This window comes from Prionailurus viverrinus, unplaced genomic scaffold, assembly GCF_022837055.1.
Source record: "Prionailurus viverrinus isolate Anna unplaced genomic scaffold, UM_Priviv_1.0 scaffold_35, whole genome shotgun sequence".
Lineage (NCBI taxonomy): Eukaryota > Metazoa > Chordata > Mammalia > Carnivora > Felidae > Prionailurus > Prionailurus viverrinus.
Window position 1 is genome coordinate 7,708,515 of NW_025927605.1, and position 104,085 is coordinate 7,812,599.

General features: G+C 46.8%; 2 protein-coding genes across 3 annotated transcripts in view; one reads left to right on the forward strand and one right to left on the reverse strand.

The window, feature by feature from the left end:
• NXPH3 (neurexophilin 3) overlaps positions 1-4,125 on the forward strand; it is a 4,511-nt gene extending 386 nt beyond the window's left edge. Inside the window, exon 2 of the mRNA XM_047846071.1 lies at positions 2,323-4,125. Coding sequence (XP_047702027.1) covers positions 2,323-3,027 — 705 coding nt within the window. The 3' untranslated portion in view covers positions 3,028-4,125. The remainder of the gene's footprint in view (positions 1-2,322) is intronic.
• Positions 4,126-20,303: 16,178 nt separating this feature from the next.
• Positions 20,304-87,331, reverse strand: SPOP (speckle type BTB/POZ protein). Of its 2 annotated transcripts, none has more exons than XM_047845814.1 (10): positions 87,147-87,331; positions 40,379-40,523; positions 39,591-39,712; positions 37,517-37,668; positions 37,259-37,386; positions 30,719-30,896; positions 27,641-27,696; positions 27,058-27,180; positions 22,871-23,013; positions 20,304-21,550 (listed from the first exon to the last, which is right to left on the reverse strand). In XM_047845814.1, the coding sequence occupies exons 2-10, from the start codon at positions 40,454-40,456 to the stop codon at positions 21,406-21,408; spliced, it is 1,125 nt and encodes a 374-aa protein (XP_047701770.1). In that variant the 5' UTR covers positions 40,457-40,523; positions 87,147-87,331; the 3' UTR covers positions 20,304-21,405. The 2 variants fall into 2 exon arrangements, with proteins under 2 accessions (XP_047701770.1, XP_047701771.1); XM_047845815.1 differs by lacking the exon at positions 87,147-87,331 and adding an exon at positions 39,997-40,082 and having other exon boundaries at positions 40,379-40,517.
• Between the last annotated feature and the right edge of the window lie 16,754 nt (positions 87,332-104,085).

Below are 104,085 nucleotides of genomic sequence, written 5' to 3' on the forward strand. Positions count from 1 at the left end.
GGACCGCAAGGGTTAATAGGGGCGGGGAGAGGGTGCTCGGCTGGCCCACCCACTCGGCCGCTGGTGGCGGGAGGTGCGACCAGCACGAGGGAAAAGGCCAGCAGCGGGGCGCCGAGGGTTACTCGACCCCGTCCCGGCGCCCCGGGACGCGCGGAAGGGGAGCGGGGGTGGGTGGCGGAGCTGACGACCTGCCAGGTCTGGGGGCGTGGGCTCTCCTCCGACCTCGGGGACCCAGAGGGCCTGGGACCTGGGTCCCGCCAGCCCGCGGAGGCTATCCAGGCCGGGGGGGGGGGGGGGCGCGGAGGGTGGCCCCCGCGGACCCCGCTCGCGCCTTCCCTCCCGCTCCCTCCCTCCCCGCCTGTTGTTTTCTTCTCCTCTCCCGGCTGCGCGCAGCCGGAGCCCCACAGGACCTGGGCAGGCGGCTCCCGCCCCGGGCGCCCGCGGCAGCTGAGCGGAGCGCCCAGAGCCCGCTCCCCGTGCACTCGCTCGCCGCGTCCCTGCGGCCCGGGACGCCCGGGACTCCCCCCCTCCCCCCGCTTCCCCCCCCCCCCCCCCCGCCAGGGGCTTAACTCCTCTCCGACCGCCCCCACCCCAGTCCTGTCTAGAGAAGCCTCGGCCCCACATCTGGACCTGCCCGTTTCTTCAAAACAACACCTCCCGCCACCCCCCCCCCCCCCGCGCGCGTGCCACCTCCCCTTTGCCACTATGTACAAGCACCCTCCCCTTCTCGCATCCCCACCTGCGGCCCTTCTCCCCACACTCCAGCCATTCAGCTTCGACCCCCAGGACCAAGTAAACACAGGTCTGCAGAACCGAGCCCAGCCCCCCCCCCCCCCCCCGCCCCGGAGTCTCCCCTCCTGGCTGTCCCTTCCCACTACCCTTGGGGCCTAGCAGGCAGGGCCACCCAAGCACACCTCTGCAGGCATGGCCGGGATCAGAACAGGGGGCGTGAAGACCCCAGGCCCCTTGGGAGCCCTCCAGAGCCCAGCCCTCTGGGGTCCCCCGTCCTCACCCCAGGGGTCACCAGCAACACAAATGCTGCCCCACTCTGAGCTGGTGTCCCTACCACTGGTAAGGAGACACAGAGGGTGAGTACTCTGTCCCGAAGCTGAGTAAGCACACACCGGGCAGTTGCCCTCAGGAAACCTTGCCTACTCCCTGCTGCCCTCCAGAGTTGTCCCGAGTCTGAGCTGGGTCACTCCGTCCTGTCGGCCCTCCCCCACGGCTCCTCCAGGAGGCCTTCCCAGGTGGTGCCTGTTGCCATAGCTGGTCCAGCAGAGGCTGGCCGAGCCTTGGCCGTTTGGCAGAAGATTCCGGGTGGGGATGGGGCTTGGATTCAATCTCCATAAACGGACCTACCTGGTCCGAGGGGCTGGGAGTGTGTGGTAGAATGGGAGGGCCGACCCCGTGCGACCTGGCCTTGGAGGGACGTAACCTGGTGGCCTCATCTGGAGAAGGGGAATAAGAAAAACTGGCTCGTAGAGCGACAGTGTCCTGGCATGGCACCCTCGGTGGTCCCCAGAGGTTTTGACTGGCCGCGGCTGGGCCATCCTGGGTGTGGAACTCACTCCAGGGCTCCCCCCTCCCCATTCCTCGTGCCCAATCCTGAGCTGCCTTTGTACCGGAGAGAGAAGGTCACCGGGCCCAGCTTTCTTATCCCATTGTCTGCCGGTTCTCTTAGTCTCGGAGGACAAAACTACCCCAGGGGAAGGGTGGTGGGGGGTCTCATCTAAACAGCCTAGGAAGTGGCAAAAAGCCCTGTCAAACAGGGGGGCTCTCCCAGCGGAGGGATGGCGCATTTTGAGGGCCGTGACTGTGCCTCCATATCACCCTGGGACTTTTACAGAGGCGGGGGGATTTTCCTCTGTGAAACTGTAACCTCATAACCTCTCCTGTAAGACCGGGGGCTCTGTCAGCACGAGGTTATGCTTCTGACATCGGATGAGGACTCTCCCGGGATCGGGAGCTGGGCCTCCCCCGTCTGAATGGGGCCTCCTCAGGGGCAGGGGCTGTGTCCCTCTGGTGCCGTGGCTCACTGGAGAGAATTCTCGACCATCCTTCCAGATGCTGAGCGGTAGCCAGAGACGGGACAGTGGGGTGAGGAGATGGGGGCGGCCGGAGTGTCAGAGGGCGAGATGGGACCACGGCACAAGCCGGAGTATGCATCCAACCCCTAGAGTAAGACGGGTGAGGCATCACTCGGCGTCAAGTCAGCGGAAGGGACAGGCAGGGAGTTGAGGCTGCTGGTGGGGGACACAGTGACCAGAACTCCTGGGTCCTCTGGGGACGGGGCTGTCACTGTCCTCCCAACTCCCTCCACAGGTCATCTACGGCCAGGATGACGGTCCTCCCGGCTCCGAGGACCCGGAGCGTGATGACCACGAGAGCCAGCCCCGGCCCCGGATGGCTCGGAAGCGAGGCCACCTCTCACCTAAGTCCCGCCTCGTGGCCAACTCCACTCTCCTAGGGCTGCTGGCTCCCCCCGGGGAGGCATGGGGCGTCCTTGGCCAGCCCCCCAACCGCCCGAACCACAGCCCCCCACCGTCGGCCAAGGTGAAGAAAATCTTCGGCTGGGGTGACTTCTACTCCAACATCAAGACGGTGGCCCTGAACCTGCTCGTCACGGGGAAGATCGTGGACCACGGCAACGGGACCTTCAGCGTCCACTTCCGACACAACGCCACCGGCCAGGGCAACATCTCCATCAGCCTCGTACCGCCCAGTAAAGCTGTAGAGTTCCACCAGGAGCGGCAGATCTTCATCGAAGCCAAGGCCTCCAAGATCTTCAACTGCCGAATGGAGTGGGAGAAGGTGGAACGGGGCCGCCGGACCTCGCTCTGCACCCACGACCCGGCCAAGACCTGCTCCCGAGACCACGCTCAGAGCTCGGCCACCTGGAGCTGCTCCCAGCCCTTCAAGGTCGTCTGCGTCTACATCGCCTTCTACAGCACGGACTATAGGCTGGTCCAGAAGGTGTGCCCAGATTACAACTACCACAGTGATACCCCCTACTACCCCTCCGGGTGACCCTGGGCAGGCCACAGAGGCCGGGCCGGGGCTGGAAGGACGGGCCTGCCCGCGGAGGAGGCCATCTGGCTGGATACTGGGCAGGGACACGGGGAGGGACCTCAGGCAGGGAAGGGGGGGGTGGAGAGAAGGAGATGCCAGGTGGGGCCGGGGCCAAGTCTCACGTGGCGGTGGGGAAGGGGTCCCAGCTGCGGGGCCCCAGCCTGGGGTTGTGGAGCGGCCGGGGCATAGGAGCACTGGAGGAAGAGTGGGGTCTCTGGGCAGCCCCGCGGGGCCCCCCTGCTGAGCGACAGGAAGGTGCTGGGCCCAGGAGACCGCTGGCGAAGGCAGACCAGTGTGGCCAGATGAGGTCACGGAGAAGAGCCCGAAGCCTCGGCTCCCTCCTTGCCATCCTGAGAAAGAACAACAAGGAGGGGGGTCTCTCATCCGCAAGGGCACCGAAGGATGGCAGAGACGAGACGGGGCTGCCCGGGAGCCAGCCCTGGGTGGGGGGAGGGGCGGGGCCGGAGGAACTCTTGAGCCCCGCTGAGTCAGCCCCCCCACCCCCCGCAAGCCCATTGTCCTGGACGGTGGACTGAACTTGGCTTCAGGCTGAAGTGGTGACCCTTGGAGTCGTTTTGACGTCTTGACGAATAGACCGTCTGCTCCCCGCCAGGCCGTAACCTTCCCAAAATTCCCTCTCCTGCCATTGCCGCTCCTGCCCCCCCCCCCCCCCCCCCGCCGCCCCTGTCCACCCCTGTGCCGATGGGTCACCCATCCTTCAGCTGCAACAGAGGGTGACTGTGGTTCTCCCACCACCAAGGCCACAGATGGGAGCCCACCCTTGCGCTGTGTCCCCTCACCACCCCCCCCCCCCCCCCCCGCTGGCTCCTCTGGGAGCGTCCTCGTCCAGCCAGCAAGCCTTGCCCGTCAGCCTGGGACCCACCCGGATGGATACAGGGCCTTCAGCAGCTCGGGGCCGCGTGCCGCCAGACTGACAAGGGCGCTGGACCTGTTCCGTGGCGTCTGTCTGTGGGTGGGGGAGGGGAGGGCGGGGTGTGCGATCCCCTGATTGTCAGCTTGTGTGCAGAGTCTTGTTCTGGAGCCGGGAATAAAGCTTTCCCAGGGCGCTGCTTTCTGAACTGTCCAGGGAGGGAAAGGGCCCGGGGTGCCCCGCTGTCCAGCCAGCGCTGCTCAGCTAGATGGCGGCAAGATGTTCCCTGGAGGCCAGAGCTGCGGGGCGACAACAGCCGTTGGGGCCGGTGCTCACGGAGGGCCTCAGGGCTTCCCTCCCCAGCCTCCTTTTCGGGAGCTGTTGGGAAAGCTGGGTAGACGTTGCTCGGTGGTCCCAGGGGGTGGGGGTGGCCCCTGCAAAGCAGCTTGGGGAGGAAGAGCTGGTGGGGGGGGGGGGATGGGCCATTGTGTTCCTTGTCTCCCTGGGTTGCCATCCGGGTGGGCCCCCGGGGTGGGGTGGGGGGGGGCCTCGCTCTGTCAGGGTTTGGCCCCGTGGCCTTGGACAAGTCCATTCTCCTCTCTGGGTCTCTTTTCGCTTCTTTGTAACATGAGGAATATGCCCAACCCAGAGCTTCGCCCGTGCGAGTGGGCATCGGACCCACCGGGAGCGTCGGTTAAGACATGGAGTTCTGGGTTCCAGATGATTTGCCCTTCTAGCGAGGAGCCAGGGAGATGCCGACGCTCCTGAGGGGACACCAAGGACCACTCACGTGACCTCTCTGTTCCTTTCTGGCTCTGGCCCCCTAAGATGAAGAGACGCCTCTGAGGCTCCCTCCCGACTACCTTCCAGCTGCTTCTCCTAGGAAAATCTCCTGGAAGGGTCCTCTCAGAGAGGCAGGGTGTCGGGCTTTCCGTCTGATCATGTGTCAGTCAGTGCAGGAACAGGCTGGGTTGGGGGGGGGAGCGGGGACAGAAGGAGGCTTGAAAGCAGCCATCCCCCCGCCCCCCCCCCCCCCCCCCCCCGCCAGCCGACAGGAGGGCCTTGGGATGGATTGTCAGCCGGTGATGCCTTGCCTGGGAGGGCCAGCCGGGCCCTTTGGGGCTCGGTGAGCGGGATGCTGAGCCCCGAGGACCAAGATCACAGGGCCCTCTCTAAGGTCATCCTCAAGCTGCTCCCTTGGGAGGGCAGCACTCAGGTCCCCTGGGTCCCTCTCGGCCATGCAGCCACAGCGAGGAAAGTCCTAGCATGAGAGGGGAAGACAACCGTCCTGGCGCCCGCAGCCTGTCTCTCCTGCCCGCCAGCACTCAGCACGGCCCAGTGCTCCTCTCGCTGCAAAGCAGAGCTGGACGAGGCCTTAGAAGCCACCTTGCTGTATGAAGTGACCCAGAAAGGGCACATGACTCAGGCTCACACTCCTATGCCAGCGTTCCCCTGCACCGTGCCTCCCGGGGCCACCTCTCCTGAGCAGAGATCTGAGACACGCACCCCTTCTTCCCCGCCCCCCCCTCACCGCCCCTCCACCATAGCTACACTCTCCCTTCCCACCCTGACAGGTGGGTGGGAAGGTGGCACAGGTCCTTAGAATTCAGACAGGCCCTGCCCTGGGGGCCTTGCCGCGGAGATCTGGTGGGTTCTCTCACCTGCGGATGCCTCCCAGGCGCAAGCACCGTCTATGGCCCTGTGGGCACTGGAGGGAGGGGGGGGGGGTGGTCCTGGGCCCCCCTCACCTGGCCCTGGCTGGACCATCAGCAGGACCGGGGGACACTCTGACCCACCCCCCTCCGGCTCTTCTTTTGTGGAGAGCCAGATGCTGCTGACAGCTGGAGGGCTGGCCCGCTTGGCACGCATACGGCCTGAGCAGGGGGAGGGCGGGGGGGGGGTTCATTTTAATAACTTCATTTCACCCACGCGCACACTCCGCTGCCTCATCCCTCCTTTTCTGCCCTTCCCCAGTAACCTGGCTGCTCTCCTCGGCTAGGATCTTGCTAATAGATTTTTCTCCCGGATTGTGATTCTTTTGCAATAGACCTCTGGGCCCTGATAGTCTTGCCACCACCAGATATTTTCTACGCCCCCTTGGTCCTCGCCAAGGTAAGGGGTCTGTCCCACTGCCTCTGGTGACGAAGGTACCAACCTCTGCGCCCTTGGCGAGCAATGTCTGTGACCTCCCCCAAGGACTACAAGAAGGGCTCTCCGGTCGCCTGATCTTGCCGTTCAAGCACTCACGGGAGAGCAGATCCCTCTAGAAGGAGCCTGTCTCCTCTCCCAGAGAGAAGCTCCAGGTCCTACCCCCACCCCACCCCTTTGGCTCCCCCACCGCTGCCCGTTCGGTCCTGTGGCCCAGCTCCCCATCCGCTCCGCCTAGCTGGGGAGCTGCCCCAGGGCAGAGGCCTCGTCTCCTTCATCCGAGGGGAGCTTCTGGAACAAGCCTCCCAGACTGGATGCCCTTTGAGGTCACAGCCCGTATCTCCCTCTGAGACTGAGGAAGCAGGGTCTGTCCCTCCACAACTGACTGAAGAGCCCTGTGAGGACAGCATCCGCCTCCCTCATCTGCCCGGAGTCTCCCTGAAGGCAGGAACTGCGATATGGACACGGGGAAAGCCGGCCTTCGGGTCTGCCCTTCGGCTTTGTGCACCATACTACCTCGGCCTCGGTGTCCCCACCTCTGAGGGGGTGAACCTTCCCAGCAGTCTGTGGGGCTCATGAGGGGCTACATGTTGGGTCGAGTGGCAAGGGTCTAGGTCCCTCCTCTGTCCTCCTTCCCCCTCATGTTTCCTCCCTGGGATGAGTAAGCGGGGACTGAGTCACCCCCCTTCCCCATCCTTGGCAGGGATGCTGGTGACCTTGCATGTGGCACTCTCCTGAGGCGAGGCCCATTGCTCAGAGATGCAGGAGGCAATGGGTGGGTAGGGAAGTGGGGGAAGGGTGTGTATGGGGGTGGAGGCAGCTGAAGGTCAGGGGGTGACCAGGGACCTGGATTATCCAGTCGAGTAGGTGTAGGGGGCTGTGGGAGACGCAACGAACCGGTCGCTCTGTGTTGGGAAGCGATCCAATGCCACGGCTGGGAGTGGGAGAGAGAAATGTTACTTCCACAGACTCTGAGTCCTGTGGTCCTGCAAGGAGAACCGGGGGCTGGGGTGACAGGCGCAGAGAGGCGCCACCAGCCCCTCCCCCCCCCCCCCCCCGGGAGGAGGCAAGATCGGGCGGGGGTGGCACCTGCCAGTTATGCCAAAGCCCCGGAGCGGCAGCTGCCACCATCCTTGAGCACAAATGACAGAAGAGACCTGGTGCTCAGCCGTCGGGGGCTGGGCTCCCATTACACGGGGGGGACCCGGTTTCCGGTTGGCCTGGCGAGCTCAGAAGCCGACCGGAAAATCCAAGCGACGGATGGCCACTTCGAAGCTTTCCGGTTCGTCCTCTCGGGGCCACCTGGCTAGATGGTCCCAAAGGGCGAGCTGGCACCTCCCGAACTTGCCACTGCACTGGCAACGTGTGTGGTGCAGGAGTTTGGATCTGCGCCGGTCCCGGGTCTGTCATTCATTAGCTGGGTGGCTTCGGACAAAGAGCATCAATCATCTCCCAGATGCCCTTGGGTGAACACCTAGGGATCTACCCACCCTGGAGCATCGTTAGGAAAAGTTAAATGATTCACTCGACAATATTCCTTCCTCCTTCCTGGGTTTTGGGGCGTGGGGTGTACGTTAGCTTCAGCCTTTTCCTGGGGGAGCTGGGCGAAATGGCCCTGGGCTGGAGCTGGGAGACCCGGGTTCCTGGCCTGGTTCTGTCCCGTAACACCCGAGGCAGAGCCCACTAACTGTCCTGTGATATACATTGCACCTTTTCCCATAGGAGCGGAATCCTCCGTTTTTAGCTGGGCCGAGGGCTGCCTGAGATGAAACACTACATCTCTCTCTGCCTCTCTTGTGCCTAGATGTGGCCATGTGACTGAGATCAGGCCAGTGAGGTGTAAGCCAAAGGTTATTTGGCAACTTCTAGAAAGACAGTTGATAAGACAGCTCTGGCCTCCATCTTAGACAATGGGCGTCAGAGTCACATCCTGGAAGGGTCAGAGCAGCGAGCGGCGGCGGGGAAGGCTTGGGTCCCAAACACCTGGTGCAAGGGCGTATTTTGTGCACCGGAAATACCATACGGGCTCCAGGCTGCCCACCTTCAGACTTTTACGTGAGAGAAAAATCAAACTTCTGCCTCATTTAAGCCGCTGTGCTTTGGATCTCTATCTCTTACAGGTAAATCTATCACCACCCGACTCAATGGATGTGTCTGAGCAGTTCCCGTCTGTGGACCCGTTTCCTCATCTGTAGCAATGAGAGAATGCGCCCAGACCTTGCCGCGCGTGGGAGACGTTTTAGGGGGTTGCAGGCGACAATGAACTTGGGAAAAGTTCCGGTCCTCCCCCGACTGCCTGCCGGGCACGGAGACACGCAGTCTCCACTTGGGGAGGTGGAGCGTGTTGCTTTTGCACGGCGGGGGGCCCCTGGAGGGCTCAGAAGGATTCTCTACTCCCTCTGAAAGGCCCCCCGTCCCCAAATCCAACCCCCACACGTCTTGAGTCCCCATCCACATTCTGATGTTGGTGACACACAATCCTCGTTAAGGGCCTGGCTGATCCCAGCCAGATGGGATCCTAATTTAATTAAAACCCTTTAATTACCTGCAACAACACAGCTTTCGAAGTCCAGGGCAGGAGGGGCCCGGGGACGGGAGGGGAGAGGGCATGGCAGGGTGGTGGCTGCCCTCCCACCACTCAGTGAACCCCGGGCTTTCGGGATGTTTCTTCCACCCGGTGGACACAAACTGCACGGAACAGCCGGTGCGGCCTCTGCCTCTGGCTCGGTCTGCAGCCAAGCCAGGGAGCCGGGCCAACCAGGCCCCGCGTGGTGGTGGTGGTGGGGGGAAAGGGGGGGGACGGGCGGGCAGAGTGGCAGGCTCTTGAAACCCACGCTCTCCGTGCTGGTTTTTTGCTTGCACTGGGACCGGCACAGGCCGCCTGAGCCCAGGCCTGAGCTGCCGGAGACCCTGGCCCTGCCCAGGACGCTCCGGGTAAGAGCAGGCGTGGTTCTGTTACCTCCCCAAACGGCCCGGCTTCAGAAACAGGGGTACCTCCGCGTCCACCAAAGGAGAGCCATGCCCCTGAGAACAAGGGTCTTCCCTCGAGGTGTCATCCACCCCGGGGAAGGGAACGCGAGCGAGTGGCTCAGGTGGGCCGCAGAGGGCCACGTCGTTTCCTGGGCCCCAGAAAGGACCCCCGGGGCGCTGGGCCTCCACCGGGTCTTCCCTGGGAAGGCAGAAGGAAGGGGCCCAGGCCAGACCGGAGCCCGCCGAGCCTTGGCAGGGGCAGATTCTGAAACCCAGGCTCTGGGAGCCGCACGGTTCTTAAGCCTTGTGGACCTCATCCCCTAATACCCGTCTGTTCTCCCTAAGTACTCATTCATTCAACAAATATTGTTTGATAAAACCTCTGACGCCGAGCTGGGGAGGCTCTACCGGTAGTCGAACACACTCCCCGGGATCCAGGCCTTTCTGCTCCCACCCTTCCCATCCTTTTCCCTTCCTTCCCGTGCTTGGCCTCGCTCTGTGCTCTGCCTCATGTCCTCTGCCGTCCCGACACCCACCGCTCCCTCTGAGGCCCCTGCTCCTACCTCTGACTCAGGTTGAATCTGGAGTGCTGTGTCCCCGCCAACCTGGGCGCTGTGACAGTAGGAAATGTGGATGTCCCCCGTCCCAGACTAATGAGAGACTGGACAGGAGCTGTTGCTGCCGCAGAGTGGAGACTCCTTGAGGGGCACGGGCTGCGTGCCCCTGGCCTGGAGGCTCCCCAGAGGCAGAGGTCCTTCCTCCGAGGCCCGTCTAATGAACCGTCGGCACCCCAGCGTCCTGCACAGCAAACGCCCCACGCCGAGGCAGGACCGCGGCCTGGGAGAGGAAGTGATGACAGGAGGGCAAGCCGCTGTCCCCACCCAGCACGCCTGACCTCCTGGCTGGGAGAGAGGCACACCCCTCCTCCCACCTGTCCTCAGTATTGATTGTTGTCTTCTCTAGAAAGGTCTTCAGAGACCCAGGTTAGCTCCCGGGGCACAGGGTCTTGCCTTGAATCACCGAGCGTCATGGGAAAGGCCAGGGCCTTCTGGATCCTAACCTGGTACCTGCTCTTTCCATCAAAACAAGCTTCCCCAGAGCCCCTCCATGGCTTATGGGGTAGCCCCCACCTGGGAGACAATGGTCTGCTCAGTCCCAGGGAGCCTGGGTTCACCCATCTTGGGGTCAAAGCAAGGCCATGTCCCAGTTATGTGTTTGAAGAGGGCTGGGTTTAGGTCTTAGTTGCCATGTGATCATTACCCAGGCTCCCCTGGTTTCTCCGGGCCTTGGATGGCAGTTCTTTCCCCCGCCCGCTCCTCTGGTTACTGTAAGGAACAAACTGTCCCTGTAAATGGTGTCGCCATGTCAGGGTACTGCCATCTAGCTCTGCCTGGCCCTCCCACCCACCTACTGGGGCCCACGGGCGTCTCAGAGCCTCACAGGTGGGGGAAGAAAGCTGGCTTGTCTTGCTTTTTGGGGGGAGGCTGTGTAGCCCAGGGGTTGACAGCACGGATTCCGAAGCCGGGCTGCCAATTCCTAACTGTGGACCTTGGGCAAGTTACCCAACACCTTTGTGTCTTAACGTCCCCATCTGCAAAATGGGGATACTCTTTACCTGTCAGAGGGCTTTTGTGAGCTGCTCTGAGTAGAGTCCCACATTACAGCCCTCCCGATCTTGGCCAAGCCGGGCAGGGAGGGAGGGGGCGAGGGAGAAGAATGGCCTGCGGGCACACTCATTTCTCACCGCAGGGAGAAGGTGCAGGAGAAAACCCCATAGGAGAGGTCAGAAGTCTGTCACCGTCTACAAGAGATGATTCCTTTGTAGGAATCTACTTTTGTTTTCCTTGACTCTGGCTAAGAAACGCGGCCCTTGGTTGCATGACTACTGCTCCTTGGGCCCAGAATCCCACTTCTGCACTCCAGAAGCCCCTGTGGTTGCACTATGGAGGCTCATCTGTGTATTCCCCGCCCGGGCCCTCTGTTGGTAAACGTAACACGAGGCTCAGAGAATGCAGGTGGCCACAGCGTCTTTATTTAGAAGCACAGAATTATAGAGCAGCCAGCCAAGCGCACTGAGGCCGCCTGCCCAGGGCCCCTCCTGCCTTACCTCGTCCCTACCCCCGACCTTGCCTGTCTTCGTCACCTCCACCCGTCACCTCCATCTGTCACCCCCGCCCTGCGGATCCGTTTCTCATCAGCCTGGATGGCCTGTGGTCCCTTGCTGGTACCCCTGGGACCTGGGCGTGTGAAACATGCCCACCTGGGACTGTACCCGTGAGGGCGAGTCCCCGAGGACCGGGCCTTGAGTGACCCACTTCTACACTTGGAGAAGCACCAAGGGCCTGGGATAGGAGGGGCCCTGCCGCCGCTTAGTCAGGCTTTGCCATCTGCCTCATTTCAGCAGAGATCAGCACTGGAGGGCTCGTTGTAGGCAGGGCTTTTTATTTTTTTAATGCAGCAGGATCAGGCTCAAGATGTCACTCCAGCGAGCGGGACTGGAGACGGGGCGGGGGGTGGGGGGAGAGAGAGAAATGTCTAGGAAAACGGGAGAAATAAATGGAAGCTTCCTTGCTCCGGGAGGAGGGAAGGGCACGGAGGAGAGTGGGAAGGAAAAAAGGAGAGAAGCCCGCGAAGCAAAAATGGTGTAGAGGAGATGGGCTGGGTTTAGCAGCTATGCATCGTCCATCTTCCCCCCCCCCCCGGCCCCCCAGAAGCCGGCGACAGCCCAAGAAACGGGACTTCTGGGTCCCCGAGTTACAGCTGCCCGCTCCCCAAGCCCCCTGCCCACATCTGCAGGCCCAAGGGCTTCTGCCCCGCCTCCTACCTCCCTCTCTGGAATGCCTAATGTCAAGCACTGCTCACTTTCGGAGACTGTGATAGTGGTGGCAGGGGTGGTCATACCTGCGCTATCCCAGGTGACTGGAAGATCTGGCGCAGGCTGACTCCTTCCCAAGACCCCTGTGGACTCCCCGTCCTCCACACATGACAGCAGGGTAAGAGCTCAGAGCTCACAGGACGCCAGGCGAGCCGCTCTCTGCAGGTTCTCACTCCACAGGTAATTCTGCTTCAGAAGATCCCCCATGCACCCAAAGGTGCCCATTTCAGTGTCTCATCACAGATTTCTATTCCAAATGGTACACACATATATACGGCTTCGGCTGGAACCAACACGATACGTAGCGATCACATTAACGTTAGCCTCAGTTTACCTTTCTGGAGCCCTCGTTCAACAGGCAGTCACTGTATTAAGGACTTAACATGTGTTGTCTCATTAAGTTCCCAAGAGAACCCTATGTGGTATACCCATTTTATTTTTTATTTTATATTTTTTATTAAAAAAATTTTTTTAACGTTTTTTATTTATTTTTGAGACAGAGAGAGACAGAGCATGAACGGGGGAGGGGCAGAGAGAGAGGGAGACACAGAATCGGAAGCAGGCTCCAGGCTCTGAGCCATCAGCCCAGAGCCCGACGCGGGGCTCGAACTCACGGACCACGAGATCGTGACCTGAGCTGAAGTCGGCCGCTTAACCGACTGAGCCACCCAGGCGCCCCTGGTATACCCATTTTACAGAGGAGAAAGCTGAGGTTTACACCGGCAAGTACTTCGGCCAGGACCGTGAGTGGTGGTGGGAGGGCAGGGCCAGGCTCCCGAACTCCAGATGCTGTGCCACCAAACACGGGCCCCAGCTGGACCCTCAGTGCTGCCCTCTTACCAACTTTCTCTCCCCAGCCGCCAGTCCAGATCACTCCTCCACCCTGCCCCCTCTCCCAGGAATTCTCAGCCATTGAGCTCATTCCCTACCTCACCCTGGAAGACATAAAAGTCACCAGGTGCAAAGTCATTCAACTTCCCACCTTCCCACAAATGCACCTGTTTCTGCAGGACTCTCCTCACACCCAGGGAGGGCGTCCCTAAGCCCCCCAACCCTCTGCGTGCTCAGAACCTCAGGGCACGGATCATCCGATCTCTCCTGGAGCTTTCCCATCAGCTTTAACCAAACAGGCTCCATCTTTCGGTAAACCCACCTCCCTCTACTCCTTTCCTGCCAGGACCTTCTCTTTACAGCCACGCCTGAAACACGAGCCTGCTCTCGAGGCTCACTGCTCACCTCCCACCTGCTCCCCACCGCACCCCTCCTGGTCCCTTCCCTGAGTGTTCCTGCCTAAGGCCACCAATGACTTCCATGTTGCTACCTCCAGTGGGCATTTAAAATTGAAAAAAGAATTTTTTTTAATGTTTGTTTATTTTTGAGAGAGAGAGAGAGAGAGAGAGCGCATGAGTGGGGAAGGAGCAGAGAGACAGGGAGACACAGAATCAGTAGCAGACTCCAGGCTACGAGCTGTCAGCACAGAGCCTGACACGGGGCTCAAACTCATGAACTGTGAGATCATGGCTTGATCTGAAGCCAGGCGCCCCCCCCCCCCCCCCAGGGCGCATTTTAAAATTCTTTCTTATTCGACAGCATTTGACACTTTTAACTCTTTCATGTTGGTACTCTTGACTTTGATTTTCTTCTTCCTCTCTCTCGCCACGTCTCCTGCGTGACTTACCCTCCTTTACCGGCGGCCTCCGTCCCTAGCCCCCTTCTCTCCTCACTCTGTACTCTTCCTTGGATCCAACACACCCAGGGCTTCAGTTCCACCCATAGACCAGTATCTCCAGAACCTTCTCTCCGGTCCCCATCTCCCCTCTGGGTGCTGGGTTCATACATTCAACAGCCTCCATGTGGATTTCTCAAGGCATCTCATGATCAACAAGGAAGATGAAATCAATGATCCTATTTCCCTCAAGCCTGTTTATCTTCCCATCCGCCTCTATCTTGGCGAATCCAGCCTGCTCACCTCTTCATCTCTACTCTGTCCGACGCCGTCATCGGGTTCTGCCAAACCTGCCCTCTAAATCTCGGATCTTCTAAGTCCGCTGCCTCCCTGTGCACGTTCTGTCAGCTCTTGCCTTCCACCGTCCCCACTGCCAGCATTAACTTTTCTATACTCTCGCCAGACATCTTATTAAAATGAAATCTTGTCACCCCCTTCCGCTTAAGACTCTCCCACGATTGCCCACCAGTGTCAATTAAGGGCCTAAATCCTAAATGTGACCTGGGGAGGTCCTCCCTGCTCTGGCATCTTAACTCACTGCCACACTTGTCCATGCTCCGGCCCCCCAGCCTTCCGTGCTCCCGGAGCACATCGAGCTCCCTCCCGACTCAGGGCTTGATGTGTGCCGTTTCTTCGTGCCTTCGGTGCGGAATGTTGCCTCTCCCACCTCACCAGGCTCCAGCGCTCCATCCTTTGGCTTTCGCTTCAAAAGCTGCTTTGGGAAGCCTTCTGGATCTCTCAGATTAATTCCCCACTCACAGGCTCTCACGGTGCCCCACACGTTTCTTTCACAGCGCTCGGCATAGTTTGACAGCACGTTATCTGTGAGACTGGTAAGGACACTCTTTCCTCAGAGACTCTAAGCTCCACGGAGGGCAGGGAGCAGTTCGTGTAACCCACTGTCCACCCCTAGAAACCAGTGCAGTCCCTGGCACATCGTATGCGGAATGTATAAATGAATTACTGGCAAAGAAAACAGAAGAAAATTCATTCTTAAAGGCCAAACCAAGGCAAGGTTCTTAAACTTAGGTCACCGCGGGAAACCCTGGGTTTACACCCAGGGTTTATACCCATACACCCATTGGTATGCTGACCGCTCTCAAAGGCCTTTTTCTCTCTTTAGCTTTGTTTGTTCAGAGGTAATGGGGACAGGAAGGATCTTCAGTGGAGATCGCATCCCCATGAATGATGGCAGATTCTAAGAGATAATGTTGTCAGGGGATATGCCTATTTTTCATTAGTGTTTCAGTAAAATACTTACAATACTGACAAGAGGTAGAAAAAAAATGTTTATTTACCCAGAGAAATTCAAATGTGTCATATGACTATGGGTCCATGTATTAATGTCAATCTATCTATAGATTTTTTTTTTTATTTATTCTGAGAGAGAGAGAGAGAGAGAGAGAGAGCGAGCATGAGCAGGAGAGGAGCGGAGAGAAAGAACCGCAAGCAGGCTCCGCGCTGCCAGCGTAGAACTCAACGAGGGGCTCAAACCCACGAACGAGAGGTCATGACCTGAGTTGAAGTCGAATGTTTAACCGACTGAGCCACCCAGGCGCCCCCTACCTATAGATTTCTTAACGACATGGGTTGGAACTGCGTGGGTCCCCTCATATGCAGATCTTTTTTTGATACAGTGCATTATATTTTCTCTTCCTTTAGAAAAAATTTTTAGTGTTTATTTTTGAAGGAGAGAGAGACAAGAGTGTGAGCGGGGGAGGGGCAGAGAGAGAGGGAGACACGGAATCGGAAGCAGGCTCCAGGCTCTGAGCTGTCAGCACAGAGCCCCACGCGGGGCTCAAACTCACAAACCGCGAGATCATGACCTGAGCTGAAGTCGGACGCTCAACCGACTGAGCCACCCAGGAGCCCCTATATTTTCTCTTATGATTTTCCTAATAATATTCTTTGCCCAAGCTTACTTTATTGTAAGAATACAGTATATAATACACATACAAAACATGCTAATCAACTGTTGATGTTATTGGTAAGGCTTCTAGGCAACAGTAGGATATTAATCATTAAGTTTTGGGGGAGTCAAAAGTTATATGCAAAATTCTGACTACTACACAGGGTGCCTCTACATCCCTTGTTGTTCAAGGGTCAACCGCACTTCATTTTGCCATGAAGCTAAATGCCATTAAAGCATTTTCCAGTGCTATGGGATACCAGGAAATGACGGGGCACACTGGAAACCACACCAGTGGTGTGCTGGAGCTGGTTCACACTGGCTCTCTAGGGCCGACCGTTGCACGTTCAGGAATTTTGAGACCTGGCTGTAAAAGAGCCAATTAACAATTAAATTATACTAATGTACAGTTAACAGCAAAGGTAACACTCAAAATTCATCTCTCCCTAGCTCTTTCGTGCTTTACCATGGCCTACGCTCTTGAGGTTCTAGACGTCCACCATATCTACATGGCGGAAATACGAGGCAGCAGTGAACTGCGTGCTTTCCAGCTCCGCGTCCGGTAACGTCACCTCGGACGTTTGAAACGGGCCACGGTGGGAGTCTTTAGGCCATGGAAACTGGCAAAGCTACCATGACATTTTGGGGAACCGAATGTTGTAACTTTGGTAAGCTCACCACTGAACCAAACTACTGGCTCCTTAAAAACATCTGAAAGGTCTAGGGCGTGTGAAGCAAACTTTTACTTGCAAGACGGATAGGTGAAGAAGTATAGCAACGTATGTGTGTCTAAATTTAGGAAACCATTCTCAAAATTGTGTAAGGGCTGAAGGTGATTGTTTTCTTCTTCAACTTAAAACTGCAGTTATTCTGCATACATCTTATTACAAATATCAGTTACTAAAGTGTCATTTTATGGAACAACCTGTACACCATAACTTCAAGACAAAAATAAACGTGTTGACTAAATTGAGACGGAAGTTCTTAAGAGTGGGTGGGAGACATTCCTCCTCTCTCTCCCTGCCAAACTTCTGCAAAGAGTAGCTTATAGTCATTCTATATTTGCTTACCTTCGCATCAGTCTTGGCTTCTGCCTCCTGCCTCCGCCATTTGACAGAAGCTGCTCTAAGGTAACAAAGGACTTCCTTACCGCCCAGTTCTAGTCTGCTGTTCAGTCCTCAATGTCATGACCTCTCTGCGTTGTTTCTGAGGGCCCCTCCCCTGCCTCCTCCATTAGACGGAACTCACAGAGCGTCCTCCACCCCAACCCTAGCCTAGCACAAGGTTTGGCACCTTCCAGGTGCTCGGCCCTTGTTTGCTGAATCACTGGCCTGAGTGTTCATCCCTGGGACCTTGGACGTGACTGTTCTTTACTTGGCTGGATGCCTGTTTGCTCAGACATCAAGAGAGTAAACCGCGTGGGGGGCCCTTTTTTCCCTTTGGTTTGTCAAGAGCTCACCTGTAAGGGTTTAAGAAAGCCAACGCTCTCCCCGTTTCTACTGGGCTTTATGAGCAGGTGTGTGTGCCCTTCACTGCCAGGCAGACTCTTGGATTTCCATTTCCTCTCTGGGCCCTGGGCCTAAGCCCCAAAGCTACTCCTTTGCCTTCTGTTGTTTCTTGGCTCAGAGCCAGGTTGAGTGACCTTGAGGAAGCCACATTATCACCTTTGCAAGCTATACGATTGGGATGAAGGGGAACCGCGCAAGACAAGCTGGCAAGTGCTCAAAACTCCTGTGAGATCTGTAAACCGTGGGTCCCGATGCCACGTTGCCGTACTTGAGTTGTGCATATTTTATCTTCATAACGTGTTCCCCCTAGAGTTGATCCCCTTCAACTCCTTAATCATTTCTGTTGCTGGTGCTGAATTCCCTCAAGTCTAAAATTCTTTTCTCCTAGAGCTGCAGGAGTCGGAAGCAAACAGTATTCCAGATGCCACTTTCCACTCCCAACATTACGGGATTTACAGAGGGGGAGTGATCATCTTGCTAATGGCTTAGCGGCATAAAGATCCCATCAGTCAACAACATTCAAGTTTCCGCTCTCATCCGGAGGTCAAAGCTTCTGGTTCTCCCAGCTCATTATCCCAAACACTGATCTTCCTCCATCGGCTTTCTCGCTCACTGCCTCCGTGAGGTGTCCCCCTGTTGGGTCAAAGGCCCCCACGTGGTGCGGTCACCTCTGAAATTAAAAGGGGGAACACACCTCCACCTTATGCAAACGCGTACACAGAGAGCAGCCCAACGATCCTCACCTGAATGTTAGATTAGTCAGCAGGCCATTAGAAATGAATCTAAATGATGTAGGGCAGAGTTCAGCGAGAAGTCATGAGATAAAGGAAACACACGGGGCCCGGGCTGATTAAAAAGATAATTGGTTGTGGAAAATAAGGTTGGGTTCCAGCCAAGACTTTGTCTTTGACGAAGATAAACCGACGGATCCAGTACAGTCGTGTTGGGGGAGTCAGCTGCTGTGCTTTTGGAGGAGTTGAGGAGCCGGAACAAAGCAACAGTTTCAAAGTGCGGCCCCGACTCCCCCTCTGTTTGTTTTTCTGCTCATAAACATACAAGCTGTTTCCTTTCATCTGTACAGGCTCACACAAGACGGAGAACCCACAATAGGTTTCAATCAGATTTACAAATGGATGTGCAGGATGGGGAAGCCAGAGAGATCTTTTGGCCTAAGAAAGGGTCTCCATGTCCCCGGCTAGAATTAACAAAACAAACAACGACAACAAAGAGGAGTCTCTCTACAGACCTGAAAGGCCAGCCGACTCACCAGTGACAAAGAAAAGAGAGGCCTCTCTTACCTGAATTGTTAAAACCCATAAAGGTGTTGGAGAGGCCCCACGGCAACACAGAGAGGTTTCATCTCCGCAGAGGGAATGGGAAAATTTTCCACGGATGGCGAGATACAGGGGGGCTGACAACAGGGAGGAGGAGGGGAGGTGGGGAGCGATGCCAGATACTCGATTTGGGCCTGAAACCATAACTCCAAAGGTTCTGTGAAACTACTTGCCTGAAATATTGTTTTGATAAATAAGCCTATACCCTTGTGGAATTGAAATCTCCAACTGTTCCACTGGCACGGACATCTCTGCGGTGACAGCACATGCCCCAGATTGTGGAGTTAACTTGAATTAAATTTCAGATGTGGGGGAGCTAAGGGAGGGGGTGGCGGCAGTGGGAGGTTTATGAACAGTATGCTGGGGCTCTGATGTTGTCATAACCAGATGGCTTCAACTGTATCAGTTAAACAAAAACAAACACGTCCAGAAATAATATCATAAGGACAGGAGAAGCGCTGAGCAGCCTCACCTGTACCCAAAATCCTAACAGCTGTGTACCCACAGTAAAGCCCACATTGAAAATTCCAAGAATATTGGGAAATCCCAAAGAGACCTTCGTCCTGACAGAAGCTCGGTGCCGGGACTGCCTCCTCCCCGAGGACATATTCCCTGAACCACCGGCCCCCAGCCCCCCAGCTTTCTACGAACCAGGAGGAAAGCAAATCTGAAACCGAGCCGGTCTTCCTGGACTCTCTGAAGAACAGGCCGGCAGAGGCCTCTTTCTAGAGCTTTGCTCTCGCTTTTCCCTAAGAAGGAAGCTTTCACTCAGATCTCGTACCTAAACTTTTCAGAAATGGAACTTCCTCCGGTTACTTACATAAGCTCTTCAGGGCACTACATCAGAAGAATTGTCGCTCATGCCAAGACACGCTCTGAGGCATGTCACTTGACTTCCCTGGGGGTCCACTCCTCTTTGCTATAGAACGGGGAGGTGCTATCATCACGTGGCGGTTGGGAAGTGAAATGCTGTACGTGAAGGTTCACCGAGAACAGGAGAGCTGAGCGAGTGCAGTGGCCCGAGAGGCCATGTGGGTAGAGGTGTGTTGGACCCCTGGGCCCGTGCGCCGACCCGGAAAGTGAGGATGAGGCGGCACAGGGCCGCGGCCACAACACGGAGAACTGGGCACTTCCTCACGTGACACTCAGGAGGAAGCTGAGTCATACAACGGAGTGGCTTCTAACGAGCAGATCCTGTGCTCGGTTATACCGATACCAGAGCAAAGCCAGTCCACTCTCGGACTGGCAAGGTCAGTGGAGACTGCGAGACCTGCAAAGGCCAAAGTCACTGGAGGGAAAGGGAGGGTGGGATATGTTGAGTCTCCCGTCTAAGGTCAAACAGCACACACCTCGGCCACGTGGCCAATGCATTTTCCAGAGAATCCCACCGTCCTGGCCTGTCCGACACTGCTGTCAGAAAGGCAGAGGAGCCCCGGAGCGTTCTTGTGAGCGCACTGGGAATTCGGGCATTAACTCTTCTGGAAACACATCAAGGCAGTGACAGAACCAGTCAGCGATAATAACTTCCCTTTATTTCATCTCCACGTTCGTGTCCCCTTGATCTTTTTAGAATTACCTAGGAGAAGGGAGACTGGGACTCAGGTGTTAGAACACGTAGGGCGTAGCCCCCTCCCATTACTTGCCTCGGCAGAGGTGGGAGCCTGATCCCTCATCAGGATGTGGACTGTGGGACAGATACTCAAGACAGACAAGACACCAGGAGACGCTGGGAGCTCACGGAGGAAGCTCGAGATCAGGGAGACGCGACAAATCCCCATCGACGGACATTTCAAATATCATCTCTGCAAGTTAAGGATCAAACGAGGCCTTACGGAACTCAGACCCACGAAACCAGCCAGGTGAGTGGAACAAAAGACCAGAGATACCACACGGTACAAAATAGTAATTATTTATATTTTCAAAAAGAAAAAAATTAACATTTGGAAGTTGTCCCCTGTAGGAAAGGGGTGAAGTGGAAGGGACGGGACTGGCTCCTCTGCAGGTGGCAAGTCAGGTGCAAACAGCTGAGCAATCTGGGCTGGGATTCTTGTCACACGGCATTAATAATAAAATCTCCTCTTCTTTTTGTTCTGTTTTTGTTTTGTGTTTTGTTTTTTTAGAAAAGGGGGGGGGGAGGGAGGAGAAATAAAATCAGAGAAAAAGGCCAAAAAACATTTTCCACAATATCTAAAAACCGAGAACCACGTTTCTTGTCAAGACAGTAGGAATTCTGGATGAATTGTTTTTTCCAGTTTTCAACACCAATAAAGGTTTTTTTGCAAAAGCCACCACATCAGACACTCATCTTCCAGCTCAGATAACCTCCTTCCCCTTTCGCCTTCACTTGTTTTTCATGAAAGGATAAAAGGATGTATTCCGTTCTCGCAAACAGTAAGTGCTAACAAGAGGGCTCTGCTGACACACTCGCACGGTGGTGAAGAGCTTTCACAAACATCCAAGTTTCCGCACAGTTGGATGGACTACGATTTCTCTCAACATAAATACTACCTGGGATCCACAAACTGATTTTTGAGAAATTCTGCAAAGATCCTTTCTTCTTGCCTTTTCTTTTCCCTTCTCTTAAAACTAAATGTCTTTTTTTTTTTTTTTCCTTTTTGCTCCAGGCACCTGACGATTTGTTCTGCTCAGTCAGATGCAGACAGGTTTCTCCGAAGTGCCACCGCCGGGACGTCCTCAGGGTCGGCGCCTAAACTGAATCCCCACAGTGTCAAACTCGGCCGGGCCAAAGGGAACACAGTGACGCAGCAACAGGGTTTTCATTAGGTTGGACAGCCCCAGGCCCCGGGCCCTTCCCTCCCCCCGTTTCCCCCAAGGTTACTTAGTGCTGTTTTAAAAGTCTGGGGGCCACGATGCAGTCTTTCGCCCCCGCAACGAGTAAAAGCTCCACAGATCGCGCTGTCTACCCGGTGGTCACGGGCAGCAACAGCGGCTGCTGCTTCAGGAAAATGAACGGAGTCTTACAACAGGCAGGATCTTAGGACTGCTTCAGGCGCTTGCGTGGGGGTCCCAGGAAAGGGCACTGTGCTGAAGCCAGAGAGCGGTACGCCTCAGCCACCAAGTGGGGATGTGACACCACCATCGACTTCCACCCAGAGGTCTCCAGGACATCCGAAGCGTGACTAGGAGGAACGTGGAGAGACGGGTTACCAAGGGCACGCGAGCAAGAGGGAGCAAACGGCCACCTGGGCGGTCTAACTTCCCGGCGGCCACCGCAAAGGCTGTCTCTGCCGAACGCTTAGGCAGAACCCTTAACGTACGCTGAGTTCGTCAGACAGCGGGCCGACGGGTGACCGGGCTGTGGCTGCTGCGACTCTGAAATCCTGGGTTTTGAGCCCCTCTGCTCTCAGATACAAAAGGTGAGATGTTCCTCAGGCTCTTCTCTGCTTTATCAATGCTCTTGAGACTGACTGGTGACGCTGCTGATACAGAGAAAGAGCAAGGACTCTCTCCGTCAGGCAGCTCTGAGCTCCTGAGCTTCCGTGTGGCTCTGCCGTTTTCTAGTCCCTGACCACAGAGCAGATCACGGCCTGGGGCCTGATGGCTCAAAAAGGAGGGGATCATAACCACACTCTACGGACCGGTTAACATCTAAAAAGCACCACGCCAAATGTCCAGCACAGAGCGAGCGGTCCCTAGAAGGAACATTTAAGGGTCTCTTCTCTCCCACTTTTGCCACGACTGGTCAACTCCTTTGAAACAATCTTATAAACAGACTTAGTGGAAGCGGATTCCTGTTTTGGGGCATTTTCTGTGCCGAGTAACGTTCACTCATCTACCCGGCAACCTCTTAGACCCGCCCGAGCCCAGAACTGCTGCTTGTGAGGGTTTTTTAAGGCCTGCTTCCCCTCTTTGGGTTTTCCCTAACTTTTGTTCTGCAACGGGCGAGAGAGCCAGGACATGCCCCACTGAGAATTACTGCAGAAAGTAATACGGCCAGGTCACTTATCGTTCGGGTGAAGGAACAGATGTACTGGAACGAACACTTCTTTCTCCGAACGGTATTTAACAACCTCAACTACTGATTACCCCTTCCGTTTGTCCCCATTCCACAATCCACTGTTGGGTGCATTTTACTAACTCCTACAAAACATACTTGGGTTCTCCCAGAGATCTACATGCCCTCTATTAAAGCCTTGAGTGTGCAGCGAGGACACTGCTGTTTGGGGGACACAGCTTTTCCAGGCCAGCAACTTATCGTTTTCATCATTTCCCATCACTGCGAGGAAGTAAGATGCCTCACTCACCAATCGCATTAGCCCCGGGAGAGCAAAACCATCTTCCAAACTGTCAAGCTGGAGGGAAAGATGAAAACCCTCTACTTACTACTAAAAGGGGTTAATGAAGCTACTTGCCCGTTTTCCTCACTAATTCAAAGTCTTTCTCGTCTCTCTAGCTACCCCAACTATCTTGAAAGAACATCTTTGAAGATGCCAACTCACTAGTTGATGAAATCCACTGCCTGAGTTTTCAACTGATCCGCGCTGTGGAGGTCAGCCAGGATGAGAATTTCTGCGGCGTTCTCCACGGAGAGGTTACTGCAGAGGGCATCCTCACACATGACCTTCAAACGCTCCAGGGCATACTGTAAAACACAAGCGCCGCGGCCGTCAGAGCGGGAACGGCTCCGGCTGCCGCTACTGAAGCCGTTTTCTTCAGCTGCACCATCATGGATTCCTGAACAAAACCGCACGGCCCGTGAGAAGGCTACTACTGCAATTATAAAACCTAACCATGCCCCCAAGGCTGGAATGAAGACAGCTGAAATAATGTGCCTGGCTGCCATTCAAGTCCTCAAGTCTGCCTATTAGAAAGATGGCAATTACAGAGTAGACCCCCAACCTCAAGTTCACCCTGCCCCAAGTGGGATGCAAGTGTTCCTTAGACCACCGCCACCCACCCTCCCTTACCACGAGGCATAAAACTCTGCTTCAGGCCAACAGGACATCACGTTTGGCATTTCTGCCATCCTTTATTCGGAGCCAAACTAGGGCGAGGCACAGCCCTTTCTACGCGGGCACGGTCACCAGCCCGGCGGGGAAGCCCAACGGGCCCATCAGGCTGTGAAAAGGAGCCCTGCAGTGACTTTCAGCAGCGTCTGCACCACTAGTTGGGCCTCGATGAGGGTCAACCCAAGGCCTCCTTTGAAAGAGAAAGGGATAAATGGGTCCTCTTTACTGGGGCTGAAGTTAAGATTCTCAGGGCAGAAGGACAAAGTAACAGAGACCCTGGATCCTGTTCCGATCTAAAAGCTTCCTATTTTCCAGAGTAAAGGGTATATATGTCCCGGAAGTGAAGGTCTAGGTTAATACTGGGCACATCTGACCTAGCTGATCTGTTCTGATGCCGCTGGACTACATGCTCTCAAATAGATTATGAACATAACTAAGGAACTTCAGCAGCAGGGAGGAAGGGATAAAAGGAGGCACAAAATAAAGTGTAGTTAATCAGTTCACAGGAGAATGGTTTGCTTTATGGGCAGCCACGGTCTCTGTATAGGTCCCACCTTGAGGACCTCAGAACGCAATGACACAACACTCCTTGAGGCCGAGTCGTGGCAGTCAGACCAAGATAATTTCATTTTTACGAATCCTGGGTGAGGAGGCATATCTGTTGGCACTGTGATCTCCTGCAGCCAAAAGAGAGTTTCATTGGTTTTGGTGCAGCTTTAATTTTTTACATTTGAGTAACTGGAAAACAGTTTCCATGGAAAACAGGAATGACACTAGACAAGCAAGAAATGAGGTGGCCGTTTTTGTTTTAAAAGGCTGCAAAAGGTTGAGTAGATGGTTCAGTCTTTATACAGTGCTGCACAGAACATTCCTCTTACCCTTTCTCGATGCCTTCTTTTAAAAAGGACTTTTACTGTGAACAATTCTGATCCCTACTGCATAATTAGACAAAAGTAGCCATTCTTGTCCCTTAAGGGACAAAGTTTTTTTTTTTTTTTTTTTTCTTAATTATGCTTCTGAAAAACCTGCCTAATGGTTGTACTTACCCAAGAGATCGAAATTGTGTCTCCCAGGCCTGGCCGACGTGTTTTGTTTTGTTTTTGGTCTAATTACACATGTCCCCAGGAGACTGGAAAGGCTCAGAAGAAGCTGTTTCAGCCTCTTGGGTAAATTCTAGATGTTTAGATCCTTCCATGAAGGATTTCTTATTCTGTTTTCCTGAAGCTCACAACAAGGTGCAAAGGTAAAAATATTTTAAAATAAGCTTGGCGCAGAGACTGTCTAATGGGAAATTCTGAATGGAATTTGAAAATGCACCTTCGCTTACTTCTCATTCACAAATTTAAAGCACTGCTGCGATTCAATTACTTTATCTTTTAAAACTGTAAGTTAATGGCACTGTACTGAAAATACCATCCACAGAAGGTCAATTCAGGCTGATCCCCGCGCTCCGTGCGCTCACAGGGGCTTCCCCGGTCGGCTCTCTGGCCGAGGAGCAGGAATGGACACCCAGGAATGCCGCAGGTGTCAGACCCTGGCTCTGAGAATATCCACCGCTGAGCCTTGGTATTTCCGTCTAAAAAGTGGGCCTTTTGATACTGCTCGTCCTTACGGGAGCTAGAAGACGAGAGGGATAAACAATCTGGTGCGTGTAAACTTCACCGAAAATCAGAGGGCGGGTGAGGCACACTCATTATAAACTCATGTGTATAAAAAGCTGTGTCTTCTGCTTCCCCAGAGTTCACAGTGTGTATTTCTTATTGCCTCCACTGAAAGCAAGATTCCTGTGGTCAGAGCTGAGCTGGCTAGACTGGGAGGGCATGGCATGTTCACAGTGCTTAACTGTATTAATAAAATCTCGAAAGGTTGATAAGAAGGATACAGCTATTATTCAATCGTTTTCATCAGTAGCACCGATTGGGTTTACATGCCTCATCCTCCTCTACAAACACTCCGAAGAGCGGATCAATAAAGATAAAGCTTCCACTGTAAAAACAAGTACTTCCTCTGTTCCCAAGGTGCAAAGCAAGGTGGAAGGAGACTATTCCTATGGGCCAATCCCGAGAAGGCTCTAGTGCCCTTCGGTCTGAGCCAGCTCTGCCCTCGGATGGGTGCTGCAGCATTGTGGCAGGAAGCGGCAGCACTTCCGGCAGGGAACCGTCCTTCTCACAGGGTCTACTGCTGGCCAGGTTTAAGGCCTTTTAAGGAAAACTTTCACAGGACGAATAGCCACCCAACCCCCCAGCTTGTATTTCCTCAGACCGCAGGGCCTTGGAGGACAGGTTACCGAGCTCTTTCTGATGTATCTACACAATGAAAGTCAGTCTCCCAAAGTGTGTTTTGGGGGCCACTAATCCCCACCGGTCCCTGAAGGAAAGGATTCCAGGGTTAACTATATTAGAGAAATGCTATCATATTCTTTTAGATAACTCACAGCGCACATTAACATAGTAAAGATTCTGAGAAATCCTGCAGTGAGACAGCAACACACAAAAACCTCAATATGACTTGTTTAAACTCAGTGCTTCATTAACATTTCCCCCCAACCTTATTTTGAGAATCACTGGCCTGTTTTGGTCATCACCTTATTTCCTTGATTCGAAGACCCATATTTTAATTTTCACACTTTAATAATTCTCAAATTGAAGTGTATCTTACAATCGACACACACGTTTATTACAGTAGTATTTCTTTTTTCCCAAGGAGCGACCCATCATCTCGTAATTCTGAATATGGTATATTTCAATAAATACCTAGGTAGAAGTTGAAAATGCCAACCACGACCCTGAGCAAAAGATTATTCTCTTGTTGACAAAGTTGCAAAGAAAGTTAAGGAACTCAGGGGAGGTAGGTGGGTGGAAGGATGAAACCGGTGACAGAGGTGAAAGAGTGTGCTTGTCATGATGGGCGCAGGATGACTTACGGGAGTGTTCAATTACGGGACTGTACACACGAAACTAATATAACACTGTATGTTAACTAACTGGAATTAAAAGGAAAATAAAATCACTCACTGTTTAGAAAAAAAAAAGTTAAACTCCAGAACACTTCATAAATTATAAGGCTAAATCATAAATCCAAATGTTAGCGTCACCTAAAACTTCAGTATCACTGTGCTTGTATGTAATCACAACAGTGAAGGGAAGAGAGGTAAACATCAGACTTATCCTTTTTTACAATCAGGGTGACCATGTAGTTTCCTTCATTCAAAGCAGGACACTTTGAAAGATAAAAAGGGTTCTACCAATAATTGTGTTGGCGCCCACGTGTAACGCAGGACTGTCCTGGCCACACTCAGACACAAGTTCATCTGATGTACTACGTAACGCAGCCGCCCAGTGATGAAACTCAAAAGGTCACAAAAAACTCCTCCTCTTGTGGTTATTTTTCTTGTCCTTCCCTTTCTTTTCTTTTGAGAGAGAGAGAGAGAGAGAGAGAGAGAGAGAGAGAGAGCGCGCGCGCACGCACATGCGTGCATGTGCTGGGGAGGGGCAGAGGGAGAGAGAGAATCTTAAGCAGGCTCCGTCCAGGCCCAGAGCGGAGCCTGACGCACGGCTCAATCCCATGACCATGGCTCGATCTCATGGCCATGAGATCGTGACCTAAGCCAAAATCAAAAGTCGGACCCTTAAGCGACTGAGCTACCAGGCGCCCCTATTTTTCTATTCTTATCTCACCTTGTCAGCAGCTGCCAGCAAATCATCAGCCATTTTGTCGAGGTTCGGAGCCTTCCCCGTGTAAATGAAGCACATCATTTCCTTAAAAACTTCAGGCTCCACATCATTGATTTCAACCCGATTCTATGCCAGAAAAACTAAAAATGAGAAACATTCCAACAGAACAAAACCCCCAAACAATTTTCATGACTTTAAGCTCCGGTGGGAGTAAGGCGTGTATCATCTGAAACCTAACACGAATGGGCAATCTCTCTCTGCCCTACTTCATGAGAACAGCTTTTCCTCCTATCCTATGGACCACCTTTACCCTCTCAAATACAAGAGTTTTTTTTTTTTTTTTTTGGACTTTTTCTGAGTGGAAACACCTGTCTAAAACCCTCCCTCCAAACTGGATGATCTACCTGGGACACAGTGAGTTTGCTTTACTTAGAATGCTTCCGGACCACCTCTCCCTGCTCTGAGAAAGTGAGAATGCTACGCCATTTTAATAACACGACTGGAAAAATAAATCTGGTGTCAAATTAGGAAATCATCTGGATCTAGCCACCTAGCTACAAAGACATATCTTCACTCCGTCACATACCTTTTTGCTCTCCTCCATTTCATGTTCAAACATGGCACTAAAAACTGGAGAACGAGCTACAAAGTGAAAGGGGAACAGAGACAGATAAGGTTATCACACTGAAACCTCTTGGTTCTTCTGTTATGAAGAGACCACTCTGTTTCCTGTCCCATTGCTATAGGAAAGGGTCTTAGCCTCAAATTGTATCAGAATAATAAAATTCCTTTCTTCTTCTATTATACCAATAAGCAAATAATAATACATAAGGGGGAAAAAAGAAACCAATACTTTCTTCTCTTTTTCTTTTTTAAATGTTTGTTTATTTGAGAGAGAGAGAGAAAGAGAGAGTGCACGATCACATGCATGCATGCAGAAGGGGCAGAGAGAGAGAATCCCAAGCAAGTCTCACACTATCAGCGCAGAGCCTTACATAGGACTTGGTCACACGAACTGTGAGATCGTGAACTGAGCCGAATGCTCAACCAACTGAGCCACCCAGACACTCTTTTTTTTTTTTTTTGCTTTTTAAAGATTTTATTTTTAACTAATTGCTACACCCAACATGGGGCTTGAACTCACAACACTGAGATCAAGAGTTATATGCTCTAGTGACTGAGCCAACCGAGTGTCCTGAAATGACTTGCAAAATAATTTCTCATTAACTCCATTCCAACCACTCATTTGAAGCAAATGACCTATGCTGGATGACAACGATCTCCTCTGGGTAGACGTGGGGATTCAAATGGAAGATCCTTCATGTTTTAATACCCGGATTTTTGCCTGAAACCATGACACCGACTTTCTCCAGTTCCAGGGATCACGCGGCAAGGAGGTCAAGAACAGGGCTCGAAGGCATCCATTAACTAGAAGAAGTGCATGCTTGTGGATGGCAGGTTGTCTGTTCCTTCAAGCCATGCATTCACATTAGAGATGATAATGCCCCAAAGAGGCAAAAACAATCTTACAACCACTTGTGGCCCTTCAAAACTCAACCCTTCCTGACAAAATCTTAATCTTCGGTATTTACTGTCTCCCATTAGGAATAATTTGGGTTTTTTTTTTCCCCTTGGAGGACTGGGGATAGTGAAAAAAGGTGAGAAACGGTGTTCGAGGCCATGCCCACTGTAGTCTGATGAACGTGGACAAACAAGTCCACTTAATTTCAACCATGAAAGTGATAAAAGGCCTAAAAAACTCAAATTTTATCATGTTGCCCAATAAATCGGAGGTTTTGGCGAAAGCTGAGACTACCCATCTCCACCTGAGAGGAGGACCAGACGGAATATGTAGTAGAACTCTGAGCCAACAGGTTACTTGAACGCTGGCCTACAGTTTCTGTCCGCAAGAACTAATTTTGGATCTGTCATTTTCTAACCACATTATCTTGGGCAAACCACTCAACCCTCTGAGACTCAATATTTTAGTCTATTCCAAAGAGATATTCGTTCTCATTGCTTTTATTTCAGAAGGCTCATCAACTGTAAGGTGCTAAAATACTTCACAGAAGTTGAAGATTAAAGGGTTGGTGCTTTTAGTAAAAAGGGAAGGGTCCGAGCAGCAACAGGCTTAGAGGGTCTTCGGTGGCTAGACAGAAACTGAGGCTATGCGAATAAATAAAATCACTTGGGGGGAAATAAGTAGACGAAAAGAGAACTGAGGCGGACCCTTAGGGACACCAGTGTTGACAGGGATGCGTGAAGAAGAGGGAGGCCACATATCAGAAGTAGCCAGAGCACCAGGAGGAAAAACCAGGAGAAAGGAATCAAGTACTATATGAACTAAGGAATCCCTCAGATTTAGGAACTAGCAGGTCACAGAACTTTGGAAAACTGCTTTCGTGGCATGGAGGTGAACTGAGGATAAGTGGGAGGAAAGAAGTTGAGACAGTAAATGTGCTAACTCAAGAAGCTCAGCTCTATTTAAAGAGAGAGAGAGAGAGAGAATAAATGAATGAATAACTAGAAGGAGAAGCCCGAGCCTGTCTGCTTCCAGGCTGGGGGTAAACAGGCAATTGGAGAAAGAGAAACCCAGCAAGGGTATGACTGGCAGAGTGAGGCTTCTGAGAAGGCGGCCTGTGATATGAAACAGAAGTTGAAAAGATAGGCTGCTTTGGCCATAAGGAAGAACACCCCCCCACGGAGAGCGCAGGGAGAAGGCAGGTAAGGCGACAGACAAGAGCGGAGGGAGAAGGGCCTCAATATTCTCTCAGCAGCGGCAGCGGCAAGCATCTCTTTTAGGAGCTGGAGATCGAAGGAGACCAGTAAACAGTCTGAAGCATCTATTGTTATGAAAAAGAAAGGGAGCGGTGTATCTGCAGAAGAGCTCCTGACGGTGCCAAGAGCCTAGCCGAGCTTGGAGACGCTAACCTAAGAGTTAATGACTTCCTTTGGCAATACACGGTAACACCTAGTTGCGAGCAGGAACAGGAAGACGGCTGGATTGAGCCAGACTGAGGTTTTGCCAGGTGTGTGTTTTAGAACGATACTGCTGAGAGTCTCGGTAAGAAATTTGCTGCCTGAAAGTTCACGTGACTTCCTCTTATGGCTTATGGTCTGAACAGAAGTTTGTGGCTGACTGCTATGCCTTCGTGGGAGGTGAAGTCAGTGCTGCCTTATCAGGGGCTGTTCTGTGTCAGTCTTTCTGGTCTTAAGGACCAAGGGCCTCTTATGAGAGCAAGACCTGATCTTCCAAGTCATTCTCATTCTCCTATAGCATAGTCTGTACTGCAGGGAGGGCTAACACTCCAGGGCTGGGGGACTTAGCCAGACAGTGGTTTGGTCCTGGGTCCAGAATCTTCTCCATTACGTCCTAAGTCCCTATCTAGGGGCTAACGCCTGCTCTTTACCGGCGTTTTGACATCTACCCTCTAGGTACAAAGGCATTCAATACACATCATCATCCACTGCTCGACAGTGGTGACCTAATATGGACAGTAGTCTTCTGGGTTATGACGACTCACGTCCCCACCATAAAAAAATACATCTAGTGGCAGTTTTTCTGCACCAGTTCGAGAAAGTGACGTTATTCAAAAGGTGATTATGCAGCCACGGTTTTTCTTTGTTTCACCAAAACTAAAGCTTCCCATGAATAAATACCAACCTGCCAAGATAGCTTTGTGAGCCTGGAACTCCTGGCCAGCAACGCACAGACAGCAGTCTGTGAACCGGGAGTTCTCCCACAGTCCTCCCAGCTCATCGGCCAGCCGGCACTCAGGGACCTTCACCATATTCATAGTGTTCTGGCCAGAAATGTTGACGGAATCTTGCACCACACTCACCTGTGAAAGACAAGGAAATCTAGTCCAAAGGTTCTGTTACCAGGAATTTTCTTCCCAGCAGGAAGAGAGATGACTTTTACCTCGATGCTGTAGTACATTCAGATACAAACGTTCGTCATGTTCTCTTGAAACCACCTCCACAAATGAAGGCTTTATCCTGTGGATCAAGTAATTTCCAATCTGCCGCGATCATACTTACTCTACACCATCCGAAGACGAGAAGCACAAAGCCCCACAAATCTCCTTCTCCTCCAACTGCTAATAAGCTCCACCTCCCCTGCCCTGAAAACCTGGGCAAAGCCACAGGGCGGCGGGGGGAAGGAGACACGGGGGAACGGGGACACTGACCTAAACACGTATTAAACCTCAAGTATTTACCTTATTCTGCCTTAAGCAAAAGGTCAAATACAAAGAACTCCTACAGAAACTACCACTTAAAACTCTCTAGAAGCAAGAATCTGATAAGCCTGAAAGCACTTTATTTTAATGAGGTCTGGACCACGAAAATAAGATGCAGCCTCTATTGGGCCTGGTAAATAATTGGCGCTTCCTCACAGAGGTTAGCCTAATAAACAGAACTGGGCTTGGGAAGGTCTTCCCCAGCAGTGATAGCTGGGTGGGTAGCCCACACCATTTACACGCTTTTACTCGGTCCTTTGTGACGATGACATACAAGATGGCTGGCTCCAGCTAGACATGCACTTACTGCTCTAGAACAGACTGAGGGCCACAGGTTGACGGAGGGATCCAACCTGCCACGACGACTTCAACAGCAGTGTGCTTTAACTAGCTGAGTGAACTGTTCGGCCTAGATAAAAACCCAAGTAACTTCCAAATGGGTCAGTGAAACTCAGATAAATCTGTTAGGATACCAAGTACAAGGATCTATACATCATACAGCATCCCAAAATAAACGGAAGCTACCAAACTGAAGGTAAGGCAGATCAGTCTTCTGCCTAACCACCACTGCTATGCCTCATCTCCATCGTATGGGGTTAGGAATGTTAATATAAAGCCGAATTCACAAACCTTGAGGATCGGCTCCTCACTCTTGCTACTGCTATGAGTTAGATGAGAAAGACAGCTCAAGGAACATCCTAAATGACCCAAGTTTCTCTCACCCTTCAAGATGCAAGTTACCCCTTAAATGCAGTCACAAACCCAGAGGGAAAATGAACGCCCCATCCAGGTGACCCGTAGTCTCTTTTGCACAGGAGTGAGATATTTACTATCAGCTCAAGAAATTTAGTCATTTGTTTAAAACTAGCCATTGTGATCTCCAGCAATGAAGCAGCCAAGTTAATCAATTATGAATGTACTTAACGTTTGTAGCACATTTATCAGAGCCAGATTATAACGTTATTTTAATAGCTCAGGACCCAGCACAAACTACCCCACAGAGATTCTCTCTTGCCCTAAGACCTCTAGTTTGGTCTAGCCACTTTCTCATACTAACACCAAAAGTAGAAGTTTCCTGTTTCCAGTCATAGCCTGGAAATAGAGATTAAAAAAAAAAAAAGAAAAAAAAAAAAGAAAAAAAAAAAAGGAAAAAGAAAGGAAAAGACCAATTAAATCCGACTTCCTCATTGGGAAAGGCTGGAACGTCTTGGGATGGTCAATGAAGGGAACGGAGAACGCTTCTGGCCGTGGGTTCCTAAGCTTAAATTAAACCAGGTTGACAGGAGCCCAGAGTCATTCACACTTGATGGCGATTTACTAGACTGGGTAAAATGAATTGGCTAGAGCTAAGCTGAATTCCGAGCTACGGTTACCGGCGGACCCTCTGCTGGTTGGATGTGCGCTTGGTAATGAGGGAGGCCCAAAGACTATGACTTGTCTCGCTGGGGCCATTCCTCCCTCCAGACACAGACAGGAACACAGCAGGAAGGAGAATGTACCTTTACTGTCTGAGCCAGACTTGTGCTGTAGATATATGGATGCCTGGAGTCTCCAGAGCTCTGAATGTCTGGCACCTCTCACCAACATTAAATACGCTTAATTAAAAATAAATTTTAAATGGCATTCACAAATGAGTCTTCAGAGTCCAAACTTTCAACTCAGGAAGGGATTGTTTTCCTCTGCAAACGATGATGCTAAAATGAGACCATTTTGAGAAAAACTAAAGATTTTTTTTTTTTTGTTGTTAATGCCTGTGAAGTCGACTATGGAGACTCATTCAGAATTGCAGCTGTGAAGATGACGTGACGGTGACATTTATGTCGTCTTAGAAATGACTGCATGAAAATGTCTCAGGAAGGCTGTATACCCCTCTATGTTTCAAGTTGTAAACGGGCCTCACTTTTAAAGTCGATTCCTCTTCTTAGAGAAGAAAATTCCATAAAAGACTAAAGGCTGTGCCAATTCTTGTACATTTTATCTAAACATAAAAAGTCAAGGTGAGACCAATGGAAATGTATCTTGAAGCTTCTATATAATGATAACAACCAAGGAAACAATAGGCTGCCGCACAGAGATGGTCTGTGGCAGCAGCATTACTTCTAATCAAAAGACCGGCAACAATCTAGACACGCGCCAAGAAGAGAGCACGAATAAATAAACTGTTGCATATTCGTTCACACAGCACACTACTACAGAGCACTAAAAATGAAAGAACCCTAGTTATACCCGCCACATAAAGACATTTTAGACACACGATGCGAAGAAAGCAACGTGACCTACGTGACCTGCGTACGTTCTGGCACCATTTTTATCAAGGGCACAAACAAGCAAACCTAAACAGGTCGCTGTTCAGGCACACAAATGAACAAGGGGATGATAATCTACAATCTGAAACAGATCATCCTCTGAGTGGGGATGAGGCCCAGGGGAGAGGGGAGAAGCACACAGGCCAGTTCCGAGTTACTGGTGACGCTGTTGGGTCGGGTATTAGGTTTACAACATTATGTTTATAACCTGTAATAACGTTACATATTAAATCATCCGTAGGTCAAGAGCACTCAATATTGGCGTTATCATACAGTTCAACCAATATCTCCGGACCATCCACTAATAAGATGATAGAAAAGAAAAACAGACCCACATAATTTAAAATTTGGTCAAAATACATATTCCCGGGGCCATGAGAGGATATTCTATGTTTGAGAAGGAAAGTGCTATTTTAAGACTCCACTAGGGTCTAGATAGTTCATATTTGGTATTTCATTCATATGGTGTTTCGCATTTCAACTTTAATTGCAACATTACAGACAGACACCAGAATCTTCTACCTGTCAGAGGCACACACAGTAAGAGAGGGATATATGCATTTTTATGGTTTATAGCTATCCGTTTTCAATATAAACAGAGAGAAGAATCAATAGAAGCTGAAACACTTCACGGAGATTTTACTGTGAACCAAATTATTAAAGGGAAAATTAAAAGCGTACAGCCTCCACGAGCCTTTCATCGCCAAAGTTGACTGTCTCTGTTAAGAAAACGTGGTAGAGCCCACGCTTCCTCGGCCGAACGGCATTCGGCTCCGCGTGGCTCCGCGTGGCGGACGAGAGGGGGGAACGTGCAGCTGCCACGGCCCGACACTAACTTGCTGTACAAGGTTAGGAAAAATTACCTGACCTCCCTAGGCACTGCTTCTCCCCCCAGTAACGCGAAATGAAGGTAAGAGAACTAATCCGGCTCCGAGGATTGTGATGAGAGACAATTCAGGGAATGCTTTGAAAATGCTTCCAAATGCGTTAACTGAGCCATAGCGACTTGCAAGAATCGTCCCATTTCCTAATAGACAAGAACGTCACTGAGAGGTGAGCCCAGTGTGGCGCATTATAAACGAGACTGCTCGTTCAGCGATCTAGTTCCATTTAAATGTTCATTAACCGCTGAAATAAAGCCCAAAGACCAACGTGATTCTCAGCCTTTCACCTCAGGATTCCCTCGTGTGGCCTCTAGGAACAGCCAAAAGAATCCACGGAACAGCCGTACTTTTGTTACCAAGATGCAATAAGCTCGCTTATAAATAATCCACCGACCGATAGGAGGGAAGTACCCAGGCCAAAGGCCGAGTGACGAACGGAGCGGTGGAAGACTCATAACCTAACTCTGTATGTGGACATCGACTGCATAAAAGCCTCTGAATAATAAAAAAATACTAACTAAACCAATGATACATAAAATAAAAATATGAACCAAATACCGGTTTATAAATAATCCACTGACAAAAGGGAGCGACAGGTCAAAAGGATAGAGTGTGCGGCAAAGAATGATGTAGCTTCGAAAAGCACTAAGAACTCAGATGAGCTGCAGACATTTTTAAAACCCACACATCCAACACACCCCCCCACGCAACCGTCTTGCAATGCTGAATGCTACTAAGTCCGCGGAGAGCCTGGGAACAGAAACGAGTCTCACTAGGCACAAGCCCAAGTATGAGAAGCAACACTCAGCACCTGTGGCCAACAGAGAAGTGTGAGCGGAACAGATGGCACACCTGGTTCGATGGGAAGAAACCGATGGCATCAGCAGAACTCAGCAGACGTTTCCCTGTTCAACATCTCCTCATTTCCAAAGTGTCATCTCACTTCCCTTCGAAGTCAGTAAGACAAATCTAAACTTAACCACAGGATTTCTCCTAAGAGAATTTCATATGGGGAAGTGAAGGGAGAGAATTTCATATGGGGAAGCAAAGCCTTGGACTTAACCACAGGGTAAGAGACTGCCAAGTGAGGGCAGGCCAATTGGTTTCCAAATCGAGAATGGCGATACAGGGGTTGGAGTAGCTGGAAGGGATTTGGGGGGATGGGCTGGAAGGGGGAGCAAAGCAGAAGAGGCTGGACCGACTGTGGACTGGAAAATGTGGCAATAAAGGTTGAGGCTTTGCCTAGAACACCAGAGGCGATATTTAGAGATTTCTCTTCTTTCAGAGAACAGTTCAAAGACTGGCTTTCGTTTCCAAAAGAAAATAGAATTTTCCACTACTTTAAAATCTTTCTGAAATATAGGTCTCTAAGAGAGGTAAGACTAAATTGATGGTCTTAACGTTTCATAACATCAAAGCTCATACAAAACCACCTAATTGTTCTCATTTTTTCACCAGGGCAACTGAGCACGATCTGTAAATAATAGGACTTACACAGAATACAAATTTCAAGTTCACAGACAAAAACAACTGCAACATTTTATGTATTTACAGAGAGGCCGTCACTCTAGTATTTCCTTCTTTTACTTAGCAATGAGAAAGGAGAGGAGGTAGCTATTATGCGACTATTTATGTATTTAGTGCAGTCCTTTAATAAACTATGCGTCCAACGTTTTCTAATCCCCAGCAACTACTCTGCAGAAACACTCCGCGAGCTGTGACCGGGGAGAGAAGCTGGCGACTGCTGGCCAGGCCTCTTCCACAAAAGGGCAGGATTCCGAAGGGACACCCTGCCCCACTGTGCAGGTGGTGATAAGCCTTTGGACCTGTCGTTAACTCACGGTGTGAACCTACCATTATGACAGAGCACACTGGCAGTCGGGGAACTTGCCTGCACCCTCCCCGTGAAAACACAGTGGTCACTCTCAAGTGGTGCCGCTCAGCAAGTGGTTCTTGACCATACAACGCATAGGGAACACAAAGATCCCATCCGACTGGAGGCTTCATTCGTTTGTGACTCTGAGTTTGTGAGGACCTTAAATACACTGATAATGACATGAAATGACTGACTAGTATATGCTTATTAAAGAAACCACTTTCTACCTCACTCTCACTTTGGGATTTTTACTTCAAGGCTTCTCCTGTAAACCCAGAAAGGCTCCTGGGTCACTGGTGAGAGAAGGACCCTCCTGGCTGACTACACGGAACTCGCCTAGCCAACCACGAGTTAGAGAGCTATACCTACCCTTCACCCTGGAAAAAATGGTTCTCACCTTCCTAATTTCACAACCACTCCAGCAAGACAAAGTGATATACCCAACTCCTGGCAAGAGTCATCCAGTAGAGCAGAAAAGGAAAGTGACTTGGAGTCAAACACAAGTAGCCTTCCCACTTAAGAAGTCGGAAAGGGTAACGGGACAAGTATATATATTGAGTTGCTGGCCCTTCTCCTCGGCTTGCAGCATCGGCCCTTCCAAATTCTATCTGCAAACACCCGCAATGAAAAAGCCAGAATCCTGACCCAACCAAGTCAAAAATCACTCCTACCAAGATGGTGCACCATCTTTGTTTTTAAGAACGGCAACGAGCAGAAAGCTGAGGTGCCCAACAAGCCCGAAATCACGACAGTTTCAATCACAGAAGTAACACTTGGGTTGCGCCACACCACTTGGGGATTTTTCTCACTCTCCATCCCTGAAACAACATAATGAAGCCTACCGATTCCCAGCAGGTCTGGGAATTGCTTGTCTCACCGTGGGGTAAAAGGACTCACCTCACAGAAAAGGGTAAGCTTGTCATCAGGGAGAAGCCCGTTGGCCTCATCCAAGAGAAAATCTCTACGGATGAATTTTTTGAATCCCCAGTCTTTGCCTTGCACAAACCTATATGCCCGTTGACTCTCTGGAGTAGGAAAAAAAAAAAAAAAGTCATATTTAGGGTTACTCAGAACACAGATCAAATCTACAATTTGTCTGTGTATGCAGTTGCTTGATGTGAAAATAAAGAGTTGCATGAAGAGCAGAACATTTACCCATAGCTTTGGTTTCTTCTCCCTTGGCATTCAGGATGGAGAATTTGAATTTTGCCCGAACTTCACTCTTTGGACAGCTGACCAGTAACAGGTAAAGTGACAGGTAATCTTTGCTTTCTTCATCTAGCCCTTTTGGGTTTACTCGCAAACACCTGCCCAAAACAGACAGGGAAAAAAATATAGGTCAAAAGCATCCATGTTTGTAGGTTTTGTGACGTGACAGGAAATACAAAACATCTATTTCTTGAGAGAAGAAGATGTTAAGAGAACCAATCCAGGCCCCATAGCGGGAGATTCCGATTCAGCAGAAGACTACTTTGGGAACCACTGTTTGGGAGCAACCTGAGTCACCTTCTAAGGAGTAAACAATAAAAATAGAAGGGCATTCTAGAATCTGACACCACATCCCTTACATCTCTGCCTCTTTCCTCCAAATCACTCTTTTCTCCCCTGAAAACATTTGAAAACTGAGCCTACTTCCACTCTGTTCTAATCCTCAGTCTCAGGAAAGGCTGCCCCTTCTTTGGTCAGGACTATAGTGAAGCTATGAAAAACACAACGTTGTTGAGCCCTTTAATATCACCTTTGGAGAGAAAAAGCATTGCAAAGAAATGTGTGAACAGCACATAATCTTTTACAGACATTTTATCAATCTGGCAATAATATTCTAAGACTGAAATAAAGAAGGCAGTATGGAGGAAGCACAGACAAAAGCAAACTCCCATTCCACAGGATAGAGTTCCAAGCTAGGCTTCCAAAGAGAGTCAGAGATGACAATCTGTTGCCACTGAATCAAAACAAATTTCAGACAGAATTTAATAGGTTCGACTGAGTCAAGTTGTAAATGTCATTAGTTGATCTGCATGTGGTTCACACTGCTCCTACCACATACAATCCATAGGCCAGATGTATCCTTAGGCCCTGCCAGTGTTATGGCACCTCTCTCAAACAGGTGGCCCAATGCAGTGCCTCTCTAGGGTGTGCATATGCCATATACATCACTGTATGTTGTGCTCAAGATGCAAATTTAAACACAACGCCTAAGAATAAAGCGTTCTCTCAGTATCACCTAGTAATACACTGCTTAATGTACACAGCCAACAAACAATGCATGGACGGAGAGTTGTTTAACTCTTCGCTGGGTTATCAGAGATCAAAACTGGTGGCTCACACACGTGTTCCGGTCTTTGCAGCGAGCATATGGTTGTATATCCTTAGCTGCCGGCTCCTCAAGGGGACACGTGATTTGGATGGGGCTGACCTCCACGCTCCGATCATATTCCTCTTGCCACAAAGATTAATTGAGGGAACACAAACCTAAACCAGTCAGTGGATGTCTGACGTATTCTTGGCCACACAGTTAATTCAGAGAAAGTTCAAAGACTTTTGTCGAATGGCAGGTGTTACACCCGTGGCCACTGCCACTCATCCTTCAGCCACAAGGGTGAAGCCAGACTTCAGATGTTCAGTAAGTGTGGATAGCAGAGAGAGATGGGGTCCTTAAACTCACTGCTGGGCTGCTGGGTCCAACTACCTTCCAAACCATCCTACACCCCGGGCATTCTGATTGCCTAAGCAAATACATCTCCTTTATTGTTAAAAGCAGGCAATTTAAAACTTGAGATTTTTTTGCGCTAACATCTGAATTTCTTGTTTTTCTCGAATCAGAAAATATGTCAACGGTCGGCCCTTACTCCCACATAGCTACAGACAGCTGGAGCTGAGCGGCCACCACCCCTTTTAGAAGGACGCTCACTCATCTGCCAAGGGGTCAACACTCATACCGTATCGTGTATGAGTTATCATTTACAACACTGGCCCTCCTTACTCATTTATATTACCCTACAGCCATTTGAGTTTGCTGGTCCCTGACACAGTCATTGAACTAATTCAACAAATGTACAGTGAACACCTATCATGGGCCAGGCACTGTCCTAGGCGCCGGGGAACACGTTAGGAACAAAACAAAGTCTCCACCTTCAAGGATCTTACATCCTAGCTAGGCTGTGTCGTAAAACCAAGAAAATGGGCAACTTTCAGAAAAATTTTTATAGCTAGATATGTTCTTCCTCACCATTTCAGTTTATCATTGGCTCCTGATGAAAAGGTTGAACTTTTAATGACTTCACCCATTTCCTCCCGGCAAAAGCTAAAGTTATTGATGGTCCACATGTAGGAGAATTTCACTACCTTGATCTGTTGACAGAAAACCAAGAAGCGATTAAATAGGAAGGAGGCAACCTAAAACACAGGCTGAAGATCAAATAATCATTTCCCCTCCCTCCCTCTGCATGATTCCCATAGGAAGATAGCCCTGTCTGGCCAGCATGGAGGCTCAGCTTTTTCTGTCCCTCACCCACATCTTAAGAAATCTCACAGTGACCAACTGCTTTCATGACATTTCTCCACTTCTGAGAAACACTGGGTGGAAAGTGAGAAAAACATGGACAGGGGTGGGAAAGCAGATAATAAAGCCGTACCTAAAATGAGCCTTTGCTCAGAGCAGCGTTTGACAATTGAGATGTTGATGCCACTGCCTGGGGTTGCAAATCTCAAACCTGGTTTCCTGTGAGTTGCCCAAAGAGGAACACATTTCCATCAAGGTGGATAGAAGTGGATCTAGTTTCAAAGATTCCCCCCCACCCCTCTTTCAAGCTCCAGTGAAAAACACCGGCCTAGGACATGGAGATTCCATGAGGAAAACCAAGGAATGGAAAGCTGACAAGTACTTTTTCTATCTGCTATTTGACAGTTATGTCCTAGAGAAAGCAGGAAACCCAGTGAAGAAAAGAAACCTTATTCTTTTCATGCACCAAAATCCTCCCAAGGTACAAGATTTACAGGGTGAAAACATGAACCTACCTGTGTGTAGCACCAGCTTTCAGCTACGGGGCCACTCGACATTTCTGCCGGAGGTGGAGGACTTGGAACCCTTGACATCGCCAGTTTGAAGGTTAAACGAGATCTCCAAAGTCAGGGGACAAAGATTTCTGTTACTCTCTTCACCCTGGTTGACCCAAGAAGCATGAGGATTTTATTAGATTAATGGCATACTCTCCTATTTCCGTTTGACCTTGCAGACTGGAAACTTTGTCTCCTGCCTGGAATGCTCTACCTTATCATTCAAATGGCTCCTTGGCATTCAATGCTAACCTCAGAGAAGATCACCTAATCTCAAGCAGCCTACTAGTCACGATTCCGTCACTCTATTTTCATCTTCTGCCCAATCCCTAATATTATCTTACAAAAGAATTTACTCAAAGGGCACAGAAAATACATTCATGAAAAGGCAGCCAAAGAGCAGCCAGCACAGTGACCACCACCTACAACTTTGCCACTGGCTCCTTCCCCAGAGGGCAAAAATACCGCATTCCTAAAAGACAATGACCTTGTTACCACTCTAACTACTACCGCACCTTCTACAGTTCAGTGCAAACTTATTAAGGGTAGTCTTCCGTTCTTCACCTCATTGCTAGCTGCTCTCTCAAAGGGCAACGTTTACTTTCTTGGATGTGTTCCTTTCTCTGCAGCAGTAGAGAGCTCACATACATACTCCGTCGGTACCCAATTTTCCAAATTCTTCTCCTTGCTGTTTTCTGACCATTCCTCAATCTTTCTTATTAGATTCTCTTTCTCCAGTGCTATTCCCATGGCTTCATTCTCAAACATTTTCTCAATCTACATTCTCTTTCATTTCATCCATCCCCAGTGTCAAATTTCTGCCTTTATACAAATGATGCCCAAATCTAACTTTGACCCGTCTCCTAAGCCTCAGACCATTTTCAAGTAACTGCTATACATCTCAGGGTGTATACATCACAGGGTGTCCCCGGAGCAAATAAAATCTAAATCAAAATTCTCCCTTTGCAAGGTTTTTCAGAGCACAAAACCATTCGACCACGGGTGAATTTGGTTATTCATTTTTGAGAGAGAGACAGAGAGCATGAGTGGGTAAGAGGCAGAGAGAGGGAGACACAGAACTGGAAGCAGACTCCAGGCTCTGAGCTTTCAGCACAGGGCCCGACGTGGGGTTCGAACTCACGGAGCGCGAGATCATGACCTGAGCCGAAGTTGGACACTCAACCAACTGAGCCACCCGGGAGCTCCTGTTTTTTAAGTACAATAAACAAAGCCAAAAAACAAACTGAAAAAAAAGAGCTTGTAATGTGTGACAAAAGGATCATTTACGAATTGATATATACATTTTCGACAAAATCCATAAGACAAAAGCCAACGACCCTATATAAAAATATTGTTCACAAAAAAGGAACTAAAATAGCTCTTAAATAGTTTTACATCTTTCAGACCAGCAAGAAAAAAAGTCAACCATATCACGTATGGGGATATGGGGACTCTCATACACTGCCAGTGAGGCTGTAAATTAGTATGTATATTTTAGATAGGAATTTGCTGTTTGCAATACGTTGAATATACATGCAACCTAAGACTTAGTAATTCTACTTTAACTGTATATGAGCTAGTGGAGGGGTTCTCAAACTTTGGTGTGCAGCAGAATCACCTGCTGGGCCCCATCCCCAGAATTTCTGATTCAGAGGTTTGAACTAGGCCCAAGAATTTGCATTTCTAACAAGTTCCCAAGTGATCCTGATATGCCGGTCCTGGAACCACATTTTAAGAACCACTGCCCTAGAGAAACTCTGCCCGTGGGCAGAAGACGACACAGAGAAGGCTGTTCAGTATGGCACTGCTTGTAACAGTGAAAAACTAGAACAAACTAAAAATCCATTAGGAGGGAAATAGAAAACTAAATTGGGTTATTTCCATATAATGGAAAACCATATTTCAGGATTTAAAATTAATGAACTAGATCTGCAGCACCACGGAGATGAGATCAAACACAACGCTAATGGAAAAAAAGCGCAAGTTTTGGAATGGCATGTGCAGTATCTTATTTATGCAAATTTAAGATTTATATATTATTTACAGATATATACATTCAGTAGAAGTTAAAAAACCAAAAAGGAAAAAACAGTGACAAGCTATCCATCAGATTCGCGATGGGAAAGCAGGAGAGAAGAATGAGGGCGGGACAAGGACAGAAGGCAGCTCAAGCTGCTCTCTCTGGTTTCTTCTCAAATGAGGATGATCTGAGGCAAATATGACAATACATATATCTGATGTTTGGGATGACAGCCACTTGAGTCTATACCATTCTTCCTACTGTTCTGCTTCATTTTTTTAAATATACTGTATTGTAAGAATACTATAAGGATGTACTCCATTATATCAAACACTGGTTTATAATATCGAAGGCAGACATTTCTTCCCTGGACACCTGGCTTATTTTCAGCTATGCACAATGCTGCCCCCTTTGCTTGGCTACTAGGAAGCTCTGAGACAAATGTGTAAGCCATCTCTTGACACTATAGGATCAGATCATATGCTCATCCTGTAATAGCTTTATTATTTTCTTAACACTGTAATTCACTTTGCTATAATTGCCTCACCTGTTTACTCTTTTATATAGAAGTTAACTACTTCTGGAAACTGTCTCAAATCCTTTGTAGAAAGAGGGATAAATGAACAAAGAAATCACTCAGCTCATACACATTCACTGGCCACTTAAGTAATATGCATGGATTAATAAGATACAATTGTGGGGCGCCTGGGTGGCTCAGTCAGTTAAGCAACTGACTTCAGCTCAGGTCATGATCTCGCAGTTCATGAGTTTGAGCCCTGCATCGTTGGGCTCTTGGCTGACAGCTCAGAGCCTGGAGCCTGCTCTGAAATCTGTGTGTTCCTCTCTCTCTCTCTCTCTGCCTCTCCCCCATTGATGCTCTGTCTCTGTCTCTCTCTCAAAAATAAATAAACATTAAAAAAAAAAAAGATACAGCTGCATCCTGAGTAATACCATTGGTATTACCGGAGTCCCCACTGGTTTTAAACACTATCCTACAGCAATTCACAACTAAAGCATCCATGTAATCACAGATGGAGTTACCAGTTTTATACACATGACATGCTATTTCACATAAGCTAGCAAACTAAGCAATGCAGTGGTATTTTGGCCTCCCCGATTTGTGCAATTCATGATTCCATGATACACTCAAGAACCCAGATGCTACGCTTGATCACCTATGATCAAAGTGGGCTTCCATTGGATGGAAAACATATCCTCAAGAACTGTTGCTCTAGTTCTCGTGATGAGTAAGTGCACCTTAGGCAATTTTACAAATCCCAATTATCATTATTGCCAGTAGGAGCCAGAATGAAATTTAAAAATTCCCACTTAAAACTATCTTTTGGGCAGACTGGCAACAAAGATGTGAATTCTGCATGTTAAGAGCATAAAATTTGGCTCTGGAGATGTGTGGTGCATCTCTACACTGAGGGAATCATGAAATATTAACAAGTTTATTTTGAAGTTTTAAAAAATACTTCAAATTTATCTAACAATTAATTTAAGAATTCTCTAAGCCTAAGAAAAAAGACAAGTTTAAAAACCAGTTTATTTTAATAGCTTAGTTGTTAGTTGTTACTGAACTAACAACTGTTCATTATTACAACCAGAAAAAAAAAAAGTACTACTTTGGTCTTGGCCATTTTTTTTTCTATCTTTTTTGCTTCTCATTTATTTTGTGGCCAAGTTTTTTTTTTTTTTTTTAAATAATATCACCTTTATTCCAATTTTAAAGAAATGTCCAACCCAGCAGCTAGTAAGATCAGCCTTAGACTCTGAGGAGCTCTAACCACACAACCTGCTGAGAGGGAAATTGACTAGGACAGCACCAGTCTAATTAATTTCACTCCTAGCAGGCACTGAGGGCAAAGTGTTCATCAGCAAAGTAGCCTGGTGTTACATGAACTCTCTAGCACTTCATGCCAACTGCTGCAGATGCCCAGCAGAAAAACAATTTGAGAAAAGAGGAGATCTATTTGAGGGTCATGGGTTGAGAACCTTTGTAGGAGACAACTAGCACCAAAATATAGCGTCCCTGGCTTCAAACAAGTTAGGACAAGACCATCCAAGTTCTCTAGTGAAAAATTTCTTTTCCAAAGCTTTGCAAACTTCCCAGTATGCTGACAACTCTGATGCTTAACATATCTACTATATACCATCTATTTTCCTGTTCTTTCTATTAAGTCCTGAACCATGAGGTGACACTTCTGAGTCACACCAAAAAATATACTTTAAAATACTGGGGCATCTGGGTGGCTCAGTCGGTTAAGTGTCTTGACTCTGGATTTCTGCTCAGGTCATGATCTCATGGTTTATGGGATTGAGCCCCGCATCAGGCTCTGCACTGACAGCACAGATCCTGCTTGGGATTCTCTCCCTTTCTCTTTCAAAATAAATAAAGTTTTAAAAATCTGTCAACTGTAATACTGCTCAAATTCCAATGAAGGTAGTACCAAGTTAGCAACCAACAGCAATCACCAACAGACTGCATCTTAGCAAGTATTAGGAGACCATAAAGTTAATCATTTTTGACAAGAGATTCAAGTCAATCAATATAGTATGATTTCTCACTAGAACATTAAACAGAAGTAAAAAAGAAAATGTATTAATGCTGTCATGATGCACAAAGCTTTCAATCGAACGTACATAGTGCACTTCTTCTCTGTCTTCTTTTACACTTACAAACACTTCTGTTGCTGTCAGTAGACTTGAAACTCTTTAAAAGGAACCTGCAACTCTTTTTTGTGTCCCCTTATCACCTAGCACAGCCTGCCTAAAACAAGACATTCAGCAAAAATACTTTGATGACTGAAACATTTATCCAGTTGCATTCAAGTTCATTAACTTTTCTGCTTGTTTCTCTCACATATCTCTAAAAGAGCCCTTTGAACAGTGCTGAGTATATTAGATTTGCAATGTAATGAGAATCATTAATTTGTTCTTTTGGATGAGTTACACACAAAGCCAAAAACTCCTAGCCTGGCACTCTCAAGTATCAGTCCCAGTAAAAGTAAGGTTCTCACCCATTATCAAGTATATCTTCGCTCTACAAGGGAGAGAGAGACTGGATATAATTTCCTTCATTTTGAAAACAGGTTATCAGTAATCTGAACTAAACTCGTACATAATCAGGATTCTTTGAGGACAGAAGATGAATTCCCAGTACAATAAAGGGAAATGTCCCAATAGTTTAACCTGCAGTATATGCAGAGCAAGGCTAGAACACTCTCTGAAAAGTGTTGCAAAGAGTGCTTCTGGGGCACCCGGGTGGCTCAGTTGATTGAGCATCTGACTCTTGATTTCGGCTCAGGCCATGATCCCAGGGTCGTGGGTCTGAGCCTCACATCAGGCTCTGTGCTAAGCGTGGAGCCTGCTTAAGATTCTCTCTCTCCCTCTGCCCTTCTCCCCAGCTCATGCTCTCTCTTTCTAAAAAAAGAAAGAAAAAGAGACAGCTTCTGCGGTTTTTTTTATCTTTCTTTTATTCCACGTAAGCATTCCTCCATCTTCAATCTAATCCAGTCATCCAGCGAATTAAAGAAAATCAGCAACCAACACAGGCATATCACATACATGGTATCTGTAAGTTAGCCATATATCCATCAGTCTTAAAATTATAGGAGTAAGATTGTGGCATAATAGACTGAACCATGAAACTGTTTTATAAGCCAAAAATAGTCAAAACGTCGGCAATTTCATGTGGTTCAACATAACACACAAACATGCACGTGTTAGATGGCTGGGAACATCGCTCCTTAAAAGAATGGTTTGTTAGGGACTTTTTAAAAGCCTATCACTTTTTTTTTCTTTTGATTTAAAGCCTTGTACAGTTTCCAAGTAAGAAAAAATCCCAATGTCATAACTATTTTAAACCTGAGAGACGCTGCCTTCTCCAAAACAGAAGATGCCAAAAAGATTGTAGACCAAAAAAAACCCCCAAAAAACAAAACAAAAAAACGATCACACACACTACCAGCAAAAAAAAAAAAAAAAAAAAAAAAAAAAATCCACAAAACTACGGGAAGACTTGGATATATTCATTTTTCTGAGAAACTGATGTGATCTCAAGGTAATGTTTATATTTCTTGTTACAGAGTCCTCGATAATATACAGCCTGTGAGGTAACAACTTTTTTCCTCATTACTCTAAGGATAGATTATTACAGGTCATACTGACTTCCTCTGTTGCAAGGTTTGAATAACTTTTGAAAATCTGTCATATGTAAACTTACTGCAAGTCAATCTAGTCTAACAAAATACTAAATGTACCTTTTATTAAATTTAGAGATGCTTCTTAAAATGAAACTAAGGACAATCAAGAGAGGCCTCAGTAAACAAAGGAAACACCGGGGTTTCTCTTATATCCCTTATCAGGTTCATGCTTTATAAAATGTACAAGGCAAAAGATGACTGCTTTTGTCTTTATTGAGATATAACAGACATACAAACACTATCTTTGTTTCTTTTCAAATTCTTTAACAAAAGGATTTGGTATTGAATGAATCTAAAGATCAAGAGGAAAAAGTCAACAGTCTAATGGAAAAATGGGTGAAGAACAACCAATGGTTTATAGAAATGTAAATACCAATGGTTCTGAAATATATGAAAACATGTTCAACTCTCATTCATAATAGGATAAATGCAAATTAAACCACATACTGATTCACCCAGTGAATTGGCAAAGATCAAAATGTTTGATAACACTTGCTCAGGCTAAGGAGAACATTTCTGATTAGAGTATAAATTGTTATACTTTCTATGAAAAGGAACGTATATCAGAATGGATAAGAAATACACATACCCTTTGATCCAGCAATTTTGCTTCTAGAAATGTACCCTACCACTGATATATTTAACATGATTAATATAAAAAGTTTTTTCACTGTGGCATTATTTGTAATCACAGAATGGAAATATTCTAAAAGTCCATCAACAAGGGCTTGATTAATGAATTATGATACAAATAGACAATATAGTTAATAAACATCTGTTTAAAAAATGGGGAGGTTCTTTCTATTTAAAGAGGCAAAAATACCTGTTTGTTTTAACATACACATAATTTCTCTGTAAAACTATACAAGACCCTAGGGACACTGGTTACTTCCAAGGAAGGAAACAGGGATACTTGAATGGGAAGGAGAATTTCCATCCTATTTCCCTTTCTGTACTTTTTGAATTTTAAACCATGTGAATAGGTTACCTTTTCAAATAAAATTTAAAAAGAGAAAGAGAGAGGAGAGAGACAGAGAGAGAGAGAGACCCCACAAGTGGGGGAAGGGGAGAGAGAGAGGGAGAGAGAAAGAATCCCAAGCAGGCTCTGCACCGTCAGCATGGGGCCTGATGTTGGGGCTCAATCTCATGACTGGTAAGATCATGACCTGAGCTGAAGTCAAGAGTCGGACCCTTAACTGACTGAGCCAACCAGGCACCCCTAAAACTTAAAAAATTTTAAAGAAATTAGCAGTCTTTCCAGTTAATTTTTCTAGGTTATGAGATGGCTTATAAATCAGACCCTTATGAGAGGTAAGATAGGAATTCTTCAGTGGCTTCCATTGCTATTCAAATAAAATCTACATTCTGTCATGATTGCCAAGATCTCAGTGTATGTCCCTGACCTCATCTAACACTTACCCTTCACAGTCACGGTGCTTTAGTCACTCAGGCCTTTAATTCTACTTAGTGAGCGTATCAGCCTCTTTCCTCAGCCTGGAAAACCTTCTTCCCCCACATCTTTTCATAGCGGCCTCCTTGTCATCTAAGTGTCCTATCAAGTAATATCTTCAGAGAGGCCTTCCCTGACCACCCGATGTGAAGTAGCCCTCACTTCTCGCCTGCTCGTTACATTACCCTACTTTATTTTCATCATTATCACTACCTGAAATGATCTTGTTTTAAGTTCTTCACTAGTCTATTGTCTTCCCCACCGCAAGTTTAGCTCAATCAGAGAACAGCATCCCTCTGTGCCGAAAATGGTATCATAATAGGCACTGAGTAAATATTTGTTCAATGAAATTGTTGTTGATAACTAGACGGCTGTCTTTTGGGATCCTATTTTTCCTTAATGAGCTCTAGTTACAAGGCTAAAGTTTGGGAGTTGTTGAGTGAATAGGAACTACAGGAATCCATGAACACTTTTAAAACAATAAAACCTTCTCAAAAAGAAAAGTATTGATTCATCTCCAATTTTAAAGAACTCATTCAATATGTCTCAAAACTATACCCTCCTCTGATTAAAAAAAAAAAGAAAAGAAAAAGTCCAAGAAAACTTGGGAGAAAACATAAGCCTGTACAGCTAAATGGGGAGTTCCTAAATCCACAAAACAATAGTAACGTAAGCACATTCTCCAGAACAAGTCAATCCTGGTTACAGAAAATACCATTATAGTAGCCGCCAGGAACTCAGGCTAGACCTTGAAGAGAACGTTCTTTCAGGTTAAATTGTTATGTAATAAAATCTCAATATATTGATAAAACTGAATCAGATCCTTAACATTTACTTAAGTTTGATCTTAAATTTGCATATCTGACATGAGGTTTGATTCCCTTAAAACGGGCATGTAGAGAAAAGATATTGAACATTAAATATATACACATATAAACATGTACACCTATAAATATAGAGACAGAGCTATCTCTGAAACATGTCTAGACACATAACTAAGTTTTTTCTGTGCCAGACTAATTTGTACAACGTATCTTCTGCCATAGCCAAAAATTTATTAAATTAAGAGTTGAATTATTCTTGCAACTATGTATTTAAGAAAAACTCAGAAACAAGTATACTAGTATGTATGCAGGTCAGTACCGTTAAGATTCCCCAGTTTACAGATATCTTAGGCAAGCAGAGACGCTGAAATGATTTTAAGAGTTAGATACACTGTCGTAACATAAAAAGGCTATTTTGCCCTCTCATCCATCTAAGTGTTACAAGATCGAGATTTACAGAAGTAGCCTGGCTAGTAAGGTTCATCCAGACAAAGCCACAATGAAGATAAACGAACAAGAAGTTACACGAAAGAATCTCAAGTCGCGGAAAGCAGTGGGATAACCAACAGACAGCTCCTACTGATTTCCAAATCTCGGTGTGTGGGGGCTGTTTACAGCCTTATAGCCCTTCTCTACAGGTTATAAATAACTGCAAAGTGTCCTTGTCCCCAAGGAGACCTTAGCAGCCAGCTCAAAGGTTAAAATATGGAATTATTCTCACTTTGGATGAAACTCTTCCACTTGGCAGAAAAACAACAAAAAAAAAATTTATTGCCGATTTAACTTAAGGGCCAAGGAATTAATCCCTCTCCCTAAAAACTATCGATTGTGTAAGAGTTGTTGATATAGACATGTTAGCATAGTTCACGACCCCCAAACTATATCAGGGCGAATGCAACGCGTGCTCTGTTCCAAACACAAAGGTCTGTCCTGGAAAGGGGCAGATGCCACTCACAGCCTTGTAGGACCGCATCCCTTCAGACCTTAAAGAAAGACTTCCTGCATTTTTTTTTTTTTTTATTTAGGTAAAAATGACTACTGAGCTAACTGCATCTACATAGCAACATCTTGCCTCCACTTGGATAGGGATCCAGCACAACAAATCACGGCTGCCACAAGCATGTTTCTCAAGGTCTGGGCTAACACTGTCAGGTGATGTGCTGCTATTGTTAATTACTGAACCCTTGCTGGGGTCGGGGGGGGGGGGGGGGGGACAATCACCACCAATTCCTCCAACTGCTTTAGAAAAAAAAAAAAAAAAAAAAAAAAAAGGTGGGCTGCCTGGGTGGCTCAGTCAGTTGAGCGTCCAACTTCAGCTCAGGTCATGAGCTTGCGGTTTGTGGGTTCGAGCCCCGCGTCGGGCTCTGTGCTGACAGCTCAGAGCCTGAAGCCTGCTTCCGATTGTGTGTCTCCCTCTCTCTCTGCCCCTCCCATGCTCATGGCTCTGTCTCTCTCTCTCTGTCTCTCGATAAATAAACGTTAAAAAAAAAATTAAAAAAAGAAAAAGGCAGATAGGGTTCATCAGATGAAACTTCTCCACACATCACTTTCAAAATCCATCATTTGGGAGAATGGAATGATACGAATCCAAATCAGCAAACAAACCTGATTATAAAAGGACTATTTCACTTCAAAGTGGATCTCAGTTCTAAAGGAAAACACCTTTAGAAATGAAGTTATATAGACAGAACCAAATAATCAGCAGTTTCTCTCTTTTCGCAAATGATATTAATGTGATGATTCCACCGATGGTTTGGGCAAAAACCTCTAGGGCCACAAAGAGCAAATTTAGGAAAGATGAAGATTTTAACACATCCCACGTGTTATCAAAGATTTCTTCTCTAGGTTGAGAAAATTCATTCTAAAACAAGAGCCAGAACAGAATTTAAAAAAAGAAGGAGGAGGAGGAGGAGGAAGAGGGAAAAAACCTTATGGCTAAGAAGATATGTTTATTATGTAATTATATTCCCAAAGCTGTTTCGAGATTTGGGAGGTTCTAGTTTTTCACCCTCTCCCCTCAACTACAAACTATGAAGAACCTTATAAAATTCAATAGTAAACAGATGAAAGGCTTGGCCCTAATACAATTTAAGTGTGTCCAATCTGCAAGGAATTCAAAAACAGAAGACTCGTTTCATGAAACAAACAGGCAGAGGTTGTGTAACCCCACAGAGTCCTCTGGCTATTCTAGAAGCCAAATTCAACATGCAGTTCTCTTTGGCCACCTATACTTTAGTCAAGCCATTTAAAAATATTTCTTGCTAACATAATTTGGCCACAGAAAGAGTTCACGGAATATATACCAAAGAACGTCCAAACGGGTCGTAGGGTATACTATTTGGAATACGTTCATTAACTTAGAAGCTGAAAAGGCCTATCCACCCCCAGGGGATTTGGTATACTACAAGGGCAACCAATTCTCTTCAGCACAGCATTAACTACTACTGTCCAGAAGTACAGAATTCAGTATTCTCTGGAGATACTGTTCCTTATGAGAGGCACTTGGACCTCCCTTCGACTATGAAAGAGAGACCGAGCTAAGGGGTTGGGGGTGGGAAGTGGCTGACTTTATTTCCTTTCCTCTGAAATAAAAGGAAAATTATTTCTTTTTTTTTTTTTTATTTTTTTTTTCAACGTTTATTTATTTTTGGGACAGAGAGAGACAGAGCATGAACGGGGGAGGGGCAGAGAGAGAGGGAGACACAGAATCAGAAACAGGCTCCAGGCTCTGAGCCATCAGCCCAGAGCCCGACGCGGGGCTCGAACTCCCGGACCGCAAGATCGTGACCTGGCTGAAGTCGGACGCTTAACCGACTGCGCCACCCAGGCGCCCCAGGAAAATTATTTCTGGAGGAGGAGGAGGAGGAGGAGGAGGAGGAGAGGAGAGGAGAAGAGGAAGAGGAAGAGGAAGAAGAAGAGGAAGAAGAAGAGAGACTGAAGTACATTCTTGCTTTAATCTCCTTTAACTGTGGTCTTAAATCTGATGACTGTTCAAATGGATCCACGTCCATGTTCCTTACCTACAAACCATCTGCAGAACATAAATTCTCTCTTCTTCTAAAATTATTAAAAATAAGCCAATCCCTATGTTAACATTAAGGTTCTAACTAAACTAAGCGGAACAAAGGAAAGCCAGGAAGTTCTCAGCTTTAAATAAATGTTCATTCCAAAATTCATGACACAAGGAAAAAGTAAAGCCACACAGGCAGACAAAGCAGGGGAAAGTTAGACAGAATGTCTGTCTTAACAGAATTTCCTGGCTCCCAACAATGTGTGTCAGATTTTAAAAGACTAAAATGTAGTAATAGCCATTTTACCCAATAAAACTCTGTAAAAACATGCATAAACATTTGAGGCATGAATCTCATACAAAAAAGTAAAAATTTTAAGATGCTAGCCAGAATGACAGAAGCATTTTTTAAGTTACCCATAGAGAGAGGAGCTCTGCATTCACACACAAAGGCAATCTGCTCAGAATCAAACGCCTTTAACAGAGTAAAATGAAACCCAAGACTTGCTTTAAGGTATTTCCTTTTATAAACTGTAATTTTAATCTCCCTGAAGATCTTTTCTAGGGAGAAAAATAATCTCACTCTAAGGTCTCCGTACCATGTGTTATCAACCACTGATTACAAATTTAAATCCAAACATCTTTTCTCCTTTCCACCATTAGTGTAAAGCCTTATATTATAGGCTACAGTCACCAGAGATCTGAACAAATAGCCATGGTTTACTCCAGGAAAGAACATTTAGAATAAAACTTCTTTTGAAGCCACCTGTGAAAAATGTTTTTTTTTTTAACACTGTAATGCTCATTATTAAAAAAAGAAAAAACAAAAAACCCCACAAAAAACCTTACATGTTTACCTTATACAACTTCCAATTCTACATACCATTTGCACTGAAATGAAACAGTAGATTGCACTCAAGACGTGCATTTTCTAAAGTCTCGGTAAATATTTCTGTGCATTTCATTCTGCTTTTTGCCTCATGTTGTTTAAAATAAAACTATGCGAAAACTCAACAAAGTTAAGTCAGTAGAAAGAGTGTAATTTGTCTTGTCTAACAGGAAATCTCTGTTGGAAATAGAGATGATGAATCAGACTTAACCAGATTCTGAATCTCCTACAAGTCTTTACTTACTTTGGCTGTTCTGAAAGGGAAAATCTTATAAAAGCAGGTGATACATTTGCTAGGATTTACTAGTTAAAATTACCATTCTTCTATTTTATCCTAGTCCTGGCTATTCTATCTTTAAGTCATCTCTCAAAAAGATTATACTTAGATACAAAAGTCCGAAAAATCCAAACGAATTCTTCTCATCCACTGGCCTATGAGTGCAGCAAAAATGAGATAAGCGGCTTGCTCCGTGTCAGCGTGTACAAGGGAGGGTGGAGGGGGGTCACTGCCACTTTTGTTGGTACTCACAAACTGCTGAAAGACTTATTTTGCGTTCATGTAAAATCCCCTTTATAAAAAGTGCTCTGTGGGTCAATTACACTAAAGCAAGATACACTTACAAAGCCACGTATCCTATGGTTTCAACAAGTAGTGGCCACAAGGTTCCTGCTGAAGACTGGGGAGATATCTTGGCTAACCACCACCACCCGAATAATCTATCACAGCCTACAAAGTAACTGAAAACAGAAACAGGGATAAGAATAGTTGCCAGGCTTCTAGGGGCCTAACATAAGCAGAAAATTCTAGCACTACCTTCCCCCTTTTGTGGGACACGAATACTGCCTCCACTGCGGGTGATTCCTTAAAAACAGAAACTTTGCTTGAAAACGTAAACGCTAACTTTAACTGGTACCCTGGTACAAATAAGCTTCTCTTATTTTCCTAAACCAGTCTGGTTACTATCAATAATGGAAGGAGCCCTGACCAAAAACGGTCCTCCACTACTGACACTAGAACAGGCCGGTTTTGAACAGAAGATTTAAGAGTAAGCAAGTCAGGATGAATGCGTTTGATAAATATTTACTCAACACCAACTGTGAAAGGCACTCTTTCAGACACAATGGTAAAAAAAAAAAAAGAAAAAAAAAAGACAGGGTTCCTGACCCCCTAAGGGTAGACAGACAAACACCTCCTAAGACTTCATAAGTACTCCTCAGCAGAAGATGGTAACCAACTCTAAGAAATGAAAATGCTCTGAATATCGGTGACTCTTAAAACAGAAACCAATACCTTTAGTCCCTCTCTCTCTCTCTCTCTCTCTCTTAAAGTTTCAGGCTTTGGGACACCTGGGTGGCTCAGCTGGTTAAGTGTCCAACTTTGGCTCAGGTCATGATCCCATGGTTCAGGAGTTCGAGCCTCGCATCAGGCTCTGTGCTGACAGTTAGGAGCCTGGAACCTGCTTCAGATTCTGGGTCTCCCTCTCTCTCTCTGCCCCTCCCCCACTCACACTTGGTCTCTCTGTCTCTGTCTCTCTCAAAAATAAGTAAAAAACATTAAAAATATTGTTTTAAGTTTCAGGCTTTGGCTTCCCAGTTAATTTGCTACAGTGAACATTTCCGGGCCCAACGGATTGGCAAAATTTAAGGAGTCTGACAATGCTGGTGAGGACTGGGAAGAACAGGGACACCTCTCACCCTGTTGGTGGGAGGACAATTTAATACAAGCAGTCTTGAAAAACAGTTTATCATCTAAAAAACTAAAGATCGAGCAATTCCACTCCCAATATAGCCCAGAGAAATTCCTGCACATCCATCAGCACACATAAACAAGAATGTTCACAGCAGCATAACAGGCAAACATGCTCTCAAGAGCCAAAAAACGTCAACAGTAGAATGGACACACAAATAACAGTAAATTCGTATAACAGAATGCTATATGGCAATGAAATTAAACTAGGGTTCTACATAACAGCATGGATGAAAGTTACAAAAGTATTGTTAGATTCTGGAAGAAGACACAAAAGAACACATATTGTATTAGTCCTTTTATATGAAGTTCAAAACCAGACAAAACCAAACCATAATGGTCTGCAAGGAATCCTAGGTGGTAAAATCACAAAGAAAATGATCATCACAAATGCCAGACTCCAGGGGCGCCTGGGTGGCTCAGTTGGTTGAGCGTCCGACTTCGCTCAGGTCACGATCTCACGGTCCGTGAGTTCGAGCCCCGCATCAGGCTCTGTGCTGACAGCTCGGAGCCTGGAGCCTGCTTCAGATTCTGTGTCTCCCTCTCTCTCTGGCCCTCCCCCCGTTCATGCTCTGTCTCTCTCTCTGTCTCAAAAATAAATAAATGTTAAAAAACAAAAAAACAAAAAAACAAAAAAAAACAAATGCCAGACTCTGCACAAGAGTATGGGTTATGATCTAGAAGGAACACACGATACAGCAAGCTTCTTCTGGGTGCCGGCAAGGATATATTTCAAGGTCTAGTTGGTGGTTATATAGGTACTGTACCTGCTTTTGAGAATTCACCTTAATGTTTATTTATTTTTGAGAGAGACAGAGACAGAATGCAAGTGGGTTAGGGACAGAGAGGGAGACACAGAATCCGGAGCAGGCTCCAGGCTCCGCACTGTCAGCACAGAGCCCGACGCGGGGCTTGAATTCACGAGCTGTGAGATCATGACCTGAGCCGAAGTCGGACGCTCAACCAACTGAGCCACCCAGGCACCCCGAGAATTCATCTTTATACAGTTAAAGGGGCACCTGGGTGGCTCATTCAGTTAAGTGTCCAACTCTTGATTTCGGCTCAGGTCATGACCCCATGGTCATGAGATCAAGCCCCACATTGGGTTCCACACTGAGCGTGAAGCCTGCTTAACAGTCTTTCTCCCCTGCCTCTGCCCCTCCCTTGCTCGCACTCTCACTTTAAAAATAAACTATATAGTTACATCTTATGTATTTTCTAAGTTTTATACTTCATAATAAAAATGCTCAACACATATATTAAAATTAATAGAGTAGCTACATATGTGTATATACACATACATATACATGTATATATCTTCCTACATCTAAGGGTGACTACAATGTTTTCCATAGAATACACCCTTGATTTTTTTTCTTTAAAAAAAATTTTTTTTTAATTTTTTTAACGTTTATTTATTTTTGAGACAGAAAGAGACAGAGCATGAACGGGGGAGGGTCAGAGACAGGGTGACACAGAATCTGAAACAGACTCCAGGCTCTGAGCTGTCAGCACAGAGCCCGACGCGAGGCTCGAACTCGTGGACCGTGAGATCATGACCTGAGCCAAAGTCGGCCGCCCAACCGACTGAGCCACCCAGGCGCCCCTTAAAAATTTTTTAAATGTTTATTTTTGAGAGGGGTGGGAGGGGCAGAGAAAGAGGGAGACACAGAATCCGAAGCAGGCTCCAGGCTCTGAGCTACCAGCACTGAGCCCGATGCGGGGCTTGAACTCAAGAACCATGAGATCATGACCTGAGAGGAAGGTGGACGCTTAACCTACTGGGCCACCCAGGCAGGTGTCCCTTGATTTTTTTTTTCTCAAGACAATTCATAATGAGAACTCAGTAAAAACACAGGGCCACCTAGGAATGAACACCTACAGACAGTCTTTTCTATTACACTTTCTTTTTTTGAATTTAAATGCAATACCTAAGATTTGTATTTCAGGGAAATTTGCAGTACTTACACAAATGTTTAAATCTATGTATGGCTACTCAGCAGCAGCCATTAGTTAAAACCCAAATTATTACAAGAAATAACCCAAAGCTTTTGAAAGCAAAGCCAAGATACAAGTATTTTTTTGGTATTCATGGAACCGGCAATGATTTCCCATCTCACTCTGGGTAAAAGCCAAAAATCCTTGTAATGGCTGAAAAGAGCCTGCACAATCTGGACCTCATTACCTCTCTGGCCTCACCTCCCGTTATGTTCTCCTGAGCTCACTATGTTCCAGCCAAACTGCCCTTCTTTGCTCTTGTTCCTGAGGCAGAACAGGCCTGTTCCTGCCGCAGGACTCTGTAGTTGCCTTTTTCTCTACCTGGGTAACTCTTCCCCTAGATGTTCTTCTGGTGCCCTCATCACCGTTGGTCTTTCTGTAACAGTCACCACCTCCATGAGGCCTTCCTGGACACCCTTAAAGATGTCATCCCCTCCCCCAAGCCCACAATCCTATTCCTCCTTCATTACTTCACTTTGTTCTTTAGCACAGAAAGTCATCTACCCTACTATATCTGGAATGTATGAAGGGAGCCTCTTGTCTTGTTTCCACCCAGACTGTGTCTGGCACGAGGCAGGCCAGAAATAAACACTTATTTAATAAATGGCTGAATTAATCTCTTTTTCTTTTGGATTTCTATTCTTGAAAGGTTAGACCGTAACGAGATACACTAAAAGAAGAATGTGCCCCCCCCCATGCCAAATTCAATAACAAAGTTCATTTTACTAATAAGTTTCAGGTTTACTGAGTCACAGATAAAACTTATAGACAGTTGATACAAACTAAGCTGTCGTTTTCCCTAACAAATGTGTAGTACCTGTTTTAATGACAGCAGTGCTGGGAGACCACGGAGACACAAGAACTCTCTCATACTGCCGGTGCAATTGTACATTGGCATACCCACATGGGAACTCCTTGGCAAGACGGAGCATAGCTTGAGGACCGATTGCTGCCTTTAGTTATGCTTGTTACGTCGTTTGGGTTTTTTTGAACGAGTATGTTTTATTCCTTCTAAGTGTATTCATTGTGAGAGAGACAGAGACAGTGCAAGTGGGGGAGGAGCAGGGAGAGAGAGAATCCCAAGCAGGGTCCGCACTGCCAGCACAGGAGCCGGATGTGGGACTCGAACTCATGAAACTGTGAGATCATGACGGGAGCCGAAACCAAGAGTCAGATGCTTAACCAACTGAGCCATCTGGGCACCCTGAAAGTAAGGTGTTTCGAAAAAGAATTATGTAAACAAAATACAATTTCAAGAAGAAAGTTCTTTGTATTTTTACCCCCACAGAAACAGAAGACTTCTGTTATCATCTAGATGAAATATCCCAAGAAGGTGACTACAGTTGGAGAAAAAAAAAAAATTACTTTTGGTTTAGATACCAAAATATTTTATGGCAGAGTTTTCAAAGCGAAGGGGAAAACAAAACTCCATAGTGTTAGTGCATCGTGTAAGAACATAATTTTACTCTAAAGAAAGATTTTAAGTAAGAACACTTCTGGCCAGCATAAATTGTGGGACTGATGTGATAAAGAGCAGGGAAAGAACTCCATTCAAACTTAGTGATTACAGTGGCATACGGGAAATAATTCACTAAGCAAAACCGCCCACTGGGTGACATGACAGATACGTCTGAGCATGCAGACAGGAGCTTATACTTTTAACATTTATTTATTTTGGGGACAGAGAGAGACAGAGCATGAACGGGGGAGGGGCAGAGAGAGAGGGAGACACAGAATCGGAAGCAGGCTCCAGGCTCCGAGCCATCAGCCCAGAGCCCGACGCGGGGCTCGAACTCACGGACCGCGAGATCGTGACCTGGCTGAAGTCGGACGCTTAACCGACTGCGCCACCCAGGCGCCCCTGGAGCTTATACTTTTGATGGAATACTTCACCCAAGTTAAAGCTGGAGTAAATCCAGATCCAAAGGTTATTTTCTGAACACAGTACTTGGGACCTGAACCATATTGTAAGACATGAACAAACCTGAGAGAAGATACACAGGCATCTGATATTCTATAGTTATACTTATTACTGAGGCTTCCACATTAAGGTCTTATCAATTGTTTAAAATAAATACTTTGCGGGCACCTGGGTGGCCCAGTCGATTAAGCATCTGACTTTGGTTCAGGTCAGGATCTCATAGTTCGTGAGCGCGAGCCCCACGTCGGGCTTTCTGGGGTCAGTGCAGAGCCTGTTTCGGATCCTCTGCACCCCCCTCCCTGCCCCAAAAATAAATAAAAAGTTTTAAAAAATCCTTCGCACATAAATTCTTCTCAAATTCTTAAAGATAGTTCACATATTCGTGAGGTGAAAATATCATGACTATCTATTCATATAGGAGGTGGCGGCCCAAATTAGTTGTCAAGCAAGGAAGTCCTACTCAAACACTTGCGGGAGGCAGAGTGTATTATTAGAGAAGAGTAACAGTTTTCGTTTGTAACACTTCAGCATTCCAAGTGCTCGAAGCTCTGAATAGCATCCACGTTTAAAGGGGGAAAGACATGGAACATAAAAATTAAAAATGTACTCAACCTCGCAATAATGAATAAAGTATAGTGGATTAAAGACTCCAGACCAAAAAACATTACAAATGAAAACCACTGGTCATTGAAACACATGGTCCCTCAACAAAATTTATCGGTAATAATTCTAATATAAGGTGAAGGCTTATTATTTTTTAATGTTTAATTTGGCTGAGAATGCTCCAAGAAACTCTTCTATAAATATCAGCTATGTCTGGATCATGCTGAACTTAGAAACACAAGAATTGCCTGAACTGGATTGGAGATCATTAAACAGTCCTACCCTTAGTAGGGAGGAAGAACTCCGTAAAAAAGTAGTTAAAGAGGAAGAGAGAAAAGGAAAAAGTGAGGAGTTACTGACGTTTATGGAAAACAGCCACTGGATAGGAGACAATAAAAATACAAAATAATGAAATGCCAAAGTTGCCAAATTTATCAGATTCCAAAAAGAATCTATAGGAAAAGAAATTTTCAGAGCCTCCAACTCTAATAAAAGAAGTTGGCATTCCAAGTTATGAAAAGTTTTCCTCATCGCTCCTTCTCCCCCAAATGACTGTGAATACCAAAGTGGTATTCGCCAAGGGGGAGAATTCAAATAAGATACTTAGGGGAAAAAAGAATCAAACCGCCAAAGCAGCCACAATAACGAGGAGGAGGAGGAGGACAAGGAAACCAGGAAGGATACACAGGAGGCCGTTGGAGTTTTGTCTGTAATGGCAAATAAATGGAAACAAGGTAAAGATCCATCAAAAGGTTTAGAAAAACTGAAACAGTCACAGTGAAATAAAAATTGAATGGCTAAAATGAGGGACCTAGATTTATATGAATCAGACGCATAGGCCTTGAAAAACAATAAGAAGCGAAAACACTGCAACAGAATTTATATATTCTCTCTCACACACACACAGGTGCACACACGTGTGCACACACACACCGCACTGCAAGGATGCACACTAAATTTGTGGTAATAGGTTGTCTCTGGGGAGTGAGGGTGGGCAAAAGAACAGAGAAAATAAATAGAGAGGACTTCAGCTGGAGATGTTTGTCATGATCTATACTTTTTGTTTGCCTTTTTAAAAGACATTTCAAAAACAATGAATTCAGAAGGAAAAGTAAATTAGAAAAGATTTCTAAAAATCGACACTGGAGAAATATTTTAAGTAGACAATAATAATGTAGTCTGAATCCAGCCCAAAGAAGCCAATGAATTCAGTTCCGATCTTAATATTGAAAAATCGAGCTCTTGTTGGTAAAGTACTTTTCCCAGTTGATGGGAATTACATAGCACTGGGCCTATTTAAGCAGAGGATATAGGAAGCTGACTTCCTGACAGCAAGAAAGCACATTAAAAAAAAAAAAATTAACATTTATTTACTATTGAGAGACAGAGACAAACAGAGCATGAGCATGGGAGGGGCAGAGAGAGGGGGAGACAGAATCTGAAGCAGGCTCCAGCTCGGAGCTGTCAGCTCAGAGCCCAATGTGGGACTCGAACTCCCAAACTGCGAGATCACAACCTGCGCTGAAGTCGGACGCTTTACTGACTGAGCCACCCAGGCACCCCAAAAGCACATTTAAAAAAAAAATTAAGTATTTATTTTGAGAGAGAGGGACAGTGCGTGTGTGCGCACAAGTGGGGAAGGGGCAGACAGATAGGAAAGAGAGAGAGAATCCCAAGCAGGCTCCAAGCTGTCAGTGCAGAGCCCGACGTGGGGCTCGAAGTCACGAACCTCGAGATCATGACCTGAGCGAAAGTCAGACACTTAACCAAGCCACCCAGGTGCCCCAAAAGAGCACATTTTAAATACAACTGATACAGTAATCCAGACTATCTTCAGAGACTAAAGCCTTATATAAAAGGAATCGGGTGTCCACTGAGGACCTCTTCTTTCCTCCCCACCATCCTACCTTCCAAGCTCCTGAACACTTCTCCTCCTCCTCCATCCTTCCCTAATTTTATTCCTTCCCCTCAAGGGACTAATCCAAACCCCTCTTCTTTAATCACCTCCAATTTTAGTGCCTGAACTCAAAGACAGATTCTTTAAAAGAAAACTTGAGACTTTAAGCTTTTTCTCCTCTTTCAATTACATTTTTTCCTCCCTCTTCATTTGCTTTTTTCCTTCCCCAACCTTTTTCCCCCCTTCCATTCTCTTGCTGACCAACAGTTGCTCTCAACTGCTAGCAAGCCTCTGGCATATTTTTACTTTTCACTTCTTAAGGAAAAGATACTCCAAGGTAAACCAAACAAAATCCCCCACGCCATCGTCCAAAGGTCCACTAAAGGGGAGAACACTTAAAAGTCAAAAATACGAACCACGTTTTGCTGCCTTTCATTTTGGAACGAAGGCCAGGAATACGGTTTGAACTACCAAATAAGACAGCGAAACCAAACTTCCTTTTACATTTTGTCTTTCTAGCACTGAAATATATCTGGGGTCGTCTGTTTCACAAGACACTTGGGTTAAGAATTCTAAGGCCACTCAATGAATCCACACAGTTAGGTACGACAACCTAGCGGAAACCACAGCCTCAAGATTCACAACAGAGGTACAACCCACACACTACTACCCCATCCCCCTGGTCTTCGTTATAAAGACCTCCAAGATCCTCCTGTATTTAATGCTTTAAGCTACGTAACCATTTCCTCACAAACATTAGTCAGTGTGCTTCGGTCTCCGAAGTACTTGGACATTCCTGATCTTATTTGGGAGTTTTAACAGCCCTGTGAGGCATGCCCAGCGAGTAATCTTACAAATAAGGAAACACAAACTCGGAGGTTAGAATCTGTCATGGTCACATGGCTATGAAGGGGTCTGAATTCAGAACTCAAGTCTTTCAACTCCTAATCCAAAACTTCGTAATTCCTATGACTGGGTGATTCTTGGATCAGGTATGGTCTTTTATTCAACACGTAGGAACTAGAAAAATAACTGATAGAAGATATATTTATATACCCTAGCTTCAATTCCCATTTCATTTTTTAGGTGGCAACTCTGTTGCAAAAGTATGCTCTTTTATCTAATGAATTCTGAGCACCATTAAGGGAGACCTGGGCTAATCGTTGATAGGCTCATGCCAACTTTCTTTCTTTTTTTTTTTTTTCATGCCAACTTTCAAGGCCGGACCCTGGGAACAAATCATATGTCCTAATACTTTAAGAAAGACTTCCCAGGGGCACCTGGGTGGCTCAGTCAGTTGAGTGTCCGATTCTGGATTTCAGCTCAGGTCACGGTCCCAGGATCATGAAATCGAGCCCTGTGTCAGCCTCTGTGCTGAGCACGGAGCCTGTTTAAGCGTCTCTCTCTCCCTCTGCCCCTCTCCCACACCTGTCTCTCTCTAAAATAAAAAGTAAAAAAAAAAAAAAAAAAAAGAATGACTTTCCATACTTTAGCACCTAATAATCATAATTCTTTTCTAAAAGTTTTTCTTAAATGTATTTACTTTTGAAAGAGTACAAGCAAGGGAGGGACAGAGAGAGACGGAGACACAAAACCCAAAGCAGGCCCCATCTAGGCTCTAAGCTGTCAGCACAGAGCCCGACACTGGGCTCGAACTCAAGAGCTGTGAGATCATGACCTGAACCGAAGTTGGACGCTCAACTGACTGAGCCACCTAGGCGCCCCATAATTTCTTTTTTTTTTAAATAAAATGTCTCATGTTCTAACATGCCAGAGTAATTTTGTAGCCTGAATCCAAAAAAAAACACTGTCCTCTCCGATAAGCTCAATGAATTAAAAAGCACAGCTTCAGGGTCCCCAGGTGGCTCAGTTGGCTAAGCGTCTGACTCTTGATTTCAGCTCAGGTCATGGTCTCATGGTTCGTGGGTGTGAGCCCCGCATCAGTCGCTGCACTGCCAGTGCAGAGCCTGCTTGGGATTCTCTGTCTCCCTCTCTCTCTGTCCCTCCCCTGCTTGTTCTCTCACTCTCTCTCAACATAAATAAATGAAGTTAAAAAAAAAAAAAAAAGAATAGGTAGGACATCCTACCTGTCTAAATAAATAAATAGCTAGCTAGCACAATTTCTTTCATTCCCTAATATTTATTTGAGATGTCTACCGTGACTAAAATAGGAAACAGCACCGTGTTCTACCCAATTGCTCAAGCCAAACCCCTCTTTTCCCGGCCCATCTATCAGCAGGTCCTGTCAAGTGGTCTTGCTTCCTAACACATTCCACATTCATCCATTTCTGTGCAGTTTTCTCTCACCTGAACTGGTTTCTCTCACCTGGTTAACTGGTTTCTCACTGATCTCCATTATTAGAAAGGATCCTAGAAACAAACCAGGAAACACACCTAACATTGACGTCCCCCGATCTAGCTTTCTAGTCTTACCTAATGTGACTGTTCAAATTAAATCAACTATCACACTATCCGATCCCACTGCTCAGTCTACGTTCACAACAGGACTAGTGGCTACACAGACTGCATTCCTCCCTAAGGATGTGGGGTTACAAAGAAATATTTGCCACTCTATTTGTTCTTGGCCCTCTATGAACCTCTTCCCTTTCAATTCAACCAAACCTTTGCTGATTAAAACTGCACAGACATTATTTGACTCTGATCCTCCAGAGGTTTTTAAAAGGCTCCTGTATTTCCCGAAAACCCTCTCCTTTGAAGAAAAGACTCATCTTATCAGCGTAATCAAATTATTATCAAATAGAGTGCCCATTTTGAGAGGCCCATGGATTATATTTTGGAAGAGTAACTTTCCCCCACTTATACAAGCAAAGACAGATATTTATCCTAAATCCAATTACTAATCTTAACACTAACAAATATGTTGCTATTGTTGGAGTCCTAGAGTCAGTCAACCATAAAAAATGTTCACTGAATGCAGTTTGGACGTCCAGTCCCACGGTGAACTTACCAACCAGCCTTAACACTACCAATTTCTTTGTTTGGTTTGAATAAAGAGAAAATGTTTCTGGCCTTGAGGAGCCAGGAAAAGTCTCAGCTTACAGTTAAAAGAAGAACTGCACATATTCTCAGGAACTGAGAGCTTCTCCCCAGTATAGAAGTTTTCATCCTTTGAACAATTTTCCTGCCATCTTTTACAGTACACTCTGCCTTTAAATAGCAAGCCAAAACTTTTGAAGTCACAAAAATTATTTCTCCATTTATTCACCCCTAGATACCAGATGGAATGAAAACTCAGTGAAATCAATTTTAAGAATCTAGAAGTGTCAGCTAAGTATTCAAATCAAAAAGGGAAGCCTTTGGGCTTCAGCTGGTTAAGTGTCCGATTCTTGGTTTCAGCCCAGGTCGTGATCTCACGGTCATGAGATTGAACCCTGTGTCAGGCTCTGTGCTGAGTATGGCCTGCTTGAGATTCTCTCTCTCTCTCCCTCTCTCTCTAAATTAAAAAAAAAAAAAAAAAATTTAAAAAGGGAAACTTTGGACTCTAAACACCAATTCAATCAAATATTAAAAACTTACAGAATGTATAAATTAACTTTTAAGGAATCGGGTCTTGAAAGTTACAAAATGTGGGTAAGCTACCACTACATTTTTTCTTTACTGCCAGAGGTAGTTATTTTAAGAACTATCTTACAAAGGTCAGCATTTTATTAGGGCTTCCAAAATCAATTCTTCACAATGAGAAATGGACATCAGTTAAATAAATAGAATAAGAATAGAACAAGTCAATATATTCATAAGCTTCTGCTGTCCTTGGGACCTGAATTCTAGTGCAGGCTTTGCACATGCTTCCCTAAATTTGTGTTTTCTCGTCCTTAAATTAAGGATGACTGTCCAAGGTTCCTTTTAATTTTTTTTTTTTTTTAATTTTTTTTTCAACGTTTATTTATTTTTTGGGGGGGACAGAGAGAGACAGAGCATGAACGGGGGAGGGGCAGAGAGAGAGGGAGACACAGAATCGGAAACAGGCTCCAGGCTCTGAGCCATCAGCCCAGAGCCTGACGCGGGGCTCGAACTCCCGGACCGCGAGATCGTGACCTGGCTGAAGTCGGACGCTTAACCGACTGCGCCACCCAGGCGCCCCTTAATTTTTTTTTTTTAACGTTTATTCATTTTTGAGAGACAGAGAGAGACAGAGCATGAGTGGGGAAGAGGCAGAGAAAGGGAGTCACAGAATCCGAAGCAGGCTCCAGGCTCTGAGCTGTCAGCACAGAGCCCGATGCGGGGCTCGAACTCACAGACTGCGAGATCATGACCTGAGCGGAAGCCGGATGCTCAACCGACTGAGCCACCCAGGCACCCCCCCACCCCCCACCCGAGGTCCCTTTTAGAGTGCAGGTTCTATGCCCTTTGGAAATAATGTTAAAATGATATCTGCTTCTCTTCATATATGCTTTCTGAAAACTAAAAGATATACATATATGTAAAACAAATAATTCAGAAGCTGTAAGAAGCTATAGATGAGAAGTAAAAGTTTCCTTCCAAACACCCAATTTCCTTTTCCAAAGCCTAAAGACAACCATTGTTCTGTAGCTTTAGAAACAAAACCAAAAAAATGGACAAAACCCAAAAAAGGGCATGTACCAAACACACACACACACACACACACACACACACACACACACACACTCTCACACTCCCTGGAGGTACACATAGACCTATTCTTTCTAAAGGTTGCAAAGAATTCCAATGTACTCTGATGTGTGGTTTCCAGGTGTTTTCTGCAGCAAACCACCCAGCAAATAGGTGTATCTGAACATATGTGCAAGCAAGCCCAAGAGCCTGTACACTGTTTATTTTGATAGACATTACCACCCTGCCCTACAAATATTTTACTCATATACACACTCCCCGAGTGATTGCTGAATTGCTTGTACCTTTGAGCATCTACCCACTTCATACAAACAGAAAGACATAAACAAACCTTTAAGCAGAAGAGTCAGTGAGACTCAGACAAAAAAAAAAAAAAAGGTCAGAAATATCTTTTATGAATTAGGTGGACAAACTTCAGCCAAAAATATAGCAAACATGGTATGTGGTACTTGTTTGTTTATAAGATTTAAGTGCTATTTCCTTGAGATGCCTGGTTAAGAAGATACTGATAGAAAATAAATTTGGGTTAGGGAACAAAAGGAGGGTAGGTGAGCAACTCACACTACAGAGTCTATGAATCCCAAGGGCACCCAGTTCTTAGACCAGGATGTGGATTTAATAACGTGCGGCTAAATTCCTTCACATATAACCTGGCTACTTTCACCCAGAGAGGCTTATGAAAACAGTGAGATCAGTTTAGTTCCTTACCTTTGTCACTGGCAAAGAGTCCCTATGAATTAAATGGGATAGTATATGATTCCACAGGTGATAAAACTGCTAATAAAGCACATAGGAAGCAACTCTTGGTGTGTTTTTAAAGTATTCACCCACTTTGAAAATCATTATCTGTAGTTTAATAGAAAGTATTTGCAAAGGACCACGTGGACACCAGGCAACTCTCGAAATGTGTGTGTGTGTGGGGGGGGGGAGGGTACCTAAGTTTCTAAAACAAAATAAATATATACACAAGTTCTCATTTTACTTTCTTATAATTTGTTATTATAAGCATTACATCTTCAATTATGGTATGCTATCACATTTAGGGGGAAAAACAAAAAATACTTGGGGCATCTGGGTGGCTCAGTCAGTTAAGCATCCAATTTCAGCTCAGGTCATGATCTCACAGTTCGTGAGTTTGAGCCTCACATTGGGCTCTGTGCTGTCAGTGTGGAGCCCATTTCGGATCCTCTGTTACCTCTTCTCTGCCCCTCCCCTGCTCGCATCCTCTCCCTCTCCTCTCTCTCTCAAGAATAAAACCTTAAAAAAAAACCACTGAAATGTGAAAAAAAAAAAACATTTCTATTCTAGAATCAGGGAAATGTAGTATATCTAATGCAGTATGTTTTGTATTCAGCAGGAGCTCCCTCTACTTTTATAAGAACTCAGGAAAATACAATTTAGGAACACCTACTATGAGATAATTCTCAATACATTCTTTCCTCACCCAATAAAACCACCACACCCAACACTGAATCTCTCAAGAAAATTGCCCCCAGTTTCTATACTTTCAGGGGAACACTAACGACAACCACACAAAACTTTACCATCTTAAGCATCAATCGGAAGCACTCAAAATCAAGGCCAACCTTACATACACCCAACACACAAAACTAACCAAGGCCAGCACCTCCTACGCTGAGGGCCAGAAGCATCCTTTTCAAAATGAGGGTTTAAAAAAAAAAGAGGGTGGTTTTCCCAGCCCTTGCTCTGACTACACTACAAATGCTCAATGGGGCCCAACTCCAGACACTGGACTCAGAGCAGGTAGCTCCAGGTATCCAACAAGGCATCAACTGGGAAAGGGAAGGGGAGCTGAACTAAATGGAACCACAAGGTCAAATACAACGGTTACCTGGCAAGGGTCCTGCCTATGATACTATCAAAAAATCCGGTGAGAGGTCCGCAAACTCTACTACTAATAAAGAAGCCCTTACCTGTGGGCCTGTGATTTGGGTAGGCCCTTTAAGACTGCAGCTGTAGAAAAATTAAAGTCTTCCAGGTGTTGGCAAATTCCACCTAATGGAGTTCAATGTCCCATCTACCAGACTGAAGTCCACAGATTAGGAGATAAAAATTTAAGGTTAAGAGCTTTCAAATAAAAACTATAAACCAAACAAAAGCAAATATTCTAATCACATAATTAAAGAGGCAGATCTCATACTGAGACAAAATAATTACATCCTCCACGGCAATCTACTATTTCCAAGACACACAAGAATATGTTTCTTGGATTTGAGACTGGTATTAAGTGGCAATGAATCAAGGACAGAAAAACAAATGACTACTTGAAACTAATCCAAAAATCAAATCCAAAGACATTCAATTTAATACTAAGCTTGCACATACTGTCAAGAACAAACTGAAGCAGTATTTGGTTGAGTTGCTATGTTAAATGGCAAACTACTATGACATAAAAGAAAGCAATGGCTTATGACTGGCTACAGACAGTCTGGTAACCAAAGTACATATTTATTGGTTGCTGCCCATACTTGGCACAAAAGTTTATCCAATCAGATCATGTAATGCAAATAACTTCCAAAAGTAAGCAGTCTGGGTTTTTTTTTTTTTCACTGTATCAGTTTTTAATGAACACTATACAAGGCACAGTAGTCAAGGCACCGACCAGTGGAGAAAGGGAGGTGTCTTAGGTTGCTATTGGTGAATAAATTACCAAAATCTCATGTCCAATGTCGCTGAGACTTCCACATAATTTATAACTAACCCAATCACTTCTCTAAATGTCTCATATGTCTATACACTCTTAACTTTTCACAACTGATGTTAAGTTCGCTAATTCAAAATATCTTTATGTTATAGTTGGCAAATTAAGAGGATACTGTTCTCTTACTTATTCTAGAATGAAATTATGACCTCTATTTCAATTCCTACAATACTTGAAGGAGATGAATAAAACTTTCTTTCCTTCGAAAAGAAAAACACTTTTAATTATTTTTTTTAAATACCACAGATATTTATAGTGAAATCATTCACAATGTATGGGGGCAGGGGAGACTGGAGTCAGTACCGTGCTCGCTATCCAGTTTGTAGACTCTTCAGATCCTTTCTTACCTCTCTGCCTTCAAGTAGTGATAATCAAGTAAGAGGAGAATGAATAAATTTAAATCCACCCATCTTACTATTTGTGAGCTTGGTTAAGGCACTGGTGATAAAATTTGAGAAACTTGTTAAAATGAGGTTTTGGGATTATAAAAAGTTCTAACCAGATCCTTTTAAAAGGATCCAAACTCTGGATACACTTTTTTTTTTTGTTCGTACTTTGTGAATTTTGACAAAATTCACATGTAAGCATCACTGCAATAAAAATACAAAACAGGTTTTGTATAAACTGTAAGACAACAACCATAAATAAAAGAGTTATTCAGAGCACTTACTTCAAAAGACAAGATTTCTACCAAGTCAAAAGCAGACAAAACAGGACCTAAAAACTTAAATAAGGATTTACTGAAAACAGAGAAATACTGGCCCTTCTCCACTTTTGCTCTTGCCTTCTAGCCAATCCAGGTCACTGTAACTGCCCCCAATTTATTAATTCCCATGGCTTCAGCCACCATGTATATGCGTCTCTCTTCTCTACTGCAAACCAGCTTCCTGCTCCTAGACATCAGATGCCCATCTCATAGGCATCTCAAACTCAGCAAGTCCAAAACAGAAGCCCATCCTCCCCTCCAAAAACCTGATTGTCTTCAGTGATCCTACCATTCACCCAAGTACTCAAACTAGATATAGAGGAGTTAGCCTTAACTCCCCACTCTTTCTCACTACCCCCAGCTCCACTCCCCACGCCCTAATTTAGTCAATCACCATGTCTTGTCAATTTTACCTCAGAAATATATTTCAAACTCATCTGTTTCTCTTAATCCCCACAATGAACAGCTGGATTAGTTCAAGACATAATTACCTTAATTAATGCAATGCTTTCTTGTTTCATTCCTGCGAAGTAAGCTTGTGTTTGGCACAACATCTTTGCATAAAGTGTTTCCTCTACCCATTCTGCCTTTACTTCACCTTTGTAACATCTATTCTTATCTCTCCAAGTAGGATTTAAATGCTCCTGTCTCTCAATGTGTAAATCTCTTGCTGCTGTAATTATCTGTCTTTCCCACCAAACTGGAGTCCCAGGAGGGTAGCACTTAACTGTTATATTCACCTTGATAAGCCTGGTGTCAAAGTAGTGCCCAGCAAACAGTAGGTGCTTAATAAATGTTTGAAAAAGGAAGGAGTGAATATATCATGATCCAGATAAAATGGCCCTCCCTCAAGGATTTTTACTTCCCTTTGCTAAGATTCTATGCTTACCAAGTGACCTTTTGCTTAGTACAACATAGTAGTTACCAATTGTATGATCTCAGGCGAGTTACTAAAAACAAAAACAAAAACAACAACAAAAAAAAACCCTCTGTGCCCCAGACTCCTCACCTGTAAAATACAGGTAAGAATACTTCCTTCATAAGGTTATTATGAAGATCAGATGATTTACTTACATGTATAATGCTTGGAGCAGTGCCTGAGACATAATAAGCGTGCAGTAAACATTAGTGATTATTAGTTTTTACTATTAATACCCTGACACTAGAAGGAGAATGGACTGAGCAGTCACATGTTTTTCTAGGTCACAGAAAAGACCGCCCCTCAATGTACATTAATAAAATGGCATTCTGGTTTATGTGTCAGCCCCATGTGAGATCATTTAGCCACTCCTCCCAGAGATCAGTCAACTCTGGTGACACTGATCAGTTTACTTGCAAAACTGCAGAATGCATCCTGAATTCTGAAGGCTGCATCATGTTAAAAGCATCCTGAGAATGCTTGTCAGAAGAGCTATGTGGTCACCTTATGACAGTTTACCTTGAGTCTCTCTAAAAGACGTTTTGGTCCAAGGTAGCACAGCTTAGTGAAAAGAATGTGATGCTAGGTGGGAGACACTTAAAGTATGCCACGAATCAGTTGTGAACCTCACTGTATGCTTTATTTTTAAGTTTTTGTTTAATTCCAGTTAGTTCATATACAGTCATACTAGATTCAGGTATACAATACAGTGATTCAACACTTCCATACATCAATCACCCTGTGATGATTGTGCACTTTACTTTTTTTTTTTTTTTTAAGTAGGCTCCATGCCCTGTGCAGAACCCAACACGGGGCTTGAACTCATGACCCTGAGATCAAGAACTGAGCTGAGATCAAGAGTCGGATGTTTGACTGACTGAGCCACCCAGGCACCCCAATGATTGTGTACTTTAAACAGAAAGTCTCTGAGTTTAAAAAGTCCTAGTCAGTTCTCAATTATCCACACAAAAGGAGATAAAAAGTGGTATAAGAAATTCAAAACAGAGAGTAAAAAAGAAATCCTTAACATTTTGCTTTGGAATGCATTATGTAATTTTTCCTATAGATTCATATCCAAAATTGTATCTGGTCTAAACTAATAATAAAATGTATTTACATAGCATAGCCATACATTTAAGTCATCATGGGAGTGAATTCAAAATAAAAGGAGGAAGCCAGCATGAAATAAATCCCTACGGATAATTTACAGGAAGATAATTTAAAACTATTACAATAATTCCTCTCAACCTCACAGCATCCTCTTGAAGCTCAATCTTAGCCATAAAATTCTTTCAAATGAAAATCTCTACGTGCCATCTAGAAATAAAAAGTGAGAACAACTGAATTTCCAAAGGTGAATCATTCTAGACCTGGGAAGCCAGGAGACAATCATCCAATCAAAGACTTTTGCTCTCACAGATGTGGGAGTGCATTATTGTGCCTAAGGAGCTAGAAGGTATCAGCCACACAGCAGGCCAATTTATTTCATAAAATCAAGGTATTCTTGAAAGGTTATATAGCAATCTCAGCACCAGAAAGTACTTCAGCGAGTACCTTGTCTAAAAACTCTGATTTTATAGGGGTGCCTGGGTGGCTCAGTTGGTTGAGCGTCCAACTTTGACTCAGGTCATGATCTCACAGTCTGTGAGTTCGAGCCCCGCATCGGGCTCTGTGCTGATGGCTCAGAGCCTGGAGCCTGCTTCCGATTCTGTGTCTCCCTCTCTCTCTGCCCCTTCCCTGCTCATGTTCTATCTCTCTCTGTCTCAAAAATAAATAAAAACATTAAGAAAAAAAATTAAAAAAAAAAACCCTCTGATTTTATAGAAGAAACTGAGATCCATGAAAGTTGCCACTCTTCTGTGAAACTACATAATAAATATTTAAGTACTGGGAAGTTTGTTTATGATATAATTGACATGTAACATTGTATTAACTTTAGGTGTACAACCTAATGATTTAATATACGTGTAATACTGCAAAATGATCACCACAATAAGGTTAGTTAACATCCATCATCACACACAGTTACAAAAACTTTTTTATTATAAGAACTTTTAAGATCTATAGAAAGTTCATTATTTAAATAATTCACTTACATAAATAAATAACCTTCTCCTATGCTTCTTGTAAGAAAGAGAGTTTAGGGGTGCCTGGATAGCTCAGTCAACTTCGGCTCAGGTCACGGTCTCATAGTTTGTGAGTTTCAGCCCCGCGCCAGGCTCTGTGCTTACAGCTCAGAGCCTGGAGCCTACTTCAGATTCTGTGGCTTGCTCTCTCTCTGCCCCTCCCCTGCTCGCACCCTGTCTCTCTCTCATACACAAAAATAAACATTAAAAAATTAAAATTAAAAAAAAAAAGAGACTCTAATGCATTCAAGTTGGGCCACATCTGTATATCTGCTTTATCTGACAGTTCCATACTGAGTAACTTCAGATGTGCTGAGAATAAAATTGGTCCTCCGGGACATAACTTAATTCCCACACAAGCCCCTCCACGACACCACAACATGAACGCTTCTCTCCAATTAGTCTATCAGTTAGACTGCAAGCCCATGTGTCAGCTCATACACACAATCGTGTGCCTTCCTCATATCTGGTCATACTCTTCTGAAAGCCAGGAATGTTCTTCTACCTCCTATTTAAATATTACCCTTCTGGATCCAGGTCAAGTTCTGCCTTGCCTTTAAGCGTTTCCTGATCACCTCAGCTCCCTCTGAATTCCTATCATACTTATTGTCACTTTCTTGGCAGTTAAGGGGGGGGTTACTTAGAACCTGATAATTAACGTGGGATGCCAAGTATTTTAATTCTTCTACATGTATGTCCTTCCCTACCCCCAAATTCTCTTTAGGTAGGTCTAGTGAGACCTAAGAATAGGTAGTTACAACACAAAACAAAACAGCTTATCAGATGGAAAGGGGGAAATGGCTGACAGAATAATAAAATAAATTAAAAAAAAATTTTTTTTAATGTTTATTTATTATTGAGAGACAGAGACACAGAGTGTGAGCAGGGGAGGGGGAGAGAGAGCAAGTCACAGAATCCGAAGCAGGCTCCAGGCTCTGAGCTGTCAGCACAGAGCCCGACGCGGGGCTGGAACTCACTAACTGTGAGATCATGACCTGAGCCAAAGTCGGTCGCCTAACCAACTGAGCCACCCAGGCGCCCCAATAAAATAGATTTTTAAATGTCCTCTAATATGTCTAAATATCTTTCCAACTAAAAATATCTAAAGACTGACTAGGAAAAAAGTGGAAGCTTGCATACCCTTTAGCACAGCAATTCTGCTTCCACTTCCAGAATCTATCCTAACGAATCAATCTGATCAGTGTATAAGTATTTATGTATAAGGACGCTCATCATAGCATAATTTATAAGCAAAAGCTAGAGAAAAAGGAAGTTCATTAGTAGGGAATTGGCCAAATATGGTGCATTCATACAACAAAACTCTGTCTAGAAGAATTCTGCGGAGTTTTAAAAGATCACTTTTGGGGCTCTGGGTGGCTCAGTCAGTTAAGCATCCAACTCTGGACTTTGGCTCAGGTCATGATCTCACAGTCACGAGACTGCACTCTGTGTCAGGCTCTGTGCCGAGCGTGGAGCCAGCTTAAGATTCTTTCTCTCCCTCTCTCTCTGCTCCTCCTCCCAGCCTTTTTCATTCTCTCAAAACAAAAAAAAAACAAAAACAAATTTTTTAAGATTTTTAGCGACATGAAATTTTTAAAATTTTCTTTCTATTTTTTATATTTTCCCCATTATTTTATAATCAGAAAAGGCAAAGCTTTTTATTCTAAATAAAAATACACTACAGGTTTTGAAATTACACACGCCTTTTTAAGGATTTGTGTGCGTGGTGCATTACTCACAGTTACTGCGATCACCACCACTTAAGGAGCGACACACCAGCTCATGAAGAGAAGCGGTCCCTAACAATGCATCCAAGTCGACACGCAATTAACTTCCCTGCTGTTTTCATGTTGTTTCTTCAAGCCAAAAGTTTCTGAAACAATTTACCAATAGCTTCCACTGGAGGAAGTTTCTCACCTATGCAGAGGGCATTTCTGTAAGCGGTGACGGGACGGCATGAGTCGAGTCAGCATCAGGTCAAGTTTATATTCCAAAGGTCAACCATCACCACCACCACCACCACCACCCCATCATCAGACCACCGAGGTGGAGGGAAGCTACCACTGGCTGAGCCTCAACCCAATTTGATTTGAGTGCGGGGGTACACTAAGACCAACATGAGACTCGGGGTCTTTGTGTCGACAGAATTTCAACTTCAATGGCTCCCACAGCCGTTCTACTTCAAATGCTCATCCACACTCTCACACCTAGGCAAGGATCTCCTGGAATATTCTCTGCTCCCCAGATACCAACTTCTGAAGTCTTTTCTCTGAACTCTTCTTCCCTCTACCAAGTGGAAAAGAAGAATCAAGATGAGAAAATGCAAAAGCCCTGAAGGAGGACTTAGCTGGATATACCGGAAAAATACAAAGCAAGCCAGTGCGGCTTGATCACGGTAAACAAAGGAAAGTACTATACAAGAAACAGGCAGGAACCGTATCACAGAGGGCCTAACGGGTTATGATAAAGACTCTGGGTGTTTATTTTCATAAAGTTTGCCGCTCCCACGGTGAATCAATTTCATATAAATGAGACCTAGATGTATCTTTCAAACCTCACCTGCTCTTCGAAAACCCAGTGCAATAGATTCAACTGCCTGCCTGCTAGGCAGCCTCTCCTAAATGTCAATACATGCAAAGCCAAACACGATCTTTTTTTCCAAAGCAGCTCCTCCTGACTAATTTATATCTGCTAACAGACCGATCATTCATCCAGGCTTGATATCTCAAAGCTGTCTTGCATTCCTGGCCTACTGTCCACCCCCACTCCTCACAGGCTCCCAGGGCCTCAAATCTCCAACTTTCTCTTCTCTTCCCTTCACCACAGTCCTAGTTCACACGAGCACCAATCCCTGTTCAGATTGCTGGAACAGGCTAACCAGTTTCCACACCTCCAGTTCTTTCCATCAAATCTATCCTATGTGATGTCATTTAGATACTTTTAAGACCATCATAAGCAGAGGATTTACAAATTTATTACCTCAAGTTCTGACTTCACTTCAAGCCCCACTCGTCTATCTGCCTACTTAACATATTTATACTTAGCCTCAATCGCATCTCAAATTTAACATGTCTAAAATTGAATTCCTGATTTCTGATCTTCCCTCCAAATCCCACACCTACCCCTCCCATTCTTATCTCCCACTCCCATCCCAGTTAAGTGGCACCTCTACACATCCAACTGCTTGAGCCAGAAAGCTGGGAGTCATTCTTGACACTCTTCTTCCTCAACCCCCACATTCAATCTATAATTAAATGGATTCTTTAACATACTTCTCAAATCCATCTACTTTTCTCCAGTGCCTCTGCCACCGAGTCCCGCCTGCAAAGATTCTTATTTAAGTGGTGCATGCTGCAGCCCGGGCACCAGGATTCTTACAAGCTCCTCAGGTAGTTCCAACGTGCAGCTATGGGTGAGAACCACTGCTCTGTAGGTTCTGGGCTCCCACTAACCTCCGACTCCGTGTCTACCACTTTCTCCCTGGCTCACTTAACTCCAGCCACACTGGCCTTGCTGGTTTCTTGAACATGCCAGGCACATCATTCCTCAGGGCTTCTGCTTTTGCTATGCCCTCCGTCTGGAGCTCTGCTTCACTCCTTCACCTTCTACAGATACGTGCTCAAATATTACCTTTGTAGTGCTTTAGTGAGACATCCCATGGCCATTCCACCTAAAACTGTAACCCCCGTGCCCACCCCAGTATGCCGTATCTCCTTCATTTCCCTCCTTGGGACGTACTGCCTTCTAACATACCATATATTTCATCTTATTTACTGCATGAATATGCACTTTGTGAGAGCCGGGACTTTTGTCTGTTTTGTTCCTTATATATCTGTATATCCCCAGTTCCTACAACAGCATTTGGCAGAGGGGAGAGAGACTCGGTTAATAGTTAACTTCCTCAGCAAGGCCTTCCCAGATTCCTAACCTGAAGTACCCCACTATTTCTCAATAGTAATTTATTCCTTTCCTTCATTAACATTTACAGTAGTTTGTAACTACATTTGTGTTTATTTGTTGAAGCTCCTTTCCTAGATGGGAAATTCCACAAGAATAGGGATTTTCTGTCTGGTTCACAGTGACATACACTGTTTTTCATGCTTAAGTGGCACAGAGGAACAATTTCAAAAAGTCAATGAATGAATTAATAAATGAATGAGGTTGAACCCATTTTCTTAAAGTACACTCTGATTGTGTTATTATTCAATCAAAAACTTTCAAAGTCTCTCCATCGCTTACCACATTAACGCCTAACTGCCCAGACTTAGTAGAAGACCTTCTTTGTTCTGGGCCAATTTCTTTCCTACCTTATCTCCTATTATCTCAGGCCTCTTTTTTTGCTTCAGCTACACTGCACCGTTCATTATTGCCAGTACACACCCTATAACAACAAACACTGCATTTCCTCACCTCCGCACTTTTGCCCACGACCTTCCTTCTGCCCGAATTCCCTTCCCATCTCTGCCAATCAAAATTGCAGCCTTCAAAATACCGACCCTTCAAAACCCAGCTCAAAGGTCACCTTCACAAAGACAGTCCTGACTCCCACCCCAACTTCCCCAAATGCATGACCCCTTCCTCTTCTAAACACCAAAATAGGTATACTGGTTCAATTCCTCACTCATTTCAGAACATACCCCTTTCCCACGTTTTATAAAAGCTTTTGTTTAGAGTCATTCAATAGATAGTTGTGGAAATGAGGTCATTTAACACCACTGTTCCCTTCGCTATCAAAAAACGTATTTAAATGGGGGTGGGGGGGGAGGCGGGGGAGGGAGGTTGTCTTTAGCAAGATCTTTAATAACCAAACGATATAAAGCTGGAATGGCAGATTCCCAGCCTTAACCTCCCCTTCTATGCCTTTTCTGAAAAGGCAAGATCTTCCCAAGTGCAATCTTTGGCTCTGAGATTTTGTAATGTATTCAACTGCTTGAAAAAAAAAATGTTAAGCTGCATGTGCTACTATAAGGACATAAATTCCATAAGCTACATTAAAACGGGTTACCCTCAGATTATCACATACTTGAAAGAATATCTGGCTGAAAATCTGAGTACCTTAAACTCTGCTGTTTGAAAATCGTAATTACTAGGGAAACATTTCTGTTCAGTAAGAAATCTGAAACTTTTTATGATCTTTTAAAGTATTCTATTCATTTCTGCACCATATTAAATGATAAGTAACAGTGGTAGCAATGCAGTAAAATTCTACCATGAAACACTTGTACTTTGAGCAACAGGCCTTCGTTTCCCTACGCACACGCTCTCATAAGGCTGTGGTTCCCAAAATGGAGTCCATGGATCCCTGGAGGTCCCTTTCAAGAAGTCCAGGAAATTGAAACGATTTTCATAATACTTAAGAAATTGTTTGCCTTTTTCACTGCACTGACATTTGCACTGGTGGTACAAAATCAACAATGGGCAAAACTACTGGTGCTTTAGCATAAATCAAGGTTAACGGCGGCATCAAACTGTACTAGAGTCACGTGTCTTTCCCCATCACGTACTGCTGGGTTTTTTTAAGTCAATTTCACTTAAGAACGCTCTTGATGAAGCAACAAATTTTCTCGATGAAGTTCCGAGCTTTTACTCAAAAGTTAGAATTTTGGAAATCTTGTAGCTGCAGGACAGATTCCCAATACTTACAGACTTTTCTAATGAGATGGGTGGTGATACTAAGCAATGTGGTTTTTTTTTTTTTTAATACCGCATTATGAAATGTGTCATCTAGAAAACCCGCTTAACTCAGTGAATCAGTATTTCCCAAACAACCAATGCATATTATCAAATCATGAATGGGTAAAAAACCCATTCAAAGGGCAAGACAGACCAGTGGGTTTTAGTATAACAGTAACATCAATGATTTCAGATTCCACACTACAACTTAACTGATAAGAAACTACCAATTGTCAAGTTTTGGTGTAGTATCAGAGAATATACACAACCGTCTGCAAATACTCCTCCCTTTTCCAACTATTTATCCCGTGATTATATTTTCTTCAAATACTTCAATGAAAACTATCAATCATGGGGTGCCTGGGCGGCTCAGTTGGTTAAGCGTCCGACTTCGGCTCAGCTCATGATCTCATGGTTCATGAGTTTAAGCCCTACATGAGGCTCTCTGCTCTCAGCACACAGCCTAATTCAGATCCTCTGTCTCCCTCCTTCTCTGCCCCTCCCACATGTGTGCTCGTTCTCTCTCTCTCTCAAAAATAAACATTAAAAAAAAATATCACATCAGATTGAAAATACACAAGTAGATATGAAAATCTATCTTCTGTTAAGGCAGTATTTAAGAGATTTGCAAAAGTGTAAAAAAAAACACTCTTCTAATTTTTTGAAGTCATTTTTTCATAAAAATATATTATTTATGCTAACGTGAAATAGATTTTTTTAAGCAACTTTTTAAAAAGTTTTTAATTTTAATTTCTAGTTTGGTAAATATCAATAGATATAAACCACATAAACAAAAGCTCTTGGGATCCTCAGAAATTCTTTAAAGTATAGAACCTTGCAACTAAAAAGTTAGGCAAACACTGCCCTAAGAGAATCTGTCTCTGATTCCGGCCACCTCCAAAACTGCTGTTTGTACCAAATCTTCCCTCCCCGATCCTCAACCAGAGTCGAACCTGGGGCAGACATCTGGCCCAAGGAAACTCATGCCTTAGACTGACCAAATCAGACATCATTCAGGAATCTGAATTAAGCCTCATGGATACTGAGGTCTACTTACGGCAGAACACTAGAGTCCATTCATTCTTATTGCTGAAGTCCTTGGAACAGTTTTGGTTCCAGCCCTTTCTGAGGTCTTGTGGTTCAGCTTTTCCTTGGATTCTACGACAACTATTTTCTTTGGTTAAGTCTTTCACTTGTTATTTTAAATAGGTTTCTTTTCCTTATGCTCAAGAAAGCCTTAACACCACAGAACTTCAGTACTGTTACCAAGAGTGTTTTATTTGGTGTTCTTATCTGAGACACCAAATGATAACAAGGTTCCCTCCATTTGAAAATCATGTGCCTTTACAAAAATGAAAATCACTCCAACAAAACAAAAATTTGAATGGAAATTATAGGCTCATTCAGAACAAGAGACAGCTTAATGGTCACCTGCTGGATTAAGGATGGCTTGTGGTTTTTTTTTTTTGTTTTTTGTTTTCTCTTTTTTTCTTTTTGGAGAAGGCTATTATATATTATGTCCATGTATTTTAGACAGCAAATGGCTTCATTAAAATACACCAACCTGACAGGGTTTTTCAAGGAGGCTGATGAACAGAAAAAGAACAAGACGGGGAGACTACATATGAACAATAAATCTTGTAGTGCAAGACATGCAAACAGACCGATGTTACAGAATAAGGAATGCAGACACAAACCATCATATTATCAGAAGCACGGAAGTGGCATTACAAAGTAGGAAGGAGCAGACATGACTATTCAATAAATGATGCTAAGGTACTGGGTTATCCCCACGGAAAAAAAAAGTTAAATCCCTCCTGCAGGGTTATCCATATGGGAAAAAAAAAAAATTAGATCCCTACTTCACACCGAACATCAAAATAAATTCTGGGTGGATTAGAAACCTAAATGTGAAACTTTAAAACTTTTAGAAGAAAATACAGGATCTAAGTGTTATCTCAGTAGAGGGGAGGATGCCTCCTTTAAGACACAAAAAACACACATGCTAAAGGAAAAACATAATAAATCTGACTCCGCTAAAATTTAAAACTTAGTTTCGATAAAGGATAAAATTAAGTTAAAAAAATGTAAACATACCCTTAGGACGGCTACGATCAAAAACACCCCAGAAGATAATAAGAGTTGGTGAGGATGTAGAGACACGGGAACCCTCTGTGCCCTGTTGGTAAGAATGCAAAATGGTGCAGCCCCTGTATTAAGCAGTATGGCAGTTCCTCCAAGAAATTAAAAATAGAATTACCATACGATTCAGCAGCTCCATTTCTGGGTATACACCCAGAAGGACTGAAAGCAGAATCTCAGAGACATCCGGACACCCGTGTTCACAGCAGCACGATTCACAGTGGCCAAAAGGTGGAAGGAACGCAAGTGAACGCTGACAGATAAATGAACGAACAAAATGTGGCATATGCGTACGACGGAGGATTATTCAGCCCTAAAAAGGAAGGAAATTCTCACACGTGCCACTACGTGGACGAACCTTGGAGCACACTATGCTAAGGGAAATAAACCGATGCGAGAGGACAAATACTACGTGATTCTACTCATATGAAGTATCTAAAGTAGTCAAAATGACAGAAGCAGAAAGTAGTACCTGTCTCTAAATACCAAAAATTATGTAAATCTCAAATTAAGATGAATGATGACATATACTTTTTTTTTTCAGGCAGACAGACAGGTGCAACAGACAAGAGGGATTAGAGGCTTTCAGAGAACTGCAAGCCCTTCTTTAATTTAGCTGGTGCCACAGCAGGAAGATCTGTGCCAAGCTCAGAAAGAGAGAGTCGAGGGACGCCTGGGTGGTTCAGCCGGTGAGGCATCCAACTCTTGATTTTGGCTCAAGTCATGATTTCGTAGTCTGTGAGATCGAGCCCCATGTCGGGCTCTGCGCTGACAGCTCAAAGCCTGCTTGGGATTCTCCCTCGCTCGTCTCTCTCTGCCCCTCCCCTGCATGCACATGTGCACTCTCTCTCTCAAAATAAACAAACAAACATATAAAGAAAAAGGAAAGACAGCAACAGTCAGGAATAAAGGTCTTCCCGGGCAAGGAAGGGTTACTGTCTGAACATTTAACTCCCACTCTGAGGTCTGTCTGCATCCGGCTCTCCCAAAGCAGCATGACCAGCTCTGCCACACAGAGCAGCCGGGCAACTCTTGCCAATTCTATTAAAACATGACTACGGCTGTAAGAATGAAGGCCCAAGCGTTTCCTGAAGAGGCTATACTTTAGAATCCTTTTTCCTATGATGGAAGCTTGTCAAAAACAAAAGTAAAAGAAGCCACTGGATCTTAGCAGCAAACGTGTCAGTGTAGCCTTTCAGAGTGATTCACCGTGCCCGAAAACAAACACAAGGAACAGGTGCGCTTCCCTGAATACACGACCAGAATTCAATATAGGGCCAGTATTGTTACGAAACCAGGTTGAGAATAACCTTATTAAGTCTGGAAGTAAATACGACAAGATGGTTTAAAAAAAAAAAAAAACAAAGGGAAAGGATTTCAGATAAATATCAGAATACTGTTATTGCCAGCCTTTGAGTGACTTGAAATCAGTAAGATGACTCAAAATACTGCCACATGGTAAGAGTCTAATAAAGCATTTTCTGCTAAGGCAGGAATTAGTCCAGCCCCTAAAACCAGCTTTAGAATGCAGCTCTACTGTATCTCTTGTTTGTATTAATCTTCATTAGGGTGATGGATTTTAAGAAAACACTGTGGATGTACCAACATTTCTCCTGAGTCTACACTACATGACAGAAATCCACAGGATTCAGTGCTGTTGCAGACCTTGAGTTAAAACAGCTAGATATCAGGGTTCATGGCCTAACTGAAAAATTTCCCTAATTAAGGACAATTTGTCTCATTCCTTTTTTTTATGATGAAAATCTAGTGATAATGAAAAAAAATATGCTATCACAGCATAATCTTACATAACGCTCCAACTGTGCAGAGGAACGTATAAATGAGGAAAAGGGAGGAAAGACAAACACATACTTGTGTATATCTACACAAAGATGCTTTTATGGGACACTCAAAACCCCACATCTCCAAGAAAGCTCGCAAGTACAATTTCGGTCTCTAAATTCCATTTTGAGTACCTTTCATCTCGGGGGGAAAAAGCGAGGTTGCTCATCGGAGAAGAAATCCCCAGTCTCTGCTCCGGCTAACCTTAGACTGGGGAGGTGGGGAGAAGAAATGCGGTCTTCAGAGGTACTACCTGTTTTTCACAAAGTGCATTCAAGACAAAGGTCTAAGAGCCAGAATCCAGCAATGTCAGTGGCACAGAAGTGATTCAAACACTAGGTGCACTGTATTAAAATGAAGGCATCTGCAGTTTTTAGATTTTGGCTTCAGAAGCTCTATAGGGAGATGAACAACATAATAGAAGGGAAGAAAATATGAGATACATATATCCTACATACGGGTGTGTATATACACACCCATATGTATATCACATAAACACGTGCGCGCACACGCACGCACACAGAAGATGAGGGCTCCACAGCTGGGACAGGGAAAACACAAAGTGAGGCAGGAACTTCCTGGACTAGAGGGCAAGGAGGCACTCATCCACCAAGCTTAAAAGGTTCCCACAGGGCGAATATGGAACATTTTGAGCTCCAAGAAATGTCTGTAATTGTCAGTAACATGTAGAAATAAATTAAAGTCCGTGCATTTATAATGATACTAGAGTAAAGAAAGCTAGAAAAAGAAACAAATCACTTGCCACCATTAGAGGTGATTATTATACCACCTTGTTACTCAGAAAACTGTTAAAGGGAAAATAAGAATTTACCTAACTTTTGGTAGAAACTAGAATTATTTCCAACTGCTGAGGGAAAGATCGAAGGCTAATCAATGTAAAAGGAAGAGAATGAGAAAATCAGCATTTTGCAGCAACCAAAGAAATAACTGGTGCAAACAAGGATCATTATCACTAAGTGAAAGACTGCCGGAGAAGTGGAACAGTATGGCTCCAAAATATCACTCTACAGATGACTAACTACAAAGGGGAAAAAATGTCTACACTGGAGATCTGGTATTTATCATCTTAAAGAAATGATAAAATAAACTCAGCATCGTTAATAATGCAATATTATGACATTATGTTTCTCTTATCATGACCTAATATGAGGTACAGAGCAACACCTACGAAGAATTCTTACCCAAAGTGTTTAATATGCATCTAACCACGTCTTAGACTTCAATGCCAGTTTGTAGGAAATACATGATAAAGGCGCAAATTAAATGAAACTGTGAGGAAACAATCACAGGAAACGGCCTGGTCTCTTCACAAAGGCAATTTCTTGTAGCTTGTAAACAAACTACTGGAGATGTAAAAAGACTAAAGATACGTGTTTGCAGAAAAAAACACCAACAGCTAAAAAGTGTCATCTTCAAGACAACCAGGAAAATCTAAACATTAACTGGGTATTAGATGGTTTTAGGAAATTACCGTTAATTGCCTTATCTGTGACAATATATCTTAAGAACAATTAGGTAAACGGTCTCCTTAAGAAAATGCATCTAAAGCATTTAAAGTACAAAAGTATTAGGATGCCATGATATCTGCAAAATAAAAATTTATATATTATACATATAAAGGCACATGCACACACATACATTAAGCCAATACAGCCAAATGAACTGTGGAATCTAGGGTATAATAAGTATAAAGGTGATCATTGTACTATTCTTTGACTTTTTCTGTACGGGTAAATTTTCTTACACAAACGGTTGTAAAAGGAGGGGAGGGAGAGGGCTCAAAATGCGCTTCCTCCAGGAAGGCCTCCCAGAGGAATTCTCCTCTAATCGCTCTTTCACAAAGTCCTCTCAACATGGAACACAGTGTATTACTGTTCCCATTCTAACTGTTCCCTTACTATTTCACGTACTTAGATTTGATTTTCCAAGACTATGAGCTCCTTCAGGCACAGACATTTTTAAATTCGCTTCTATTTCCTCACAGCTCACAGTGAAGTATCTGCAATCAGCAGACTTTTAAAAAGTACCAGTACCCGGGGAGGCAGGGCAGCTCAGTCGGTTAAGCGTCCGACTCTGGGTTTCAGCTCACTTCATGATCTCACGGTTTGGGAGTTTGATTCCTGCGTCGGGCTTTGCGCTGACAGCCAGAAGCCTGCTTGGGATTCTCTCTCCCTCCTTCTCTGCCCCTTCCCCTCCCGCTTTCAAAAATAAATAAACCAACAGTTAAAAACAAAGTGTTAGTACCGGTATTTTGTGAAGGCACTTGGTAAAGTACCTTTAACTAACTGGGTTAGCTTTTCAATTCCTCAACGCAATGGTAGTTCGCCTCTACAAACAATTTTGAGTCAAAGCTATCAAAAGATCATGGAACATCACCTATGGGCTTACAGGATTTTGCAAAAAGAAACCAGCACCTAAGAATGAAAGGAAGCAGAGGTTGTACATGTCCTGCAAGCGGTGTCATGGACATGCCGTGTTATCCAGGCACATGACTTTATTCTCATGACATGACTCTTCAGTCGAACAGTATCTTCCCCGGCCACTCCCATCTGCAAAAACGGCCACGGTTATGTACCCACAACTCCTGGGTGTAATAAGGCTTAACAAGCTACATGATGAACTTGAAATCTTAGCTAAAAGACTGCACAAAGGAAAAAAAAATGTTGATAACAGTGCTGGTGAGGAAAGAGGCAGACTCACTGCTGGCAGGAATATAAATTCGTACAACCTCTATGGTGAGTCACTCAGCAGTATCTAACAACATTAAAAATGCATATATCCTCTGATCCAGCACTTCTGCTAGGAATTCACCCAAAAGATACCCATGTACACAAAAAGCACACACAAAGAATTAACTGTAGCCCTGGAAACAGCCTAAGTATCCAACAATAAGAGCTGACTGAATGATGGTACATCTATACAAGGGAGTATCTGTCATCTTTCAAAACGGAAGAGGTACTCTATTGCTCTATGGAATGATGGCCAAGATATACAAGGTAAAAAAAGCAAAATGCAGAATAACGACTATAGTGTCTTACCGTTTGTGTAAAACAGTAAATAAAATCAGAAACTTCAAACAGTACATAGTTGTGTATGCTTTTGAAAGCCATGACTATCTCTGGAAGGGTAAACAAGACACAGGTAACAACAGTTTCCTTGGGGGGGGGGGGGTGGGGGTGAGTTTAACTAGACAGATGAAAAGAGGACAGGAGAAGGAAGATTCTATGTACCTTTTGAGTTTTGTTTCATGTGTACGTTACCCATTTTACATAGCATTTGGAAACACGGCTCTGCACCAATGCAAATTAATTAATGATGCTCCTCTTAATCCTAAGAGCAATCATGCCTTCATTCCACAAAAACGTTAAACAGGGCTTCAGTAAATTCAACCAGATGAAATGTTTCCAGATAAAAACAAAGCATCAGAGAGGACAGACGCCTCCTGAGAGATGGATACCTACCTACTACCCCCACAGTTTTGTTTCAAGGTTTTTACCAAAACCTGATGACATCAAACATCTCCCAGTACACTAACCACTATGAAGAGCTCTGACGGAAGTCACCAAAGTGCCAATGCAAACAACCACCCTCACCCTAAGTGTGGAGCGATCACAAGAACTTATAGCCCTCATTCTTCACACATAGAAGATGAGTCTCCAGCCCTTTCCTGGAAACAGGATGAGTTATGCCCCCCAAATTCCTGTGCTTCCTCTGTGTCGTCCCTTGGGTCCCACTGTAACGATGGCAACAGAAAACAGCACAAAAGACAATTGAACCATGCAAAGGCCACAGTTAAAAGGAGAAGTGAAAAAAATATATACACACTGAGGCCCCAAAACATAAGGTCCTGCAGTTAAGAATGGCAGCTGAAAAAAGCCTTGACAGAATACCAAAGAAAGAAAACAAAGGAACGAAAACAGAAAATAAGGCTTACTAACATACCCCATCCATCCCGTTATCCAGATAGGAAACAGGGTTGGCAAAGGTAAACTGAGAAAACACAAAAAAGCTGCCCCCTCCCAACAAGTCAGCTATTCATTTCAATGCTACTCAGCAAACCTTCTATTTTTAAGAGTTTACCATTTCCTCGCCCTGTTCTGAGGGCAAAGGTAAGCAGCAGCAAAGTAGCCAAGAGTGGCAACACGGCAGCAAATGAAGGACCGTGAATAATCTGCCAACCGAAAACCTAGGTCCTAGATCACTGAAATATTCCTGAGTTCCTTGTTTTATGTTGCTCTTTGTTTTTGCAAATGCGCAAGAACTATCACTCCCACTGCTTAAAGTTAAAACCTCCGCTGGGTAAGTTATGGTCCACTAGTAGGTTCCGATCACTTTTGTTTTCATGTGATGTTCACAGAGCATCAATAATGTACAGCTAAAACGAAAGCGCTAAGGAAGATCCTTTTTTTTTTTAAAGGAAGATCTTATACCAAAAAAAAAAAAAAAAAAGGCAAATAGGTCACACGAACTGGGAGGGCTAGAGATGAGAGAACCCTGACGTCTTGATTTACAGTTATTGCTCTAACCCTTACACTGTGTTCTCTTTATCTCTATCTTTAACTAGTTCTGTGCAGATAATTAAGAATTTTGCTAAAAGGCAGTCACCCTTACTTTCTTTTCTGTGACCCTTAGTCCTCCTAAGAAAGGCTACCAAAATCCCCTACCAGAATAACTGAATGGGTCGAGGCACCTACTCGTAAGTTTAGGGGATGTTTGTATTACAGGTACAACATGACGATGGAGGAGGGGGGGAAGCAATGCTGGAACTAGAAGTTGCAGTGACAGTTTCAAAAGAAAGGTCAGCGTGGGGCACGGTTGGCTCTGGAAGGCGTTTGTAGCCTGGGAGTCTCTAGGGCAACACCAGATGCGAATAGTGCTTTGTCAGGAAGTCCCTCGAATCATTTACACTCTCCCTTTCGGATAGGAGCAACAGGCTCACTATGGGGCAGCCCACTGCCTGGGAAAGAGGCGGGCGCATGGTCAAGGGGCTCTTTATCCCGCAGGTCCCTGCAACACAGCGATGCGCATGCGCCCCGGGGGCAGCGAGCAAGCACCCCTAGCTCGTTCACACTCGCGCATGCGCAGTCACCCGTCTCGCCGCAGGCGACAGCTCACTATTTGGCAAGGGGGATGGGGCTGGGAAAATGATGGGGGGGGTGCTGAAGGCAGGGGGCGCGTTTGTGTCTCCTGAATGCTTGGGATTGGGAGAAGGAACGGCTGATTAGGCTCTGGCATTCCCAGGCCACGTAACCCAGGATGTGGGATATGGGACAGAGAAGAGTATATGTGTGGCGGGGGGGGGGGGGGGGGGTAGTGGGGGGCCAGTCACCTCTTAAGGGAGGCGCCCCCCCCCACTCCGACAGGACAACCCTCTCCCTTGACTCTCCTCCCCCCACTCACCTGAGAGCGGCGGCGACAGCTGCTGGTCCCCGTCCCCCTGCGCTCGCTTCATACTGTCCGCAACATCCGGGACCTGCGGGACCGCCGATACACAAATACACACACACTCGGAGCGCGCACACTCACACACACACACACACACCGACACACACCGGCCGGGGCGTCATGGCGTCAGCACGTCGACGCAGCGAGCGCGTACCCGCCGGGCCCCACCCCGCGCGGCCTCCGCCCCTCTTCTCCCCTCCCTGCGTTCTCCTGCCCCTCCTCCCTCTTCCTCAAGACTCCGCCTACCTCCCCTCTTGCGCATGCGTCCCGACGTCTCCCCAGGGCCGGGGGACGGGGTTGGGGGGGGGGGAGAGGGGAATCTGAGGAGAAGGAGGGGCCTGACAAGAAAGAGGCGGGAACTCGGAGGGGGTGACGTGCCCGGCTCGGCGGGCTGCGCGGAGGTGCGAGGACCAAATAGAGGCCTACTAACGGGGGATCAGGGTGGGCAGCGTAACAAGAGAGGCACTTAACAGTAGCGACGTGTATTTGCAACCAGTTTATGGATCAGCAACAAGCGTAACTTGCGTTCCCTCACTTTTTCCAACCAACTTTGTGTCAGTAAAATCGCCTTTGGACTTTATGACAATGCTGAAGACTTTTAAGTAGCTTTTTAAATTTTGGCCTTTGGAAACGATCAAGAGGGACCGTGCTTTCGGGGCAAGGCGGGCATATTAGGTGGCTTAACTGAAAGGAAGCAGATTCAATGACAGTTTGTTGTCTTGGACACCTGGGTCCCCAGTCGGCTCCACATTCTAGCTCCCAAGGGCCATCAACGACTCTTGAGTTGACTAAAAGAAAAAAAGCCTTGGGGCGCCTGGGTGGCTCATTCGGTTGAGCGTCCGGTTTCGACTCAGGTCATGATCTCACGGTCTGTGGGTTCAAGCCCCGAGCCCCGCGCGGAGCCTGGAGCCTGCTTCCAATCCTGCGTCTCCCTCTCTCTCTGCCCTTCCCCCACTCTCACTCTGTCTCTCAAAAATAAAGAAATATAAAAAAAAAGAAAAGAAAAAAAGCCTCAGCCTCTTGGCCCTGGGAGAAAAAAAGTCCTCTCCACGTTAGAGTGGTAAGGTCCATGACGGAATATTTGTTATTGCTACAATTCTTTCCTTTAGCTTAAACTTTCAAAAATTGTTCTTCCTGAATCCAGCCAGGTAACCCGGAGCGGGGATTGTCTCTTTTCCACACTGAGATAGTATCATCACACACACACACACACACACACACACACACACACTCTCAAATGCCAGAGGCATTGAACCCAAAAGAGCAACCAGATGAACCTGCAGGTCGTGGGGTGATAAGGCGTGGGCCCTGCCTTGGGAACAGCTTCCGGAAGCTTTGCTGCCGTGGGACTGTCTCCAGGAGACTGTGCTGGCTTGTTTCCTGCCACATGTGCCCCGGTGCCAGGTGGCTGGTGTGTCCATTCATTAGGGAAGGCTGGGAGCCAGTGAGCAGAGCTTTGGGGGGGGAGGGGGGGAAGAAACCCCTGACAGTTGCCAGGCCGCTTTCCACTTTCAAGTACACAAGCACGCCCCACAGTCCCCCAGCTTCAGCCATCCTAGGAATCACCCACAAAGCACTCCAAGCTCCCAGAGCTTGCTCCGACTGTATTTCAGACATGATCGAGAGACGGAGGTCCTCAATTCCGCAGGGCTGTGAGCCACTGGGCCTCCCTTGCTGGAAACAGAAAGAGCTTGTGTCACCTATTAGGCTGAGTTCACTCATCACCACCCTCAACAAACATTCATTCCTTCGGCTGAAGCCAGCAAGGTTTTTTGGTGCTGGTGAAAACTCAAGAGTGCCCCGCAGGTAACTCAGTAACCGGGCTCAAGTAACTGACTCCTGGGTGTCCCTGAGGCTGTTCCCTTCCTGTTCTCTTCAGGATTCACAGGCGGGCAAAGGAAGAAAGAAAATGGGTACTCCTCGGAGGGGGAGGCATAGAAGGGGGAAGGGGTGCAGAAAAAGGAAACTGGAGGCACCGACAGCCTCCTTTAGCTCCCTTACAGCTGGGGCTAATCAATGTCATACAGTCAGTTTCTGCCTGGGACCTGGGAGGGGACCCCGCGGGGCTAGTGAGTCTGTCCTAGCAGCTTGTCCAGGCTGGCCCTGAGCCTCCCGAGATCTGGAAGGACATGAGTCCTATCCCCATCTGTAGCCTGGTGCAGCGAGGCTCCCATTCTGCTGTGGGGACCACACCGCCCACCTGAGATGTGATCCACCAGCTTCTGTACAAAGGGCTTTGATTTGGTGTGGATCTGATTAAATGACTGTAGATGTCCTTGGAAACACCGTGTGGAAGAATTTTAAACAGCTTCTCCTTTTTAATATGCACTTCCTCTTCGGTTTTAATTATTTTGTTCCTACATTTTCCCTTTCAATTTACTAAAATCTAGAAATGTAATTAGAGCAGAGGCTGGGCTCAGAGAAAGCTGCCAGGATTTCTACAGCATGATTAAATATACTAGGCATCCCTTTAGTGTGGGACTGAAAAATAGGATTCTCATTATTATCTTTCCCTTATCCAGGAAAGAATCAGCACCACGTACAGATACAGATTTATTGAAAACGAAGCACTAATTAAAAACTCACCCAGCCCCTTGACGAGGTGTGGGGGGATGGGGGGGGAGTGCGGTTATTTAATTATTTCCTCCATTTACTGTTTTGTTGTTAATAACTGCTGACAAGCAAGAAGCACCCCCCCCCCAACTCCTCTATCTTCAAAATAAAATTCTTTTCTTCTCTTGAGGGACTTAATGAGGGCTTTATCTATGCAACAACCATCAAGCTTACAATGGCACCGATTCAATTCGCTGCTCCTTGTGACGGTAGGAAACATGCCGAACTCAGTTTTCTTAATTCCAAAACACAAATGACAGAGTATTCATTGGCCATCAGGAGCCAGGTCTGGGCAAGGGTTCTGCCTCAGAAGACTGCAAGACATCTGGTATTTATTCTGCCAATGAAGATTTTCAGCTCCATTTTACAGTCCAGTAAGCAAAGGCATGATTTCCCTTGAAGCTGTAAGGGAGGTGGGGGTAGGCAGGGCTGAACAGAAGAGGAGGACAAACTCGCATCTTACAGTGTTGTGAGCGCTGTAGCAAGAGGAAGCCCTTCTCTCCTCTGGATACAGTGATTCGGTTGGCCAGTCAACGGACCCCAGGCCGGTGGCCTGCCATGGCGGAGCCCCGCATGGATATCAGAGACGTATGTTCCGGAAGGAATATCCTTAGTAGGGAGGCATGGCCCTGTGCTCTGGAGGCTCCCAGTCTAAAGGAACAGAGACAGATGATAACACTCTGGGACCCAGGGTTAAGACCACACGCAAGGAAGCATGCCATCAAGAACACGTTGATGAGGTCGTGCTGGGGCCACAGTGGGGTTAATGGAAAATCGGCAGTGGAGAAAATATCGATTGATTGGGTAAATGTCACAGCAAGGGAGCTGTGGCTTAATGAATGAGCTCCAGCCTCCTTGTCTGGAGACCCCAGTTCACACCCAACACTAACACTTATTATAATACAAAACCCTGCCAGCCTCAGTTTATCCACCCAGTGGAGAAAATAATGTCCCCCATCTGAGGATTAACTGAAATACCATTTGAACATAGCAGAGTCCCTGGCATAGAGCAGATACACTCATTTATGGGTGTTACTGAATGTGGGTTTGGGGGGGTAAGTGTTCATATAGGTGCCGCTCTTCAAGCCCTGCTCTGACCCGTACACGACGCTCATTCCTCTTCTCCAACTCTTTCCAATTCTTTGGGAAAGCACGGAATCAAGGAAACAGCACCAATTTCTCAGCCAGAACATTGCTACTTGTTAGCTGGGGTCCCTGAACAAGCTCTTTGGCCTTCGAATCTGTTTCCTCACAGACGGGTCAGGGTCTCTGGCTGCCGGAACCGTACCAGCTCTGGCTGTGTCAACCCAAACTGGAAGTTACTGGAGAAACACCTCTGGCCTCCAGAACTGACAGGAGCTGAAGAATCAGATCTGGAAACCCGGCTGAAAACCAAAGGCTTGTGGAAGAAGAACAACTTTCCTCAGCAGGACACTGCGGCCAGAGGTCCCACGGCTGGGCACGGCCACAAAGTGCCACCGCCAGGCTTATGGCTTCTGCTGCTGCTTAAACTTCTTTCGTCTTCGTGCCTCCCGCTGCAAACCCAAAACCCAGGCGGCAGCCACCTTGTTGGCCGATCCTGGTCAACGTCCTGGGCCCTGATCACCATGGGGAGCCGTGAAGAAAGGCCTCGCTGTCATGGCACCCATGGTGTCGTGGTTAGCACTCCTTCTCACTGACGTTATCCACAGCAGAAGGCTCATCTCAAACAGAAAGCTGGTCAGAGGCCGGATGGCCCCTTCTCCCGTCTCACCTGTGAAGCGGGACATTCATCACAGGGTAGTAAGTGGCATCAGACGACATGATAGTTGTTCGAAAGTGCTTGGCATGTAAAAGGCCTTACGTTACTTGACATCCCTCTTTAATAAAATGAAAGGCTTATCATGGTGTAGTTATCCGAGGATGTGATCCATATGCTCACAGATGAATTGAAGTTCTGAGTTTGTAACCTGGAAACACGGCTGGGAAACCTGCTTTCGGAGGAGCCGAGTGCCAGGCAAAGACGCAGCCGCGGGGAAGAGAAGAGAGGAAGTGGCAAGTTTGAGCCCTAGCTTTTCTTTGAATTTGGCCTCGGGCTGGCAACACGGCCACCTCGTGCATCTTGAACCTGGTCTGAAAATACCCTTTCGAAGTCGTTGCTTCGAAAGAAGTGTTAGAAGGTTAATATTTGTTTTCAACAAAGAGCATGTTAGCAAAGACAGATCATTCACTGTTATGAATTATTTTCAGTGATTTTTTTTTTTTTGGTCCTATTGTGAATGGGATTGTACCGCCTGTTGGCCTTTGCCCTAAAATAACGTATACCCAAATGTAGATAATTAGTTTAGCAAAAACACATTTTTTCCCCCTCTGCCTCAACTCAAGTAGAAATTAGTCTGGATTTTACAGCTCTAGCTTATTCTTGCCATGGCTCTACTTTATCAAGGTGGGTTGGTTCAATTGAAAGTTTACTCTAGGTTACAGTCCTAGTTTTAAAGAAGAGAATTTAGGGGCGCCTGGGTGGCGCAGTCGGTTAAGCGTCCGACTTCAGCCAGGTCACGATCTCGCGGTCCGTGGGTTCGAGCCCCGCGTCGGGCTCTGGGCTGATGGCTCAGAGCCTGGAGACTGTTTCCGATTCTGTGTCTCCCTCTCTCTCTGCCCCTCCCCCGTTCATGCTCTGTCTCTCTCTGTCCCAAAAATAAATAAAAACATTGAAAGGGGCGCCTGGGTGGCACAGTCGGTTAAGCGTCCGACTTCAGCCAGGTCACGATCTCGCGGGCCGGGAGTTCGAGCCCCGCATCAGGCTCTGGGCTGATGGCTCAGAGCCTGGAGCCTGTTGCCGATTCTGTGTCTCCCTCTCTCTCTGCCCCTCCCCCGTTCATGCTCTGTCTCTCTCTGTCTCAAAAATAAATAAAACGTTGAAAAAGAAAAAAAAATTAAAAACATTGAAAAAAAATTAAAAAAAAATAAAGAAGAGAATTTAATCTAAAATTAAATTATAGAAGGTCCCTGCCAAAATGAACAGTCAACGAGCACTTAATGAATGTTCCCTGGGTACAGAGCTCTACCAGGGTTAACTATAGGAGAAGTCAAAAGAAACAGAAATATTTTCCCTATTCACATAGAGTTCTCAGTTTAGAATTTAAAAAATTCCCAAACCGGAAGGGACCATGAAGCCTCTCCAACCCAGTGGTTTTCAGTTGGTGCTTGCCTCTTAAGCCCTGGGCTTCGGAAGATTTGCTTCAGCCAAGCCGAGCCGGCCTGGTTCCCTTTCCACTCATTCAGGCCAGGAACCAGGCATCATTCTTCTTTTCCCCTCGTCCCTCTTAGCGAATCCGTCAGGAATTCCTGGGAGCTCTAGTTGCAAAGTATCCCTTGAAGCTACCCACTTTTCTCCATCTTCCCAGTCCCGCTCGGGACCCGGCCACCACCCTCTTTTTCCTGAACCGCAACGACGAGATCCTCATTAGTCTTCCTAACATTTGGCTCGTCCCTCAATCCACTCTTTCGCTCCGCAACGGGGGCAATCTAATTAAAACGTAAGTCAGATTGCACTGCCCCCCTTGCTCGAAACCTTTGAATGTTTCTCGTTGTACCAAGAATGAAATCCAGACTTGGTCCCACCGCCTGCCGTAGTCCATTCAACCACGTCTCGTGTCCCTTTTTCCCCTGTCTCTGCTTCCGCCGTGCCGGCCATGCGTCAGTTCCTAGAACTGGTAAAGCCCATCAAGCTCTTTGCCTCCATAGGCATTTTCGGTTACTGTTCCCTCTGCGGGGAACACTTCCACCCTCGCTTCTCTCATGGCTGCTGCTTTCGGGTCTCGGTTTAATTTCACATCCGCCGACAGCCTCCTCTGACCACCCACCCTATCCCAAATAAGGTCACCCTCTGCCGTGGCGCTTGGTTGACTTCCTTCGTAACCCTAACAACAATTTTTAATTCTTCGACGATTTGCTTATTATCGGTCTCCCCTAATCACCTGTCAGCTCCATAGCAGCCTGTTCTGCTCTCCATAATGTCCCAGCATTCAGCACAGTGCTGACACGTGGGTGGAAGGTGCTGAGTACACACTGAACAAATATGAATGAATGAATGAATGAGTGTCAGGGAAGGCTTGAGCAGAGGTTGGTGGCATACATGGAAGATCAGTAGGCGAGGGGTGTGGAGAAGGCGAATGAGGAAGGAAAAGAGCCCAGAGACATGAAGCTTCTCAGGCCAGAGGGAACATGGAGTCTTTGTGAAACTCAAGGGAAATGAGCGTGGGTTGGGAACAGCAAGCAAGTGGTAGGGGTGTGGGAGGTGGGTCAGGAGGGTCAGGCAGAGCCAGCCAGCATCGCTCCCCTGGGATCCGGACCCCAGGGCCCAGAACAGGGAGGGGTGAATTCTTGAAGGCAGGTCAGGGCACTCTTGCAGCAGAAGGAGGCCCACAGCAGAAAGACCATTTTCCATCCTCTTTGGCTGTTCCTTCTTGGTCTCCTTTGGGGCCTCTGTCTTTGGCCATCCTTTTTGGATCCGTTTTCCTTAGATTCTGCTCATTGCCTCTGTCTTCACTTGCCCCTGGCTCGCTCCCTCCCCCTCTCTCCGCCCCACCGCCACCCGTCTGCTAAAGAATCTTCCAAATCCGTCTTGAGCCAGGTGTTTCTCTGGAGCTTGCAACTCACACACCCAACCGGCCGTCTGACATCCTCGGGTGGATGCCCCCTAGGCACCTAATGGTGGATCTAAAACGTGCTTCCCCTCCAGGGTTCTCTGTCTCACCACGTAGCTCAAGCCTGGGAACTGGGAACGGTCCCCGATTCCTCTGACACGTTCCCGATGCGACACCGCGTTCTGGCAATTCCGTACCTCGGTTGCGGCCCGGCGCCGCCTACTTCAATCTTCACGGACGCTGCCCCAATTCTTCCCTGGATCATGGGAGTCTCCTCGCTGGCCTCCCAGCCTCTGGTCTCCCCCTTCCTGATCATTCTCTGCTCTGCAGCCTGAGTGAGCTTTCTAACATGCCAATCCGATGGACTCACTCCTTTGCGTGCAACTTTTCCACGGCTCTCCATCACCCTCAGGAGGATCAAGGCCGCGTCCTCCCTGATAGGGCGAGAGGGTCTTTACCAGGGACCCTTGCCTTTGTCTCTAGGGGCTGTCTTGCCCTCCCTGCCCCACTTAGCAGCACCGCTTCCCTGTCACACACAGAACTACTTTCAATTCCCCCGAGGAAGCCAGGTTCTCTCTTTGGCACATGCCGTTACGTTACTCCCTACCAGAACAATCTTCCCCACGCCTTTCCCTGCCGCCACCCCCACCTTCCCTTGGCCAATTCTCTACGGATTCTCTAGGCTCTGGTTTACCCTCTGTTCCTCCAGGAAGCTGTGCGTGCCCCCCAACCCTGAGCTGGATCTCCCGTTCCCACTGCACTCGACCCCTGAATCGTGCTTGCCCGGCCCCTCTCTGTGTCCCTGGGTGGTAAGTTCCATGGGGGAAGGGATTTCCTTTTTCTTTGTCTCTATCGTGTCAAGTGCCAAGTGGCTTTCCTAGCACACAGTAGGTGTTCAGATAAATGCTCGTATGATGAATGAAGGGATGGATGGGTGAAAGAAACAGCTGTCTCAGGACCTTGGTTCCTACGGTCTCAGGCACCCACGCCTCCAGCAGCTCTTCCTTCCTTCCTCCACTGTTTGGCCACGGGCCGGTCAGCAGGCTGGTCATCGCTGGGCACCCACTCAGAGGCTCTTTGACTCACACCCTCCGCTTGGGAGTTCAGTCTTCCCTTAAAAGGCCACCTTATCGGAAAGTGCCTGTGATGGCATTTATGAGCTCTATTTTTATCTATGTTGGAAAAGCTTCCAAGTTGATTCCCAAGCCAAAGACATTCAACTCAGGAACGTGGATGAGCAAGGAAGCGTCTACGTGATGCCTTTGAGTCACAGCTTTGTTTTCTGTGGCAAAGGCCTCCGGTCCGCCCTGTCACTGGGCCCTTGTTTTGAAGGACCGTCTGTCTCTAAAAAAAAAAAAAAAACCTTTTGATCCCGCGTTCGTTAAGACTAGATCCTGCAGCCCTTCCTGCGCCGTGAAATGATGTCCTCTCCCCGAAGGTTCCCTGACCCCTTCTGGGGCCCTCGGAGTAGAAGGCAGATGGGATCGCCACACATTTCCCGGTTTGTTGCGAACGGTCTTCCACCCCCCTCCCCAAGTGGAAATGAATTATGGGTGATAGCAGCGGCGACAGCAGGAAGGCAGGAGGCAGGGCGGCCAGAGGAGAGGGCTCCCAACGAGCCCGGCCAGGGGGATAATTGGATAGAAACCACAGAATGAGGAGCGTAACCCAGCAGGGCTGGCGAACAAGTTGAGGGCCGGTGCCAGGGAAAGGATTTGCTGTCAGAACCACTGGGAGAGAGACGGAGACGGAGACAGAGAGAGAGAAAGAACGAGGAAGGGAGAGAGAGAGAGAGAAGGTAGGAGTAAGTACAGAGAGAGGAAAATGACAGCAAAAGGACCAAGGAAGGGAGGGGAGGGAGGGGAGAAGCAGGAAGCAGAGGTAGAAGGAATTGGGTAGCTCGTGGGGAAGGTCAGGAGGGTGCAAGGAGAAGCGATCTCCTTTTCATCCAAGTGGGGTCATCTGGGGAAAGAGGATGTTGGAGAGTCCGAGAGATGGCCAGTCACCTCACCCCCGCCCCTATCAGATTAGAAACGAGGGCCAGGGAACGTTCCAGATACGTTCTCGTTCCCACATGCAAACTACTGGATTAGCCACCGTCCCTGCCGCCAGGGATGTAGGGAGAAAAGATAGAGCTCATCAAAGGGTGCTGGAACCTGGAGGACTCAAGCCACCGTTGGGTCCCCTCCCTCTTTCCCTTGGCAAAAGCCTGAACAACTTTCAGAGTCTGTGCCCCACTGTCTGTGCCCCGCGTTCCCCTCTTCCCAGCAGCTGCCGTGCAGCCCAGGGCCACAGTCCCTTAGGCACCCCTGCTTTGCTGATTACTCTGGGGACAGGGACCAGACTGAAAGCTTGGAGTCCGGGCTGAGTCAGCACCGCCCGTGGGAGACGTTGCTTCCTGGAAGTCTTGCTTCGAAGCTCCTGCCTGGCCAAGCCCTTGGTAGGGAGAAAGAGGCGCCCTGCCCGGAGGCTGGCAGGTGACCTTGGTGTTCAAGATACGTCTCACCACAGAGAGAATCTTGGGGCCGAAATTCCCTTAGTCCTGCTTGAAGGCTGACGCCAGCGTTCTTCAGGCTGTCCCCAGGACTCTCCACACGCTCTGATTCAGAAAATCGCATTTTCCAGACCTCACGAGAGATTTGGGGGCCGAGACGGAGGCTCTGATTCCTGCACCATCTAGTGAACTTCTCCTGAAAATACAGACAAAATATACTTTCTAAGCCCCGGGTGTCTATTTGCCAAAGACACGGCCTTTTTCGCCGGGGGCGGTTAGAATGCACACGAGATGCGCCACGGGGTCCCAAGGCAATATCCTCTGTCGATTAAAAACAAAAAGGGCAGGGGCGCCTGGGTGGCTCAGTCGGTTGAGCGTCCGACTTCGGTTCAGGTCATGATCTCGCGGTTCGTGGGTTCGAGCCCCGCGTCGGGCTCTGTGCCGACAGCTCAGGGCCTGGAGCCTACTTCCGATGCTGTGTTCCCCCACCCCCTGCTCCTCCCCTGCTCACACTCTGTCTCTCTCTCAAAAATAAATAAAGCTTAAAAAAAAAAAAAAAAAAAGGACAGCATTCCATCAGCAGAAATCTGCAGACCTCTCCGATGGCCAAGCTCCCGCTCTGTCCCCGAGGGGCTGCCTGAGGAGTCTAAGCCACCCTTGTCCTCCTCACTGCCTTGTGTGTTTTGATTCCCCCCCTCCCCCCCTCCCCCCCTCCCCCCTCCCCCCCTCCCCCTGTGCAGGGTGAAGGGTCATTTTGATGACCCTCCCTCCCCTCCCTCCCCTCCGCCAAGAATGGGGAGGGACGGCTTGGGAGCCCAGCAAGAAAGGAGCTAATGGCCCTTAGGCACATTTTCCAGCTGTCACACCTGCCAACATGGGAACTCACACTCACGCACACACACTCGGCAATAAATTGGTTCAGGCTTCCTTGTTCCATCTGTCCCACGCCTAAAGCAGTGGTAGGAGAATTTCCAGCAACGAACTGTGGTTCCCGGTTGGTCCCCCTCCTCCCTCCCTGCTTTCGGCCCTTCCCCGAACTGATGGTTGACACCTACCGCCTACCGGTCACCGTGGGTAGGGGCTGATGACACAAAGACACGGTCTAGGGGGAGAAAAGGTACGTAAATATTACTCAGATGCGAGGCTGCGACACAGTGTTGCGACATGGTACGACATGGTACGCGGCAGACTAGTGGCCACAGGCCAGATCTACCCCGTGGGCATGTTTCGTTAAGATTAGCAACACATTTTAAAAATTGAGGGGCGCCTGGGTGGCGCAGTCGGTTAAGCGGCCGACTTCGGCTCAGGTCACGATCCCGCGGTCCGTGAGTTCAAGCCCCGTGTCGGGCTCTGTGCTGACCGCTCGGAGCCTGGAGCCTGGTCCCAATTCTGTGTCTCCCTCTCTCTCTGACCCTCCCCTGTTCATGCTCGGTCTCTCCCTGTCTCAAAAAAATAAATAAATAAAACGTTAAAAAAAATTTAAAAATTGGGAGACGGGTGCCTGAGTGGTTCAGCTGGTTAAGCGTCTGACTTCGGGTCAGGTCACCATCTCACGGCTCATGGGTTTGAGCCCCGCGTCGGGCTCTGTACTGACAGCTCAGAGCCTGGAGCCTGCTTGGGATTCTGTCTCCCTCTCTCTCTTACCCTCCCCTGCTCACGTTCTGTCTCTCTCTCTCTCTCTCTCAAAAAAAAAAAAAAAAAAAAATTAAAAAAAAAACATTAAAAAAAAACTTTTTTTCTTTGGCTGGGAGAGTTCACGTAAAAATGAGTACTTCTGCCTTTCTTTTTGAAATGACAGATTTGGTGACAATCGGAAAGAGGTGATAAGCCACTGTCCCCTTTGGATGGGACACACCCTCTAGGTCTGTGGCAGGCCACAGCTCGCGTCCCCACCTCTCCACCCCACCCCCTTCCCTCTTGACTTCAACCGGGCTCTCGCTTCATTCACTCGTGCCTTCCTGCCACAATGGTGCAGGTGTTCGAATCTGGGACCCTTCAAATGAAAAGCCATCAGAGGAACCGTCAATTCTGCTCGAAGACGTCAGACGGGTTAACCCCGGAACCGATTTTAAGGAGTTGGTTGATTCGATGCCCGGTGTATTGTTTCTCCCCTCCCCCTCATCGCCAGCTGCAGAGGGGAAGGACGGCGGTGCCTGGGACCCGGCCCGGCTCAGGACACGCTTGCAAAATGTGTTGAATGAATGGAGACTCTAGAAGCGCCCGGTGGAAAAGGGAATTCCGAGCAGAGGGAGGTGTGGGCACAAAGGCACGGCAGTAAATAGTGTACAGGGAAGCTCAAGTGTGAGGTGGGTGGGATCACGTAGGGGTGGGAGCACCTGGCAGGAGTTGAGGCGGGAAAAATAGACTCCTGGGGGAACCTGAAGCGCTTTTTATGAGGCCACGTCATGACGGTAACCACGGACCCCGAGAAATGATTGAAGGATCACAATTCTTGTTTCGGAGAGAAGTCTGGCAAGGCGCGAGATGTGAAGTGAGCTCCAGAGGGAAGACAGGAACAGCAAATAGAATTCAATTCAATGCCCCACTTCCTCATTCTGAAGCCCCTGCAAGGCCACTGGTGGATCTATTTTGAGAAAATGGTGCCCCCTGCCGACTGAGTCTAGGCTTGCAGCTCCTCTGGGCCAAAGGGGAAATTACAAAACGTTTGGGCCTCGGGGCGCCTGGGTGGCTCAGTCGGTTAAGCGGCCGGCTTCGGCCCGGGGCGTGATCTCGCGGTTCGTGAGTTCGAGCCCCGCGTCGGGCTCTGTGCTGATGCCTCGGAACCTGGAGCCTGCTTCGGAATCGGTGTCTCTCTCTCTCTCTCTCTGCCCTTCCCCTGCTCATGCTCTCTCTGTCTCTAAAAATTAAGAGAAAATTTAAAAATAAATAAAATGTTAGGCTTCCTGAACAATGTTAGGCTTCCTGAACAGAAGTACACAGGATTGCAAGGGGTGATGTGTCTAAGAGAAGAAGAGCCCATGAGAACATGTGTACTCAGGACTAATGCCACAATCTTGTCGGATAAATACACAACACTGGCTAACTTGAATCTCAGATAAAAAACACATAGAAGTATGCCTCAAATATCACACAAGTAATTTTTAATAGTAGTATGGATGAGACATACTTAAACTAAAAAAATTACCTGTTGCTTATTTGCAATTCAAATTCAGCTGGGCGTCCTGTAGGGGTTGGTTTTTTTTTTTTAATGTTTACTTATTTTTGAGACAGAGAGAGACAGAGTATGAGCAGGGGAGGAGCAGAGAGAGAGGGAGACACAGAATCTGAAGCAGGCTCCGGGCTCCAAGCTGTCAGCACAGACAGCCCCCCGACGCGGGGCTCGAACTCACGGAGCGTGAGATCATGACCTGAGCTGAAGTCGGAGGCTCAACCAACTGAGCCACCCAGGCGCCCCCTGTGGGTTTTTTTTTTAATTTTTTTAAATGTTGATGCATTTTTGAGAGAGAGATAGAGCCAAAGTGGGGCAAGGGCAGAGAGAGAGAGGGAGACACAGAATCCGAATCAGGCTCCAGGCTCTGAGCTGTCAGTACAGAGCCCAATGGCGGGGCTCGAACTCATGAACCGTGAGATCATGACCTGAGCTGAAGTCTGATGGGGGCTGGAACTCCTGAGGCTGAAGTCGACGCTTAACTGACTGAGCCACCCAGGCGCCCCCATCCCGTGATTTTATTTGCTGAAGCTGACAGTCCCAGATAAAGGGCGCCGGAGGGGCCAGGAGAAAATCGGAAATGAACTTGGGTGGGTTACTCTCCTGGCGTATCTCTGCAACCTCCACTCCACGCCACCTCCGAGAAGAGCTGGAGTTTTGCGGTGATGCCTGCCCAGTTACACCGCTCTCTTTGGGAAAACCGTCTGTTGGGAAACCGTTTTTCATGAAACGAGCCCCCTGATTACGGTGGATCCTATGTACGAACCCCTTTGAGAATCTGAAGAGAGCTGCGGGCTCGTTACAGAAAAGTGAACCCACTGGCTTGACTTGTGTGTGAGCACTGGTGTCACTATGCGCGCGCGCGCGCGCACACACACACACACACACACACATTTTATATACAATTTCAGGAAGTCCCCAACTTTCGCATGGGTGACACTTTCCTTCTAGACCTGTGGTCTCTCAATGTGGTAGTTCTAGATCCCGAGTAGGAGGAAACGGTGTCCACCCCGAACCTAACTAAGACGCAGCACTTTTGCTAGCTCTGGCCACCCACGTACCATGACAACACACAGAAGTGGGCAGGAAGAAGCATTCCGTCCCTCCCCTCCGCGAAGGCCTTGAACCTCTTCCCTCCTCCACCTCTCCCAGAAAGAACAGTGAACCCACCAGCCCTTGTGGACTGGCGCCTCAGCCGAGTGGAAGGCACTGAATGAGATCACTTCCTGTTTCAAGACCCTCTCTGTTCCCCCTCCCACCCTCTTGCCACGGCAGGCATAGCCTACCGGTTCCCAGCGAAAGGACTATGCCTGTCAGAAATTGGCCTTCATCAGTAGGTGAAAACCTTGCAGAGTAAAACTCTGGGTGCTCTGGTCAAAGCCATGGCCGGAACATTTGGGGAGTGGGTCTTGGAGCAGGATGCCAAGTCTCCCTCTTACAGCCCTTCCCGGAAAGCTCCCTGACCCCCACAGCCTGCTCCCCTCCTAAAAATTTCGGGAGTTAAAACGTCTTGTAATCAGCCATAATGGTTGATACTCGTTCTGTTTTTTTAATGTCCTCACTTGAAAAAAAATGGAAACACCTCTGTCAGCCCCCCCCCACCCCAAATCATTTGCAATTCGGCTGGACCAGGATATCCAAACAGCTGGGAACCACTGGCTTCGCTTGCTGACCCGACCCGCGGGGAGTACAGGCTCGCTTCTGGGCCCCGTCTTCCCGTGGTCGTGGGTCTTCCGGTTGACGCGCCTGGGTGGGTTCCCGGCTCCCTATTCCAAATGTGGGGAGACTTGCCCTGCCCTAGCTTCTCCCCAGGAGTGTTGTCAGAGCAAATTTTCAGGAACTACAGAGCTTGGGGAAAGGAGTCCAATAAATCTATGAGATCGAGGCTCCTAAAGACAGCTGGCGTGTTCCCAGCGGGAGGGGTTAACGATCGTGGAGAGACCCACGAAGACTACTCTGCCACGGCATCTGGAGAAAGCGACCAGCACGCCGACTCATAAAATGCCCAAACTGTCCCGCTGACCGGCGGGAGCGGACAGCAGAGGCAGCGGGCCTCCTGAGGGGCTTGGCTTCTCCCTATCTGAGGGCACAGGTCCAAGACGCGACTAGGGCCTGGGGGACTTGAGTTCTAGTTCTCTCTCTCGGGCCCATACCCAAGGACCTACCACGGGTCATCCGGCCTTCCCTAATCTGCTTTTCCATCTCTGTAAGGGACAGTGCTTGCTCGGTCCTCTTCGGAAGGGTGTGTGGGGCTGTGGGAAAACACACTACCTGTTCCTCAGCGCCTCGCCTGAAAAGATTGCCCGTTCTTGTCCCTTTCAAAACAACATAGAATCCTACTCTTAATGTTTATTCCAGAATAGCCTGCCCTAGCTTTTTACCCCCAGTCGCACCGGTGGGTCGCTCCCCTTGCACTAGGCTACGAGGCGTCCAGGAAGGAGACGAGCCGCTTTTGCCACCAGCCTGAGCATAAACAGCCGAGGAGGTCGACCTGATGGCTCGACCAAAATAGGCCTAAGTACAGCATACCCCGAACGAAAAACATAGTGTTTGGGGAAACGTGTGTGCGGGCTCCCTCCCTTCTGCACATAGCTGAGAATTAACTGCAGATGAAATCCCTTTGATCTGTAGCAACCTGAGGCATCAGGCCGCCCAGGGTTAGCGATCAACACTACTTTTGTCGGAACTTGTCTGGTATTTCACAGTCTCAGCCCTAACAGAATGTTGCCGACTTCGGTCTAACTTGGCACGCTTGGCTCCCACGATCCTGTAGGTAAGGATGCCCCGCCCAAAACACAAGGGCAACTTATGCCACACCTTCACCTCTGTCCCATTTGAGCCGAGCGATGCGTCAGCGCGGTCACTGCTCCCACTTGAACTGACTGAAGGCAGGAGGATGGCGGGGTCAGGGCGGGGGTGGGGTGGGGGGGTGGGGGAGGCAGGGATTTTAAAACCCCAGTTCCCGCTTGGCTCCGTTCCCCCCTCCTTTCATCTTCCCACACTCGGGCTCAAGCCTCACCTTGCCCAGACACTTCGTTGTTAGCTCTGCGCGTCTGAGATGCAGTGATTTGTTTACCTGTCTCCCTAGTAGGCTGTGAACCCCCCCCCCCAGAGGGTAAGTACTGGTCCTCCTCAGCTTCCAACTCCCAGCAAGTTCACAGTAGGTGGCACAGTAGGTATGGGCTAGCTGGACAGACGGGACTGAACAGATAGGCCAGCACCGGGCTCTTGGCGCACAGCACGTAGGAAGTACTTGCCCTGGTGGCAGGTGAGAGCCACGCTGCCCGCTGAAGATTCTGTCTTGCTCTTGGTGCCTAGTATCAGGCATCTCTGGGAAGGGCAGCGGCTGGAGGCGGAGGGGATTGGTCCGAGGGTCCGTGGAACAACAGGCCCACATGTGGATCGCCTGCAGGTTCCTGGCCCCGGTCACATGCTCTAGCCACCTATCCGATCCACAGAAGACAGTCTGAAAGAACCATCAGTCCAAGGAGCTAACTGATGCAAACTTTGGGATGGGGGAAAAAAAAAGAGAGAGAGAGAGAGAGAGGGAGAAGGGATGGAGAAGGAAGGAAGTTCAGTCAGATGTACTTAAAACCTCTTCTCTCAAGGAGTTCAGAATGAGAGGGGGCCTTTGGGGGCAGAACTGCAGCGACACCAGGGCCCCTAGAGAGCGACAGGAGTGCAAGCGAGGCTGGCTTGAAAGGCTGGGTAGGGGTGGCGAGGCAGCCGCTCAGGAAGGCGGCTGGGCTCCCATCTGGAGAGCCAAGGGGCTGGGGCTGCTGAACAGATGGAGTGAAAGTTGCAGCTGGTGGAAATGCACTTTCATGTGTAAAGTTCGGCCCGTGGAGGATTGCGGTTTCCAACTCTGAAGGCAGCAGTGGGCAGGTGGCTCTGCTCCACGCTCCGCCTTCTCCCCCCCCCCCCCACCCGCCACTGCCACCCAGGAAACTTGACAGAGGCTCTGTGCCAGGCCCCAGCCACCATGCCTTC

Excerpts from the sequence above, each read along its gene's own strand:
- SPOP (XM_047845814.1), bottom strand. The coding sequence starts at position 40,456 with ATGTCAAGGGTTCCAAGTCCTCCACCTCCGGCAGAAATGTCGAGTGGC. Across the intron at positions 27,697-30,718 it reads TCACAAAGCTATCTTGGCAG|CTCGTTCTCCAGTTTTTAGT; the intron begins GTTGGTATTTAT and ends TTCACTTTGTAG. Across the intron at positions 21,551-22,870 it reads GCAGTGGATTTCATCAACTA|TCACGCTTCGGATGTCCTGG; the intron begins GTGAGTTGGCAT and ends CGTTCCTCCTAG.